This window comes from Oncorhynchus nerka, linkage group LG14 (genome assembly GCF_034236695.1).
Source record: "Oncorhynchus nerka isolate Pitt River linkage group LG14, Oner_Uvic_2.0, whole genome shotgun sequence".
In the NCBI taxonomy this organism is placed as follows: Eukaryota; Metazoa; Chordata; class Actinopteri; order Salmoniformes; family Salmonidae; genus Oncorhynchus; species Oncorhynchus nerka.
The window spans coordinates 42,523,289-42,646,750 of NC_088409.1; the positions used below are offsets into that span (position 1 = coordinate 42,523,289).

General features: G+C 42.9%; 2 protein-coding genes across 2 annotated transcripts; both read right to left on the reverse strand.

The window, feature by feature from the left end:
* Nucleotides 1-3,017: 3,017 nt before the first annotated feature.
* Nucleotides 3,018-9,636, reverse strand: LOC115142052 (neurexophilin-1-like). Its single transcript, XM_029681530.2, has 2 exons — nucleotides 9,312-9,636; nucleotides 3,018-4,351 (listed from the first exon to the last, which is right to left on the reverse strand). The coding sequence occupies exons 1-2, from the start codon at nucleotides 9,384-9,386 to the stop codon at nucleotides 3,590-3,592; spliced, it is 837 nt and encodes a 278-aa protein (XP_029537390.1). The 5' UTR covers nucleotides 9,387-9,636; the 3' UTR covers nucleotides 3,018-3,589.
* Nucleotides 9,637-10,088: 452 nt separating this feature from the next.
* LOC115142242 (thrombospondin type-1 domain-containing protein 7A-like) lies at nucleotides 10,089-114,110 on the reverse strand. The gene is made up of 29 exons (XM_065000087.1): nucleotides 113,590-114,110; nucleotides 72,832-73,663; nucleotides 67,596-67,850; nucleotides 66,325-66,506; nucleotides 60,811-60,879; nucleotides 57,737-57,892; nucleotides 56,477-56,680; nucleotides 51,338-51,532; nucleotides 45,393-45,651; nucleotides 38,637-38,752; nucleotides 35,841-35,976; nucleotides 34,723-34,826; nucleotides 33,109-33,303; nucleotides 32,443-32,709; nucleotides 27,397-27,575; nucleotides 26,733-26,738; nucleotides 26,319-26,452; nucleotides 25,933-26,086; nucleotides 23,472-23,613; nucleotides 20,570-20,685; nucleotides 19,813-19,930; nucleotides 17,508-17,653; nucleotides 17,157-17,331; nucleotides 16,584-16,757; nucleotides 15,450-15,545; nucleotides 15,226-15,311; nucleotides 14,664-14,877; nucleotides 13,719-13,806; nucleotides 10,089-12,179 (listed from the first exon to the last, which is right to left on the reverse strand). Exons 1-29 carry the CDS (start codon nucleotides 113,747-113,749, stop codon nucleotides 12,089-12,091), a joined length of 5,049 nt encoding a protein of 1,682 aa, XP_064856159.1. The 5' UTR covers nucleotides 113,750-114,110; the 3' UTR covers nucleotides 10,089-12,088.
* Nucleotides 114,111-123,462: the final 9,352 nt, after the last annotated feature.

The following is a 123,462-nucleotide window of genomic DNA, read 5'->3' on the forward strand; positions in this document are numbered from 1 at the left end:
ACGTTGAATAGAATTACGTCCTCCAAAATGGCAACCATTTGCCTGGAACTGAGTGACAAAAGTTTAGCATGTCAAATATTGCTGCACGAGCAGTTTGACAGGATTAATAGAACGTAAACGTAATTGGATGTTGCCACAATTCATTCCATTCATATGGGCTCAAAAGTATTGTTCATTTTGCAGCATATTTAGGGGCGAAGTGTTCATACCTAGTTCTGCCCAGGGGCATTAATCCAGACTAATGAAACGATCCTATCCTCTGTGGCTTTTTAATCTATTCACTGGGAAAGTAATTGACAAGCCACAGTATGTGCATTAGGATAGCTCCATCACCAAAGGACAGCTGTCACTGAAGCAATTAAAATGACAAAGTTTAATTAATTCTCTCTAGTTTTACCTGATATGAGACATTCACAATGAGTGAGCTTTCATTTCCAGGATAGTAATACCGTTTGGACGAGAGCGGCTAATTTGTCATTCAAAAACCACAAGCCATTGTGCTTTAATATGTCAGCATTTCACACAGAAATTAACACCACAGATTCAAAGCAAAACATAACATGAATTCTGCAATAACATAACAAGATACAAAATGACATTAATGAATTACTCTGGAACTAGATGCCAATTGCACAAACTCAGATAAGTCATTTGACATCCCACTTGTTGATCTGTTTATGAGTGATGTGCTATTTGGTCACTAATGTAGATGTCATATCAGATGAAGAGCTAGGCTAACCAAGTGTACCTAGCCCTACATACAGTAAGTGAAGGACTGCAACAAGCATGATACTTAGCAAGGCTTTTAGCTGAGCTTCTTGAAAAAAGACCAAGACACAATTAATTACGGAGCCAACTACCTCTGACACCAGGAGAGCCGGATCCCAATAACTTTTTAATCCACCTAAATGTCAAGGCAACGTTTACAGGTCTCCTCCCAGTCTCAAATGGCTGCCAAAAGGCCAGTGGTTAGTCATCTGTTTACTCCTGCAGCTGTTGGGTGTCATTGGGAGTCTGAAGGAGAAATCCCCTTGGTGACAGTTCCCCAAACCACATTATTCAGGTAGTTATCTGAGAGCAGGAGGAGACCAGAGGCTTGGTGTGCAGCTATGGCCCAGGACAACTGCACCAACGGACTGGATCTGAGGTGGGGGATAATTCACTCATCAAAAGCCTTGCGGTAATCATGCAGTAGTATATTACAGATAGAGGGTTTCATTTGTAGAAATGGTACCAGATAGAGCTTAGACTCGGACATGGCAACTATTGGACATGGCCCATCTAAAAGAGTGCAATTGAATTCATCCATATATTTCAAATAAATAATAATTAGCCATAACTCAAGTACAGTATAGTGTATTCCACAAAATGAAGACAAGAGTGTCCAATTTGGCAATATATTTAACTGATCTTATACAGAAAATGACTCTTTATAAAAATGGAAGACCCACTCAAATAAAATAATCGGAGACATTTGTCATCCAGTAGCCATGATGACAGATAACTGCTCTCAATTTACGAGTCAAATGTTAATGCTTATTTCTGTCAGCTTTGTTCATCCACATCATAAATCCCTGTTCACACTCCCTTATCACATGGGCCCCTCTCTTCATAGGAAACAAACCCCTATTTCTTATGAAGTACTTTGTCAAATCTTCCATTCCATTTTTTTCAGTTGTGTCAACAACAAACGAGTCTGTGTGCACGTGTACAGTACTAAAGACCCTGTAGTAGTTGACTAGTTAGATGTGCAATGCAAACCACATAAAGAACTCCACCTCAAGGTGCCTATCAACCTCATGAAGGACTTCTACTCCCGTTGTGTATCAGTGTAATTCCCAGACATTATTCTCTCACACAGGGATGACAATCACAGTGATGGTTCTCAGAGATGTTTCACAATCAGCTACAAGCATCACATTTGCCTAATGAAAGCTTAATGGCCAAATCGAATATCCAGCATCATTATCGTATAGTGTTATTACATCATCATCATCCAGAATTTGCGTTATTGATGTCAGAAGTGGTTGTTATAATGTGTGGAGAGTTGCCCCTGTAGTTTAATACATGTCCTCTGGCAAGCAGCACATTTTATGCTGTAACTTCCTTTGATTTCCTTGATTTAATGTTTTATAGCGAACAGAGTGGGGACTCTTTACTGTGTTTTTTTCTCACGGGGCAAACATAAATGCTTCTTTTTTGAATCTTGAAATAAACTTAGATCCATAATGAATGAAAGTCCTTCATTGAGCTGATTTACTCCACATTAACTTGTGTCGGATAGGATATAACTGATGGCAAGAGATTGCTATCAACATGGCATCCATGTCAGAGCTGAAAACCATTGCTAGCATTTCTTTTCTTTATCTCCTGAAAACAATGTACACTGAGCATACAAACACATTAAGAACACCTGCTCTTTCCATGATATAGACTGACCAGGTGAACGCTACGACTCCTCATTGAATCAGTAGGGGAGGAGACAGGTTAAAGAAGTATTTTTAAGCCTTGAAACAATTGAGACATGGATCGTGTATGTGTGCCATTCAGAGGGTGAATGGGCAAGACAAACAATTTAAGTGCCTTTTAACGGGGTATGGTATGTGCCAGGTGCACCGGTTTGTGTCAAGAACTGCAGCGCTGCTGGGTTTCTCACACTCAACAGTTTCCCATTTGTATCAAGCATGGTCCACCCTCCAAAAGGACATCCAGCCAACTTGACACAATTGTGGGAAGCATTCGAGTCAACATGGGCCAGCATATCTGTGGAACGCGTTGACACCTTATAGACTCCATGCCCTGACTAATTGAGGCTGTTCTGAAGGCAAAAGGGGGTGCAACTCAATATTATGAAGGTGTTCCTAATGTTAGGTATACTCAGTGTATATCTGTAGGAAGTGTTTTATTTGATGTATTTTTTTTTATAGAGTTGCTCTTATTAAATGTGATGTTGATGTTTCAATAATTCACTGAGACTGAAAAAGAAACCATTTTGAAAGGATCTGTATTTCCGGCTGTCATACAGATACAAACACGTAATGAAATAGATGGCACGTCTTAATGCGTTCTGACACTTTCCTTCACAGTAAGTCCACATCTACCTATTTCATTTCCCGCTTTGTAATCACCAGCGACAAACAGAAACGGACAATGAGAGAAAATGAAAAATGCTATTCCATCAACACACAGAGTTACATTAGAAGATCTAAACACTTTCTAATAGAATGAAGTGGGCTTTATGAGTTATTATTTACATAATGACAAACCTTCAGCGAGGGCTCCGGCTGAGTACTTTCGTATAGCTACTATAGAGGGTCAAAATACATGAGGAAAAAGTATGCCAAGCCAGGAAATGTTGTGTCCTAAATGCTCGTACAATGGCCATAGGGAAGGTCTGCTCAGTGTAGCGATCTCACAAGCAGCAGGGACGCATTAGCTTTAATAATACCTTTTAACAGTTCTGTTCCGACAGTAAAGCATCCCCCTCTGTTCTATTGAGGGCCGTGCCAGCCTAGCTCAAATCAACTGACACCTCTCAGGAGCGAATGCCCTGTCTGTCTCTGTTCCATTCCCTTAGCCGCTCAGCCAATCACCCGGTGGGGAGGTAGGGAGTATCGCTGTGGTAATTGTAATCCGGACACACTTTCTGCACCAGCTTGTAGTCGGTGCTGTAGAAGGAGATGTAGATGCAGATGACTTTGAAGGGCTTGGAGCACAGCCAGGACACATGGCTCTGGGTCTGCTCCTGGGGGCAGCTCTGCGAAGGGTCGTGGGAACACAACGACTTCCTGGTGCCCTTCTCCACCTTCTCGTACTCCACCCTGCAGTTGAACAGCTTGGTGTCTTTGGGCTCGAGGACCGTCGACTGCTGCAGCTGGAACTCCACGGCCTTGGTGGGCGGCACCAGACCCACCGACACGTTGCCCTGGCCCGTCGCGTTGTGGCGGAAGTAGACGCTGAACGTGCCGTTGCCGTGGTCTACGATCTTCCCGGTGATCAGCAGGTTAAGCTTCACTGTCTTGATGTTGGAGTGGAAGTCGCCCCAGCCGAACATCTTCTTGAACTTTCCTGTCTTGACGATGGGTCTCCTCTTGGATCGGGAGCGGGGGTCACGAAGGCTAGAGGTGTTGTGGAGCCAGTCCCAGAGCTCCTGTTTAGAGTATGGTTCCAACTTGTCATAGTTCAGATCCAGGCCAGACAGGTTCTTGTCATAAAAGGTCTGGGAGAGCAGGCGACTGATGGATAAGTCCTTGCTGGTGTCTGTTGTCCAGAGGTCCTTAGCTCTCGACTTTGGGCTCTCTGACTTCAGAACATCTGAACTTCCAGAAGCAGACGAATGGGCACTTGTAACCTGTGGAAAACAAAGAGATAATACAATCCTATTTCAATGATGGGACACAACAGGCATGCCGTGAATGGCTTAAACCATAAAAAAATAAGCCTGCTGTGTAGGATCAAAAGTTATATGTCCTTGATATGTCCTTGAATCTTTTGTTCTGCCCCTGAACAGGCAGTTAACTCACTGTTCCTAGGCTGTCATTGAAAATAAGACTTTGTTCTTAACTGACTTGCCTAGTTAAATAAAGGTCAAATAAAAAAAATGCCATTTTTGTGTTTTGTACCAATAGATCATACATGAACTGTAGATCTGAAATGGCAATAAAATCAATACCCATTTGAAATTCAGTGACGCTGAAGGTCATGACTAATGGATATAGAAATAATATGAGACAAATTCAGTGCATGACATAATTGCCTCATATTGAACAGTGTCTTTTATCAAGCGTAAGGACATTCCAATCCTGCCATACATATAGATGAATGAAGCGTTTATTCAGTAGCCTACAGACGTGACGCAACACCAGACTATTACCCGCTGAATGTACCCTGAACGGTTGATTGATGATTCCTTTACTCCGGCCCTCATAATAATACAGATGACAGGGCTAAGATTCCCACTGCACTTCACGAAGAATGGTGACAGTGATGGCCTAACCCCATCTGTGGAACGTGACAGCAGATCTATCTGGGCAAAGTCTTACATGTTGTACCTTTACCTCAGATCAATACTAGGAGAATAAGGTCTTCTCTCTTTCACAATGTTCACAGGATGACATTGCGGTAGGGTAGTCTGTGTATTGCAACAGTTATAGTGCGAATGCATGTTGGATTTGGACATAGAATACTTCATTTGAAAAATATCAAATCTTCTTATTTTTGGTGCTCAAGCCGAATTTAAATCTCATCTTTGTTTTGGGCCAAATTTGACTTCATATCCATGAACAGTGCAAAAGAATTGTGCAAAAACCTAATTATAAATCTGCCAACTTGATTTAATTTGACAGTTTTCTTCAACAATGTGTTATAAAGGGGGCACTATTTATGTATTGTTCACTTTAGTAAACTCTGGTTAAATAATCGCCTCCTTATAACGCACATTGTTGAAGAAAAGTTTAAAATTAAATCACACTGCGAGAATATAACGACGTTTATGGTATTTTTTGCACTTTGCAGAATTATTTTGCACTAAGAAAATGTCGCTGCAATGTTCTTTAACTTATACATTTGCCTTCTCCATCTAAAAAGAAATAGGGAAGGTTGAGTGGTTCAGTTTCATTGAATAGGAAGTATGAACCATCGTTCAAATAAGCCCCATTTATTTCCCAAGGCTTTCTCTTTCCTGATTCATTAGCAGTGGGCTCTCCAATGACCAAATGAAATATAGCTTTCATAGAGCTATAATTACCTGTGCTGCTAAATGACTGAAGCTCAATCTCAATGGATTCCCCCTACTCGGAAGGACTGCCAACCATTCCCCCCCCCCCTCGTTTAACCTTTATTTAACCAGGAGAAAGACTCAAGGTTAAAAGCATTTTTTTTTTTGCGAGGGCGACCTGGAAAATAAAATATTTAGTTTTCCCTTTAAGGATCTCACAACATATATCCCATTTAGTTGATTCAGACACGTTTCTCCTAAGCAATCATATGCACAATTCAATTTCAAAATGTTTCTTGAGAGCTAGCTTGGTCCTTGCGGTCTTGTCATGACGGTTATTATACTGGGTTCAACACTGACATGCAATTAGCTTTCATCTAAAGCACCTGACAGCCTGTGCAAACTGTCATGGTCGGGATTAGAGGGCCCCGTGTCACATTCGCAGAGACCCCAATTCCCGGATTATAACCAACCTGTAATCCACACTACAGAGATTAGGCAGATCAAGGCACTCCTGACTAAACCAACATTTACATCAAGGCAGCCTTGTCTGAGGAAACAGAGGAAAGGCCAAGATTACCTCGCTCTGTTTGAGAGCACGTGAGACATTATTTTCACATTTAGTTTCTTTTTTCCGCTGGTGTTAAATGGAGGTGGAGAAACAGGTTGTCACCAACAGCTATAACGGGGTGAATTTGAAAAGTTTGAGGCATTGCTCATCAGACAGTTCTAAATCTCACCTGTGGCCTCAAACAAACCAGAATTCCTGCACATGATTACAAAAATACTGGGATGATTTTATAATGGAGGACATACCCTGTTAAATACCCTACTGAGTCCTATTGAAAATACCCATAGACATAATGTGGTATACACAGTCGATGGATGTACCTGAATGTTATCTCTTCCTGTTAAGGAATCCTTTCCCTAGAGGGAGGAAGATACAGTCTGGTACTGTACAGTAGCTCCCCTTGTGATAAGGAGGATATGCTGTAGGTTAAAACCCCAATATAGCAAAAATGTCTTGTTCTGATAAGACAACCCTGGTAGCTAAAAAACACCTAGGAGAGACTATTAAAAATGTGTGAGCTTTCATTCACTGAAATGGTACTGCAGCTGGAACTCGTAGGGGGGGGGGGGGTTATAGGGCAGACTTGTCTCTTCCGACAGACTGTTACCATTTTAGCAACTAAATTGAGTGAATTCTGGGTGCTGCGATTAGCCGACACTTCCGGTTAAAGAGTCATTAGAGTTGGAATGGTTGGAACCGGCTGTCTCTATTCCGATTCAAAGCAACAATGTCGTCCATCTTGTTTGGGTAGTTTGGAGTTGTTTGTTTGCCATAGCTTGTCTCAGTATTTTGTGTTATAGTGGAACAAAATTGCACCATGTTGATGAATCTACATGAATCCAAGAATCATGGCCATTCCACCCATTCTATTTAGTATCTAAAGGATCTTCACTGACATGACATACTTCCCTTTCAACTCTCAGCTACCATATGTGCCTAAATGAATATCAGACAGCACCTTACAGCACTGGTCAATCAGAACCATTCAGAATCTGTGCGTCCGCAGGGACATGATTCCATCGTTCAGTGAGCAGAAGGGAATTGAGTCTAAGCGCAGTAAGACTGTACACATCTCCAGGGATATGTTTTAGGCCAGATGTGGCCTACTCTTCTCCTGGAGAGCTACTCTCCACAGGGTTTCGTTCTAGCCCTAATCTAACACTTGATTATACTAATCAGTAGCTCTCCTGGGGGAGCTGGCCATCACTCCTTTAGGGGATAGTTTGCTTGTGCTGATATCCAAATGAATCTTGGAAAATGTAGGATTTTCTTTCTCTGATGTTTTCATGGATCAGCTATAGCATTCTCAGAGATGAACAGAGATCAGCGTGAAATCACCAGAGTTACCTGAGGGGGTCAAAGATCACAGGCTTTAGAGTGAGGCATCTCAAGACATCTCAAATAGGTGTGAACTAGAATGGTAGACTATGAAACGTAGCAAACATAGGGCAGTATTGTCGTCGTGAGTTCTGTAGAGGATGAAAACGGTCAGCAGTTGGACTGAGGGTATTACCGTGGCAACAAAAAAATAGCCACTATTTTCTCCAACTCACCCAGAGGATAAATACATAATCACATTATTTCACACACGAGTTGGTTCAAAGGCGTCCAAAATAAGTTTGCGAGGTTCCCATGGGTCTGTCAATCTGTCGAAGGAGCTCGAGGCTTGAGCTTAGGATGCGCCGAGCACGAAACAATTATGAGCACCCCATTAAAGCATGGCGAAGCAATTTGGAGGCGAAGCCTGGAAAAACATTCACATCAAGTGGTACAATTGAGAGTAAACACTTTCTGTACATCCAACACTTCATGTTTACAGTACTGTAGTGACATTTTACATTTAACATAGTATTAGTTTAATATAAGTGCATCACTGAATAAAAGTGTTCCTTAAAAAAAAGGAAAGGCTTCATTAGTTCAAGGGATAAAATGATTAGCGAGCCTAGTGAAGTGTGAAATTGAGTTTATAATTTTAAAGACTGCGAATTCAATTCGATAATGGGAATTGTATAAATAATTATTCATAATTCACTTATTTCAATCACTATGCAAACGAAGTGCTGATAACCCAAGGTAACTATTGAAGATTAGTCAACTTTGTGGGATTAAGTTCAAATAATGTGTAAGAGACAAATTGGGCCTATTTCTCTTGCTTGTCTGTTGACAGATTTACCTCATGCAGGGTTACTACGTACCAGACGATTAACACAATTGGGATGTCTGTTATGGCAAACTGTTATGGCAAACTGTTATGGCATAACAATGAAGATATTATGTCAAGCTTATCAAAAGGTGAAATGTCAAACTTTTCAACTGAATTGAGTGACTCTAATGGGAGATTCATCGGAGTCGATTGATTAAAATTAGATCTACAACCAATCGGAATGTGAATGACAAAATGTTTCCCTCTGCACACAACACAATAGTACATCTACTAAAAACGATAGATGAGTAAGTACAGATGTAAAGGGAAATTTCACAAATGGTTCATCTTCATCATCTCCAGCACCACCCCATCAACATATGGGAAAATGGCGCTTTTCTATGTTTTGTAGTAAAAAGAAGATAGAGGAAGTGTTTTCAATGACATTATTGGTGTGCACCGTGTGATTTTAACCAATTATTAGCATGCATTGCCCACTAATTGTCTACTAATTGGTTGATGTCATCATTGGAAAGACTTATCTTCCTATGTCTTTTTTACTACAAAACATAGAAACGCTGCATTTTCGCACGTTGATGATGGGGTGGTTCTGGAGATAATGAATATGAAGTTGAAATATGGTGACATTTCCCTTTAAGAGTAAAAGCAAAGACTGGTGCTCTCCAATGTGCTGAAAAGCATACTCAAAATATATATGCAACATATACATTTACCAAACACTTGTGAGTAAAAAAAGTATTTGGAAAAATGCTATGGCACAGGCAACATCTGTACATTTAGCTGGTAGCTTAGAACACAAGATTTCAAAAGAGAGAAAATTAGATTTTTACTAGATAATTGACAACAAAAACTCAACTTACCATAGAAATGAGTGACAGGAGAACAACGCACCAACATGTGGACTTCATTCCTCTTGGTAGACCTTCACTTTTCATGCCTACCTGTACGCAAATCCCTTTCTTGAAAAATAAAATAAAATGGACTATGTAAAAATGCCACAACTAGAGATAAATGACAAAGGGAAACCCGAAAAAGACCCTGGAGAAAATAGCAGGGATCAATCTTCAGATTGACTGAGGGCTGAAAATCAAATGCTCTGTCTCTGTTTTGTCTATTGGAAGATGTGAATGATACGTTCTTTGTTGCAGGATTAGTGGCGGTGTTGCGTGAATGGTAGTGCTTGTAGGTCTGATTGTGAGTGTTATGTGATGTTTTATAGAGCGGGAGAAAGAGAAGGGAGAAAGATGTAGAGAGAGAGAGAGAGAGGGATAGAGAGAGGCAGGAAGAGGGGAGAGAGAGAGAGAGAGATAGAGAGAGGGGCGAGAAAGAGTGAGAGAGGCAGGAAAAGGGACAGAGAGAGAGAGAGAGGGGTGAGAAAGAGAGAGAGAGAGAGAGAGAGAGAGAGAGAGGCAGGAAAAGGGACAGAGAGAGAGAGAGAGAGAGAGAGAGAGAGGGGCGAGAAAGAGAGAGAGAGAGAGAGAGAGAGAGAGGGGCAGGAAGAGATATAGAGGGAAAGAGACTTCAAGAGAGCCTTGCAATATAACTTTTCATTTGTGTCTTGAGAGACATCTAGTGGTACATCTAACATAATGGACAGTACACTAGAAAGGCATTCATCAACATTTTCATTGTAACTTAGTATGTTTATAACACTTTCTTCATTTATTTTTAGTAATACTTCCGATACAATCTCTACAAAATGACGGAGTCTTATCTTTTTGTACAACACACAGCTTGCTTCAAGAGAACCACCATCAGTAATAGCATACACCCACTTTGCAATATTCAAACTAAACATTTGTGTGCAATACAAAATAAATGTACACATATGTTGATCTTTTTTTTTTTTTTCGCTCCAAAAATTAAAAAAATATTTAAAAGGAAAACTGACAAAAAAAAAGTAAACATTCTCCTCATCAGCTGCTCTTCTAGCAATCAGGCAGACTGGTCGAATTCTGCCACTGTAGAACAACGGCGTCATATTTCCTCTGTATTCATATACTGTAATGACGGCTGCTTAGATGGACCTCGATATATATATACAGAATATATGATGTGATATTGTACGCCGGGAGAACGACTGCATCATTATAATATGTCTAAGGGCACCTATGATATGGGTCATTGTGAAAAAAGGACATTTAAATCGTCTTGTTCCTAGAGCCTTTTGTCCTAGAAAATGGTGCCGTTTAACTTCTATCCAAATTCATCAATCACCAAATTCATCAGTCATTCATCCCATGAATCAATGACATACAGTTTAAACCTGTGCTGCACCCATTATTAAATATGTTGGTTTCATGAATGTATATGGTACTGTAGATAGCTGATCATTGACACAATAAGGCAGAAGTCAGAGTTGCGTGACATTAGAAATTAGATAAAAATACAATAGTAGTCACACACATCGTTTTAGCTTTAGAGGGGTTTTGTTTTTTGCGAAACAAGTTATCTAAAAAATAAGAAAATCCATTTACCCATTTATCTTCCATGTACATATGGGCTATGTTTCATATTTAGAACATTTAAACCATTGGACATATCTCATTGTAAGCAAGAACAGAATCAATGGTCCTCATTTAAGTCGTCTGTTCAATTTCATTCGGGCATAGAGAGGGACAATACCAAACAAACTACAGTATATAGACCACAAAAGATACTGGACCAAAAACAAAACGAGTTCTGACAAAATAAAATCTATACATATTTACTATTGATTCACACCCCCTGTGTTATAGAATGTGGACATCATCTCCAGTTATCATGTATCCATGGCCTTGAAAATGCCCATTATTTTCACATTTAGTTTCCAACTGCATTTGGTTGTGTCTTAAGAGAGGCAATGTTCTATGGCAATACAACGTATAACTCATCATGTGCATATCATGCTGCACTAATATAGTGCAATAATAGTGCCTGAAACAAAGCAAAAGGGAGACAGGCAATAGATCCAGTAACCAGGGATTGTTTCTCATCTTGTGTTCTCGGTCTGTATATGTTTATCCTTCAAGATAGGCCTCTGTCTAGGAATCAACCGGAAACCAAAAGTATCTCTTTGTTTGCGACCGAAGGAGATTTCAGTCAAAATCCAGAAAGGAAATGAATCCAAGCCTTTTCATGGAGATTTTCCTCCCCTTCCCTGCGGTAACTTTTGGCAACGTGCGAACCGCCAGTGCATCCTAAGCCTCCAGCTACTCAACGTTTCAGTGACGAGCAGAAAAACACGGCAAGGAAATGAGCTTGTGCTGTTTTTGTTCAAAGACAGAAAAGTTTGTCTCTTCGCAGCAGCCCTTCCGTTTGAAAGCAAAAAATGGGCAAACAAAAAAAAAGGCATTTTCCTCGTAGTGAGTGGAGGCTGTGAAGGCTTTTGTTTAAGGACATATCACAAAAGAAAATGGAAAAGGAGAACTGCTGCTTGAAATGGACTAAACCCAAATATGTCTAAGTGGAGAAATGTTTCCTCAATTCCAATCTCAAATTAACACATGAGGACCCAAAATGGATTCAAGATGGCCGTTGGTCTTCTTCTTCTGATCTGCAAGATGAAAACATCCCTGTCCTTCCTATGATGGGATATGTCTCTTTGTTTTTACGGCAGGTGGGGCAGGTCTCTGGAGGACTAGGCTACCCCAGAGTCCTACATGTCAGCGTCCCCATCATAGGCTAGGGTGAGAGGTTTCAATCGGTTGTTCATTTGCCTCTGTCTCTTTGGTTTCTTTGGCTTTTTGCTAAGGGGAAGAGAAGACAACAGGTTACTACCCTGCCTTACAATCTATACACTACAGTGCAAGTAAAACACCAGCAGCACTAGAAAGTGGCTATTACTATTATGTCAGTTCTAACATATCGCTGCGATTGTTCCAAATGAATGATATCTCTATAAAACGGACATTTCGGGAAAAGACATGGGCATATCAAAAAGATAAAAAGCAAGTTAAAAGGTATTAGTATGTTAATTTGCATTAATATCTGTGGCCATGCTTCACTTGACTTATATGGCTCTGAGCTATAAGGTACCTTTTGTATTGGCTCTGACAGTGCAAGAATATTACAGAGCTATTTAGCAAACATCACCATCCTAGGAAAAGAGAAGCACTATTGTTGTCCTGCAATTGTTAATGCCTCAAAAGATGCAGGTGTAAACGCTTACTTCTACTGCATTTGTCCATATTTCTTGATGGTAACGTGAACTTGATCATCCTTAATAATTGGTGTTCCGTGTATAACAAATGTGAGCACCGAAATAAATGTGTGTGACAATGTATGGTAAATAGAGGATAAACAGGGATGAGATGGTAGAGGGGATTTGATAAAAGCAGGGGAATGTTGCTCCTGCTCTAAAATATAGTAGCTATCTGTCATGGCCACCAGAGGGCAGTATAACATCATCATTGTGCGATTTTACATTCAAGAAAACAAATAAGTCTTCAGGAAAAGGTCAGAATGAGTCTTAATAGGGGTTGAATAAGTCAATGATGGTTACATTAGTTGTCACTAAGCCTGGTCACAGATTTTGTTCCAGGCCAAAACTAACACTTCTAAATGAGCTAATCTTCATCTTGAGATGTTGATTAGTAATTGGGTGTGTTAGGGTCTGGAGACCACTGCCCTAATGGTTTAGGTTAATTATTTGGTGAAGGTAAGCTCATCCTAAAGTCGGAAGCCTACTTACGACCAGGTTCTATCCGGAGCCTACCACCTACAGTATGAGGGACCCATAGAAGGTGATTTCCTGGGACTTCACCTGCACTAGCAACTTCACACAGCTGGTCAAGCGGGACACGTCATGTGACACTGGTGGAGGGGTCACAGGTCAGGGGTCAATGATTGGCACTGCAGCTACTTGTAGAGCTGCCTCTTTTTCCTCTTTAGCCGCTGCTTTGGCCGCTGCTTTGGCCGCTGCTTTGGCTACTGCTTTGGCCCAACTCTTGGCAATCGGGGCAGGTATAAGTCAACTCATGTGCATTTTGACCCATCCAGACCACCGTCCCATTGGCGTTGGACTCAGTGGCCTGAAGACGGCGGCGGAGGACACTGTAACTGCTGCTGGCGACAGATGGCATGAAGAAAACAAAACAAACAACAACAAAACAATAAATAAACCAAAAAGATGGGGGGGGGGATGAACCGACTAACAACTAAATGAAAAGGTTCAAAATCTCAAATCTAATCGGACCCCCCCCCCCCAAAAAAAATCACTACGGGGATTTTGAATGAATGATGAAGGGATGGATGAGTAAAAAAGGACAAGATCAGAGCGGACTCACCAAGCTAGGTATATCATAGACACTATGAACATGAGCAGTACCAGGGCTCCCGCTGTTACACCATATACCCACATCTTCAGCTTGCCATCTGTGGAGGAGGGAGAGCTGTCAGTTCAGCTGGCTACGTGGCTGACGGTGTCCGTAACACAATCAGAATTGGGAAGAACAATTCATTTGTCAAGCACTTTGCCCACGCATCAAGCAGAACTGGATTCTGGAAGGAACACAAAGGTTGGTGATGGCATCCTTTTGAAAGAAGTCTTCAGAGCTTCCACTTAGTTCCGCAATTTACAAAATGGACATGTTTGGACATGCAATGCAAGGCAACATATGCCCGTTTCCATTCATTTCTGGCTTTGTAGATGTTGATCTGAATTGTGGTTTGAAGGACATGTCTAGACAGTCTCAACCTGTCAAAAATGGTAAGAGCCCAAGTTCCACTTACTGCCTCAGTGACATGCAGCACTCTAACCAGAAAGCACTATGGGGTTAACCAAGCATTTTGCTCTTTAGAAATGTTAAATCAGTTCATATTAGCTAAGAGCACACAAGAAAATAGCATAATACATAGTATCTCCTGTATTGGCTACAATCCTGCTGAAGCATCTAGCCAATCATCAGCCAAGTGCTTCCTTTTCAATTCATGCACTTCTTTAGCAATGATGAAAGAGTAGCAGAGACACATTTTCCTCTGATCCATACTGGTCCTCCCATCACTTCACATTCTTGCTATATCTACTATTGTCAGAAGTGTGTGCAGAAATGCAACTCTCATAAACCAAAAGCCGTAAAGGCTATTTACTGTGGTCGGTGTAGCTTCACCTGTAAGAAATAATGCCCCTGCAGCATCTCTCTCATTTTCATGGGTTTACTTTTTGTACCCTGCACCTGCAAGTTACTGAACGTGTGTTCACTACATCTAGGCTAGTCACGTAGCTGGTTCACCTGGTCCAAAGGGCTGCAGGTACCAGGTGCGTCCGGTGCGTCCAGGCTGTATGGTGGCAGGCAAGGTGGGGTTGATGGCACGGCTGGTCTTCACGTCAGTCTTCTTGTCCCCGGCTGTGGGGATCTCCAGAATGGGTATGGGGGTGCAGTGGTCCAGCTGGCCACTGGAGGACATCACCTCTGTGTAGCCCTCCTTGCACATACACACGCCAGCCTAAAGAGGGCAGTGTTACACAAATACAGTTCACTGCTGTTTTCGAATATGCTAATATCTGTCACATCCTTGCTTCCTCTGTCCTTGTTTCCTCAATTCCTTTCAAAGCTAATTGGAGGAGGAGGTCAGAGGGAGGGACCTTGGATCCTCTCCTTTGATGCACTTTGAAAGGAATTGAGGAGACAAGGATGGAGGAAGCAAGGATTTGACAGGTATTAATGCTTTTAGACACAACCACGGTTGTCAGCTTGTGGCTGACATGCTAGAATGGACTGAAGTGCAACGCGTTCAGAGCACAAACCTAATCTGAACCACTCTCACTCAACAGACTACCCGTGAACAGCTCACCTCAGTGCAGAAGGACATTGGCAATTGGCACGGCGGGTCACAGGAGTTGTTGTCGTCCCCTGGAGGATTGATATGGGGGCATCCTCCTGTAGGTCAAAGGTCACCAAAGAAGGATCAGATGGCATGTGATTGGTAAGATCTTTAGGCTTTGATGTCAACTCTAATAAGGCCTATGGAAAGAAGTGCATTAAGGCAAGCACCATTGAAGATTTAGCAGTGCCTACCTGTGACGTTGAGTCCATCAGAGCGCTGACACCAGGTGACGCGAGAGGAGCCTGACCACGTGCTGCTCATCCACTTGTACTCAAAACACTCCCCATCTGTAAGAGCACAAGACATAATGATCTCGATGAGCCATTAAGCCAGGTACAGAACAGAGCCAAATTGAATTCAGATCAGTTCTACTGAATTAAACGGAACTTCATTGAACAGAGGGTTGTGGTTCCAGTTTTACATTCTGGATGAAAGGCTCAGGCTTTTGCTAGATGGCTATGCATGAACGCTGTTAATGTTTTATCAATATCTTCATCAGTGCTCCAAGTGACCCATAGTCTTTAGGGAGCCCTCTGATAACTAATCACCTGCACAACCAGTTCAACTCTATCATAAATAAGCAATCTAACTAAACATTTGGATTTTTCTCTCAGTGCGCGCTGGCTGCAGTATCATCGCTACAATCAATACAATAGATTTTTATAGTGTCATCTGTCAGGGTATAATGATCTGGGCTGTTAATCTCCCCCCCTCTCTATTCCCTATATTGCTTCCTCTACCTCTCCCCTCTCTCTCTTTCACTCCTCTCTCTCCTGTTCTTCCTCTCCATCCCATGTCTCGCTCCATCTCCCCCTGTCTCCCCTTCCTCTCCTTGTTAAAGAGCGCTGGGCCACCCCATCCCCTCTCCCTCATGGGCCCATAGTGATGCTTATAAACCAGGTCATCCCAGCGACGGCTGCCGTGGGGCGGCCGCAACAGTGTGTGAGAAAATGAGGGACTCCCCAGCCAGAGCCCAGGGGAACGTAGTGGGGGGTTGGGGATTCACATAACACTGTATTCTCTAGTCCAACCCATGAATAAAATGCCTGAGGGACCATGCTAGTACTGTATAAAAACATGAGGAATTTGTTTTGCCATATTTTGACCTGGTAAAATAAATTCCTCATGTAGAATGTTATTTGACTTCGGTGAAAACATAAAACCTGGGTTGTATTCATTAGGCACCAAATGGAAGAAAACGGACTGAAGCGGGAAGGGACTACCTTAATTGTCCAATAAAAACAACAACATACATTTTCGTCTTCCGTTGCAAAACACTTTGCTCGTCTGCCCTAATGAATACAACCCTGTTCTCCCAATCTCACCAGTGCAAGGTCGGGACTCCCAATCCTGGTCAGGACACAGCTGGACATTCTCGGGCTCCTGGGCCATGACGGCTCGCGAGCGCACCTGGACAGAGCCAAAGTCCACGCCGGCCCCTTTGGCACACACACTCAGACACGGGCTCCAGTCAGACCACTCCATCAGGTAGCATTCACCTACAGAGAGGAGAGAGAGGAGAGAGAGGAGAGAGAGAGAGAACCACACAGCTGTTAGCTTCTTTGTTCCATTTGGAGTCATATGCCTAGAGAATCAGAGCAAGAAACACAACTAAAGCGAACCAAGTCAAGCTTATTAAACTCTTGGGGTTGAAGAACGTCTATTACAGCTCAAAGCAGATTGTTGTTGAAGTAATGCAGGTGTATATCTGCATATAAAGGAGATGTTATGAATTCACAGCGTGTTGTGCTGTTTTTTCTCTATGCTTTTCTTGTACAGGAACAGGTTCAATCTAGATCTATGCTGCCAGCCACACTGTACCACGATGCACAATATAAAAAAACAACAACACACCTACATAAGACAGGAGCGCTGTAAACAGTTAGCTGGTTGTTTACCTGGACAGGGCAGAACACAGGTCTCCTTCAGTATGATCAGCTTGTCTCTGTTGACAGCCAGCTCCAGACCCCCACACAGCTCCTCCTCCACCATGCTGGCCTCTCCTTCTCCGGAGCCGTCCGACACGAAGCACGTCAGGTTCCGGTAGCGAAGTCCCGCTCCACATACCACCTCCTGGGGGAGACAGACACACACACAGAAGCATACACACACACACACACACACACACACACACACACACACACACACACACACACACACACACACACACACACACACACACACGGAAAAGTCAGATCATATCCTCTGTGTAGGTTAACTGAGTACAAGGGTCAAAGAGAGAAGCCTACCTCCACCCTGCACTCAGACCAGGGACTGTACTGCCACCTGTAACAGGGTCTGACAGGACAAGGTTTCCACTGCTCCAGCTGAGAGGGACAGGGACGCCCGTCTCCCTGGGACCCCTGCACCACCCCCCTGCTACGCCACATCCTCCCTGGAACACAAACATGCAGTGACATCATTAATGTGAGACACTCACTGGACAATTAGTCTTGTACAGATGTAGGATCTTAATTTGATCACCCTGTTGCAGGACAACTTTCTGGCAATACAGTGTAGTGTATTTGAGGTTTAAAAGGCTCCTGAAGTTTGTAATTTTTACTTTGAAATTTCAGACTTCATTTTTCCCCTTATGACAAAAATCTATCAACACCTTCAAAAATGTCCATGAATTATAATCCAGATAATAATTCACATTTCCTGTTGGTGAGTGTTATTTTCCTGCTGTAGCTACAGCAAACGCAAGTCAATGGTGTGTTGTTCCCTCCTTTATTCTTTTCCTTCCTTAAGAATGGAGCAGTCTGCTAAAGTTCATCCTTTGTTTGAATGTCAGGTCATTCACCATTCAATTGGCAAAGAAATGTAATTACCGTATAGGCCTACAAACAGTTATTGTGTGTATTTATGTACATGTGTATTCGTGTGGACTCCTGTGCGTCTTTTGCGTGTGTGTTACTATATTATTTATAGGTTACTGTATCAGTCGTCCCTAACTACTTGACAAAGGCAGCTCTTGAAAAAGCCTGCTACACTGTTCTGTGCTCCAGCCATATTGATTACCTCTCCACTTCCAGTCCTCCACTTGAGCAAAATGACTTTTCCTTTCTGTTCTGACAACTACTGCCTTCCTATTATATGACTGGACCATATGAGGTGGTGAAGTCTCTTGTGTGTAATGGATCGGGTGGGCTGCAGTTTGAGTATTTCGTAAGCCTTCTTGATTCTAAAGGGCTTTGCAATGTGATGTATACAGTAGATATACGAAGAGTGTATCATCTCAGATGAAGTATAGGCATTAAGATATATCTCTCTCTCTCTCACACACACACACACACACACACACACACACACACACACACACACACACACACACACACACACACACACACACACACACACACACACACACACACACACACACACACACACAGATTGTGATTTGCTGTAACACACTGGTACTTCAAGTACTGCAGACTCAATTTCCACCTCTCCCTCGCATTCATTCCTCTCTTTCCACCGCTCTCGTAGAAATCCATCTCATTGCTTCCACGCCACATGCTCTTTCAAACCCCTTACCCTTTCTCCGTCTCTGTTTTGCAATTGGCCACACATAACAGCTCATTTTCCAACACAGAGCCAGCAATCCTCTCCCTCAACCAAACAACAAAGAACACCTGCTATCCTTATCAGACAGTAAAATACAGCACTCTCTCTCAGACATAATTCTACCTCACACCCTGTTCTAGCCAACAGAACATCCTCTATAGACCAGGTGAGGAGCCCCATTGCACCTTTAACCACTATTAAAACACTTATCTCTTGCCTGTGATTTAGCTGCAGGTGCTAGAGGCTACAGGCTGGCTGTTACTTCAAAGGGCTTCCCACAGGGCCGCTAGCAGACAGACATAATAGGACAGGATCAATTGTCTGATGCCGTACAACAAACAAACAACAAAGGACAGAGCAGTCACTTTACAGGGCGACGTATGAGGCAATCTCTCTCAGTTCAATGAGCAGTCTTGCTATTTTTTTTTGGGGGGGTTCTCCCAACCCATTAAGAGTGTGATGTGGTGTGTCTCAAACGGGCCGATGTTGTTTTTGTTGGTGCAGACGGAGATCCCTGTGATCGCTGGTCATCTGACAGCATAAAGGAGCTGTTCATTTAACATGGGGTTGATAGCACAGCGAACGTAGGGAGATGTGCATTCTATTATGTAAGGCCATTGATTGAACGGAATAGAGTGAGATTGAAGACACTGTATGACGGTGTTAAATGCCGTTTGTCTTGTTTGTAATCTTTGTTTTTTCCCCAAACCATGGCTGCCTGAGATATTCTGGGATTTCAGCTTGAATAGGATATTTGTGGCAAACAAAGCATTCAATTGCAGAACATTCATACGTTCCTTCTCTAACTCATGCACTGCATCTCATATTGAAGCAATATTCATATAACCACCAAGATGAGTCTGGTTTGATGACCCTCTGGAGAAGTTAACCCATTAAGTGTCCTTCACTTCTTCTTCTTGATCATCTCAGACGTTCAGCTAGGAGCCGTTGACAGAATAAGGATATAGGAGGAGAATCAGGTCTTACCATCCAGTCCACACGTGTGCGAGCATTCTGACCAGGCCGACCAATCAGACAGCTGGCAGTTGACGGGACACTCCACCACACAGGAAATGTTCATTTGCCACTTCCTCTCCAGGCTCAGCTATGAAAGAGCGGGATCATTATCACTCAGTAACAGTATCATAGTTGGGTTTTGCAACAGACTGTTACAGCCAGCCCAGACCCACTACTTCTTACTTCTGTCTGACCCCTAGGTAAACAGCCTATAATTCCCAGGAGCTGCTGGTTCTGTTCTGGCACAAGATGGGCACCCGGCTTGTTTAAACCCTATTATCCCTGATTGAGCCGGACTGATACTGGGCCATGGGTTCAATAGCAGTGAGGTTAGTTTTTCCACTACAGCCTGCAAGGAACAATTTGAGAGCGTCTGAATGGATTAGGAACAAACTGAGTTGAATCTGATGGGGCTACAGCAATCCTCGTGTGTAAACACTTGTAAATGTTTTATGGAGATGCTGTATATGCCTGTCATTTTATTTGCCTAGAATCACTTGTGGCTGACACTGATCCAAAGAGATAATACATTATGTTACTGCTGCTCTGCTGAGCTAAATTAGTAATACTCCAAGGACACACAACTTCCAAATATTGACAGTACAGATGGTTCAGTTACTCTGGAAACGGTCCAATTTCTATATCACTAGTATTGACTCAGTATTGGCTTTCATCATAGTGGACCTGAATTTGTAATCAGGAGTTAGAGCGTTTAAGAGGGTCTCACCTCCTTACAGAACTTGAGGTCGACAGACTTGCCGTCGCTGCGTACACAGTCCAGCATCCGCGTCTTGATGCCATTCCCACACACAGCGTTGGCACTTAGCTGACATGTGCTCCAGTCTGAGGAGAAAAGGCAGACCAGTATGAAAATCACACACAAATTCAAGACAAACTCACAAACATACACTGAGTATAATAAAAATTAGGAACACCTTCCGAATATTGAGTTGCACTCCTTTTTGCCCTCAGGACGGCCTCAATTCGTCGGGGCACAGACTCTACAAGGTGTAGAAAACGTTCCACAGGGATGCTGGCCCATGTTGACTCCAATGCTTCCCACAGTTGTGTCAAGTTGGCTGGATGTCCTTTGGGTGGTGGACCATTCTTGATACAAATCGGTGTGCCTGGCATCTACTACCATACCCCGTTCAAAGGCACACATTTTTTTGTCTTTCCCATTCACCCTCTGAATGGCACACGTACACAATCCATGTCTCAATTGTCTCAAGGCTTGATTATCCTTCTTTAACTTGTCTCCCCCCCCTTCATCTACATTGATTGAAGTGGATTTAACAAGTGGCATCAATAAAGAGTCATAGCTTTCACCTGAATTCCCCTGGTCAGTCTATGTCATGGAAAGAACAGGTGTTCTAAAATGTTTTCTATACTCAGTGTACTGTAGGGCCCGAACCAATGATTTATATATACACTAGATGGCTAATTGGTTGCGCTGATTTGAAGCCACCACACCACCATTTTACTACCCTACCCACCGTTGTAAAAATAAGCTATAGAAATGCATTTGAATTAATTTCTACATTCGTTTTTACCAAATTGATTCTATTACAGACATACTTTGAAATTATTATTATGTGAGCTAAACATACAAATAATAATAAAATAAATATGTAAAAACATTTTCCTTAAAGTATCATTTTTTGATAGTAAAGTGTTTCTGTGCCAACTACAATATTTAAATACTTAGATCCATGTTATTTCATCCTTGAAACATTTAATAGAAATACTGTAAAGAGTTCCCTTATATTCAAACGGAGGACTCGTTCTTCTGGGGAGTACCAATATGTCTGACCGGTACCTTCAAAGCCTTTCATTTGGCCAATAAACAACATCCGTAATCTAGTGTTTATATACATCATTGCCCCAAACCAGACTTGAGATACACGTGCAAAGCTTCAATCAGTGGGTAAAGGGTACATTGGATGTCAAAGCCTGTTTAAGGCAGTGCCAACCTCAAGCCTGCCTGCCATTCTGTACCTCTGGAACTCTGAACTGGTTTTGACTTTTTGCCTGTCCACGACCATTCTCTTGCCTACCCCTTTTTGGATTGTTAATAAACATCTTGGACTCTAACCATCTGCCTCCTGTGTCTGCATCTGGGTCTCGCCTTGTGCCCTTATACCGCCAGACCAGAGGCAGTGAAGATGACCAGGGACGTTCTCTTGATAGGTGTGTGAATTAGACCATTTTCCTGTCCTGCTAAGCATTCAAAATGTAAGGAGTAACTAGGGAAAATACATGGAGTAAAAAGTACATCATTTTCTTTTGGAATGTAGTGAAGTAAAAGTAATCAAAAACATAAATAGTAAAGTACAGATACTCAAACTTTACACCAAAACTTAAGTACTTTGCACCACTGTTCAAGAGAGACATCAAGTTGTGTTGTGCCCCTTTCACATCTCACATAACTAATTTTACAGACACCATCTTGACTTTGCAGTTCAACCTGTTTAATACAGACCCAAAATAAACGAGCCTCTGAAGTGAAGCACATCATTTGAATCCAGAGAAGTTGGAGTCCCAGAGCCCCCAGTCAAATAACCATGTGGTTCTAGTTAAAGCCAGGAATCCTGTCTACCGCTGAGGGGCCCGGGGATCACTCAAACGCCTGCAACACTCTGACAAAGATGAGTGGCTGTTTTTAAGCGGCTGTTTTGAGAGCTCAACTCCTGCTGCAAAGCTTTGTGGCACTCGGGGGAGTCGAAGAGGGAGATTGTGGAGAGAGAGAGACAGAACGATTCAGACAAGCAGAGGCAAGATGGTTCCTGGCAACATGAAATAGAGCATTTCCAGTAATGATCTCTACTGGTATTTTATTTACATAGTTACTGTGTGGCCCTGAAAGGCCTGGGTGCCGCTGGGAGAGGAGCACTACAGATTAGCAGTGAAGTGAGCAACAGACAGAGAGAGGAGAGGGAGAGGGCTACAATATTGAAGATAACACTACAAATCTCTGGAATCACAGAGGAGCCACCAAAAAAAGACTGTGCAGTTTAATTGGGGCAAGTAGTTTTGGAGTAGCACTAGATAGAGTGTGCAATTGGAGTAGCTGCACCAAGAGTGTGCAATATTAATACACTACCTTATAGTGTGTATATATATATATTTTTTAAACTGCAATGGTTGGGTAAAGTTATTTCAGTATGAGTAAAACTAGAACACTTATAGGCCCAGTGCAGTCAAAAACATGATTTCCCTGTGTTTTATATATATTTCCACCATATGAGGTTGGAATAATACTAGGAAATTGTGAAAATGATGATAATGCCCCTTTAGTGTAAGAGCTGTTTGAAAAGACCACCTGACATTTCTGCTTGTTTTGGTGGGATGGAGTCACCAGGTGGTTAATAAGTTAATATACCAAGAAATTGTTCATGCTAAGAAGCTAGTTTTGTTTCTTTTTGAGCATTTTGATTGAAAACAGTCACATTAAGGTACTTAATTGTTACCCAGAAATGATTTGATATTGAGGTAAAAACGGCTGCATTGGGGCCGTTAAGTAACAGTGTAAGTAGATAGCCACTGATGAGGGAAAGCAGCTACTTATAGACAAATTAGATGGAAGATGTCAAAGTGAGATGTTCTGCGAATCTTTCATTTTTTTTTACCTGTGATGTTGTAGAAATAGTGAAAGCAGTTCAGGTTCAGACTACATGGCTCCTTCTCTGTGGTGTCCGGACATTGTCTCCCTTCTCCAGGTGACCGGATGGCGTAGGCTGTCCGTTTCCTGCTGTTGTTGTAGCTGCATGGCTGAAAGGTAGGCACACTTTCACGTCAACATGGAGGGATTGAGCTAAAAGGAGGGAGGGTTGTGCATTTTTCTTATAGCTTAAATGATATACAAGCCCATATTGCAGCAAGTGATAAGAATTCTACGTAGACTGATCACTGAGCTGGAACTTAAGCCCCCTTTTCAATGGAGAGCCCTTGCCACCGTGATGTCCATATTTATTGAACATAAAAGTCGATTCAACTGTGTGAATTTGCGGGCTTCTGGATTATTTCCCAGTTATTTCTCCATATTTAATTGTCCTAAATAAAAGTGGATTAAAATGCCATGTTCTGATGTCATGCCATTCCCAATTCCCAGGGCTGCCAACTTTTCCATATCCTCTCTACTGGCATTCCTGGAATGTGTAATTCTTAGGAATTGTGTGGAAAAACGTTGAGGATGCTTCTCAAATATATTTTCCATCCTAACATTCCTTCCATTCCATGTACACAGTGTGAGAGTGGGAAAAACACTGCCTCTGGAATACCTCCATCGCTCTAATGTTTTATTCCTCATGAATAAAACATGGAACAAGTCCCACTGGTACCAACGCGACTCCATGTTGAGATTGGAATTGTGGGAAGTCAGCATGTCAAGCACTTAAAGAGAATGGGGTGTGATTAACAATGGCTGGTGCCCTTTCAGGAAAACAGCAGGTGACGTCAAAATAGTTCCATCGCTCTTTTACAACCAATGAAATGTGTCAGAGGGGGAGGAGTGGACAACGGCAGTATCCCCTGTTACTGCGGTTAACTAGTGGACTATTGCATGCCTCACAAGTCCTCACAAATGCTTCATTAAATAGTACCAGCAAAACACCAGTCTCAACGTCAACAGTGAAGAGGCAATTACGGGATGCTGGCCTTCTTAGGCCCTAAAGCAAGGATATGCATATTCTTGGTGCCATTTCAAAGGAAACACTTTGAAGTTTGTGGGAATGTGAAAGGAATGTAGGAGAATATAACACAATAGATCTGGTAAAAGATAATACAAATAAAAAAACTTTATTACCATCATCTTAGAAATGCAAGAGAAAAGCCATAATGTATTATTCCAGCCCAGGTGCAATTTAGATGTAGCCACTAGATGGCAGCAGTGTTGGCATCAGTGATCCAATGAACCATTGCATTACTGTTCCAAATTTTATATCAAGACTGCCTAAATGTGCCTAATTTGTTTATTAATAACTTTTCATGTTCAAAATTGTGCACTCTCCTCAAACAATAGTTTGGTATTATTTCACTGTAATAGCTACTGTAAATTGGACAGGGCAGTTAGATTAACAAGAATTTAAGCTTTCTGCCAATATCAGATATGTCTATGTCCTGGGAAATTTTCTTGTTACTTACATTTACATTTACATTTAAGTCATTTAGCAGACGCTCTTATCCAGAGCGACTTACAAATTGGTGCATTCACCTTATGACATCCAGTGGAACAGTAGTGCATCTAAATCTTTTAAGGGGGGTGAGAGGGATTACTTTATCCTATCCTAGGTATTCCTTAAAGAGGTGGGGTTTCACCTCATGCTAATCGCATTAGCCTATGTTAGCTCAACCGTCCAGTGGAAGGGACGCCGATCCCGAAGTTTTAATCAGAACAACAGTTTTCAGCTGTGCTAACATAATTGTAAAATTGTTTTCTAATGATCAATTAGCCTTTTAAAATGATAAACTTGGATTAGCTAACACAACGTGCCATTGGAACACAGAAGTGATGGTTGCTGATAATGGGCCTCTGTTCACCTATGTAGATATTCCATAAATAATCTGTTGTTTCCAGCTACAATAGTAATTTACAACATTAACAATGTCGACACTGTATTTCTGATCAATTTGATGTTATTTTAATGGACAAAAAATGTGGTTTAATTTCAAAAAACAAGGACGTTTCTAAGTGACCCCAAACTTTTGAACAGTAGTGTATTTCTTTTTGATTCTTTTTCTGCTTCCGGGGTGGACGAAGTATTGTACTGTGAAAGATTCACAATCCATTTATACTAAGACAAACAAACTCCTTATGTTAGGTTCCAGTCTCTTTCAAAAAGTGAGAAATGGGTACCACAGTTTAAATCCCAGGACTTCATATCACAGAATCAGTGGGTGAATTTTAAAAAATCCTACAGATCCAAGGTCAGTTCTTACCACAGAAGTGTACTAGTGGTTCTTAGCAGGCTGCAGCGACTCCAGAGAGGCCAACAATTTTGTACATATCCAGGATACCTCTTACCACAGCCATCACATACACATCATACATACATGAATAAAGATGACTGGTCTCAGACCAGTTATTCTTACCAGGCTGCAGCGGTTCCAGCTGCTCCAGTCAGAGAGGACACAGTCCTCGGGGCAGGGCAGCCGGCTTCCCCGCGTCCCCAAGGGCATGTCCTCCGGGTCACACAGGTAGTCCTCCACAGACTCAGATGGACCGTCAATAGTGTTCAGCATACACCTATGGGATTGGCCCAGAGATGTGTTCATATGACCTTACATAGTCAAAACATTTTCCATTCAAATCAGCTGTCAATCAAATGCAATATATACAGCATATTTAAATGCATATGTTGAGGACCATGGATTTGTACTGTGTGTGACACAACGGTCTTCCTATGAGGGAGTAGAACATTGCTTGGGATGGTTTTATTTAGTGTAAAGTAGTGTGATGTAGTGAAATGGTATAGTACCTGACTTTGCGGGTCTGGACTCCCTCTCCACAGTTCTCCTTCAGGTCCAAGTTGCTGACCTTCCATACACTCCAGGGCTCAGCCACCCACACATACTGACTACAGTCACTAATACATGGCACAACCTCATACACCTGGGGGAAGGCACCAGGCAAGGGATTTGACATGAATGTGTCTATGGTTATTACCTCCGTTATCATTGAGTTTGGGTGACAAGAATAGCGTCAATGATATTACTGTGTTTAGGTGATTAAGACATTACCCGAGGTGTTTTGTTAGTGCTTAGGTCTATCCTTTTTGATCCTACCTCGCTACATCTATGAATGTTCTGTACAGTATTATGCAGAAAAATAGATATTCTGTATGTGGTACATTGTTGACAATATGAATTCATAATACTGAAAAGGGTCTTACCTGGGCCTATTGTGTTCATCCGTATCCAGTGTGCATTGTGGAATGAAAGTGGCATAGATTTAGTATAATTGGTATAAATGCAAATATTTGGTAGAATTTGGTATAAATGCAAATATTGAACTGCTACGATCAAACATTTGATTAATGTGACATTGGAAATAAAAGCTTCCTTCTGTGAAGTCCCCTTAATAGAATTCAAACACTGAGAAACAGATCAACATGGCTTGAATTGAATCGACTTCTCTGAATCTATTTCTATTCACATTGAAGGTAAAATATTTCACTTCTCAAATCAGGAATCAGCCAGCTCACAGAGGCATTAGTGTGGATAGATCCATTTATGGCATCCATTCCTCTGGCTCTCTATTCTACCCAGCAAAAGCAATTTGGCAATCTAGAGAGAAAGTAACGGAGAGTAATGCAAACGGAATATTTTCATGAATATTTAATTTGTTTCTCTCTCTCCTATGTGTTTGTAATAATGTGTTTCTAACACAAAAACGTTTTTATTTATCACAAACAGTGCTTGAAAAAAACAATATTTATATTAGGAAAAAATGACATCCATATTAGGAAGTCCCTCAGCTGTCAGACAAAATTCTTACAAGTAAACATGAACTCATTTCTACATTAGACAGTCTTGTGAGTGTTTCCCGTGCTGTACCTGGTTGATGTGGTCCAGTTTGGGGCAGGGTCGCCCTCCGTTGTAGGGTTTCTCCCGGAGCCACTTGGAACGCACTTTGACCCCGCTACCACATGACTTGCTGCAGCGGGACCAGTTGGACCACTCGCTGAGCTTACAGTCTGACGGACAGGGGATGATGCATGCCTCCTCAATGTAGCCTGCATGGAGGAGAGAGAGAGTGGTGTGAGAAGGGCCAGGAAAAGACAGGGGCCCATAGAGGCCATCAGGAGCCCTTCCTTTCCAAGGTATAGCATCTATTTTGGTCGGATTGCGACAAGGTTATGACATGGCATAAAACTTCATGGCATGTTCATGACATTTTCACGGAGGAATTAAAAGTACTGAGCAAAAAATAAAGTGTTACCCATTATGTTTTTGTTTTCTATAATAAACAATAATATAATTATAAACTTGTGTGTCTTGGAAATATTGTATGTGCAACTTGGAGAAAATCCAAGGTGTTCCGTTATCACGTGACCAGAAAACCGATACTAGCACCAACAACACGAGCAAATAATGACTCAACTGTTGATTCACAGAGACTGTCGCTTCTGTGCTAAAACAATAGAGCTTAAACTCCAGGGTCTCATATGAAGCTGTTATATAAAGTCGGAAAATACACTTGAGCAGTGGTTTGGGTCGACTGTAAGCTTTTTCATGTAATCTATGTTTCCTCAAGTGGCTGACAGGGTCATGACATGGTAACTGGGTCTGGCTGGCTTAAGCATCTTACTCTGCTTATTACTCCTGTTTATCTGGATCCCTACGTCCCCAAGCCCTGATATCCTGTGTCTGTCTCGACAAAACACACAGAGGTCGCAGGCTAATTCACTGGAAGAGGTTATCCATGTGAACCACTGGCTACATTTCAGTGGAGAACAACACGTTTCTTCTCGATGCTTTCACGAGAGGGTTGTTAATGAACTGGAATGTACAGTTTTTCCGTATACGTGTGAGGGCTGGGTCTGAACTGAAGCTTCAGGGTTGAAGGCCTGAGGCTGTACTATTGTGTAACATCTTTCCCTGTGGCCCCATCCAGATTTAATTGGAAAACATCTAAATCAACGAAGTGAACACGCAAGGAGACACAATGAAGTGTTTGTGCATGAAATTCACTTTTTTGAAAACATTCTGTCTTCCTGAAGACTCTCTAGGTGCTGGATGTGTGATTGATTGGAAGCCCTGGCTACTAAACTGCTACCATTGTCAGCAGTATTTAACCCTGGAATCCTGTTCAAACATAGGAGTGATGGGACAGACCACGTGACAGGAAGACAGGAAGACCACATGGCAGGGAAAGAAGCCTCTCCGATCCCAACAAGGGTGACCCTAGTGGCACAGTGACACGTCTTACTGTCATGTGACATCCCATACACCAGTGGAGACTGGTGGGAGGAGCTATAGGAGGACAGGCTCATTGTAATGGCTGGAATGGATGAATGGAACGCTATCAAACACATCAAATCCTTACGGAAACCACATGTTTGAGTCCAGTCCATTTATTCCATTTCACAATGTAATTGGGACAATCTTTTAATGTTGCAACCTTTCAGTTGTCTCATTAAACGCTTTCAATAGTTCTATGTGAATTTCTCTCATTTATAGTTGGTTAGAGCTATTGACATTTTAAAATAGTGTAACATACTAGTGTTGTTGATCTAGTGATGGTCCCTAACTAGCCCCTTACGGATAACGAATGTCAAACCAAATTGACCATGGGCATTACGATGGGTCACGAGCAGCTACGCGTTCCTGAGTTGATGATTACTTGGGTGCTGCTGGCAGGATTGAAATAAACCCAACCCAAGGAAAACGTATACGCTACCCTTCATTCCGTGACGTACCATTGTTTTCCTAATTATCTCTCAAATCTCAGTTTGGACGTGACTGACTTTATGAGCAAAATGATCCTACTTACACAAATTTTGACACTAGAACAAATGTTTCTGACTAATATCGATGCCACATAGGCTATTTTCTACCAGAGAAGTTGTTTATGGCCTTCAAAGTCTCTTTAAGCCAGCCCAATTAACTGAAATCATCCCTTATGCCATGTAGTTCATGGACCCTCGCAAATGTGTTCATCCCCTATAGATCTACATTTAACCCCCTGCTACAGTTCTGTTCCTACAGTGCCAATTCCAATCAGTGGAATTAGAACCAGAGTTAAACATACAGAGAATGTCTCTATATGTCTGATTGCTACTACAGCTACAGTGTAAAGACAGTTTCAAACCAAAACACATTTTCATATATAGTTATCCGCTGTGTGTATGCAGGGGTGTGGTAGAATGGGAGGATATGAAGTGGGAGAAACACTGCATATTGTATCACATTTCTTGAGGGATCCATAGAATGGATGTGTTGCTGTTTAATCAGAACTGTTCTGTTCCACAGCACAGCTTAGATTTAGCACAACCCATTGCGCTCACCAGATTTTCTTCGCTGCATCATTTCAGCAGTTTGGAAGTGCCCCAATCATCTTTTAATACCATGACAGCCCCTCCTCCTCCCACTACATTAGCTAGCCCTAATCCTCAACAGCACTCTCCTGCTCATGTAGAGAAGTTCACTAGCCCTTACAAATATGTCGGCCCCCAATCGCCTCCAACTAAACCACATCACCACCACAACAACAATGCTAGAGGTTACTGGTCCTTACCAAACATGTCAGCCTTACTACAAGCCTTCACCTGTAGCGCATATTCCCACAGTGACCTCACTTCCTCTTAACTACCCAATTGCTGTCAAGCCAAGGCCAAGCCTCTCAGAGCCATCCCCCATAGTATATCATCATAGAAAAGGGCATGGCCGAGTTACAAAGTACAGAATCCATCCTTGGAACGTTGTCGAGGTGAGGCGTGAGGTCTAAGGAGGAGGAAGGTTCCTAATATGGATTCTGTACACATGGTCACTAGTCAGTATCCCAACCAACACCTCTTAACCCACCGTGGAGACTTGAACAATTCACATGTGAAACGTTAACCCAAAAAGAATGAAGGAAAACTCCATAGACTCCAACAAATCAGCAGTAGATGATCTTGTTTCGTTAAAGCATCACCGCTTGAGTCCAAGACTTTTTAAACAGGTGAACCGTAAAAGGACTTTGTATGTCGTCGCGGTGAAGCAACACAGCCTTTTAGCGGTAGTCCTCGCCTCTATTGATATCTGGTGAGAATAGAGATAACTACATTCGATGATCTCTATCACAGCCTGGGGAAATATGTCACTCTACACACAGTGATGGAGAGGACAGTGTTTCCTCTTCTATTAATAGTAACCCTGATGATGGGAGGAAGACAGAGGGAGAGAGAGAGGGAGAGAGAGAGAGAGAGCAAGAGATATAGAGAGAGAGAAAAAGAGAAAGGGAGATGACCACTGTGACTGACCCAAACTTAAGGAAAGATTTGACTATGTACAGACTCAGTGAGCATAGCCTTGCTATTGAGGGGCCGCCGTGGGCAGACCTGGCTCTCCAGAGAAGACAGGCTATGTGCACACTGCCCACAAAATTAGGTGGAAACTGAGCTGCACTTCCTGACCTTCTGCCAAATGTATGACCATATTAGAGACACATATTTCCCTCAGATTACACAGATCTACGAAGAATTCGAAAACAAACCCGATTTTGATCAACTCCCATATCTACTTGATGGAATACCACAGTGTGCCATCACAGCAGCAAGATTTGTGACCTGTTGCCACGAGAAAAGGTCAACCAGTGAAGAACAAACACCACTGTAAATACAACCCATATTTATGCTTATTTATTTTCCCTTTTGTACTTTAACCATTTGTACATCACTACAACACTGTATATATGCATAATATGACATTTGCAATGTCTTTATTCTTTTGGAACTTCTGTGAGTGTAATGTTTAATGTTCATTTGTATTGTTTATTTCACTTTTGTATATTATCTACTTCACTAGCTTTGGCAATGTTAACATATGTTTCCCATGCCAATAAAGCCCCTTGAATTGAATTGAATTGGGAGAGGGGGCGAGAGAGTGAGAAAGAGAGAGCAAGAGAGAGAGAAAGAGAGAGAGAGGGAGAGAATTAGAGATAGAAACAGAGAGAGAGAGAGAGAGAGAGAGAGAGAGAGAGAGAGGGAAGTGATATTGGATGTGTTACGATACATACTGTAATGAGACGCTACGTGTAATCTCAGTTACAAAAACACATTATTCTAGAACACTATCAATAATTCCTTCCATAATAATATACAGTGTACCTTGTCCCACAAACACACACACACATTTTCTTTCCTAATACGCCCCAAAGTTGTGCTCTAGTCATACCCACTCCCAGGCTCTTACTAACCTGCAACTGAATCTCTGAGTCATAGCTTGGGCTCTGTTCAGAAACGCATGACACTGATGTGTTCACTTCTCCATCTCGCTCTGTGCTACTGCTTATATCAGTGCATGTCTTCAAAATTCAACTATTCTAAAAGCAATTTGTCTGCATGTGTCAAATTAGAGATGGTATCGAGTGTTCCTTTGCGCTTCATGTTTTCAGAACATGGAGATAAGAGCGATTCAGATAAGAAAAGTTCAGACAGGAATGATAGAGAAACGAAATCATGTCAAATTCAGTTTTAAAAATAGTCATATTCATGAGAGTTCGAACTTCGAAAGTGGTGAAACAACTTAAATTCCAATACAGATATCGCAATGTTTTGTACACGCAGTGCTTACTGGATAACTGAAATCATCACTGGAGAGAAACCTAACAACCCAGTCCACCCACATCCCCGCCCTTGGCATCAAACCAAGCACTGTAGCTGTGATTTGGGGCAGATTTGGTGCTGGCAGTCATTATCAGAGATCAGGGGTCATGGTTAACGGAGCAACGCATGATGCCATTAGGTTGCACTCTCTCTGTGTGTGTATTAGTGTGTGAGTATTAGTGTGTGTGTATTAGTGTGTGAGGGACTCAGGGGGGATTACAGCTAGTCAACTTCCCTCTGGGGGGTACACACACACAAACACACACACACACACACAACAACTCCACCCCACCGTGGCTGTTGCATCGTGAGGTCTCCACCAGTCTGTTGTCCTGGTCGTAACACACCATGGCCTGGTAGCGGTAGCCCTGGCCACACTCCTTGATGTTCCCCTGGACCTTCATGCCCAGGAGGCTCTCCACTCGGTCTCCCACGGCCAGGATGCAGTCGGACCAGTTGCCCACGGGCTGGGCGTTGTACTTGTCACACGGGCAGTACTGGGTCTCGCTCAGAGGGTACATCTGGGTGTTCTTACACTTGTCCTTCTTCTTGCTTCTCCCTGGGGTGGAGAGAGGATAGGGGTTAGTAGGTAGGACGTTTGTGTTTGTGTGTGTCTGCCTGCCTGCCTTCCTGTCTGTCATGTGCAATTTTAAAGCTGAACTCCATCCTGTCACCAGGCAGTAATATGCATCATTATGTTCTCATTGAGTAACATGTAAATATTCCACATCCAGATTAATTGGACCAGACCTCGTTAAAATTCTCAGGCTGCTCCCCAGAACAAGAGACTTGATCTAATAGTTTCTAATAGCATCTATGCTGCACTCGAGCAGGCTACATGCTACTTACCCTTCTCGCAAGGTCATAGCGTAAACTGAATTAGTCATGCTGCTTATAAGCTATAGAACTTCCTTAATGGACTGCCACTGTGCAGTCCATTCCTCAGTATATTCCTCACCTACAAGTAACCTCTTCCTGGTTCGGACCCCCACACAGTCAGCTGTGCAGGTCGAGAACTTGGACCAGTTGGTGAGCTGGCAATCGTCCTGGCATGGAAGCTGGCACCGCTGAGTGATGGGGGGCATGGTGTTGGCAAACTTTAGACACTCTCCAATGTCTGCCTGCACTCCGTCCAGCTGGCGACAGGACACGGCTGTGGGGGGAAATCAAAGGCACAGTGTCCCTTACAGGGTTGGTGGCCATTTTGTCTGGGTCACAGAGATTTAGCAGGAATGGAGACATTGATTGGTTCGGTAGGGTTGCAGAAAAGGGGTGCTATGTAATACAGGGTGGTTATCAGTTGAACACAGCCTCAGGCAGACAGTTTTTTTTATACTGACAGTAACAAACTCCGAAGGAAGAATTATGGTCAAATATAAATGACGATCAATACAGGTTCAATGTTAATATGTCAAATATGTTGTGTTTTGATTAAAAGGACATTACTGGAGATATTGCAATATGTGCTTTTCGTTATGCTGTAGACACTCAAGATAAGACTTTTTTTTCTACCCCAAAGTAACCTACAAGCAGAGTTCTGCTCAAACTCCCTTGGGCCTCTGTAGACTCTATACGTTTGGATTGCTGTAGCCTGTTGATATGTGTGGGATTGTTTGTGGTGGCATGTGTGTTGACAGTGAGTGTGACTGGCGGTCAGGAGTGTTCCAGGTCCCTCCAGGTACACAGCAGTGAGGTGCTGTGATAAGCTGTGAGACGCCCCAGGGGTAAAGAGACACTGTGTCTCAGCATGTCTCAGAGAATGACAAACAGTGACCTGGATTCTTTAGAGCCCAGGGATGTTAACGTCTACTATCACAGGCTACGAGAGTCAGCCCAACGCAACAGGAGGATTGTGGATGTCAGATCGTTTGTGTGAAGAAAAGGAAGTTGTAATGTGTCTCTTTCCATTTATGCATATTAGCACTTCACAAGTGGCCATTTACAACATTGCCACTGATAATAGTTCTCCATTGAAGCTATACAACAATGGAATTATTACGTGACCTGAAAAACAACCCCTTTTACGATACTTTGTAGTACAGCTTCTTTTATCTACGGAAGGCGAGCCATTCCTGTACGCAAGTACAAAGTATGCTTCAATATGCTGTCATATGGTGTTTGTTTACAATTGAAACATATTTACAGGTTGCAGTTAGCCAGGGGAGGAATGTAGCAGCTCTCCCAAATGGAGCTGTGATTAAAGCTGCATGAAAAGACCCTAAGGTACCTGGGTACTAAGAAACACCAACTGTCTCAAGCAAGGTGGATGCCTAGTCATGAACACATTGACATCCTAAATTCACTGAGGGATGACAAAATGGTGTCCTCAGTGCTGTGGGGAGTGTCAACCCCAGTTCACGTCTTCGTCTAAAGGGGGGATTTGACAAGTGGTTCAAGAAGCACAATTTGCCTCTCCTAACCTTGCTAAATCCATCTGTTTTCTCCTGGCTGAGATTCAGAGGCCACAACGAATGTCAATTTCATTGTGGATGTTTAAATTGGATAGAAGAGAAAGTAATAGAAGGGGATTTGTGAAGAGGAAAAAAGACACGGTTAAAGGATGTCATTTCACCTCTTGTTTGAAGACCTGGTCCACATGTCTCCTGAGCCCCTGGGCTGTCCTCCCTGATGTACCATGGGACCAATTGACACCTTCTCCATTTGTGTGACTTCCACCTGCAACAGAGGAAGTATTGATGATGATGATGATGATTGTGATAATGATAGTGATGTTGAACGTGATTATGATCATCAAGTCAATGTCAACATAATCATTCAAATCATCATATTCAACATTAACATTATCAGCAAGACAGTAGAGGTAATTAGTGTATAATACCAATACACTTTACGAGTAAGAGTTGCTAACGCTAGTAGCAATAGTATCACCATTGGTGTAATCATATCCATGTACAGTGATTTCCGAAGGTATTCATACCCCTTAACTTATTCCACATGTGTTACATCTGCACACAATACCCCATAATGACAAAGTGAAAACATATTTGTAGATAGTTTTGTAAATTTTTTGAAAATGAAATGACAGAAATATCTCATTGATATAAGTATTCACACCCCAATACATGTCCGGAAGCGATTACAGCTGTGAGTTTTCCTGGGTAAGTCTCTAAGAGCTTTGGACAACGGGATTGTACAATATTTGCACATGATTCTTTTTTTTTTAAATATCCAAGCTCTGTCAAGTTGGTTGTTGATCATTGCTAGACAACAATTTTCAAGTCTTGCCACAGATTTTCTAGCCGATTTAAGTCAAAACTGTAACTTGGCCACTAAGGAGCATTCCATGTTGTCTTGGTAAGCAACCAGTGTATATTTGACCTTAAGTTTTAGGTTAATGTCTTCTTGCTGGGTCCATGCAACTTATTATGTGACTTGTTAAGCACGTTTTTACTCATGAACTTATTTAGGCTTGCCATAACAAAGGGGTTGAATACTTATTGACTCTAGACATTTTAGCTTTTCATTTTTTATTCATTTGTAAAAATGTCTAAAAACATAATTCCACGTTGACATTATAGGGTATCGTGTGTAGATCAGTGATGCACAGTCTAAATGCAATCCATTTTAAAATTCAGGCTGTAAAATGACAAAATATGGGAAAAGTCAAGGGGTATGAATACGTCCTGAAGGCACTGTATAACTGTCAGTACTCTTGTTACTGTGCTGTACCTGTAACCAGGGCAGACTTTAGGAGCCTCGCAGTCCTTCTCCTCCTCCAGCACCTCAGGACAGTCTTGGCCCCCGTTGGCTGGCAGCTGGAGGATGACGCGGTTTCTTGACTGCTTCGTCTTCTGAATGTTACCAGCTGACAAAGCAAACGGAGCACATGGAGCATTACTTTAATTCTATATGATAATTAGATTTTCAAACACTGGAAATGTGTCACAGTCCCCAAACCTGTCTGGCTCAGTGTTGGACTGTCTGCCACAGTGTACGCCTCTCTCACTCAGGGAGAGTGAAGTAGAGCTAGAGCTAGAGCTAGAGCTAGGTCACAAGGTTATGCGACCCTCCCCCTCACTGGGGCGCTAAGATAGAACTTTGTGGACTAACGCAGATCTATGAAGAAACAAAAAAACTCTGTTCTTTCACAGAGAACACGCTTTATTTGGGAAGCCCATTTGATTGTGAGATAAATTTCACAATTCTTACCTTTTCTAAGATCTCTGCCAAAAATCTACCCAGGACCTACTGCACATGCAACGACACATGCACGAGGGGGAACTCCTCATAAACACTACCCTGTCACCGGCAGTTTTCTAAATACATTAGGACATCATCCTTTTACTATATTGTCAGAAACATCATCAGACCTTGGTAGTAGCCTATTTCATATCTCTCTTTCGATGCATTTCTCTGGAAACCAAGCAGACGCCTGAGAAACATGGATACATGTCTAATTCTGATGTGAGACTGTGAGAACTGGTAGCTTTTATGAGCTCGAGAAATGTAGCAAACTTTCCCCCACCTTTTAGATAAGAAAATATCCGTCTACCATTCTGTCACGTCAACCATCCATCCAAATCAAAGAATTCCATGTGTCTGTCTTTGTCTTTCTGAACGTTCACTCACGCAGCCTATTCCATGATATGGGATAATCCAAAAGAGCAACACAGCAGCTGTTGATTGCCAGTCATCATCATTCATCACGTAGCCTTTGCTATATATAATCAACACACCATTTTCAAAGACTATGGTATTTGATGCAAACATACAAAAATACAATCACGTCACATTGTCTTGTTCGCTCAAGGAAGGCAATTTGGCCCTGGCTTGCAAACAAAATATTCAATTTCGCTGTCATTACAGAACGTAGATCTGCGTTAGTCCACAAAGTTCTATCTAGCGCCCCAGTGAGGGGGAGGGTCGCATAACCTTGTGACCTAGCTCTAGCTCTGCTTCACTCTCCCTGACTGAGAGAGGCGTACACTGTGGCAGACAGTCCAACAGTGAGCCAGACAGGTTTAGGTACTTTGACAAATTTCAGAAATTTGCCGTTGTTCCCCTTTAAATTACTTTGAGACATTCCATGTCAAACTGACATATCCAGGGCAGAGTGGGAGAATGTTGACTGCTTTATGGTTGCAGTAAAATCAACATAGTCGTCAAGTTCAAATCTAATGATGAAGCAACGTGAGGAAGACGGATGCTTTCCCCACGATCAGCGGTATTCCCAATAGACACACCCGTTGAATAAATACAATTAACAACTATGACGTTCTGCCAGAGCTCTGACTATGGCCCGGTGGTCCTCAATCCTGGTCCTGGGGACCCAAATGGGTGCACATTGTTGTTTTTGCCCTAGCACTACACACCTGATTCAAATAATCAACTCATAATCAGGCTTGGATTATTTGAATCAGGTGTGTATTGCTAGGGCAAAAACAAAAATGTGCACCCCAGGACCAGGATTTGAGAGCCACTGATCTAGACTGATTAAGATGTAGTTTTATGGTCCAGGACTGGCAAATCATATTATATGAGGTCATTACAGGCTCTGTGTATCCCTGACCTTTAGTTTCAACCAGTGTGGGTAGGAGGCAGGTCATCCTATACAGCAGGAGAACATCAGCACTACGATCAAAATATACGAGTGCGACTGTGTGTGGCGAGGGCCAAAGATTTACGCTCTCATGCCAAATAAAGAGCTCATCGAAATCTGAACGATGATGATTTCATCCCATAAATCAACGTAATGTATTCAACAATGTCCTCCAGCTGTGGCCATGGCTGTCTGACAAAGGTGACCTGGTCTGAAGGCGTTTTTATTACAGCATGACAACAACAACAACAACAACAACAACCACAACATGGCACCCTGTCACTTGTAGCCACAGGCTAGTATGTTTTCTGGGTTGCACTAAATTAGGTCATCTTAAGGTCCTCCTACATGTCAATCTGTCAAATGAAATATCCGTAATGAAACGAGAGGAATACAATTTAAGGAAACTGTAATGAGTTGTTTACATCGCATGCATCACCTAATTGGTGGCAGTTTCCTTAGTCGTCCCAGTTTGACATTGGTTCATAATATAAATGATCTCCAAATGATGCTTCATGATAACAGCTGACATGTATAATATTCACCCGAGCAGTTGGATAAGCAAGACATTCCTTTTAGGAGAGCATTTCTGGTCCATAGTTCTTAGTTCCCAAGAGACTTACAATGAACAGGTACAGATGTATGATATTAATTTGAGCCAGTTTGCTACAGCAGGAAAATAATCCTGCAGCAACAGAAAATGTGGATTATTATTTTTTGTAGGGGTTGATATGTTTTTCGGAATGGAAAATGAAGTCTGAAATTTCAGTGGAAATTATAAACTTTCGAAGCCTTTTTAAGCCTCAAATACACTGCATAGCAGGTAAGTTCTCCTGCAACAGGGCGATCAAATTAAGATCCTACATCTGTAGGGTAGTTATTTGTGTGCATGTCTTTGCACAGTAGCTTGAATTCTTATTTCATACCTGCATCACAGGTGGGAGAGCACTGGGACCAGTCGCTGAAGGGGGTGACGATGCAGTCCCTCTTACAGGGCATTCGACAGGGTCGCACTGTACCTGGACGAGGACTCTCAGGACATCTACATGGTAAACATACACACACTACTGGTAACACATGCAAACATATAGCTGGTAACACACAGACGCAGGCTTCTCACTTTGGCTGCAGGAATTCAAATTCCTAATCCGATTGGCCAAGAGCCATGGAGCTATCGAAGGACAGTGGTAGATTCTTTGCTTAGAAGATAGTCCTCAGAAAGTACGGTAGCCTGCTTGGCTTCCTACTATGTCATTTTTGTTGTTGTTGTAAAACCACTTGGCTTTTACAGAGATAAATCCAGTGTTTCTGAAGCACAAACTAGGACAACAGGAAGCAACTGTCTGTTAGGAAGTCCTATGTCTTATGTCCATGTCAATCGATACCACTGACAGATGAGGAAAGAGAAGATCATGTTATGTCTTATGTGGGGGCAATGTGAACATTACCTACAGTATACGGCTTTGGCAGCCTTTCTTTATATTCATTCCTCTTCAATGGAGAATCTGCATTTAATTCCTCCAGGCTAGATTCAGTTCACTATAGATAAGACCCTCCATGATATTCCTTCCCGTTTGAAATTGATTCTATTACTGGATGATAATCCGTTAGATCGCTGGGATTGTGGTTGGAGCCGGTCTTCATATTTAACGGACAAAGGGTTATATGTAATCTCCAGCCTATAAGTTATAAGTACCTCTGATCCCCAGCGAATGGCCACTGGATGAAGATAAACGGGGGGAAATTGTCCGTCTACATCAAGTAATCTGATTTTTCGGAACATGGGCTCTCCTGGGGCTTTTTAAGTGATGTTCCGGCTCTATTTCCTCATCCTATTGCTGAGATAGCATAGATAGCCTAGCTAGCGCTGATCATCTGGCTCAGGGTTCACACACTGGGAGTAGGAGCAGTCTTCTCCTGGGGTTGCTCCACTCGTTAGCGCCGTGTCGTCAGGGGAGAAATAGGGTGCCTCAGGGTGCCTCACACGCACAATGTGATAGTGCAGCAGGCAGCCATGCAAAGAGAGGAGAGATTTATGTTTAATACCAATCGAGAGGGAGCTAAATCCCTCTTTAGTGAGACAAATCCTCTGGCACGTTCGTACACTGTTTCTACACTCCAAAGCAGTGCTCGGGGATGGAGAATAGAGAGCTGCTGCTGCTGCTGCTGCTGATGATGATGATGATAAATATGGGTCAGGCTTGGATCAAATCAGTTTCCTATTTCCTCTTTAGGTTTAAAGAGTTTACACGAATGAACTGCAATCAGCAACAGGCGCAAAGGTCATGGGAACCTGTTTAAGGACAAGCTACTTCAGAAGACTTTCAAAAGAGAAGCCTACAGGTAGCAATCATCTAGGGAAAACAATGGAAGATGAGACACGACAACATGACCCAGATTGAGCTTTTGAGCTGAGCATTAAGCACCTCACTACACCTCACAGGACTAATGCTGGATGCCCTCCGGCAGACAGAGGCATCCCTACCGTTCCTTTTCAGTTTTAACGACGTTCCAGACTAAACAAAATACGAGACACAGCAACATGACCCAGATTGAGTGGTTGACCCGAGCACTGAACTACCTCACATGACTAATGCTTAACTAATGCTTAACTAATGCTTAACCAATGCTTAACCAATGCTGAACTAATGCTCCAGCAGACAGAAACATTCCTACTGTTCCCTGTTACTTTAATTGTATTTTAGGCCAGGTGTAATGATAGGTATTACGCGAATTTGGAGGCTAAAAATGTAATTACATTACATTGGCAGAACACAATACCGACGCCACAGAAAACTTCACCGCTATTGAAGTATGCAGACTTTTCGACTAATTAAAGCATCGACTTGTTTTCCCTGCTAGTGTTATCACGTCTTAATGATCTTTCAATGTACTGATTTGTAGTGAGGCAGGAAACGCAACGTTTACTCTTGAGTCTGTCCCACAGCACATCATTAAGAAGAGTCTGCTAGGGTAATGTTTTTTTTGTTCTGCTATTTGCTATTATCGCTTCAATAATCTGTTCGGCAAGAGATTCTTCCAGATGAGCATACTGTGTGGTTGAACAGACAGTGAAGAAACGTCGCAACCCACAACATTTTAAGAGACTGCAAAAGCACACACAGCCTGGCACAAAACGATAAGCACTAATTAAATTCATTATTAACAAGTACAACAGCAAATTAAACACATTTTGTTTAATATTCGGGGAGGAAACAGCTCCGGCTTTGCGTACTTTTCTTTGGCCTCTGTCCCGACAGCTTTCAACCATCCGTCACTGTCATCCACAGTGACTAAACACAGTTGTCGTTAGGACACATCCATGTACTTGACTATGACTGTCAAACACTATCACAATTATTCATCCCAACTCCTTTTCCGACAGTCCACGTAAGCACCAGTGCAATCACACAAACGCATCGGGCCTCAATCCCCATGCAAATTGTCACAATCAATAAACCAAGATGATTTAGTTCCAAATCCCACTGCAGTACTCTGTATATAGACGGATAGAAGGGCTCTATTGGGCTTTGACAGTGTGTGTGGTGACACTGTGTGAGGTTCACTGCCTCGGGGTGTGTGAAGATAGCTCTGAGCCCTCTGTGAGTGAGCTGGAGCACATCTGCATACACACCAGCGAGGCAGACGTGTGTACTTGGCAGGTAGGTTTGATTAGCGCTCCCCCAGGGCCTCTGCCAGGTTCCTGGGGGAGGGCTAATCAAACCTACCTGCCAAGTAGAATGGTGGGAAGAGAAGACACAGGTGGAAAAATAACAACTAGAGACCATGTCAAGTCACAATGCAGCGCACTGAGTGCAGGCAGGGTGAAACCACCTCGACACTTAAGCTAGATAGCTGGTGGGCTTAGCGGTTCAGTTTCGAGATTTGTCCACACCATCTCTCCCAAGCAAATGGAAAAGATTGGCACCAATTGGACATCGACGCACCCGGACATAAGACCACTTTTGAAGTCTTACAATGACGGACAAAAATTGATTTTAGAATGAAATATCCCTTCACAACAAAGGACTTATAGACAAGGCACTGAGAGAAGGCACTTTTGGAGCTTTGTCAGCTTCAGCAGTCTTAACCTAATCCACCATGACAGGGGGAAGACTTTTTAAGAGCAACAGTGGCTTGAAAGAATGCAAAACATGCAGGAAAGTTATTTCATAACAAAGGTAAAATACAGTGGACTTAAAAGGATATGGACTCCATAGTAAAGCCTATAATGGCCCAGCACCTTGGACTGGGAGGTTTTATCCTGCCAGGTGAAAATGACTTCAGGACCTTGGATAGCACATCCGTAAACTGTAGACTTACAGTTAAGGTTTCTGGATCTTAAATACAGCAGGTTAATTAGTTAAATAAACATAACATCCCACCTAGATGAGCCTAGCAGAGCAAATCAGCACCCCATGCAAGAGCACAACTTTAGGCTAACTGTAAAGTCAACTTATCGATGCATTTTGAGGCTGTGATGTTATGTTCTGCATTGCAAACCATAGACATCCTGCATCTCTCATCTTGTGGTGATTTAATTGCCCTAAAGAATCAAAGCCACTTAATTACTGTCATTATCATCAGTGGGAAATTACACAGGCCTAAATGAACAGGGTTAATTAGCCTGTTTGGGACGGCATATATATTTATTTATCTGGGATTGGCTGTGGAGTAGAGATAGGGCTTGAGAGCTGCTCTTCCTACTGTATGACTTCTTGTCATACCTTTCTAACTCTCGTTCTAACTCTCTCTCTCTCTTTCTAACTCACTTTCTAACTCTCTCTCTCTCTTTCTAACTCTCTTTCTCTTTCTAACTCTCTCTCTCTCTCTCTCTCTTTCTAACTCACTTTCTAACTCTCTCTCTCTCTTTCTAACTCACTTTCTAACTCTCTCTCTCTTTCTAACTCTCTCTCTCTTTGTAACTCACTTTCTAACTCTCTCTCTCTCTCTCTCTTTCTAACTCTGTCTGTAACTCTCTTTCTCTCTCTCTCTCTCTCTCTCTCTTTGTAACTCACTTTCTAACTCTCTCCCTCTCTCTTTCTCTCTTTCTAACTCTCTCTCTCTCTCTCTTTCTAACACTCTCTCTCTCTCTCTTTCTAACTCTCTCTCTCTTTTTAACTCACTTTCTAACTCTCTCTCTCTTTCTAACTCTCTTTCTCTTTCTAACTCTCTCTCTCTCTCTTTCTAACTCACTTTCTAACTCTCTCTCTCTCTTTCTAACTCTCTCTCTCTCTTTGTAACTCACTTTCTAACTCTCTCTCTCTCTCTTTCTAACTCTGTCTCTGTAACTCACTTTCTAACTCTCTCTCTCTCTCTTTCTATCTCTCTCTCTCTCTTTGTAACTCACTTTCTAACTCTCTCTCTTTCTAACTCCCTCTCTCTTTCTAACTCTCTCTCTGTAACTCACTTTCTAACTCTCTCTTTCTATCTCTCTCTCTCTTTCGAACTCACTTTCTAACTCTCTCTCTCTCTCTCTCTCTCTTTCTAACTCTCTCTCTCTGTAACTCACTTTCTAACTCTCTCTCTCTCTTTCTATCTCTCTCTCTTTTGAACTCACTTTCTAACTCTCTCTCTCTTTCTAACTCACTTTCTAACTCTCTCTCTCTTTCTAACTCTCTCTCTCTCTCTCTCTTTGTAACTCACTTTCTAACTCTCTCCCTCTCTTTTTAACTCTCTCTCTTTCTCTCTTTCTAACTCTCTCTCACTCTCTCTTTCTAACACTCTCTCTCTCTTTCTAACTCTCTCTCTTTTTAACTCACTTTCTAACTCTCTCTCTCTCTTTCTAACTCTCTTTCTCTTTCTAACTCTCTCTCTTTCTAACTCACTTTCTAACTCTCTCTCTCTTTTTAACTCTCTTTCTAACTCTCTCTCTCTCTCTTTCTAACTCTCTCTTTCTAACTCTCTCTCTCTCTCTTTCTAACTCACTTTCTCTTTCTAACTCTCTCTCTCTCTCTTTCTAACTCACTTTCTAACTCTCTCTCTCTCTTTCTAACTCACTTTCTAACTCTCTCTCTCTCTCTCTTTTTAACTCTCTTTCTAACTCTCTCTCTCTCTCTTTCTAACTCACTTTCTAACTCTCTCTCTCTTTTTAACTCTATTTCTAACTCTCTCTCTCTCTTTCTAACTCTTTCTCTTTCTAACTCTCTCTCTCTTTCTAACTCTCTCTCTCTCTTCTTTCTAACTCTCTTTCTCTTTCTAACTCTCTCTCTCTCTCTTTCTAACTCTCTCTCTCTCTCTCTCTCTTTCTAACTCTCTCTTCTCTTTCTAACTCTCTCTCTAACTCTCTCTCTCTCTCTTTTAACTCTCTTTCTAACTCTCTCTCTCTCTTTCTAACTCTCTCTCTCTCTTTTTAACTATCTTTCTAACTCTCTCTCTCTCTCTTTCTAACTCTCTCTCTCTCTTTTAACTCACTTTCTAACTCTCTCTCTCTTTCTAACTCTCTCTCTCTTCTCTTTCTAACTCTCTTTCTAACTCCCTCTCTCTCTCTTTCTAACTCTCTCTCTCTCTTTGTAACTCACTTTCTAACTCTCTCTCTCTCTCTTTCTAACTATCTGTCTCTGTACCTCACTTTCTAACTCTCTCTCTCTCTTTCTATCTCTCTCTCTCTCTTTGTAACTCACTTTCTAACTCTCTCTCTTTCTAACTCTCTCTCTCTGTAACTCACTTTCCAACTCTCTCTTTCTATCTCTCTCTCTCTTTCGAACTCACTTTCTAACTCTCTCTCTTTCTAACTCTCTCTCTCTCTCTCTCTCTTTAACTCACTTTCTAACTCTCTCTCTCTCTTTCTATCTCTCTCTCTCTTTTGAACTCACTTTCTAACTCTCTCTCTCTTTCTAACTCCCTCTCTCTTTCTAACTCACTTTCTAACTCTCTCTCTCTTTCTAACTCTCTCTCTCTCTTTCTAACTCACTTTCTAACTCTATCTCTCTCTTTCTAACTCTCTCTCTCTTTCTAACTCTCTCTCTCTCTGTAACTCACTTTCCAACTCTCTCTCTCTTTCTATCGCTCTCTCTCTCTTTCGAACTCACTTTCTAACTCTCCCTCTCTCTTTCTCTTTGTAACTCACTTTGTAACTCTCTCTCTCTCTCTTTCTAACTCTCTCTCTTTCTAACTCTCTCTCTCTCTCTTTCTAACTCTCTCTCTCTCTCTTTCTAACTCACTTTCTAACTCTCTCTCTCTCTTTCTAACTCTCTCTCTCTTTCTTTCTAATCTCTCTCTCTCTTTCTAACTCTCTCTCTCTCTCTTTCTAACTCTCTCTCTCTCTCTTTCTAACTCACTTTCTAACTCTCTCTCTCTCTTTCTAACTCTCTCTCTCTCTTTCTAACTCTCTCTCTCTCTGTAACTCACTTTCTAACTCTCTCTCTCTTTGTATCTCTCTCTCTCTTTCGAACTCACTTTCTAACTCTCCCTCTCTCTTTCTAACTCTCTCTCTCTCTCTTTCTAACTCACTTTCTAACTCTCTCTCTCTCTTTCTAACTCTCTCTCTCTTTCTTTCTAATCTCTCTCTCTCTTTCTAACTCTCTCTCTCTCTCTTTCTAACTCTCTCTCTCTCTCTTTCTAACTCACTTTCTAACTCTCTCTCTCTCTTTCTAACTCTCTCTCTCTCTCTCTCTCTCTCTCTCTCTCTCTCTCTCACAGACTCATGCACGCGTACACACCTAGGGCCTAAATGTTCTTACTTCTTGGGTGGCACCTGTCCCACGTTGACCCGGACACAGATGACCTTGCGTGTCTGCATGCCCCGGGAGCAGGGGCCCTGTCCACTGCTGTTGGGGCCGGCAGCAGACCTGGGGCCAGTTGTGGTGTTGAGGGCTGAGGCTGAGGGGTCTTCAGTACAGGGGCCCCAGGGGCCAGTCTGCCAGTGGTACACCGTACATGCATGCTCGTTGCAGTTACGCACCTCCTGCAGGGAACTGCTGTTGGGGCACATGCCACCACCTAGGAACATGCACCCACACACGCACACGTACACGCACAAACAAACAAACGCACACACATAGAAAGGGCGAGCTGATGAGTTACTTTATAGAGGTTTGGCATCGTGCACAATGACAGTGCAACATATAAAAAGCAATAAGTTCAAATTCTCTACCACACCACATACATATACAGGATAGTCCCAATGTCATCAGTCAGGGAGGCTCTGGCTTATACATGAAGGCCTTACAAAATGACAGATTCTGCCATAACAAAGTCTGAAAGATTCAGCCAATTATTGATAGTGACAGTCCATGATGGTGTTGAAAGGCTTGACCTACCCCGGTGATTGACAATGCATTTTAATCCTCCAGCCCACTTTGAGGCTCAGACGATTCATCTCCTCCTACTGCTAGTTGCAAGTCTGATTACCAGCCCACTTCTCCATCTCTGTTGGATTTACATCCAACACATCCAACATCACCCTGTCCCTTCCTCACCTCTCTCTCTGTCTCTCTCTCTCTCTTCTGTCTGTCAGTCTCAACATCACCCTGTCCCTTCCTCACCTCTCTCTCTGTCTCTCTCTCTCTCTTCTGTCTGTCAGTCTCAACATCACCCTGTCCCTTCCTCACCTCTCTCTCTGTCTCTCTCTCTCTCTTCTATCTGTCAGTCTCAACATCACCTTGTCCCTTCCTCACCTCTCTCTCTCTCTCTCTCTCTCTCTCTTCTGTCTGTCAGTCTCAACATCACCCTGTCCCTTCCTCACCTCTCTCTCTGTCTCTCTCTCTCTCTTCTGTCTGTCAGTCTCAACATCACCCTGTCCCTTCCTCACCTCTCTCTCTGTCTCTCTCTCTCTTCTGTCTGTCAGTCTCAACATCACCCTGTCCCTTCCTCACCTCTCGCTCTGTCTCTCTCTCTCTCTTCTGTCTGTCAGTCTCAACATCATCCTGTCCCTTCCTCAGTCTCCTCTCTCTCTGTCCCTTCCTCACCTCTCTCTCTCTCTCTCTCTCTTCTGTCTGTCAGTCTCAACATCACCCTGTCTCAACATCACCCTGTCCCTTCCTCACCTCTCTCTCTGTCTCTCTCTCTCTCTTCTGTCTGTCAGTCTTAACATCACCCTGTCTCAACATCACCCTGTCCCTTCCTCACCTCTCTCTCTGTCTCTCTCTCTCTCTCTCTCTCTTCTGTCTGTCAGTCTCAACATCACCCTGTCCCTTCCTCACCTCTCTCTCTGTCTCTCTCTCTCTCTTCTGTCTGTCAGTCTCAACATCACCCTGTCTCAACATCACCCTGTCCTTTCCTCACCTCTCTCTCTGTCTCTCTCTCTCTCTTCTGTCTGTCAGTCTTAACATCACCCTGTCCCTTCCTCACCCCTCTCTGTCTCTCGCTCTCTCTCTCTTTCTCTCTCTTCTGTCTGTCAGTCAGTCACTCTCTCTCTCTCTCTCTCTCTCTCTCTCTCTCTCTTCTGTCTGTCAGTCAGTCACTCTCTCTCGGTCTCTCTCATCTCTGCTCAGTGGAGGCAGGTGGGTCGATTCAGAGCCCTTAGTGCTTCAGAGTAATTGCAGACACTTACAGGTTTGGGCAGTGATGAAGGGGCATTGTGGGACTGTAAGTCCTCCACACCTGCAACATCCTGAGATGAAAGCCAACCTGTTCCATAATGAGCAGCAGTGGTGTTGTTCACAGGCCGGTCAATGTGGAATGCCAACTCAGACTAATCTAAACCTGATGGCAAACGAACAGACCTCCTCCTCCTTCCTTTCTGCTGACTGCTAGCTGCTTACATCGCTGACGAACCATGTCGGTTTGCTGGATCTGCCAATAGTGTAAACTAACCAGACAAATAAGCCACATATGGTGCCCAGACTGACCTAGAAAAGTGGTTTGGTTGGGCAGCGGTCAAGGTCTATGTCGATTCTACAGGGAGTTATAGTGGATGATTTATGAATGGTGAAGCAACTTGGGTCCAGTCTCAATGTGACAAGTGGGATCGCTTTAATGCTACTCAAAGGATGCGGCTCATGGAATATGGGTTCATTCATGTTTGCGGTATGAATTTCATCACTTTTCTGACTTATTCATACAATGTACTCGGAAAGACATCCATAATGTATCGGGTGTCTGAGCTAGCACGGTTACATTTAGTATGCAGCTTATGACATACTAGAGCTTGGGATCACCTAACAGACGGCACACTTCCCTGCTAAAACATTGAGCTTTTGGGAGGTATTCTTCGACAGTAAAAGACACAGAAATATTGAAGTAGCATAATGATGTGAAGACTTTCCACATCGGTAGGGAAGAACACCAATCAGAAAAACTTTAAAGGGCCAATACGTAGTTTCTGTATCCATTTTTGGACTTATAAATGAATGATATGTGCCTACTAGAAGAATATAACTTGAAAAAATGCCTACTTATTTTAACTGTCGTACCCCGTCAGAACCTAAATTATATAATCTTGTTTTACTCCAATGTTTGTGAACAAAGTAAATGTAAACAAAACACTCTACACCGTCAAAACAGGTTTAAACCCACCATTTTGATATAATGGATAATCAATCCTTGCATCCATAGCTCTGTCTATACATTTTTAGAGTGGTTGCATTTCTCCAGCCTCATCCTGCAGCGTTTTACTGAAACAGTGACGGGGAGGACACTTTTTTTATTGTTTCAACAATGAGTTGCCCCTTTAAATCATCTACCCAACTCTCTACGCTAATAATATCTACTACTCATCACCTGCTACTACTACTACTACTACTGTTACTACTACTACTACTACTACTACTACTGCTACACCTACTACCACTACTACTACTACTACTACTGTTACTACTACTACTACTACTACTACTACTACTACTACTACTACTACTGCTACACCTACTACCACTACTACTACTACTACTGTTACTACTACTACTACTATTACTACTACTACTACTACTACTACTACTACTATTACTAATTTTAAAGATAAAAAATAGAATGTACCAAAAATCTTTGGAAACGTTGGCACCCTTGAAAGACCTTTGGAAAACATTGATATTGAATGTTAAAATTCTCACATCAAGATATGAGAATGTGTAAATACATTTGAAGAATTAGTTGTACTTACTTACTGTACAACAACAACAAAACTTAACACAACTACTTATTTCACTAGATCTAGTGCTACAAGGACGTTAAATCAAATCTATGGTGCCCAAAGGCTGTCGAGGTATACAATTGAAGTCAGAAGTTTACATACACCTGAGCCAAATATATTTAATCTCAGTTTTTCACAATTCCTGACATTTAATCCTAGTAAAAATTCCCTGTCTTAGGTCAGTTAGGATCACCACTTGATTGTAAGAATGTGAAATGTCAGAATAATAGTAGAGAGATTTATTTATTTCAGCTTTTATTTCTTTCATCACATTCCCATTGGGTCAGAAGTTTTACATACACTCAATTAGTATTTGGTAGCATTGCCTTTAAATTGTTTAACTTGGGTCAAACATATTGGGTAGCCTTCCACAAGCTTCCCACAATAAGTTGGGTGAATTTTGACCCATTCCTCCTGACAGAGCTGGTGTAAATGAGTCAGGTTTGTAGGCCTCCTTGCTCGCACACGCTTTTTCAGTTCTGCCCACACATTTTCTATAGGGTTGAGGTCAGGACTTTGTGATGGCCACTCCAATACCTTGACTTTGTTGTCCTTAAGGAATTTTGCCACAACTTTGGAAGTATGCTTGGGGTCATTGTCCATTTGGAAGACCCATTTGTGACCAATCTTTAACTTCCTGACTGATGTCTTGAGATGTTGCTTCAATATATCCACATCATTTTTCCTCCTTATGATGCCATCTATTTTGTGAAGTGCACCAGTCCCTCCTGCAGCAAAGCACCCCCACAACATGATGTTGCCACCCCCGTGCTTCACGGTTGGGATGGTGTCCTTCGGCTTGCAAGCCTCCCCCTTTTCCTCCAAACATAATGATGGTCATTATGGCCAAACAGTTCTTGCTTCATCAGACCAGAGGACATTTCTCCAAAAAGTACGATCTTTGTCCCCATGTGTAGTTGCAAACTGTAGTCTGGCTTTTTATGGTGGTTTTGGAGCAGTGGCTTCTTCCTTGCTGAGCGGCCATTCAGGTTATGTCGATATAGGACTCCTTTTACTGTGGATATAGATACTTTTGTACATGTTTCCTCCAGCATCTTCACACGTTCCTTTGCTGTTGTTCTGTGATTGATTTGCACTTTTCGCACCAAAGTACGTTCATCTCTAGGAGACAGAACGTATCTCCTTCCTGAGCGGTATGATGGCTGCAGGGTCCCATGGTGTTTATACTTGCGTACTATTGTTTGTACAGATGAATGTGATACCTCCAGGCGTTTGGAAATTGCTCCTAAGGATGAACCAGACTTGTGGAGGTCTACAATTATTTTTTGAGGTCTTGGCTGATTTATTTTGATTTGCCCATGATATCAAGCAAATAGGCACTGTGTTTGAAGCAAGGCCTTTAAATACATCCACAGGTACATCCACACTCAAATTATGTCAATTAGCCTAACAGAACCTTTTAAAACCATGACATAATTTTCTGGAATTTTCCAAGCTGTTTAAAGGCTCAGTCAACTTAGTGTATGTAAATGTCTGACCCACTGGAATTGTGATACAGTGAATTATAAGTGAAATAATCTGTCTGTAAACAATTGTTGGAAAAAGTACTTGAGTCATGCACAAAGTAGATGTCCTAACCGACTTGACAAAACTATAGTTTGTTGAAAAACAAGTTTTAAGACATTTTTGGTTCATCCAGTTGTTGAAAAAGTCAAAAGCTCTTTTGGAACAAATGACACTCAATCAACCTAACTTTATGGAATACCTAGGATAGGATAAAGTAATCCTTCACCCCCCCCTTAAAAGACCTTCAACTGTAACTACAGTAAAGTCTATAAACATTGACAGAAATCCTATTATTTTGTCATTTGTCAACATATCGCTAAGGTTAAATGTAGCTAACAGCTAGTTTCAATCACAAGTGTTACCCTCCATCACTGTGATCCATGCCACTACCATTGCAGTTACTGTAGGGAGGTAACCAACATGCAGATCAGCTTTTAGCCAAATGTTTCAATGAAAACAAAAAATCATAGTGACAGACAGACAGACAGACAGACAGACAGACAGACAGACAGACAGACAGACAGACAGACAGACAGACAGACAGACAGTAACAGACAGAGACAGACAGTAACATACAGAGAGACAGGCAGCAACAGACAGCAAAAGGCAGAAAGACAGACAGTACCAGACAGTAACATACAGCAACAGACAGAGAGACAGACAGACAGGCAGTAACAGTCAGAGGGACAGACAGTAACATACAGTAACAGACAGAGAGACATACAGACAGACAGTAACAGAAAGAGTGCTAGACAGACAGACAGCAACAGACAGTAACAGACAGAGAGGCAGACAGGCAGCAACAGACAGCAACAGACAGAGCGACAGACAGTAACAGACAGTAACAGAAAGAGTGATAGACAGACAGACAGTAACAGACAGAGGGACAGCCACTTTGGAGGTCAGTGTGACTTGAAAGCTATACAAAGAGAAAGACCCCCTTAACATGGTATATTAACACTGCAGTAGATATACAACACAGACCGTACAGAACGGCACACCATCTACAGTACATAGTCTCATAGTCACCTTCGCCAGCGTTGTAGGCCAGTATGGAGCGAGTCCTCAGCTGCTTGCCCTCGATGGTTTTGCTGGAACAGGTTTGGGAGCAGGAGGACCAGGAGGTCCAGTCGCTGAGGACACAGTTCTTAGGGCAAGGCACATCACAGGCGATGGGCTCAGGGGTAGAGGCTCCCCCACACAGCTCCTTGTCCACCATGTCACCTGGGTGGCACAAAAAAACAGTACGGTCAAGGAATGCTCACCATTATAACAATGGAGAAATAATCATTGATTGACCTTTTATGTACCTTTTCAATACAGAAAAACTCTCTAAGCAACAACAGAATCTGTAATTGTACTACACTTTATAGGATTTATAAGAGCAGACTCTTATCCAGAGCTATTTACAGGAGCAATTAGGGTTGAGTGCCTTGCTCAAGGCACATCGACAGATTTTTTCACCTAGCCAGCTCGGGGAGTCAAACCACTAGGTTACCCACCCCCCATTATAATGTCTACAATATGATCAACCACACCACAATTTCCTGGTCTATATTGGTGGGCTTGTTTATATATATTGTTTCCTTAGAGTCATTGAATGCTAATCAATTTCAACCCGCACAATTCATTAACATAGACATTCTGTTGTCTTCCCTTTGACATCACAGTTGGATCAAATGTTTGGTAACTGTTTAATAGCGTGCGAGGATAATCTCTACAATATATTAATAATGGTGCCGCTATTCTCCAAACGCAACTCGATCTGAATAGTGAATTAGCTTTGGACAAAGTAAGTACAAACTCACATGGGACTTAAACATTTTACACTTACATATTTGTGATTCATGACCGCTTCGGTGGGTTATACTATTAAGTCACATATTCTGTATGTGCTTTTAACAGGTAAACCTTTTACTGTTTGTGGGCTAAATCAGGGTCACACAAACACATCTACTTTGAAACAAAAGTATATTCGACACCCCCATGGTTATGGGCTTACAGCCAGCCACCTGCACCATGTCAGATATAGAGTTGAAATGTACAACATTTTGCGTTTGCATCCCAATATTACACTTCACATACATCACAGAAGACTGAGACATAACAAAACCGTTTGACATAGATACACCGGATTTTTGATTAATTATGAAATTCTGAAAAATAGTAGGGAATATTGTTGCAAATGAACTTGAATTCAAAACATTTCTCAACACCCCAAATCAGCAACACAATGGCTCTGCATTGTATATATGTATATTCCGACGGTTGGCTTTTGCAATTTCAGGCTGAGGATGTTGAGCTTCAAACCCTCCTAGCGGCCCGGCCTTTACATTAACATGTCACTTTGAGGAGTATTCAGTGAACCAATCGTGACTGAACCGAGACCGTGTGGAAATGCGAAGGGACAGGGAAACCCAGTGGCTCTCACGGTGGCGAATACAGGAACGGAACAGAACACCCTTCACTAGAAAAAAAACCCCAGGCTTAGTGAGCTGAGAAAAACGGTCCCTTTTAAATGAGTCAGAACAGTTCATATCGGTATAGATCAGATACGCTCAGTATCGACAGTGGAGTTTCAATGACATTTGTATAGACTTTTGTCTGCGGTGTGGCTGTTTGTTGTTGGTGTGGCAGTATCGTGGAGATATTGAGCCCAAAGTCTCTAGGGCGAAAAGTAGCACGAAATCATAACACAACAAATCAATTTCCATCAGCGGAGACAGGGGGAATCGGTCAACTCCAGTCGAGATGGGCGGAAAAACACAAAGAGGTTGTGCTTCTCACTAAGCTACTAGGATGGTATCACATGACCTGGCAATAACCCCGAATGACACTGGTGGATGTACATGTACAATATGTGTCCTGTATGAGGTGAGATGACAATGTAACGTAGGATGAGGAACTTTGTAAATTGTTCAGTTTTTCAGAATTAGGAGGATGACAAGAGGTCACTGTCAAAGGAGTATCGTAGGAGTATGATTTGGACTCAATCCATTACGGTGCCTGTGTATCTCTTTGATATCGCTCTATATCTCTTAGTCAACACTCAAACTAGGAATGATGAGTATACTTGGGATTGGGAACATATCATCTTTGTCAATTACACCCACATTCTGAAACCTGCTCGAAAACCCAGACAGCATCTCTCTGCAACGACCGCCATTGTCTTCAGTCAAACATTCTTCAGTAATAAATTGGAACAGTAAAACCACGTAGCTGCAAAGTTGAGGGAGTCCCCGAGACTCAGGGCTGGAGAGAATTGATTTGATTTAGTGCGAGCAGGGTTTAATTGCTCTGGCTGAGAGAGCGAAAAGGAGGGAGTACAATATGTGGCTATGCTGAGCTAGGGAAGTGTTGAAGGAGACGGGGAGGGGGATGTGAGGTGGGGGAGGGCGTCTGGAGAGAACTCTATGATAAATGGCAGCCATGATAAATGGCAGGGCGGCTAAACACCATTCTCTCTAGTCGTCTCCAGCTCTTCACTCACTTACAGTGTAGCCATAAGTTAGAGGGTTGGTGGAGAGGTCACCTTGAGCAACATGATTTTTCATCCAGAGGGTGAGACCCTGACTTAAGGCGTCAGCATGCTTCAGTTCGGCTGGTGCCTGTGCTTGTGTACTCCCTTAAAAGACATTCGCTTGAAAAACAAGAAGAAAGCGGCAATAGTACTGTTTGTCCATTTTGAGATGCCGTAGCCAGTATATACATGTCCTCAAAATAATCCGAATGAATCTAAGATGACTCAAGAAATCTGCCTTTCATTTTGACATTTTTGCCAAGGAGATCTTAGCCGCTAACTAAGATGTTTGGTGCAGTATTTATCAATCAAACAAATGTGCTTGAAAATGAGTCGCCTTTATTGAAAACTCTCTACCCTTGACCAATCACCAACGAAGGGGCGTAGACTTCGGGTCCAAACTTGCCTCCAGAAAAAAATTGTATGGGCCCAAAACAGCCGAAAAAACCCTCGCCGAAGTCCAAAATAAACAAAAACATCATAAAATGTCGTCATAATATATAATGCATTCAGAAAGTATTCAGACCCTTCGAATTTTTCCACATTTTCTTACGTTACAGCCTTATTCTAAAATGTATTAAATAAAAAAAATTGCACTCATCAACCTACATACAATAACCCATAACACCAAAGCAAAAACAGTACTTTTTTTATTTTTGCAAATGTACATAAAAAAATCATGAAATATCACATTTATATAAGTAGTTACTTTGTTGAAGCGCCTTTGGCAACGATTACAGCCTCGAGTCTTCTTGGGTCTGACGCTACAAGTATGGTACACCTGTATTTGGGGAGTTTCTCCCATTCTTCTCTGCAGATCCTCTCAAGCTCCGCCAGGTCGCTTAAGGAGCGTTGATGCACAGCTATTTTCAGGTCTCTCCAGATATGTTCGATCGGGTTCAAGTCTGGGCTCTGGATGGGCCACTTGAGGATATTCAGAGACTTGTCCTGATGCCACTCCTGCATTGTCTTGGCTGTGTGCTTAGGATCGTTGTCCTGTTGGAAGGTGAACCTTCGCCCCAGTCTGAGGTCCTGAGCGCTCTGGAGCAGGTTTTCATCAAGGATCTCTCTCTACCTTACTCCGTTCGTCTTTCCCTCGATTCTGACTAGTCTCCCAGTCCCTGCCACTGAAAAACATCCCCACAGCATGATAATTCCACCACCATGCTTCACCGTAGGGATGGTGTCAGGTTTCCTCCAGACATGGCATTCAGGCCACAAAGTGGAATCTTGGCTTCATCAGACAGAGAATCTTGATTCTCATGGTCTGAGTGTCTTCAGGAGCATTTTGGCAAACTCCAAGCAAGATGTCATGTGCCTTTTACTGAGGAGTAGCTTCCACCTGGCCACTCTACCATAAAGGCCTGATTGGTGGGGTGCTGCAGAGATGGTTGTCCTTCTGGAAGGTCCTCCCATCTCCACAGAGGAACTCTAGAGCTCTGTCAGACCAACCATCAGGTTCTTGGTCACCTCCCTCACAAAGGCCCTTCTCCCCCAATTGCTCAGTTTGGCCGGGCGGACAGCTCTTGGAAGAGTCTTGGTGGTTCCAAACTTCTTCCATTTAAGAATGATGGAGGCCACTGTGTTCTTGGGGACCTTCAATGCTGCAGACATTTTTTGGTACCCTTCCCCAGATCCAGATCTGTGCTGCGACACAATCCTGTCTCGGAGCTCTACGGACAATTCCTTCAACCTCATGACTTGGTTTTTGCTCTGACATGCACTGTCAACTGCGGAACCTTATACAGACAGGTGTGTGCCTTTCCAAATCATGTCCATTCAATTGAATTTTCCACAGGTGGACTCCAAGTTGTAGAAACATCACAAGGTTGATCAATGGAAACAGGATACAACTGAGCTCAATTTCGAGTCTCATAGCAAAGGGTCTGAATACTTATGTAAATAAGGTATTTCTGTTTTTTATTTTTAAGAAATGTGCAACTTCGCTTTGTCATTATGGGGTATTGTTGTAGATTGATGAGGACACATCTTTATTTAATCAATTTGAGAATAAGGTTGTAACGTAACAAAAGGTGGAAAGTCAAAGGGTCTGAATACTTTCTGAATGCACTGTATATTATGACAACATTTGATGACGTTTTTCTTTATTTTGGACTTCGGTGAGTTTTTTTTGCTGAATGCACTGTCTTTTCCGAACTGTTTCGACTGGGAAGCATGCGGACACCTTTATTCATCATAGATGTAAATAGTTCATCTGGAAGTGGTGGGCTACTCTTAGTGGGATCAGGGATCTGAGCTAACAATGTGGTGAATTCTGAGCATAATAGTAAGTCAGAATACTATGGTACAGGTTTATTGTACTATGCTAGCTTAGCAGGCAATACTGGTTGAAATAACTTCTAAATGACAACATTTCAACCAGTTGCTGGTTGTAAGGACGCCATTTCAATCAGTTTTGCCTGTTGGCAGTGTTCTACATGAATTAGTCAAGCAAACGTCCACTGAAAATAAAGGAGTCTATAATGTGCATTAACCGAATCAATAAACCTATAGACTGCAATCACAGAGCTTTATCTACAATCACACGGCAACGATTATGGAGACGAAGTTTAATGGAATTAACGAGGGAAAAATCCAATTGAAATAATATTTTTCCGATAATTGGTTATTACTATGATTTTCCTCACCAGTGCTGTTGACACACTGGACCTGAGGTATCTGTGTCCCGGGGCCACATGGCAGCTCCCCGTCCGGGATACACTCATCCAGTCTGACCAGGCGCCAGTCCCAGCAGCTGGGTTCGTCACATGGGACAGCCTCCACCAGGTGAGGACAGTTCCCTGGTCCACCTGTTGGCTCATTGCTGATCTCCCGTTTCCTCAGTTTAAAACCTGCCGAAGGAAAAAATACACATCATTCCATTTAAGATGAAAAATACATAAAACCATAAGAAAAAATATATAAAAACTCTGAAAAAAATACAAAATATGCCTAATTGTCCTCCATTGGAATTGATCTCTTCAACAGCTCTCTCGAAATGGAATAATAGAATATGCTACTATGATAAGACTGGGATTAGTGTACAAGTGCAAGCAAATAATTGCCCAGTTAATTGTTGGCACTTTACCAGATACTGTGATCATACTGACCATAAATTGATACAAAAGAGAGGATTTCATTGTGAAGAGCCAGCGTGTAATTATCATGTGGGTGTTGGACCACCCACAGATGTTAGATACTACCTTTATGCCAGAATATGTTTGTTCAAGAGGACCTCACAATGGCTACAATAACACCAACTACTATACATGCACAGATAATTACTGTATAATCTTCTGAAACAATGCCATGTTCTGTAAATTCCATAACACCATGCATACCTGATGGCAAATATTAATCATAAAACAATCATATGACATACTGTATGGCAAGTTAACACTTAACCATTTTTCAACTGTTTATGCTATATAACAGTGGTATGGCAGTTGACATTAGTTTGATAAGAGGAACATACAATGTATATTAAAAAACATAATACCACGTGTGTTCTGAAAGCATTATGTTAGCATTACGACATCAAATGTATCCACAGTCGCCTGAAACATTCCAACCCGTACCCATTAAGGCCTTGTAGCTGACACACAGATAACACTTCATTTGGATAGTCCCAAGTAAGATGGTTTATAGGTGTTCAATAACTGTCAACAACTATTTCAACTAACTATCAGTGGATAGTAACCCCGGCCCTAACTTGAACCCTTATCCTAACCCTGAACTGAACTTTTACGGAACCCTTATTCTAAACCTAACCGTAACCGTAGCAAGCATTTGTTGATCAACAGAGAGTTTGTTACTAAATACGACCATCCGTAGATGATCTACATGGGACTATCCAAATAAAGTGTGATCGACATACGATAGTCCCACTCCAAGGCTTATCCACACACCTTTCTTCCCTTCTTGGACATCACAGTTCTCATAGGTGCAGGGTCCCCAGGCCCCCCATGGGGACACTTCACACTCGATGGGACAGAGGATGTGACACAGCTGGGAAGTGTTGGGGACGGGACCCCCGCACAACTTGCTGTCCACAGGACGGGATGCTTGGGACATGGAAATAAGGAACATTCAAATATACTTACATTATAGTCAGAAATATACGGATATATACAGAAATATATGTACACACCCCTATGTATTTATTTGTAAAGTGAAGCTGAAACATTCAATTTGGCTCTATACTCCATCATTTTGGATTTGAGATGTTTTTGTAAATGTTTCATATGAGGCGACAGTACATAATGTCACCTTTAATTTGAGGGTATTTTCATTTTCATACAAATGAAAATACCCTCAAATTAAAGGTGCCATTCTGTACAGTTGCCTCATATGAAATGTATGTAGTCCCCCCATTCGAGTGCCAAAGTTACAGAAGGCACTAATATCATACCCCGAAGACATGCTAACCTTTCACCATTAGCATTTTTTTGGGGGGGAGGGGGTGATATTTACGCCTCTGTAACTTTCTCACTCATCATTGTTCATGATTATCCGTAATCAGGGTACACATTAAATCAAATCAAATTGTATTTGTCAAGTGCTTCATAAACAACAGGTGTAGACTAACAGTAGAATAACGAGGCATTTTCCAACAATGCAGAGAGAAAGATAAAGATACGATTTATCATCCATTTTCGTTTGTGCACAACATAATCTGCAACACAACCAAAACAAACTGCAAAAGCTTGATGTAATTACTACATGCTAGAAATATGGCTTTTTTTTCCACTACACATAAGTGAATTTGTCCAAATACTTGGCACCTTCCAATGGGGAGACTAGATACATAAAGTATTTGTAAATTCTTAACGGTAAAACAGATATGCATGGAAATACCCTCAAACAAACATTCTGTATGAAACATTTGATCTCAAATCCAAAATGCTGGAGTATAGAGCCAAATGAAACGTTTTAGTTTCACTGTCCAAACAAATACTTTGGGGAGTGTACATACCAACATAGTCATAAATATACTGATATATTCTGAAATATACCGATATACCCAGACAAATACTGAGAAATAGATGAACAAATATATTGAGAAACAGATGAACTGCTAGATTAGATACAGCAGTGGTACTGTAAGTCTTTTCTTGGAATCGGCTGAGTATATTTTCCATTTGTCTGTTTGATCTCATCCCGTACTTGTCTTCATGCAGAATGTTTACTAGTGTGATTGGCTATGACAATGCAGAGGAAAATGCCAACTTTTCCTTTTAAGCACGCCTGCACGGTACATAAGGTCCCAGAAGAGAGCACATGAAACCCACAGTAGAGGTCTACAGTCTGTGAAGTGCTGCCATGTTCCTTCTAATTTCCCTTTGTTATAATCGCCCCACTGTTAGCATACCGTTAGCATGTCAAGGGTGATAAATGAACTCTAATGAACCTTTCAGCAGCTATCTAACACTTGAAACAACAGGAAGCACGGCCCTACGCTCCCACTGAAGACACATGAAGGCTGTGCCGAAGGTGTGAGAGAGCTGCAGTGTCTCCTCTCATACATATTCTATGAAGAATAATCCAGTGCTATGATTCCCCTGTTGTAAACGCTTCAGATTTAGAAGCTGTACACACAATGCGTATATTCCCACAGAGGAACTTCACTTCACGCAAAGGAACAAAAGAGAGGTTGTTTTTCTCGGCAGGAGAATAAGTGAAGCCGACTGTGAGACGCCATTTTCTGGGTGTTTCTTAAATGCACTTGAATAAAGGGGTTTGTTTGGAGTTGGAGTTGAAAGTTTGGTGGGTGGTTTTGTGTGTCTGTCACATCAAAGCTGTTTTGGGACGCAGCAAAGCGCTGGTTGTTCTGGTTGATGCAACAAAGACTCTTGATCACCTGACAGATTGTCCAAAGCAAAATGTACTACCATTGGCTACACTGTCTAATTGACACCCCTCTGCCACAGCATATGAACACACACACACACGCACAGAGGCAATGTGCCGAGGCACGTGGGAACACATGTGGACACCAACAGATGCACAAATGCACGTACACACACATGTAGACACATACACCTGTAAATATGCACATACATGTACAGACACTCAATCTATGATCCAAACATTGCATCACCGGTTGCAACACTTTCAATCAATTACACTTGTACACAAACACACTTTCTCCCTAAGCCGGTTGTGAAGATCAAGATGTCCTCAAACGTCTCTCTCCCTAACTGACAGCTCCAACAATACATTCAGCGCTTCAAGTCTTATCAAGTCAAGAGAGCTGAAAAAGAATTATACCGAACCCACAGCGAAAAGCAAGCGCAGCTTTGAAATTGATATGCAAAAGGCATCATTCCCTTACAAATAGTCAAATACTGCATTTGGTAAACCTGATAATCCTTGTATTATTAGTGTGTAGAACAGACTTAAATCTAAGTACATCAATCCATTCTGAATAGAAATTGTCGACCAACAGATTAGTGGTGTTTGTGATAAAGAAGAACCCAGCATCTTCATTACACGACTTATACAATGTGCTTGTATTTCCTGCAATGCAATGAAACTACAATGGCAAATGTCCCCTCGCGCAACTAATGTGAGTGTTGCTTGTTGTGTGCCAGAGTAGAAAATCAGGAGGGAAAACATCTCACAGATGCTTTGCATATTCCATCTGGAAAAACAACACTGAGTTATTTCGCCATTCCCACAAAGGCTTAAAGACTCGCCCCGACGTGCCAGGCAAATACTTCTTCTTGAAAGCGTTTATGCTACAACTTAGTTGAAAACGCATGTTGGTGTTTCAGAAAGCTACACCACTTGAGACGCAAAATCTGCGGAGAGGCCAACCTATCAAAACACCAAAACAGAAATGCATGCATACAGTACATACGGCAACTGAGACATTATTAGGAATGAAAAGGGAAAAGGTAGAAGACAGAAGTGGCAAGGAGGAGAAGAATGCGGCCTACAAGGCAGAGAGAGGAGGTTCGGATTGGTCTAAAGCACCTACCTGTAACTTCAAAGCTGATGGATAGAAGAGGGGGAACACTAGGCTTCTGCTGGTTTGAGGTCTGACCCTCTGCGGGCACAGGGAGATACAACTATTAGCAACACAGTCACTGGAAAGGGAGAGGGTTTTGGAAGTTGAGGCATGCGTTGAGTGCTATTACAGGAGTCTAGCCGTTTTCCAATATGAGAATGAGGCTTGTAGAAAAAATAAGGACGGGAAGCGCTGCAGGGATACACTTGTCGATCTTTAAAAATGTAGATTGAAGGTGCTCTAATAAGATCAGTTTAGTTACCCATAGAAACTGATCAGCAGTCAGTTTTGGATTGACCCCTCTAGAATGCTTAAGGTTTGGATTTAGGGAGGGTAAGGTGATCCTGGACCTGTGTTCTTCTAAGAGCGTGGTGATTTAGTTTATGCATGCAGTGGTGGTTGCTGCAGACTTCATTGAGGCACTGTCTGCCTGTGTCTGTCTCTATCTATGTGGCAGCTGGGGAGATTACCCCCCTGATGGGGGAAGAGGAATCCTGCGCCAGGAAGATAAGAACACTCTCCCTTCTAACTCCCACACACGCACACACACGCACACACACTCAGACGAACACACACGGGAATGCATGCACATGCACGCCCACAACGCACACACACACGTGGGAACACAAACATACACATACATTTCAACAAAATCGTTAGTACATTCTCCTTTAATGTCAGTCCATCTTTCACTGCATTCTAAAGCAACGTGTTTGTCAACATGCACGAGGAAAGGATGTGGTTTCAGTATAGAAAGAGAAAGAGACTGTTGTCAATGCAAAGAAGCCCACATTGACATAAGGACATATAACAGTAGCGACAGAGTATAGACAAACATTTATTCAGAAATGTATTCACACCCCTTGGCTTTTTCCAAATGTTGTTGTGTGACAGCCTGAATTGATGATTGATTCAATTGAGATTTTGCGTCACTGATCTACACACAGTACCCCATAATGTCAAAGTGGAACTATGTTTTTAGAAATGCTCATATATTAATTCAAAATGTAAAGCTGAAATGTCTTGAGTCAATCCATCTCCAACCCCTTTGTCACGGCAAGGCTAAATCAGTTCAGGTGTAAAAGTTTGCCTCACAAGTCACATAATAAGCTGTATGGACTGCAATAATAGTGTTTAACCAGATTTTTAGAATGATCTATCTCATCTCTGTTCTCCACACATACAATTATCTGTAAGGTCCCTCAGTTGAGCAGTGAATTTCAAGCACAGATTCAACCACAAAGACAAAGGAGGTTTTCCAAATTTCACAAAGAAGCATGGTGCAGTTATTAATTACACTTTGGATGGTGTATCAATACACCCAGTCAATACAGGGATGCAGGCACCTTTCCAAACTCAGTTGCAGGCGAGGAAGGAAACCGCTTAGGGATTTCACCATGAGGCCAACGGTGAGTTTTAAAACAGTTAAAGAGTTTAATAGCTGTGATAGGAGAAAACTGAGGAGGGATCAACAACATTGCAGTTACTCCGCAATACTAACATAAATGACAGAGTGAAAAGAAGGAAGCCTGTACAGAATACAAATATTCCAAAACATGCATCCTGTTTCCAATAACTTTTTGTCCTGAATACAAAGCACTATCTTTGAGGCAAATCCAACACAAGGCATCACCTAGAACCACTCTTCATATTTTTAAGCATGGTGGTGGCTGCATCATGTTATGGGTATGCTTGGCATTGGCAAAGACTAGGGAGTTTTTGTTGGGGAAAATAAATAAACAAAATAGAGCTAAACACAGGCAAAAACCTGCAGGAAAGGTTAGTTCAGTCTGCTGTCCAACAGACACTGGGAGACAAAGTCACCTATCAGCTGGACAACTACCTAAAACACAAGGCCAAATATACACTGAAGTTGCTTACCAAGACAACATTGAATGTTCTTGAGTGGCCTAGTTACAGTTTTGATTTAAATCGTCCTGAAAATCTATGGCAACACTTAAAAATGGCTGTCTAGCAATGATCAACAACCAACTTAACAGAGAGTGAATCATTTTTAAAAGAATAATGGGCAAATATTGTACAATACAGGTGTGCAAAGCTCTTAGCTACTTCCTCAGAAAGACTCACAGCTGTAATGGCTGCCAAAGGTGATTATATCAGGGGGTTGAATACTTATGTAATCAAGACATATGAGTGCTTTATTTTCCATTACATTTAAAAAATATATATATATAATTTTTCTGCCACTTTGACATTAGAGTATTTTGTGGAGAAAACTGACAAAACAATACAATTACATCAATTTTAATCACACTTTGTAACCCAACAAAATCTGAAAAAGTCAAGGGGTGTAAATATATTTCTGAAGGCACTTTAGATGTCACTGCTGTGTGTACTGTGTATGATATGACAGAGTTTGTGTGTGTGTTTGTGTCTTGTGGTGTATCGGTCACTACAGGAGAGATCTTCAGCATACTTAAACGGGCCATATGTGATTTCTACATAGGTTTTTGGACTTTTAAATGAATAATATATACACATGGATCCTTGAAGAATATAACTTAGAAATGCCTCATGAACTGTTTACCCCATGAGAACCCGAAACTATAAGCTTGTTTTACTTCATTGTTTGTAAACACTGTAATTGTAAAAAAAAAACACTGTATATCCTCAAAACACGGTTGTAACTCAAGCTCCTTGCACCGATTTTGAAAGTGATTCAATTTCTCCAGCCCCATCCCTCAGCTGTTTACCAAATCAGTGGCGGGGTGAACACTTCATTGTTGTTTGAACTGCAGATTGCCCCCTTCAAGCTCAAGTTAGCACTTTCTCCTGCGCACTAAAAATATTGTCTGAATAAAACGATCACTCCACCAAACAATTACCGCTCCAGCGACAGGAACATCTCCTGATATAATAATTGTGCTTCTCGCGTAATGGAAATGCTTTTTGTTTTTCTCACACCATCTCCACTGTTGGTGCTTAGCCTTAGAATCCTTGTTAATACAATTACCAGTGTGCAGCATTGACTTAAACTGGGCTTGACGGGTCTGAGTGTCGAAGCCGGAGTGTTCTCACTTGTCTAAGGCTTAAGAGTCACACCAGGACAAGTCAGGTTATGTTATGAAAGCAGCTCCACTTCCCTGGTTGCCTCTCCCTGTAGTATGCAGTGTTCCGGAGTTGCTATGATAATTCTGTCATGGATACACTAATTGTAGGGCACAAAAGTGTGTTTTTAATGGTGTTATTCAGATACTGCTGTTGTTAGGAAATGTCGGAATGGACACAAGGTTTGGAACTGTGAATGCTGTACATGACAATACGTGTCACTGCATTTGTTTGACACAAGACAATGACGTGTCTCTGATGCTGAAATAGTTTGGTGTGCCAACATGTAACAATTTTGTCTTTGTTGTTGGGAAATATTTGGGACTGTTTTGTACAACCTTTGCAGATTTGAGGCATGCAACAATATCAGATGTGGGACTACATTAGTCCCACAAATGATTATTACACATGATGGCTGGATGGTTTATGAACGTAACATCATCAGATAAGCATTATTGGGACAGTTTTACTTAGGAAAGACTTTGTTATAGGAAAGTGTTAGGGACAGATCAACATTTACTTGGGGGAGGGGCGGTCCAAAACAGGGGAAGGGTGTGCAGTTTTTTATTGGGCACAGGGAAGGTCAGTGTGTTTTGTCCCTGATTTACATTTACTCTTCTGCTTGTATTTTCCCTATAAACAATGACTTGACTTACTTTTGATATTACCCTAATAAAACGTTGAAACATTTGTGAAGGTTTGTTATGGTGTGGCTATTATTTATCTTTAGCTACTGAAGGCCTATGATGTGAAGGCCTATGATGTGAAGGCAATGCGCCCCGGCGCTCCAATCGGACCCTGACAGCTGAACTTGAGGTGAGGAAGACTTGCTTCAGGCCTACCAGAGTTACTTCTATAATCTAACAATATAATGCTTCTCTTTATACAAAATATTCGGATTGAAAATGAACAAATTACCCTCCTGCATTCTATATCTGTTTAGCAGACGCAGTAGCCATCTCACATAAAGAAATACATGTCGGTGTTGTAGCTTGTCACTGGCATATCTCTCTATCGCTCTAGGGTTAGGTCTAAGCTTCTCTTCCTTTATATAGGCTATATGTATTTATTCAAATGTTAATATCGTACAGTGGACACCTAAGCCCATAGGCCTATGCATGCAATGCCCTGATACATGTTGTGCTCAAATTTCTGACAGCTGAACCGTGAGGTGGACAATTATTGTTTGAGGAAAGTAGCCTAAAAAAAACCATTTAAAAAAATAGGCTATAACGTTTTGCATATGATACACATCAAAACACAAGGAATAGTGTTTTTGTAATTGTTCCAGGCTGTTTAAGGACATGTCAATGTGGCTCATTGGGCCAATATCTCTTGTTTATTGATGGAACTGGATGCATATGGATGCCTTGTACATTTCTTAAATGTCCAGTAAATTAAGATCTCCCCTGTCATGTTGTTTCCTAAAGAAAACTCTGCAATGGCATGTTGTTTTTAGAATATTGGCACAAAAAATCTGTCGCCAATTGGATGGAAACCTAGGTTGTGCGCTAGTCCCGTAGGGCTTTGATTATGCCTCCACCTCACGGTTCATCAGCAGCCCTAAACATCTAAAGAATACGCTACTGGCCAAACAAGCTGGTAAGAATTGGAATTGGACACATTTGGAGGTTGAGGATTTTTTCGTCTCTATCTCTGTAATGTGTCTGTATCTATGTAATTGTATAGGTAGAAAATAGGGACCAGAATGGAAATAAGTCCCAGACTTATTTAAAAAATCTTTGTGTATATATGTTTTTTTTATTTTTTTTTACTGACAAATAAAATGAATCTATCAATTCAAACTGTGCAGCGACCAATTGATGAATGGAAAGAGTCGTCTGTTACAAAACGGCAAAAAAGTTGAATGTCATTCAGAGATCGTCTTCTTTACTGGGTAGGCCTACAAGGTAGGGAGGGAAGTATTTTCTGTTTGTCCAGATTGACATAGTCTATTTATTGTGGTGTTGAAAACACAAACAATGATATCGAAGTGCCAGAAGTCGGTATGCTCTGTTTATTGGTCGTGGTGATGCACTGGCACATAAAGCTGTTAGTGGAAAACTCTTTGCATATAAAACATATCATTATAAATATGACTCGTCTGGGGTGGTCGGCAAACCCCCAACCTTTTGGCCCATCGACTGTGAAACAAAAGTATGCTGAAGTCGATATCCATGTTTATAAACGCAGGGCTGTAAACATGATTTTTAGTTCATTCTATGAGAGGGGAGGGTGTTCCATTTACTTTAATGTGAGTCATGTGAAAATATTTTTTACGCTGGGGAGGGGGGTGCATATTATTTCTACTACACCTTGAGTTGGACCAGCCCCCCCAGTACATTTTGGTCGGTCCCGTCTATACAGGAAAGACTATGTTATGAAAAAGTGCTATATATAGAAATGCCTCATTACCATCTTTGTCTTTGAGGTTGTTGAGGTAGGTCAGTAGTTCGGCGTTGGCCTGGACACAGTACACCTCTCGATTCTGGAGCCCTCCCCCACACAGGCCGGTCTGGTTGCTACGCCGACGGTCCTGTTGGCTTAACAACGAGTCCACTCTACAGTCGCTCCACTCTGTAGTCCTCCAGGTGTAACTGTGACAGTGACAGAGATGGGTGTGTGGGTGTTATGCTGTCAAAACACATTTAAAATTGGACTGAGGTTTCTTTAGCTAATCAAATCCCTGACCTGTCTGTGCTATAAAAACAAATTTGTCAATTGTGTGTTGATCTGTTCTACCTGCATCTGGGGCTGCAGATGCCAAACTTGAATTACACTAATCCTTATCGTTCCACTACAACTTCAATAGCTATCAGCTCCATGTTTGGCTAATTGCTTCCAATCCATGTAACACAGGAGTAATATGAAAAGATACATTTTAGTCATAGAAATAATCCATTTGAAAGGCTATGTCACGATAGTTTTATAGATGGTGTGGTTTTGAAGTATTTTGCAGAATCGGAACAGGAAAGCTCAAGTGTTATTGTAATGATTGTGTAAAGACGGGATACGATGTCAATAAGGCCAATCTGTGTGTGTGTGTGTGTGTGTGTGTGTGTGTGTGTGTGTGTGTGTGTGTGTGTGTGTGTGTGTGTGTGTGTGTGTGTGTGTGTGTGTGTGTGTGTGTGTGTGTGTGTGTGTGTGATTGCATGGCAGGTTACAGGAGAGACAATATTGTCATAGACTCCATTTGAGTCTGTGTCTGGCAAAAGCTCAAACACACCAATCTTTCTCCATATGCTCTCTGCTCCACCACACACACACACACAGGCCCACACAAACCAACTCCTATGGGCCACCCTGGAGAGTAAATTAGCTAGATGAAGTAGCTAATGGGAAATCAACAGGAGGAATGTATCACCTCTGCCAGTGAGAATCCAGTAGACTTTGGAAAGTTAGTGCACTAAGTGGTTCCAATTTGTTGAAAACTTCCTGGAGGCCTGTCAGGTTCCTGAACTATGTACGGTAGTATTTTTCGACACACTGATACTACTGTTTAATACATTACATTTGGACACGACATTTTATCATTTGAAATTCCACAAATACAACATTGACTTAACCCACTTTCAAGCTCTAGGCCTTCCATAAATGTTCAGTATATTTCTTACCACATATTTAGTGTTAAACTATAACTTCCACACATACAGCCACACATCCTCATGACACTAAGTGACACTCACGTGGCGCAAGGCAGTACTCCATCCCCCTGGGGGTCACATGGCTCCGTCTCCTCCAGCGGTGGGCAGTCCTCCCCCTCCCCCACGGAGAACTGGTGCACTCGTCTGGTCCTGGAGCGTTGGCCCTTGGGGGACTCAGGGTCTGGGTCTAGACAGGCCTTGGAGCAGGGGCCCCAGTCTGCCCACTCGCTCAGCTTACAGTCCTTAGCGAGGATGCATGACTGGACCGTCAGAGGGAGGTCCCAGGGTAGACACAGACTGGAACACAAAGGTAAGGCGAGAGCAGAAGTGGCAAGGTCAGTAATCTGAGATATGTCTGCGATCTGCTTGCAATTTGCGACAGTGGATGTGAAAGCTGGTCCTGAGGGAGCCCTGTGTGTGTTGGTGGTCCTAGAACAAGTGGTCAGTGGGTTTCGAAGTCAGCTGAGGTAGATTTTGAGGTAGAATTTGGCGTATGTTGGTTGAATTTGTGGAATGTTGGTTTTCGTCCTGTCTATTGCAGTGTATTACTCATCAAGGAACATTGTCTTACGTCAGATAGATGGTTGTGTAGGATTGACACCACTACCTATCGGAAGACAATGGGAAGCCAGGGGTCATTCATCAATGAGCTGGATGTAAGTACATGATACTAATACTATCATGTACTATAATGTATTAATACTTGTACTATAGTAGAATGTACACTACCATTCAAAAGTAGAGATCACTTAGAGATGTCCTTGTTTTTGAAAGAAAAGCACATTTTTGTCTATTAAAATAACATGAAATTGATCAGAAATACAGTGTAGACATTGTTAATGTTGTAAATGACTATTGTAGCTGGAAACGGCTGATTTTGAATGGAATATCTACATAGGTATACAGAGGCCCATTATCAGCAACCATCACTCCTGTGTTCCAAAGGAACGTTGTGTTAGCTAATCCAAGTGTACACACAAAACACCAGTCTCAACGTCAACAGTGTACAGGCGACTCCGGGATGCTGGCCTTCTAGGCAGAGTTGCAAAGAAAAAGACATATCTCAGACTGGCCAATCAAAATAAAAGATTAAAATGGGCAAAAGAACACAGACACTGGACAGAGGAACTTTGCCTAGAAGGCCAGCATCCCGGAGTCACCTCTTCAGTGTTGACGTTGAGACTGGTGTTTTGTGGGTACTTTTTAATGAATCTGCCAGTTGAGGACTTGTGAGGCATCTGTTTCTCAAACTAGACACTCTAATGTACTTGTCCTCTTGCTCAGTTGTGCACCGGGGCCTCCCACTCCTCTTTTATTCTGGTAAGGGCCAGTTTGCGCTGTTCTGTGAAGGGAGTAGTACACAATGTTGTACGAGATCTTCACTTTCTTGGAAATTTCTCACATGGAATATCCTTCAATTCTCATAACAAGAATAGACTGACGAGTTTCAGAAGAAAGTTATTTGTTTCTGGCCATTTTGAACCTGTAATCGAACCCACAAATGCTGATGCTCTAAAGAAGGCCCGTTTTGTTGCTTCTTTAATCAGAACAACACATTTCAGCTGTAATAACATAATTGCAAAAGGGTTTTCTAATGATCAATTAGCCTTTAAAATGATAACCTTGGATTAGCCAACACAACGTGCCATTGGAACACAGGAGTGATGGTTGTGATAATGGGCCTCCGTTTGCCTATGTTGATATTCCATTCAAAATCATCCGTTTCCAGCTACAATAGTCATTTACAACATTAACAATGTCTACACTGTATCTGATCAATTTGATGTTATTTTAATGGACAAAAAATGTGCTTTTCTTTCAAAACGAGGACATTTCTATGTGACCCCAAACCTTTGAACGCTAATGTACATTATACTAAGCATGTTGTAATAAGCTGTATTCCAGAGTCCTTATGGAACTGACTGGCATTGAACCCTAATACTCAACCCTTCATTCAGAATCATCACACCTTAATTAACAATGCAGAAAAAAAAGCTGGGAAGCCCCCACATTTAGGTAGTGAATTGGTTGCTTGTTCAAATCCGGCTCAAAGGGCCATGAGACCAGGGGTTTTGTACATGTAATACAATACAATACATAAAGTCTGAAGGGTTGTGCCTCAAAAGCCTCCGAATAGTAACCACAACTGATCAATCACCAAAAGCAATCACTCTGTAATCATTCAACTTGCAATTAGAGCTAATGAATAAACGCTGCCTCTTTAAGCTCCTTCAAATGATTAGGAATTAAAGCCGACTATTTTCTGTTCCTTGCACCGCAGTGTGCATCGCCTTTCCCCCGAGGCGCCGCAGCTGACAATCTTTTACTGCTAATTACAGCTCTGCTTCATTTAGAACCCTCTAATTTAGACTACGCCGATGCCACACTTCACCTCTAGCTTCTCACACTTCTGCTGGAAACGAGTGCAACTGGTTTGGAAAAAAAACGCTTGAAAAAGAGGGAGTTGTGTTTTTAACCCCTCTGTCTCCACAGATTAAGATACCTTTGAATTGTTTGATGTGGCGGGCCTGCAGGTGTGACGTCACGCCGAGGATTCGTTGTGCTGCCAACAAGGCACGCAGGTAGAGTTCTTTCTCAGTGAAAAACATTCCGAAATTAAAACAAAGGTTTTGCGACTCGGTGAGGATAATGGCTCGCTTCCTGACTCAGATGAAACTTCACACATGCTTAAAAAGCCTTAAAGCATCCATTGACCCTTTTCACGGCAACTCAATCTCTTTCAGTATTTGATGTTTTGGTCGTGTCAACTTTTTCTTATTTTCTGCATTGTTGTGGGGGTTTTGAAGTCTTGAAAGTAGACTTTCTTTTTTATCTCTGTCAGTCAGACAGAATGGGGACAGACAAACAATTTCACTTGAAATAAGAGAGTAATAATATTTCAAAAACACTCAAACTCTCATTTTAAAACCAATAAAGGTTATACAACAAACAACAAGAAATTCCATGAAATTCCACAAAAAAAAAAAAAAAGAGTTTGGTTTCTGTAGAATATCCACATTGAACACAAACATGCTCATTTACACGAGGCTTTGGCTAAGAAACATGTGGTACAATTAAAGCCTACAACACAGGCTGTACTATGTGGGTCAGGGAATGTGAAACCCTGGGAGAAATCTTTTAACCATCTTTTTCAGTGCCTTGATGAAAACACAGTTTAGAAAAACAGAGTGGAATGTTTGGAAGGCCAGTGTGGCCAGTAAAGAGAAACATAAGCGTGGTAGGATATGGGAGACTCGAATTTGAACTAAAAGATGTAAAGTGGTACTTTCTAGAAGTGCTTCTGGTGGTAAACGGAAACCTCAGAGGCCACCATGCAAGCTGGAATCTACAGTAAATAGCCTACACTTGCATGCGGATTTCATATTATTACATGTAAAGCCTGCCACTATTCTACAACCAGACTAAAACAAAGTCTAATGAGTCAAGAGAAAGCTGTGGCCCAACGATGACAGATGTACATCAAACAAAATGGGAAATGAAGTCAGCAAGATGTTCAGAGGACGACTGCCTAGATTCATTGGATATCGCTTCAGAGAGAACCCAGCAAACCGGGAACATTCCCAGAACATTAGCTAAGATTCTCATTAAGTTCTAGTTGGGTTTTTTATCTAACATTAGGATGATGACATCCCAAAAACATACGAAGAATGTTTTTGATAACAAAATGTTTATTTTGTTCAGAAAATGTTTTAAAGGAAATATTCTTGGAATGTTTTCTTAACATTCACGAAAATGTTGTGCACAACATCTGTAACAACCACCACAGAACATTCCCCCAAATGTTCTCATTAGGTTTCCAGGTAATGTAATGACACAATGTACCAGTAATGTTTCTAAAACATACCGCCACAACGTTCTGGGAACGTTCTTGCAACACCAGGCAAATGTTTTATACAAACATTGTATAATCATCATCGCAACTGGACAGTTTTTGTGTTATGAGAACATTGCCGCAACCAAAATAATGTTCTGGGACTTTTTTGGTTTGCTGGGAAGTTTGTTCCACTTTTCTGAAGTGGCAAAAACAACGATAAATATTTCAGAACCAGAAATACACAAGTCAAAGATTAGTATTTACCTTCCTAAGGGCATAAGATTTGTTTTCACGGTTCTTTAGAAATATTTGATCCCAGCCACTGCTGAGAAGTTGGCACTAACAGCGCATTAATGAATAGATTTAGTACATAATTGATCACATCTGTGGCATGTAACTCATACATAATGTGGATATAAGGCTATATAATGGAGACTGTAGCTCTCCTTGCTAGAGATGAAAGACTTTAATGGATTCTAAGATGAGAGATACCGTGCTGACATTTGAAGTTATTGTCACTCAGCATAAAACAAAGACACCATTCAATGCTAAAGAAAGAGCTTCAAGGCAAGACAGGGTTAGGGACTTGCCTCAAGCCAAGACAGGGTTAGGGACTTGCCTCAAGCCAAGACAGGGCCCAAGGAAATGTCAGTTTACTTGAAGGGTATGCATGCAGTCTTGTCTACTGTATATTGTACTGTATATAAGATATAGTATGCGAATAACCTGAATCATTGATAACCTGAACCATACTCCTAATGTGAAAGATTATCATAAAATGTATTTGGTCAACAGCATTTGAAAATAAATGACTGTACTTTTTTTTAGTTGAACTGAAATTACTGTTAGTAATCAAGCTTTTTGATGTTATCTTTCCTCACCTGCACACGTAACAATACCAACATAATGATGTACATTGTGCAACTCATCCTGCTATTTCACAGTCAAAGATGACAGAAGTGCTGGCTAAGAGTCAATCCCTGTCACGGAATGAGCACCAGTGAATATAGAGTTGTCATCTCCACCATTGAAAGTAGACACCAGAAAGTGGGAGTGCTCCATTGCTTTGACAGCAAAGCAGAGACACATAACCATTCCCTTACCTGTCATCCACTGTACATCAGTACAGTACATCACATCACAACATAATACTGTGCTTACAGTTCTGAAGAAGATAAAAACAACCCCTTACAAATGCCTGTTTAGACATGTGGCAGGTTTGTGCCTATTTTAAGATTGAGTGTTATTTACGGACAACAGATAATTCACTATGATGAATTACAGTTCTGAATGGACAAAAACACATGGTTTCCTTTGACCAATGACATATCATGGTTTGCCCATTTAGACTAAAAGTACAATTTTAAAGGACAACCAGCACACAGACACACTAAGGAACCAGTATTACCCCAGACCCTGAAATACTGATGCTGAGCCACTTACCTGAGTCCCACCGTGCTCCCGTTCCTGTGTGCACAGGACACCGTGCGACTCTGGTATCCCACCTGGATGTCCCAGAAGGGGCTCTCCTGCCTGTTGAGCCGGTTCCTGGTCCGTTTCTTCTGGATCAGCTCCCTAGTATCAGGGTCTTTGACCCCAGGCCTCTCCCTGGCCCCCCCTTTACCCTTCCTACGCTTGGCCTGCCGCACCGGCCGGGAAATGGGCAGAGAACAGGGCATCCAGGGCCCCACCCTGAGGCTGTACACCCCCTCAGGCCCCTTACAAGGCCCTGGCTTACAGGTGTGGAACTCGGTTAGGTTTGGGCAGGCTGAACCCCCGAAGAGTGGAGGCACCAGGACACTGCGCACCCGGTTCTTTAGGCCGGTTCCACAGGTTTTTGAGCAGGACGTCCAGGGGGTGAATTCAGACACTACACAGTCCTGAGGGCAGGGGATGAGGCAGGCCTGCTCTAGTCGAGGCTTGGGCTCAAAGTACTCACAGATGGTGTCGTCTCCGAGAGATTCGTCTGACTTTAGTACGCAGCCCACCTCCCGGGTCTGAATGCCCTCCTCACCCCCATTGCATACGTATGGCCGCAAGCCCCCAAAGGTTCTTGTTGACACGGACACACACTGGTTCCAGGCACCGAGTTTCCAGTCGTAAAGGTCCTTGTGCCAGTCGCACACACGGAAGCAGTTCTGCTGGTTGGAAGGCCGCTGGGACTGGTCACAGTTGGTGTGGAGGGTGGTCCAGCCGTCCACGTGGGCACACCACACAGCCCGACTCTGGCTGCCACCTGGGCCACAGTCACTGCCCATACATCTGCCCCATGGCCCTTGGGAACACAACACAGACAGCGTTAAAATAACTATGAAATAGGCCAGAATTAGGCTTTTTAAAATATGTTTTACATCAAATGGTAAAGTGGACACAGTGTACACTATACAGTACATCAATTGATGGCAAATGGATTATTTTAGGGGCGGTAGTTTATTGAACTGGAAAAAGCAAACCATACAAATATCAACCAGAACGTAGAATTAACCCACATCAGCAGGCACAGTGGACGGATCGATGGCGACCAATAATGTCATAGAGACCGCGTCTTCATACCTGGAGACTCACAGCATATTTACAATTCGTGCACCGAAAGATTAGTACATCAGCAATTCTACCATAGCTCCCCTTTCAGCTCCACGTTGTACTCTGAATGAAGTCTCCATTGCAGCCTTAACACAAGAGCTTTCCCTGACTTTTATCCCCACACCAAACCTCATCACAGTAAAAGATCTGCAGCTTAGCGGCAGTGTTGTTCATTGAGTCATTCAGCACAACCTAATCCGTGGCCATGTTGTGCTCTGCCGCTGTTATCCACATTCTAGTGACAGCACAGGACAACCGAGAAAGAAGAGGAGACTAATGTGCAGCTTCACCTCAGACCTACCCCTTCCATCTACGGCCAATTGATTGTGTTACATGATGGCCTCTGGCTGAGTGGTCTCCGGGTGAGGGGGTCTTGTGTTTACCCATGTTGCACCCCTGAACCGATTGCCACCCTGTGGAGGATGAAGAACTCTAGTCTTGCTGAAACCGGGTGAAACATTTCCTGCAATTATCAGACCCAAATGCCTCAGATGACAGCCTATTAGTGGACTCATCTCCTCGCTCAGCTGCTGATCTCGCTGGCAGGAACTGGCTTCAATCAGTGTGTCAGCATGTCGACAGAAGCCTCAAGGAACATCACACATGGCTGTTCTATTTCCCCCCCTATATCAACACAAGATCAATGCCCTGCTGTCAGACTTCTCATGCATCATATATACAGTGGCAAGAAAAAGTATGTGAACCCTTTGGAATTACCTGGATTTCTGCATAAATTGGTCATAAAATTCGATCTTATCTTCATCTAAGTCACAACAATAGATGAAGATAGTGTGCTTAAACTAATAACACACCAATTATTGTGTTTTTCTTGTCTATATTGAATACATAATTTAAACATTCACAGTAGGTAGGAAAAAGTATGTGAACCCCTAGGCTAACGACTTCTCCAAAAGCTAATTGGAGTCCAATCAATGAGATACGAGATTGGCGATGTTGGTTAGAGCTGCCGTGCCCTATAAAAAACACTCACAAAATGTTTGTTTGCTATTCACAAGAAGCATTGCCTGATGTGAACCATGCCTTGAACAAAAGAGAGCTCAGAACCCCGAATTGTTAACTTGCATAAAGCTGGAAAGGGTTACAAAAGTATCTCTAAAAGCCTTGATGTTCATCAGTCCACGGTAAGATACATTTTGCAGGAGAATGTTAGGCTATCTGTCCGCCAATTGAAGCTCATCAGAAGTTGAGTGATGCAACAGGACAATGACCCAAAACACAGAAGTAAATCAACAACAAAATGGCTTCAACCGAAAAAATACACCTTCTGGAGTGGCCCAGTCAGAGTCCTGACCTCAACCCAATTGAGATACTCTTACATGACCTCAAGAGAGCAGCTCACACCAGACATCCCAAGAATATTGCTGTAATGAAACAATTTTGTAAAGAGGAATGGTCCAAAATTCCTCCTCACCATTGTGCAGGTCTGATCAGCAACTACAGAAAACATTTGGTTGAGGTTATTGCTGTCAAAGGAGGGTCAACCAGTTATTAAATCCAAAGGTTCACACACTTTTCCCACCCTGCACTGTGAATGTTTACACGGTGTGTCAATATAGACAAACACAGTCTGCTGATAATTCTTTGTGTGTTATCAGCAGACTGTGGTTGTCTATTGTTGTGACCTAGATGAAGATCAGATCCAATTTTATGACCATCCATGTATTCCCAAAGGGTTCATATACTCTTTCTTGGCACTGTAGTTGTGATTCAGGGGATGTCTGGGCATCCGTTAGCTACCGAATAGATTGGGGTTCATTTAATAGCCTTTTGAAATGGGGTGTCTGGGGTATTCGGCACAAAAGAGGCAGGGGGTAAACTATCTGGAGCATTCCCAAGGCTGATCCCTTATATGTTGTTTGCTTGAGTAAATGAAACCCTAGCAAAATGATTTCACCAATAGCAAAAGGAGCTTACTTTGAAGTTTTGTTAGACACATGGTGTGAGCGGTGGGATCTTAGCAGTGATTAGGTTGTTGGCACTCCATGATGAAGACAGTATGGCATGAAACACAATCATTTTGGAGCTGTAGCTACATGTCATGGAAGCCAAACTGACATCCTCTCATTGAATGCTGTTAAAAAATGTGAAACAGCTCTTTAATCCCCAATCATTGTAGGATAAGATCATCCATGTTGGTCTGAGTCATGGCGTTGTGCTTGATGAAGGAATGAAGTACAGAACTAACGTTTAGTATATCAACAGTTATCAACATCAACAGTCTGAATAGTATACTATAAACTATAAAATGGGTGGTTCGAGCCCTGAATGCTGATTGGCTGAAAGCTGTGGTATATCAGACCGTATACCGTGGGTATGACAAAACATGTATTTTTACTACTCTAATTACGTTGGTAACCAGTTTATAATAGCAATAAGACACCTCCGGTTTGTGGTATATTGCCATTGTACCACGGCTAAGGGCTGTATCCAGGCACTCTGTGTGGCGTTGTGCTTAAGAACAGCCCTTAGCCTTGGTACACTGGTCATATACAACAACCCCTCGGGCCTTAATGCTTGAATATATAACTCAGGGGGAGATTTTAACATTTTCACACAATGTCCAAGAGCCTTAACAGATCTCCCATAGGCTCAAGTGCACATACTCCCCTCTGTAAACAGCAGATTAGGCTGGAGTAAGAAGTGTAATATCCCAACTGTTGGAAAGTAAGTTGGATCTCTCTGTCCCAATGTGTTCATTAATGGACAGACATGTTTTGGCTCCCACAGGGTCATCCTCACTAAGGATGGTGTCACACAGAGCTGTTCACTTGTTTGTGTTTGCTTGTTATTGATCCATCTAAGACAGGAACTACTTACTGCCAAGGTCAGGGATCATTTTGAGCTGTCCTTGCTGTCTGACAGATGCTAGAGTGGTGGTCCTATTGCCAAGAAATCCCTGTTGTTACTTCTGGTTTAGGTGTCTCACAGAGCACTCAAAATGTCTGTCATTCTACAGACTGTCAGGACCAGGTTGGACAGGTATTATTATGAGCAGATTGTGTTTGCTTTATGAAAACCACATCTCAGATGGCCAAAGCTACAAAAAGAACTGTAAAATGAAAGCGAGAAAAAGACCTTGTGTCCCCTAATTACCATACCCAACTCCTAAAAATGTTCAGTTGCGGCACAGAGTGAAACGGAATACAAAAGGCCCTCTTAAATACAATTGCACATAACCCTTGGCAGAGATGAACGTCAACACATTGAACATGCCATGCTGAGTTCCTGTTAAGGCCAGTAGAGCAATTCATTAGCTAAAAGGCCAAAAAGCTTGCAAACAATCTGATGAGCATGACACAAGGTGAAACTGTGTATCCCTTCAGAGAGACCACATAGTCCTAAGGGGTAGTACAGAAGTCTGCATTTGAAGAGAATGCATCATACATTCTTAAATGACTAAGTATGGTCAGACACTTCATTTCACTTCCAAACATTGTCTTTTTTTATTTTACTAGGCAAGTCAGTTAAGAACAAATTCTTATTTTCAATGACAGCCTAGGAACTGTGGGTTAACTGCCTTGTTCAGGGGCAGAACAACAGATTGTTGACCTTGTCAGCTCAGGGATTGGTTCTTGCTAACCTTGCAGTTACAAGTCCAACACACTAACCACTAGGCTACCTGCCACCCCATAAGAATGAACAAATGAACATTGCCCTTTTTAAAAAAAATTATAAACAACACCAAATTGTAAATCATGGGTTATAAATATAAAAGAGAAAAATATGTCTGAGGAGAAGGAAGAGGCCAGAGGCTACCACTTAATGTCTGCTGAAAAACTTTGAGCTGCTTAACATTCATGGATAATTACCGACCCTATGTTCAGTGTGATCTGGGCCCTTGGCCATGTTTCTAGCTCTCACAATTGACCTGAATGTCATTAGCTGGAATACCACAATGACACTTCCATCTTTTAAAGGGCTTTTTTTATGATTCTGATTCATCAAGCACAACATACATCACTGCACATAACTCTAAGGCAGACTTTCGATTTATCCCATACAATGTGAAACAGTTTCCTCCATTTAATTATATTTTTCACAAATAGGAAACATTGTGCAGGCTCTGTGTCATTATTGATGCCATGCCACCTTTATGAACTAGTGTCATGGTTACCATCTGCTAGTCATTGAATTGGATTCGGCTAATTAAATCACAAACTTCAGTGATCAATAACAAATCGAAGGTGGAATACTGCACTGCAGTAGGAGACAGACTCATTTGTCACTCCTGCAGTGACAAGATATTTTTGGCATTCTGCACAAACCACCCATTCATATGTGTGTGTGTCAAAATCCAACTGTCAACGCATTCAAAAGCAGACAAATTTCAAAAGGTCAAACGCAATGGTCCATGTGCTCCACTTGGAAATCTGTTCAAGCCGTCAGTAACAGTAAGAACGCAATCAATAAAACCTCATAATTTCCTTGACGCTCAAAATCCACGACTAATTCAACAACCTGCCAGAGGCATAAAGATTGCCCTCTGCATGCTAACCAACGTCCTATGATTTCACTAGCTGCCACTAAAGCAGCAAACACCATATATATGGTGTAATGTTTTACAGAAACACCTCACACTCCACAGTTGTGTCCAAAGGTTTTGAGAATGACACAAATATTAATTTTCACAGAGTCTGCTGCCTCAGTTTGTATGATGACAATTTGCATATAAGTCCCTCTTTGCCATGCAAATGAACTGAATCCCCCAAAAACATTTCCACTGCATTTCAGCCCTGCCACAAAAGGACCAGCTGACATCATGTCAGTGACTCTCTCTTTAAAACAGGTGTGAGTGTTGACAAGGCTGGAGATCACTCTGTCATGCTGATTGAGTTCAAATAACAGACTGGAAGCTTCAAAAGGAGGGTGGTGCTTGGAATCATTGTTCTTCCTCTGTCAATCATAGTTACCTGCAAGGAAACATGTGCCGTCATCATTGCTTAGCACAAAAGGGCTTCACAGGCAAGGATATTGCTGCCAGTAAGATTGCACCTAAATCAACCATTTATCGGATCATCAAGAACTTCAAGGAGAGCGGTTAAATTGTTGTGAAGAAGGCTTCAGGGCGCCAAAGAAAGTCCAGCAAGCTCCAGGACCGTCTCTTAAAGTTGATTCAGCTGCGGGATTGGGGCACCACCAGTACAGAGCTTGCTGAGGAATGGCAGCAGGCAGGTGTGAGTGCATCTTCACGCACAGTGAGGCGAAGACTTTTGGAGGATGGCCTGGTGTCAAGAAGGGCAGCAAAGAAGCCAGGAAAAACATCAGGGACAGACTGATATTCTGCAAAAGGTACAGGGATTGGACTGCTGAGGACCGGGGTAAAGTCATTTTCTCTGATGAATCCCCTTTCCGATTGTTTGTGGCATCCGGAAAAAAGCTTGTCCGGAGAAGACAAGGTGAGCGCTACCATCAGTCCTGTGTCATGCCAACAGTAAAGCATCCTGAGACCATTCATGTGTGGGGTTGCTTCTCAGCCAAGGGAGTTGGCTCACTCACAATTTTGCCTAAGAACACAGCCATGAATAAAGAATGGTACCAACACATTCTCAGAGAGCAATTTCTCCCAACCATCCAGGAACAGTTTGGTGATGAACAATGCCTTTTCCAGCATGATGGATGGAGCACCTTGCCCTAAGACAAAAGTGATAACTAAACAAAACATAGATATTCTGGGTCCGTGGCCAGGAAAATCCCCAAACTTTAATCCCATTGAGAATTTGTGGTTAATCCTCAAGAGGCGGGTGGACAAACAAAAACCCACAGATTCTGACAAACTCCAAGCATTGATTATGCAAGAAGGGGCTGCCATCATGTGGCCCAGAAGTTAATTGACAGCATGCCAGGGCGGATTGCAGAGGTCTTGAAAAATAAGTCAACACTGCAAATATTGACTCTTTGATTCAACTTCATGTAATTGTCAATAAAAGCCTTTGACAAATGAAATGCTTGTAATTATACTTCAGTATTCCATAGTAACATCTGACAAAAATATCTAAAGACACTGAAGCAGCAAACTTTGTGAAAATTAATATTTGTGTCATTCTCAAAACTTTTGGCCACAACTGTACACTCTAACTAACACATGGATCTCTTATGTGTGTTGTGGGAGTTGATCTTGTTGCCCAAATGTTCTTTTGTCCCAGTTTGAGGCAGGATGTTGTGGGAGGGGCAGTCAGTGACCTTTAAATAATGGGATAGGGATGGGAGTGTCCCTCCTGCTTTGCAGTGATATTCAACATGCCCATCATGCAGCTCTGACAGGCATGCTTTTTGAGAACACAGGAAAGGTACACCAGATAGCCAACAGTAAATCCTACCATAATTAGTCACAATCCACTGAATCATATTTCAATGAAAGGGAGAGAGCTGTTTTCAGATAACACGCGTATGTTATCTATTGTAATTATGGTCCGACACAGTAACGGGACCAAATCAGAAATCTACCATTCATAAAATTGATATGTTGACATTTGAAGTTCAGAGGTTGGACATTTTGATTGATTACTTCCACAAATTCTAACTGATTCTGTCTCTTCATCTGGGAACAGACTGCAGTGTTCTCCTTAAACAATAGTTATAGAAAGGATAAATGGCTGGAGGACACAATGAACACATTTCATAGCGGAATAGACTTCCATTATGCAAAGTAATAGAATGGAATGGATTTTGATTGATTCCATCAACACAAGCGCTTATTGAACTGGGATACAAATAATCACGTGAGCTGTAATGTAGCCTATATGCTGATCACTTTACGAGATTGAAAAAGTTGTAAAACAAAAGAAAGAATGAAATAGAGTGCATCGCCTCAGGTTTCAGTTAGATATCCTATTCCATGTAAAGCATTTGGAAGCCACTGCAATACAAAAACAAAGCCCCTGAAATTATGCCAGCAAAACTGCATTTCAAGCAAAAAAAGTCCACCATAATAAAAAATGACAAAGAATAAGACAAACCACAGAGAGAGAATGTGCCCCTTGGTGCTTGGTACTGCAGTTAAATATTCATATGATGCCAGTTAGGAGCACATTGTTGACTCCAATCTAAAGAGGCACTTCCACCGAAGACTTCCTTGGTGTGGTAGAGGATGTGAGAGGTGGGGTTTCATTGCCTATAATCTGCCCTTTAAAAAAATCCTGCCATTAGTCTGCGAGGAAGAGCTGCACTGGCTGACTTTACATGAAGTGAGCTGGGTTGTGAAAACAGTTGCATGTGTTGCTAGGAAGCCTGCACGGATACCATGAAAAGAGGCATCGTTTGCATTTCTCCTTTAGTAGGGAAAATCATAGTGCCGCTGTTATTGCTATAGAACCTGCGGGCATATACAGTCTACACAGGCATATACAGAATATCATATGTCATATGTTATGCTAATGCTCTCTCTTTGCTACTGTGTCTGCTATTGTAGTGTTAGCTAATTTTGTATCAATCTTGGGGTTCAAAGTGCTCTTGGCATAAATGTGTGTGCCAGTACATCTTTGTTCATGTGAGTGCGTTTCTGTTGTACGTGTGCACGTGTGTGCATGTGTGCGGACATGTGGGGGCATGCGCAAGCGGGCGTGTCTGCATGTGCCGTGTTCCCGTGTGATTGGCCTGCACGTGTGTGTGTGTGTGTGAGACTGTTGCTCCAGGGCCAGAGATTTGATAATGTACCTGCCACTTTATTGAGATAAATGCTCCAATCACATGGTGAGATCTCCCGCCCTCTGGAGCGTCTCCGCCAAAGATTAGATTACTGCTTCCTACGATGCATCATTCTCTACATCTCAATTCAATAGTAAAGTAACACAACACTGGGAAATTTCATAGAATAAAGGATTTGCAACGGGCACTGAGGAGGTGTCCTCCAAAACGGACACACATGCTCTAAAAAGGCAGCCAATTGCAGCACAATGAAGAGCGACATGGAGGTTTAACCTTTTCATTTTATCGCTTGACAGTCCACAGCAGGTCATGGATGAAAGTAGAAATAGAAAGTGAAATGCTAATTATTGTTTGGTGGGACCGGAAACTCAAATCAAATCAAATCAAATTGTATTAGTCACGTGCGCTGAATACAACAGGTGTAGACCTTACAGTGAAATGCTTACTTACGAGCCCCTAACGACAGTGCCTGTTTAAAAAAATACAGATAAGAATAAGAGATAAAAGTAACAAGTAATTAAAGAGGAGCAGTAAAAAATAACAATATATACAGAGGGGTGCCGGTACAGAGTCAATGTGCAGGGGTACCGGTTAGTTGAGGTAGTATGTACATGTAGGTAGAGTTATTAAAGTGATTATGCATAGATGACAACAGAGAGTGGCGGTGGGGTGGAGAGGGGAGTAGGGGGGGGGGGGGGCAATGTGAATAGTCTGGGTAGCCATTTGACTAGATGTTCAGGAGTCTTATGGCTTGGGGGTAGAAGCTGTTTAGAAGCCTCTTGGACCTAGACTTGGCGCTCCAGCAGAGAGAACAGTCTATGACTAGGGTGGCTGGAGTCGTTGACAATTTTCAGGGCCTTCCTCTACAACCGCCTGGTATAGAAGTCCTGGATGGCAGGAAGCTTGACCCCAGTGATGTACTAGGCTGCTCGCACTACCCTCTGTAGTGCCTTGCGGTTGGAAGCCGAAAATTTGCCATTCCAGGCAGTGATGCAACCAGGATGCTCTCGATGGTGCAGCTGTAGAACCTTTTGAGGATCTGAGGACCCATGACAAATCTTTTCAGTCTCCTGAAGGGGAATAGGTTTTGTCATGCCCGCTTCACGACTGTCATGGTGTGCTTGGACCATGTTAGTTTGTTGGTGATGTGGACACCAAGGAACTTGAAGCTCTCAACCTGCTCCACTGCAGTCCCGTTGATGAGAATGGGGGGCGTACTTGGTCCTCTTTTTCCTGTAGTCCACAATCATCTCCTTTGTCTTGATCACGTTGAGGGAGAAGTTGTTGTCCTGGCAACACACGGCCAGGTCCTTGACCTCCTCCCTATAGGCTGTCTCGGTGTTGTTGGTGATCTGCCTACCACTGTTGGGTCATCTGCAAATTTAATGATGGTGTTGGAGTTGTGCCTGGCCATGCAGTCATGAGTGAACAGGGAGTACAGGAAGGGGCTGAGAACGCAACCCTGAGTGGCCCCTGTGTTGAGGATCTGCGTGGCAGATGTGTTGTTACCTACCCTTACCACCTGGGGATGACCTGTCAGGAAGTCCAGGATCCAGTTGCAGAGGGAGATGTTTAGTCCCAGGGTCCTTAGCTTATTGATGAGCTTTGAGGGCACTATGGTGTTGAACGCTGAGCTGTAGTCAATGAATAGCATTCTCACATAGGGGTTCCTTCTGTCCAGGTGGGAAAGGGCCGTGTGGAGTACAATAGAGACTGCATCATCTGTGGATCTGTTGGGGGGGGTATGAAAATCGGAGAGGGGCTAGGATGACTGAACTATGACTTTGTCTGCTACAACAAAGCATACGTTTAGAGAACAATACAATTAAGTCACCGTTTAGAAATTACATTAATCCTATAATCTTATAATGCTCCCTTTACAGAGCTCCGAAGACAAAATACTAGTCATTCTCAATAACACTTAGAGGTTATTCTCTTGATAGTTCATATCAACTAAGTTACATTTGTTGATCAAATGACAGGTAACTTCAAAGGTGACAAAACCTCTGTAAAGGCGGTGGGAACGTCTACAGTACTATACTTCAGACTCAACACCGCTCTTCAAAGGTGACAAAACATCTGTGAAGGCGGTGGAAAACGTCTACAGTACAATACTTCAGACTCAACACCGCTCTTCAAAGGTGACAAAACATCTGTGAAGGCGGTGGGAACGTCTACAGTACTATACTTCAGACTCAACACCGCTCTTCAAAGGTGACAAAACATCTGTGAAGGCGGTGGGAACGTCTACAGTACAATACTTCAGACTCAACACCGCTCTTCAAAGGTGACAAAACATCTGTGAAGGCGGTGGGAACGTCTACAGTACAATACTTCAGACTCAACACCGCTCTTCAAAGGTGACAAAACATCTGTGAAGGCGGTGGGAACGTCTACAGTACTATACTTCAGACTCAACACCGCTCTTCAAAGGTGACAAAACATCTGTGAAGGCGGTGGGAAAACGTCTACAGTACAATACTTCAGACTCAACACCGCTCTTCAAAGGTGACAAAACATCTGTGAAGGCGGTGGGAACAGTACTATACTTCAGACTACAGTACTATACTTCAGACTCAACACCGCTCTTCAAAGGTGACAAAACATCTGTGAAGGTGGTGGGAACGTCTACAGTACTATACCTCAGACTCAACACCGCTCTTCAAAGGTGACAAAACATCTGTGAAGGCGGTGGGAACGTCTACAGTACTATACTTCAGACTCAACACCGCTCTTCAAAGGTGACAAAACATCTGTGAAGGCGGTGGGAAAACGTCTACAGTACAATACTTCAGACTCAACACCGCTCTTCAAAGGTGACAAAACATCTGTGAAGGCGGTGGGAACGTCTACAGTACTATACTTCAGACTCAACACCGCTCTTCAAAGGTGACAAAACATCTGTGAAGGCGGTGGGAACGTCTACAGTACAATACTTCAGACTCAACACCGCTCTTCAAAGGTGACAAAACATCTGTGAAGGTGGTGGGAACGTCTACAGTACTATACTTCAGACTCAACACCGCTCTTCAAAGGTGACAAAACATCTGTGAAGGCGGTGGGAAAACGTCTACAGTACAATACTTCAGACTCAACACCGCGCTTCAAAGGTGACAAAACATCTGTGAAGGCGGTGGGAACGTCTACAGTACTATACTTCAGACTCAACACCGCTCTTCAAAGGTGACAAAACATCTGTGAAGGCGGTGGGAACGTCTACAGTACTATACTTCAGACTCAACACCGCTCTTCAAAGGTGACAAAACATCTGTGAATGCGGTGGGAACGTCTACAGTACTATACTTCAGACTCAACACCGCTCTTCAAAGGTCGTTTTGGCAGTCAAAGGCTAATCATAGATTAGACAAAGCTTAGAGTTGCGAAACATCGATCTTGATCCGACAGAGACGTTGACATGTTAGTGTAAACAAGACCTTTGTTTCGATCAGGACACGAGAAAAGACAAGGACAGGAATAGGCTGAGCGGTCCTCAATTCACGACAATGTCGCGTGACCTGTTACGATTGAGACGGATCTAAGATTGATGTTAGTAGACGGAACATGTTTCTTATCAATTACCAGCTAAAATATACAACAGAAAGGGTGAGAAACTGTTGTGTTGGGCTGATAATTAGTGCAACATGGGAAAATAACACTTCTAGGACACTAGTGGCTAAACTCTCTTTCCTGGGCCTATGGGTATCCCTCTTGGATTGTGATCCAGCAGCGCTACTCTTTTGGACTGAGTAGGAGTGTGGGAGGTGTTGGTAGAGAGTGGATACCCCAGCCAAGCCTAGCACAGTACACACACACAAACACACACATACACATTCACACACACACACAGTGGGCCAAAACAGACAGACAGCCTTCTGTCGACTCTTTTCATGTTTGCTTTCATTTCATATCAGTTGTGAGATGTACGATGTAAACAGCAATAAAAACACACCTTCGGGGTGAAAATGATTTCGGATCATGTCTCCAAATCAAAAATGAATGACTATTGATTGCACGTACATGCAATACTACTCTTAAAAGCCCTCAAACCATTAGAATGTGTTCGTGTGAATACCAAATCTGAATGTTTTGGTGAATGATGGTGAATTATAGTGTGCTACGTTTCTATTCTTCATCTCGGGGCTTGCATTCCATGTAAATACAGTATGTACAGTACGACATAAGTAATGTACATACTGTATTTACATGGAATGCAAGCCCAGAGATGAAGAATAGAAACGTGGCACACTATAATTCACCATCATTCAATTGAACCATCTAAGGACAACATGCTAGATGACCTAGATCTTATCACTCACAATACAGAGACAACATGCTAGATGACCTCGATCTTATCACTCACAATACAGAGACAACATGTCAGATGGCCTAGATCTTATCACTCACAATACAGAGACAACATGCCAGATGACAGATGCAAAGGCCTATGAGGGCAGGAGATGTGTGCCAAAGAAGAAGAATAGAAACGTGCCACACTATAATTCACCATCATTCAATTGAACCATCTAAGGACAACATGCTAGATGACCTCGATCTTATCACTCACAATACAGACACAACATGTCAGATGGCCTAGATCTTATCACTCACAATACAGAGACAACATGCTAGATGACCTCAATCTTATCACTCACAATACAGAGACAACATGCCAGATGACCTAGATCTTATCACTCACAATACAGACACAACATGTCAGATGGCCTAGATCTTATCACTCACAATACAGAGACAACATGCTAGATGACCTCAATCTTATCACTCACAATACAGAGACAACATGCCAGATGACCTAGATCTTATCACTCACAATACAGAGACAACATGCCAGATGACAGATGCAAAGGCCTATGAGGGCAGGAGATGTGTGCCAAAGAGAGTGGTTTACCCTCACACCTGTTATTTCTCTGGGCAAACTAATTCTACCTTTTAATTTCTTGATTCTAAAACCAACAGCAAGGGTCGGGTAGAGGTAGCTACAGTGATGGTCATTTGGGTGATCCAGTTCTAATGATTTTTTGGGGAACGGTTTCAGAGCGCATGACGGTGGGGTTGGGGGAACGGTTTCAGAGAGCATGATGGTGAGGTTGGGGGAACGGTTTCAGAGAGCATGACGGTGAGGTTGGGGGAACTGTTTCAGAGAGCATGACGGTGAGGTTGGGGGAACTGTTTCAGAGAGCATGACGGTGAGGTTGGGAGAACTGTTTCAGAGAGCATGACGGTGAGGTTGGGAGAACGGTTTCAGAGAGCATGAGGCGGTGAGGTTGAGGGGAACTGTTTCAGAGAGCATGACGGTGAGGTTGGGGGAACTGTTTCAGAGAGCATGACGGTGAGGTTGGGGGAATTGTTTCAGAGAGCATGACGGTGAGGCTAGGGAAACTGTTTCAGAGAGCATGACGGTGAGGTTGGGGGAACGGTTTCAGAGTGCATGACGGTGAGGTTAGGGAAACAGTTTCATAGCGCATGACGGTGAGGTTGGGGGAACGGTTTCAGAGAGCATGACGGTGAGGTTGGGGGAACTGTTTCAGAGAGCATGACGGTGAGGTTGGGGGAACGGTTTCAGAGAGCATGACGATGAGGTTGGGGGAACTGTTTCAGAGTGCATGAAGGTGAGGTTGGGGGAACTGTTTCAGAGAGCATGACGGTGAGGTTGGGGGGGAACTGTTTCAGAGAGCATGACGGTGAGGTTGGGGGAACGGTTTCAGAGAGCATGACGGTGAGGTTGGGGGAACGGTTTCAGAGAGCATGACGGTGAGGTTGGGGGAACGGTTTCAGAGAGCATGACGATGAGGTTGGGGGAACTGTTTCAGAGAGCATGACGGTGAGGCTAGGGAAACTGTTTCAGAGAGCATGACGGTGAGGTTGGGGGAACGGTTTCAGAGTGCATGACGGTGAGGTTAGGGAAACAGTTTCATAGCGCATGACGGTGAGGTTGGGGGGGAACTGTTTCAGAGAGCATGACGGTGAGGTTGGGGGAACTGTTTCAGAGAGCATGACGGTGAGGTTGGGGTGGGAACTGTTTCAGAGAGCATGACGGTGAGGTTGGGGGAACGGTTTCAGAGAGCATGACGGTGAGGCTGGGGGAACGGTTTCAGAGAGCATGACGGTGAGGTTGGGGGAACTGTTTCAGAGAGCATGACGGTGAGGTTGGGGGAACTGTTTCAGAGAGCATGACGGTGAGGTTGGGGGAACGGTTTCAGAGTGCATGACGGTGAGGTTAGGGAAACAGTTTCATAGCGCATGACGGTGAGGTTGGGGGAACGGTTTCAGAGAGCATGACGGTGAGGTTGGGGGAACTGTTTCAGAGAGCATGACGGTGAGGTTGGGGGAACGGTTTCAGAGAGCATGACGATGAGGTTGGGGGAACTGTTTCAGAGTGCATGAAGGTGAGGTTGGGGGAACTGTTTCAGAGAGCATGACGGTGAGGTTGGGGAAACGGTTTCAGAGAGCATGACGGTGGGGTTGGGGGAACGGCTTCAGAGCGCATGACGGTGGGGTTGGGGGAACGGTTTCAGAGAGCATGACGGTGGGGTTGGGGGAACGGTTTCAGAGCTCATGACGGTGGGGTTGGGGGAACGGTTTCAGAGAGCATGGCGGTGGGGTTGGGGGAACGGTTTCAGAGCGCATGACGGTGGGGTTGGGGGAACGGTTTCAGAGCGCATGACGGTGGGGTTGGGGGAACGGTTTCAGAGAGCATGATGGTGAGGTTGAAGGAACGGTTTCAGAGAGCATGATGGTGAGGTTGAAGGAACGGTTCCAGAGTGCATGACGGTGAGGTTGGGGGAACGGTTTCAGAGTGCATGATGGTGAGGTTCAGGGAACGGTTTCAGAGAGCATGACGTTGAGGTGGAGGGAGGTTTTGCTGCTGTCTCTCAGCAAAGTGTTGAGACGTTTCCTGAGATCTCAGCGACACTGACTGCAAGTGTACTGTGAGGTCTTGGTAGGATGTTGGGAAATAATTGTATATTATGTTTACAAGAGAAGCATATCGTGAAAGGGCAAAGCAGTGATGATAGGTTTATCGTCCTTTGACTTCTTCGTCAATATCCTCAGATCCCGAAAAAAACATGGTAATTAAAATGGTTAGTGAGCTTTCACTAAGCATCTGTACCACTGATTCATTACAGTAGATAGAGCTTGTTAGCCATTCTCACCCATCCAGACATTGCTCTAATGCTAAGAATAACATGAATGATTGACAGCTCCCGTTCCCGGAGGACCCGAGGTTCTCGCTCCCTCTAATTTGAGCTGTTTCATTGACACGTAGCGAAAGAGAGCATGTCAACATCAGAGAGGCTCATAAATTCTCACAAGCATTCATCCGGCTTCAAATATCACACCCTGGATCACGAGAAGGAACTTGTGTGCTTGTGAAAGAGCTCAACCACTTCAAAAGGCTTAAACCAAAGACTGAGAACTCTACAACAGTATTATATTTATTTAAAAACGGCATCATTTGATTTGAATGAATACTCCGAAAAGTTACGATAAAACCAGAATATCTTCTTCACATGCGTTGCATGAGCATACTGTGTGTGTACGTGTTGCTTTAGATAATATTTTTTGCATGAAGTGATATTTCCTGCAGAGATGCGGAGGAAAGGACAAATACAGCAAGACTAGGATGCGGTAATCATCTCAATGTCAACTCTGTAACCAAGAACAAACGCTTTGAATTATGAATCAGGGACTCTGCTGCAAGCTATGTCAGTGAACATGAATGCTGTTCAGGCTATGGCATCTTTGATGATAAAATAGAGAGAAAAGAAGTATCGGGTGTACTGCATTGACATTATATCATACTCTCCAAAGAACTGCTGGAAAACTGTCAAATTGTTTAAAAGAGATAAAGGTATTTTTCAAGAGAGTGAACTTGATCCAGCAGCATATTGCCTAATGATCTTGCCATGGGTGGAAGACGAAAGAGAACATCATTCTCTACAAGAAACATCAACTTCCTCAGAAAGAACTGTCCTCTGTTCTCACGAAACCAATGTATTCAACACGTAAAGTCTCTGCTTCATCTCTTGGTTTAATTCGGCACCAGAGGTAAGCTCATTAAATACAATTTCATAGCCTTTTCCATCCTCGTGCCGCTATTACAGGAACACGAGCCCAGTTGGTATCCGCGCTACACCGGAGTGACGAGTGGCGTTGCGCCTAATGAAATCACGAGGCAGGGGGGAAAAAAAGTGTTAACCTGGAGCCACAGAAATAGCCCCCGTGTCAAGTGGAGGGGAGCGAACTGTGATCCCAATCTCAAGCATTTCCACCCACAGTGCTAATGCTCCAATCCTCCTCATTTCTCCCCTCCATGTTCCCCTGACAGCTCCTCCCTCTGTTAATTGGCCAGATGGGGAGATTATGGTACCTCTGGGACACGGTTGCTAGGATATTCATGGTGGTCACGGAACAGACACGGATCTCGTCATTTCTCGCTTCTCTTTGGTGTGAAGGTCTCAAATGAGATGCTCTCGAAGGCGTTGGTTTCCAAACATTGCACACCAATTGCTGATTTTGTCCATATGGTTATTTATCAGTATAGCTATACTGTATGTCCCATATCAAATCAAATCAAATGTTATTGGTTGCGTACACATATTTTGCAGATGTTATCGCAGGTGCAGCGAAATGCCTATGTTCCTAGCTCCAACAGTGCAGTAATACCTAACAACGCAACGCAAAACAATACACGCTACTACAAAATCTAAAAAGAGAGGAATTAAGAAATATAGAGATATTAGAACGAGACCTGTCAGAGTCCGGAATAGAAATATACACTGAGCTCCAAAAGCATTGGGACAGTGACAGTTGTTTTTTTGTTTTGGCTTTGTACTCCAGCACTTTGGATTTGAAATGATACAATAATTATGAGGTTAAAGTGCAGACTTTTCAGCTTTAATTTGAGGGTATTTTCATCCATATCGGTTCAACCCATTTAGAAATTACAGCACTTTTTGTAGATACTGTAGTCCCCTCATCTTAGGGGACCAAAAGTATTGGGACAAATTCACTTATACTGTATGTGTATTAAAGTAGTACAAAAGTGAAGTATTTGGACCCATTATTCCAAACACACAATGATTACATCAAGCTTGTGACTCTACAAACTTGTTGGATGCTTTTGCTGTTTGTTTTGATTGTGTTTCAGATGATTTAATGCCCAATAGAAATGAATGGTAAATGGTAAATAATGTATTGTGTCATTTTGGAGTCACTTTTATTGTAAATAAGAATAAAATGTTTCTAAATACATCAATGTGGATGCTACCATGATTACGGACAATCCTGAATGAATTGGGAATGATGATGAGTGAGAAAGTTACAGACGCACAAATATCATATCCGCCAAGACATGGTAGCCTCTCACCGTTATAATAACAGGGAGGTTAGCATTTTTGGGGGGGGAATGATATTTGTGTGTCTGTAACTTTCTCACTGATCATTATTCACGATTCATTTTATTAATCCGTAATCATGGTAGCATCCACATTGATTTAGAAACATTCTATTCGTATTTCCAATAAAAGTGACTCCAAAATGACACAATACATTATTTACCATTCATTTCTAGTGGGCACAAAATAATCTGAACTCATGCTCAATCCATGTCTCGATTGTCTCAAGGCTTAAACATCCTTCTTTAACCTGTCTCCTCCCCTTCATCTACACTGATTGAAGTGGATTTAACAAATGACATCATTAAGGGATCATAGCTTTCAGCTGGATCCACCTGGTCAATCTATGTCATGGAAAGAGCAGGTGTTCTTAATGTTTTGTACACTCAGTGTACATACGAAGTGTTTAAAACAGTATTTAAATATTATTAAAGTGACCAGTGTTCAATGACTATGTACATAAGGCAGCAGCCTCTGAGGCACAGGGTTGAGTATTGAGTGGTAGCTGGTTAGTAACAGTGACTAAAGTTCAGAGCAGGGTACTGGTCAAAGGCCGGCTAATGATGACTATTTAAAAGTCTGACGGCCAGGAGATAGAAGCTGTTTTTCAGTCTCTCGGCACCAGCTTAGATGCACATGTACCGTCTTCGCTTTCTAGATGGCAGCAGCGTGAACCGATTGAATGATAATTGTTATCAATAGCTTTCAATGTGTCCGTTTCGAAAGACACAAGCCTGACAAAAGCCACACATATTTTACGTACACTGCATTGGTGGATGTAGAGTAACATACACTCCGTTTGCCCCTGCCAGCTGTGCAGCTCTCTACCCTGTATTTTCAAAGAGCCAATGTCAGGAATCAATATCAATAATTGATGCTAAACTGTACAAATCAAGGGGCCCCTGAAAGATTACGTCTTGCTGCACAATCATATAGCTTTGAGAGAGAAGGAGGTCCTAAAAGAGAACCCCCAAAGAATTCATTAGTCCCAGGAAAACGTACCAAATTGGGGGGGGGGGGGGGGGGTCTGTTTGTACACCGGAACAGTAGCATAGATCAGCATACACCAACACATGAGCCAATCTACTAGAAGGATGTTTAGTGAACCATAGGAGTGATGAAGCTGTGTGAGGACTGTGCCGGCTTGCCAGTAAAACCACATGGCTGAACCTGTAGTGTCCAGCACCTGGACCACAAACGTACACAATGAGAAATACATCTGAATTCATGTTGCTTTGAAAACGATTTGAGAACGTCTTTACAACGAATCTTTTGCTTTTGATTGAGATCCAGGCTAGATCTCAAAGAAACATATGTTGGGTTGTATTTATAGACCATGAGCATCTTCCATATTCCATGCATTCCTGAATGTTATCCGAGCACTGAATCCTCTATGAAGCAACGGAAAGCTACATGAGAGAGAAACTCATTAGCCACAAATAAACCACCCACAGTTCCTCACATCTGTTCCAGCTCCACACATTACAACACACCACCTTCAACGAGTCACAGTGTAACAAGATGCTCCATTCTCGGCTCTCTCTTTGGTGATGTCTTTGCAGGATTGCAGGTAGAGACTGCAGCTTTTGCTGGTGTTTCGTTGTGGAGCGGCAGGCCTGAAGTGAGGCACGCACACACACCTCGCAGGTGGCACACACTCTTCGCTGTGATCACACCAGGGGTCGGGTGCAATAAAGGCTGCCACCCTCAATCTGCAGGCGAGGAGAGCAAACCTCTCTGTTTCTGCTCTTTGATTCCGCCGCTGTGCTGAGCGAGGTAAACATGAGAGGAGAGGGGAGAGAGGGGGGGGGGTGGCTTCTGTCTTAGAACACGCATGCACTCCGAACATACACACATATACCCACAACTTCCTTTCCCCTGACACACACACTCATTTACTGTAAACACACTAATCATTAATACCACAAAACATACTAACACTGTAGTACTCTCATACACACGCATGCGCACACACACACGCACGCACGCACACACACACACACACACACATACATACGCACACACGCACACGCACGCACGCACGCGCACGCACGCACACACACACACGCACGCACGCACACACACACACACACACACACACACAGAAACACACCCATTTAGACATGTGCGCAGATGATGGGTGTATGTATGTGTGCCCTCCATAGTTGCTTCTTTTATTCATTGATCAACGGAGTCTTCTTTGCATCTGCAGCTTGATACGCCATCATCATCCTACTTAGATACAAATCCCTCTTCCTCCATCCACTCACAGTGTTTCTCAGCTCAGTGACAACCCACAAACTGCGTATTTAGATTCCATACGAGTTAAGACAACACAATCATACTAAACACACATCAACTAATAGCTTTCCTGTATCTGGGATAGAACACGAACCCCAAGGGCAATGCAAACGCAGGCAGAAACGCCGGGACTCATCTCGTCAAACATAGGCACCTTTCCCTGTCACAACATCTGGAACTTTCCACAGTTGAAGGTTTAATCATGTTGCGGTGGCAGGGCATCAGGATGGGTGGAGAGAGAGTGGCAAATCCATTAAACATGGATTACAGTGGTAATCAACAGAGAATGGGACAGGAGGGCAGAGGGGGTGGAGAGCTGCCAGGTAGGCAGGCTGCTGGCACACACAGTGGAGAGCAGCAACAGCATGGACATGGGGGTACTGTACCCAGACAGACTGACACAGATCCCCCTCTACATGCTGCCTCATGGTTCCATCTGTTAGTGTTAGGGGGCATGGGTGTAGAAGAGGGGGAGAGTAAATATGATAACGGAAGCATTTCTGTTTCCAGTAAGTGTGTGTCTGTTTGGGGGGATTGTGTGTGTGTGTTTGTCTGTGTATGTGTTTCTGAGTGACACTGAAGACATTCAGTGTGACAACTCTGAGTGTGATTTGGGAATATTGTAAGGTAATGTTGTTGCAAGCCAGATGTTGAAGGCCACATGGGATTTATTTCCTCCCAAAACATGTCGTATTTTATTACGTTTTCTGAGCAGAAAAAATAAACAAAACTTTATTTTTTGGTTTTATTGTTGGACATAAAATACTGTAAAAACACCAGCAAAACAGCTTCAAGTGATTTACATTTTCTAAATCTGTTCCCAAAATATTTAACGCATAATAATGAGACATATGTGATCGTATACAACTGAAAGCAAGGTTTGAAATGAATGTTTTAGTCAAATATTATATCTGTCTGGGCTTGCAGTCTACAAATTATTTGGAATTATGTTCCGGGCCCCTGACCATCCACTCAATATTTTTTTTATCTACAGTATTTGATGATCCCTGCCCTACTTCGTGGTTTATTTATTTGGATGGTATTCCTGCATTTGACTGTATTACTAAACGAGTATACGAATGAAGGATATACGATCGTTTTGGGGCTCAGAAATGTAACCACTACAAGACAATCCAATAGATCAGATTGAAATGTGAGCGACTGAGGGGATAAAACTAAAGTGAAAGGCATTTTCTGAAGGGCCGAAGTCGCGCTCTGTAAGAAAGGGTCTGAGGGAGTCATCTGGTAAAGACGGTCTCTTACTTTGTAGCTGTGATCCTTAGCTTCGCCTTTCCAGGGTCAGATGACTTCAATCCAAAGAGAAGTGTTCAAAGACACCCCAGTAGGTGGACAGATCAAAGAACCCCAATACCAGCCAAGGTCCGTGTTCTTTAATACTGCATTTCCTGTGAATCAAACACTACTCTGCCATACCCCCCACGTCTCAAAGAAAGATGGGAGAAGTTTGGGGAAATGGAAGGATGAGAGAAAAATGATTCTCCCGTGGCAAGCCTTTGATATAGGATTTGAGGAACATAAAATAATGCAATTTTCAAGAAACGACAAGAGAGATAGGGAGCTGGATGTTGAAGTTGCTAGAAGTGTATTTTGCTATAATGTGGAAAAGTCGTTTGAGTTTAGAGACTTGTATTATATACACTTTCAAATACAATCCTCTCTTAGGAAGTAGGAACATAAGATGGACTGGTAAAGTAAGTCACCTGGTTTTCACAACAAGGCCGAAACACATTGGGATATAAGCTACATTTGAGAATACATTTATTTTGATGGATGAAATAAATGCCATCTGAAATTGAACAGCGCACATCACTTTTGAAGCCAAAGTCGTGTAGCAATACCCAGCTACTGAGGTAATAAAGAGGGATTCTCTGACTTAATCAATCTTAGGGTTTGGCAGCAGCCTGGACTTAGGAAGTCATATTATTCCCCTCGCCACATTATTCCATCCTGAGATTCTGCATCCGTTTTCACAAGGGTCATCTGTAGCTACTTCTCCGCTCTTCTTTCTCCCTCGTTCTCTTACTATCTTCTCTCTCCTCTCTCTCTCTTTCTGAATGTCTGTCACTCGCGTTTCTCTTTCTCTCTGCACTCTCTCCATCTTTCTCCCCGACTCTCTCTTTCTCTCTCCTTCTATCCTTCTCTCTCCCGCTGTCTGCTACTTTCGCTCTCTTTCTCTTTCTCACTCTAAAAACAAAGGTACCCCAGACGAGATAGATCGTACGTGAGGGGCATGTGAAATCCACTCAGACAACTGAGTATTATAATGTCATGCACCCTTAAAGGTTAATACAGGCTGTTCCCATGCAATAGACTTAAGCCTTTGATGATAACCAATTCATTTCATAGAGATAGTGGCGCAGTTGAAGGGAATTGATGCCACTGGGGATAGCCTCTCTCTCTTCCCTCTCCACTACTGATTCTCTTTCTCCTCCTCTCTCTTTCAAATCAAATCAAATCAAATTGTATTTGTCACATGCACCAAATACAACAGGTGTAGACCTTACAGTGAAATGCTTACTTACAAGCCCTTAACCAGCAATGCCATTTTAAGAAAATGTCTTTTTTTCTTTTAAATCACTGTTTTTTAACGTTTTTTTTATTTTTTATACTAAAATAAATTATACAAAAAAAATCCTATCTCTCTCCTGGTTCCCTCTAGCAACAGCTTTGTCCATCTTTCTACACTGAAAAAAATGGGACGACGCTGCTGTTCATCTGAAGTGCTTTGACTGATTGGAATGATTTGAAAATTACACTTTAGTTCGTTCAACCTATTCTATTAAATTTGTCTGAAATCAGATAACTAATTAGACGGATGAATGTGATTTTTTAAATTGAATAAAGGTTCTAACAGCGGTGGGACAATGTAGCGGCGGCAGCCTATCAGAAGAGTTTGAGGCGTGGCATATTGGGGGTGTGACTTTCAGATTGTTCTTTTTGCCCAACGTGAGAGTACATGTAATTCCAGCTCATCTAGTATATTGTATTCCTCACTCAAACATTTAATCTACCTTGTCAGCATCTGTAATGATAATTGCGTAAGTGCGAAGGGTCCCCACAACACTCAAGGCCATGGCCTGACAGCGCTGCGGCGCCTAGGGGAGGGATCTCTCTTCTGGGCCCCAAAGGACAGGACAGTAATTCACTCAGAGGAGCAGGTGGAGGCGAATTTGATAAGGACTCACCCCGTTCCTGTACAAAGGACCAAAGACAGCCTTTTAACAATGTGACTTTATTTAACATGTTTTACCTTTGTTAAATCATTTGTACACATTTGACATGGTTTTTACAGGATTTGATGTGTGTGGGGGGTGTGGGGTTTACAAGATAAAGTACTTTTATTCATGGTTGTTCCTATTGTTTTTAACAACATGTTCTTTTTAACTAATTTAAATGTAATATTCAAATGCTGTTTTGATGCTTTTGTGACGTTTTTACGTGTATAAAATGATGTACAAACATATGAGCTGTTTTTAAAGGAAATGCAACAATGAAACCTTTCCAAAGGAAAAACAAAAGTGCATGTGATACTAAAGATAAGAGAGGAAATGTTTGGTTGTGATCTTGTTGTAGCTAAATGTGACAGTTTTGTGTAGAGAATATGGAAATATTATTTATATTTCTTGAACAAACGTAATTTCTTGTTTGATGGGGAATTTATTTAATTGCTTGTAACCCAATTGAGGACATTTGGATAGCTTATTCTAAACTAAAAAGTGAACTTGGAACAAGATGAAAAAATGGGTTATATTTAATTTAGTTATATTTAATTGAGTTATTTGTTAGGTTTAAACAAAGGGGAAAAGTAAGTGTTGAAAGAAATAGGTTGCAACTTGAGATATACTTTGGTAATAATAAAATAAAACAGTTGGCATTGAATCACATATATTCGGTCAAGTATTCGGTTTCAACAAATGTAGTATTTTCAATTGAGAAAACTTATTTACTTGTAACCAGGAAGTATTTTTTTTTTAGGTTGATCCATTTTTTTTACAGTGTTTCTCTGCATACTGTATCTCTCCTTTTTCCTCCACCTCTCTCTTGTTTCCTTCCCTCCATCTCTCTCCACTCCCACCCTGTCTCTCCACCCCTCTCTTCTCTCTCCCCCACATGGTATCTCCTCTCCAGTCTGTGATCATGTAAATACCAGATGCAGTGGGGTCCTTCGGCCAAAGTGCTTCACACTAGGGTTCGGGCAGTCAACCAGAGAAGCCCTGACCATGGAAGAGAGGGCTTCAATGATATTAATCCTCTGAAAATTGCCATTGGCCAGGGTGAGATTATATCCAAACCAGACTTTCTTTAATTGAGTGCAATGGCGGTATAGTGCTGATCCAGTGCCTTCTTACACTGTTTTAGATGTGTTATCAGTGGAAAACATCTATTTTTAATGGCGGCGGCGGTGGGGGACAGATGAAAGGATGTGTCCACATGCAACAACCACACACATCCCCCCACCCACCCCCCACCCCAGCCCCTTCAGATTTGCAATAGTCTCACCCGAGGGTTCACCAGTGGGGTACAACAGCAGCAGGACTGACCTAGATTTTGCACACATATATAATGCAATGTGGTCGCACGTACACACACACACACACATGCATGCATACACTCACGCAGGCACACACGCACACACGCACACGCTCGAGCACACACACAAACCTGTCTGTGTTCTGTTAAACTGAGGAAGGGCAGAGAAGAAACAGCCCTTCTCTTTTAAGTATTTTTTGTTTGTGGCTGTGTTGATTGTTTTGCACTGTTATTGTCACTACCGCTTATTTTAAATAATATTGCTCATGATACTTCGTTTTCTACTGCGGTAAAGCTATTACTTTCTGCTAAATAACAGATTTGAAAAAAGTTCAACTACAAGAGTTTGGGACTATCAGCATTTAATAAATCAAAATTGATTTATTGATATAGCCTTGTTCTGTTCAACGTTCTCTACCTATATAGTATTATAAGTACTCTAATTCATGTTGTTAAGTAGAAAAGAATACAATATAAAAATTGCTGACACTATTCAAGTCAATGAGGCTTCGGGAACGTTAAAGCCAATTATCTCAGAATCATCTTTTTACAGATGGACCTTATATAGTCAAGCTCTCGACTCTCTGTCTTGCCATGAAGCAGTCTAAACTTAGGGTCTGCACTACCACTCTACAACAGGAAGCCAGAATTTAACAGGTACAGGTGCGAGGGGTTTACGTCATCACATAAAGCAGTCGCCATATCACTGTTGCCATGGCTACAGCTTTCCAGCAGCTCCAGAAGGGGTGGAGGAATGACTGACAGCTGTGACAGCTGTGTAATCCCACCGGAACCTCTCTGGAAAAACACAATCTTCATTAAAGCCCAGCCGCTCAGCCTCGCCGCCCGCCACAGATCCACCAACCAGAGAGATGAATACAGGGAGAGATGGGAATGGAGTGGGAGGACTGAGTGTGGATTCGTAGAGCCAGCACTTGATTAGGATTATTATGACATATAGAAATGGAGGGAGGTTTCGGGTACAGAGGGCTCGGGCTGTCTTATTTCTGAGCACAGACGGAGGCATGGTGAAAGACGCAAGATTTGTAGTTCAAATAAATTACTAAAGGTCCAGTATTGTTTAATATCTCTAATTAACCAACCAGCTGAGAGTTCAGAGGTGATGAATGGAATGGAATTGCAATGGTGATGCTCACTGGAGACATATGACAGGTACAGATGGTTTAATAGCCGGACATTAGTGGATTTAAAAAAAAAAAAGGCCTCAACCTTGTAATCAGTCGTGTTTGGTCCATGTCTCCGTGACAAATGTCATCACAGAGGTCAGCACCAACTCATGTCATCCTTCATTATCTTGGTCTCTATGACATGCACGTACATCCTCGTACTGTGTTCATCTTGGGTATTAGTCGTAGTCGCTGTTATTTCGAAATTGGTCATTGTCCAAGTTATTATTGACAATAATATTTTTTATTTATTTATTTTTATTTCACCTTTATTTAACCAGGTAGGCTAGTTGAGAACAGGTTCTCATTTGCAACTGCGACCTGGCCAAGATAAAGCATAGCAGTGTGAACAGACAAACACAGAGTTACACATGGAGTAAACAATTAACAAGTCAATAACACAGTAGAGAAAAAAGGGGAGTCGATATACAATGTGTGCAAAAGGCATGAGGAGGTAGGCGAATAATTACAATATTGCAGATTAACACTGGAGTGATAAATGATCAGATGATCATGTACAGGTAGAGATATTGGTGTGCAAAAGAGCAGAAAAGTAAATAAATAAAAACTGTGGGGATGAGGTAGGTGAAAATGGGTGGGCTATTTACAGATGGATTATGTACAGCTGCAGCGATCGGTTAGCTGCTCAGATAGCTGATGTTTGAAGTTGGTGAGGGAGATAAAAGTCTCCAACTTCAGCGATTTTTGCAATCTGCTCCAGTCACAGGCAGCAGAGTACTGGAACGAAGGCGGCCGAATGAGGTGTTGGCTTTAGGGATGATCAATGAGATACACCTGCTGGAGCGCGTGCTACGGATGGGTGTTGCCATCGTGACCAGTGAGCTGAGATAAGGCGGAGCTTTGCCTAGCATGGCCTTGTAGATGACCTGGAGCCAGTGGATCTGGCGACGAATATGTAGCGAGGGCCAGCCGACTAGAGCATACAAGTCGCAGTGGTGGGTAGTATAATGTGCTTTAGTGACAAAACGGATGGCACTGTGATAAACTGCATCCAGTTTGCTGAGAAGAGTGTTGGAAGCAATTTTGTAGATGACATCGCCGAAGTCGAGGATCGGTAGGATATTCAGTTTTACTAGGGTAAGCTTGGCAGCGTGAGTGAAGGAGGCTTTGTTGCGGAATAGAAAGCCGACTCTTGATTTGATTTTCGATTGGAGATGTTTGATATGGGTCTGGAAGGAGAGTTTGCAGTCTAGCCAGACACCTAGGTACTTATAGGTGTCCACATATTCAAGGTCGGAACCATCCAGTGTGGTGATGCTAGTCGGGCAAGCGGGTGCAGGCAGCGATCGGTTGAAAAGCATGCATTTGGTTTTACTAGCGTTTAAGAGCAGTTGGAGGCCACAGAAGGAGTGTTGTATGGCATTGAAGCTCGATTGGAGGTTAGATAGCACAGTGTCCAATGACGGGCCGAAAGTGTATAGAATGGTGTCGTCTGCGTAGAGGTGGATCAGGGAATCGCCCGCAGCAAGAGCAACATCATTGATATACACAGAGAAAAGAGTCGGCCCGAGAATTGAACCCTGTGGCACCCCATAGAGACTGCCAGAGGACCGGACAACATGCCCTCTGATTTGACACACTGAACTCTGTCTGCAAAGTAATTGGTGAACCAGGCAAGGCAGTCATCCGAAAAACCGAGGCTACTGAGTCTGCCGATAAGAATATGGTGATTGACAGAGTCGAAAGCCTTGGCAAGGTCGATGAAGACGGCTGCACAGTACTGTCTTTTATCGATGGCGGTTATGATGTCGTTTAGTACCTTGAGTGTGGCTGAGGTGCACCCGTGACCGGCTCGGAAACCAGATTGCATAGCGGAGAAGGTACGGTGGGATTCGAGATGGTCAGTGACCTGTTTGTTGACTTGGCTTTCGAAGACCTTAGATAGGCAGGGCAGAATGGATATAGGTCTGTAACAGTTTCGGTCCAGGGTGTCTCCCCCTTTGAAGAGGGGGATGACTGCGGCAGCTTTCCAATCCTTGGGGATCTCAGACGATATGAAAGAGAGGTTGAACAGGCTGGTAATAGGGGTTGCGACAATGGCGGCGGATAGTTTCAGAAATAGAGGGTCCAGATTGTCAAGCCCAGCTGATTTATACGGGTCCAGGTTTTGCAGCTCTTTCAGAACATCTGCTATCTGGATTTGGGTAAAGGAGAACCTGGAGAGGCTTGGGCGAGGAGCTGCGGGGAGGCCGGAGCTGTTGGCCGAGGTAGGAGTAGCCAAGCGGAAGGCACTTGTAGCCACTTGTATCGTTGTAGAACGGACAAAACAATCAAATCAGATATCCAAAATAACAAGCTATCATTTACCATAGACAAGTGAGACAAACTGCTTATATGACAGAAGAGGGTATAGTGAGAAAACCCTGTGGCACATTCAAGAGGATTTCCTTAAAGATTCTAGAGAGGTCAAGTGCCATGATGAATTACTGTGCCCTGTGATGCCTGGCTGCAGTTTTGCTTCATGACCTCTCATAGAGGCCTGTGTTGCGACAACACAAAGGATACCTTCTAATAAAGGTTTTTCATTGTGCCAATAGCAAATTGTTGTGGTTTCACTGGTTTGTGTGCATAATGTGTGTAAAATACAGTTGAAGTCGGAAGTTTACATACACCTTAGCCAAATATATTAAACTCAGTTTTTCCACAATTTCAGACATTTAATCCTAGTAAAAATTCCCTGTCTTAGGTCAATTAGGATCACCACCTTATTTTAAGAATGTGAAATGTCAGAATAATAATAGAGAGAATGATTTATTTCAGCTTTTATTCTTTCATCACATTCCCAGTGGGTCAGAAGTTCACATACACTCAATTAGTATTTGGTAGCATTGCCTTTAAATTATTTAACGCGGGTCAAACACTTCAGGTAGTCTTCCACAAGCTTCCGACAATACATTGGGTGAATTTTGTCCCATTCCTCCTGACAGAATTGGTGTAACTGTGTCAGGTTTGTAGACCTCCTTCCTCGGCACACGCTTTTTCAGTTCTGCCCACACATTTTCTATAGGATTGATGTTAGGGCTTTGTGATGGCCACTCCAATACCTTGACTTTGTTGTCCTTAAGCCATTTTGCCACAACTTTGGTAGTATGCTTGGGGTCATTGTCCATTTGGAAGATCCATTTGCGACCAAGCTTTAACTTCCTGACTGATGTCTGGAGATGTTGCTTCAATATATCTGCATAATTTTCCTCCCTCATGATGCCATCTATTTTGTGAAGTGCACCAGTCCCTCCTGCAGCAAAGCACCCCCACAACATGATGCTGCCACCCCCGTGCTTCACGGTTGGGATGGTGTTCTTCGGCTTGCAAGCCTCCCCCTTTTTCCTCCAAACATAACGATGGACATTACGGCCAAACAGTTATTTTTTGTTTCTTCAGACCAGAGGACATTTCTCCAAAAATTACAATCTTTGTCCCCATGTGCAGTTGCAAACTGTAGTCTGGCTTTTTTTATGGCAGTTTTGGAGCAGTGGCTTCTTCCTTGCTGAGCGGCCTATCAGGTTATGTCCATATAAGACTCGTTTTACTGTGGATATAGATACTTTGGTACCTGTTTCCTCCATCATCTTCACAAGGTCCTTTGCTGTTGTTCTGGGATTGATTTGCACTTTTTCGCATCAAAGTACGTTCATCTCTAGGAGACAGAATGCGTCTCCTTCCTGAGAGGTATGACAACTGCATGGTCCTATGGTGTTTATACTTGCGTACTATTGTTTGTACAGACAAACTTGGTACCTTCAGGCATTTGGTTATTGATTTTCACATGATGTCAAGCAAAGAGGCATTGAGTTTGAAGGTAGAGATTGAAGGTGAAACTGAGTTTGAAGGTAGAGTTTGAAGGTGAAACTGAGTTTGAAGGTGTAATACATCCACGGGTACACCTCTAATTTACTCAAATTATGTCAATTAGCCTATCAGAAGTTTCTAAAGCCATGACATAATTTTCTGGAATTTTCCAAGCTGTTTAAAGGCTCAGTCAACTTAGTGTATGTAAATGTCTGACCCACTGGAATTGTGATACAGTGAATTATAAGTGAAATAATCTGTCTGTAAACAATTGTTGAAAAAATGATTTGTGTCCTGCACAAAGGAGATGTCCTAACCGACTTAACAAACTATAGTTTGTTAACAATACATTTGTGAAGTGGTTGAAAATGTAAAAAGAAAATAGTTTTAATGACTCCAACCCTAAGTGTATGTAAACTTCAACTGTATGCGATTCCTGAGTCTAACAGGTTCCGATTCTCCAAACCGCCAAAAGATGACAAAGTTTAATTTGCAGATGGTCTGATAGCACAGTGAATGTTTTGATAGGAGAGAGAAGCAAACAATTACTTTGCTGCTTAGGCTGTGTAATCACAATGTTATGTTATATTTCTCTAATATGAAAAATAAGAGCAAAGAAATACACCAAGATAATTGAAAATGATTATCTGATACATAATTTCAGTTCATATTAATCCCACAGATAGTTCCCCTTCAACACTGGGATAATTGTTTTAAATGTTGGTTGAGCCTCTTTTCATAACACTCTCTTATCATTCATACAACTTTAAGTGTAGAACTTTTGAAGAAATCCATAAAAATCTAGTTACACCAAGTTACTGTAACAATGTTCTGGAAATATCCGTGAAAAACAGAGGGAGAAAATAAAGGGAGAGAACAGAAAATAGCAGATCCCTCACCCTCAATCCATCACGTGTTTGTAGTGAGCTATACGTGGAGGTGTGATCTACAGGAATACTCTTCCTGCATTCCTGAAACCCAAGCATGAGCTATTAGCAAGGGGTTCGAGGCACAAAAGCCAGTGAACGCATCTCTCTATAGGTGTGAATGTAGAGTTGCTAGTGCACTTGTGTGCATGCGCGCGTACATGCACGTATGGTAGAGCATGTGTGTGAGCAAATGCCAGAGACCTGGTGTGAAGTGCCATGCGTGAGTCCTGGCCACATGCCCAACACCCACATTAGCCAGGAAAGAGGGAGTGTGGAAACAGAGAGAATGGATGGATTAATAGAGGAAAAGGAGAGGAGGAGGAGGAGGAGGAGGTGGTGGAAAGGCAAGGCTGCCAGCTCCCGAACACATTGACAGTTGAATGGATGGACGGATGGATGGATAGATGGATGGAGGGATTACGGAGGAGAAAAACCTCAAGAAAGAACAACAAATCAGCCATGCAGAATAGACACTGTAGATTTATAAATGAATGGATACCAGAGAATTAGAGTGAACGAGTGGAGAAGCCAGAGGAGGGATCTAGCTAGCAAGGGAGTCTGAACAGCCCTGTGTGTTGACCAGGCCCGGTGTGCCCTGCCCTGCCCTGCCCTGCCCCGCCATGGCTCTGCTCTGCTCTGCCTGGGGCCATCTGCTGTCTTCGCTCTAATCCAAGGGATTGTCACAAGTGATTAGCCTGTGCATGTGTGAAATTGACATTAAAGATGGTAGTACTGTGGGGAAGGACCCTACAAGCCTCAAATCTCAGACACCAACAGCTCTTCCTGTACAAACACCATCTTAAAAGAGCTAGATGGCCAGGGATTCATGTCCCAGTATCACCAAGACATGGTTAAAGAGTGGCTAAACAGAGGCCCAACTGGGTTATACTGTATATTGCAGAGTGTTTTTTAAGCATAAGAGATCTGCTAGCTATGGTCCGGTTAGAGCTACAGTAGCACTTGAGAACTGACAATTGTTGTCAGTTAACCACTTGACGGACCGTTCAGCATCCTACCTCAACACTTAAAACCAATATGCAAAGCAACACTTCAGTACTAGATACTGTGCAATTATTGTGTAATACATGTGAAATGCATGCATGTGGTTCTCACTGGTAACCATATTATCATCATATTCCAGGCAGCAGCTGAGATAGTCCTTCATTCTCATGCAATGTCTGACCCAGGAGGCTTGTGGTGTATGATTCCCCTACCATAGATTAAATCAATCTGTATTTACACATGATTACACGGAGAAGTATATTAATTCACCCTGGGATCATTGCGATAATGAAAGCAAATAGTATCTTCTGCAATATAGTAGACCTTCATTACTTTGTATATTCATTGCATGCTACAGCCTAGCAAAGAATAGATTTTCAATTACATTTCCATCACGTCATTGGTAACATGATACAAATAAGGCAAGTAAAACCGAAACCAACAGAAACGTATAAAAACGTAATCAAATACGGTACATCGTTGGGCCTATGATGAGGTATGATGCAGCCAATGCGGTAAATGAACCACAGAACTAAAACTACATTTCCCACAACATTCCAATACAATGAACACACAAGTCGTGCTCATCCTGAGGTAATACAACTGAGCAGAGCTGAGGGATGGGTGGATTGAGTGATGAATGGATGAATGGATGGATGGATGAGTGGATGGATGAGTGGATGGATGGATGAGTGGATGGATGGATGGATGAATGGATGAGTGGATGGATGGATGGATGAATGGATGAGTGGATGGATGGATGGATGGATGGATGGATGAGTGGATGGATGGACATTTCTCCACTTCTCCACAGTATGCCTTTATTACCATCAGCAGAGCAGAGCTGTGTGGACTAGAAACTCGTCTCACTAAAGTAAATGTCACTGCTCGCTCTCAGAGAGCCCATTCTCCTCTCAACCCACTGAAGCTGCCTTATTGCTTCCCACAGGAGATGACAGTCTGTGTTGAATGCCACTCCCAGAGTGTAAATAGCATGTTTCCCCCAACGTATCCACTGACTGAATGAGAAGAGTTCACCATGTTTCTGCTTTGACCCAGTATGGCTGAAGTAGTTGTCAGTCAAGGCACTGGGAGGACACGACCCTATGTCCCCGCACAATGTGTCCCCCTCGTCGCCTGTCTCCCCTCCTCGTCTTTGAAGGGGCACTTGAGAAGATTAATAGGAAAGTGTAGGTTGGTCTATTCAATCATACACTCATCCCTTTAAATCGATAGAGCTTAAACAGCAGTGAAGGGATAGACTTTCATCAGAATTCTATAATATCCCACAATTTATCCTCTAATATTACCATTAATCTGCTTACTCTCACCATACAAACACTACTATATACAAAGTAATAAATACCAGTAAATACACATTAAATACATTTATGACCTAGCAACCATCTAAATATCATATGTTGTGAGCCGTTGGAATATTGCAGAATATGGTGTAAATGTGCAAATCCTCTTAAATCACTATAAATACAGTTTTGGGGATAAAGTGTAATCTGTAATCCCGGCCTGCATCGTTATATCAGTAATGATCAGGTTTTAGTGTAAACTCTAGATTAAAGGTAGACTCAGCGATATGACGTATATGCAGAAAGTACATAACATAGCGGGTCTATTTCCGCAACAACTAAGAGCGTTGAAGCGTGAGGCTCAACTTCTCCGTTGTTTTGGGTCTGTGGCCACTACGCTGTGAAGCGAACCCGCGATGCGAACGCGTGCACATGCGCAGATACTGTGTGTGACCGTGTGAGAGCGAAGTCTTGCACCTCGCTCATCACAATCTCCGTAGAGCTGCTCGTGGCAACGTCATTTCGCTGAGTCTACCTTTAAACAAACTCTTGTGCTCCCTGGCCTGCACACTGCTGCATCTACGTGGAACCGGACAACTTTAGGATACGGCTTCATTTGCTCATGCAACATATAGGTGAAGATTTACCTCCCAGTGTGGGTCAAAAGAAGAGATTTTGATCACAGTGCAAAGTATACTCCCGGGTCTCTATGAATCTCTTATCATTAAACAAGTTTCTATGTGATGAAATAACTGTAGAGTTCAAAGGTGCTGTTACGAATGTTACAACTGGGGCAAAACAGCTTGGATCTTGAAATCAACCCCAAACCACTCGTCTTGAAAGCAAACTTTGAAATGTTTCACCCTCCCTTTCAAAGGCAGAAATCTGTTGACGCTGTGTGTAAGTTGCATTGCTGTTGTTGCGCTCTCCAGAAATATAAATACACCGTGGGCTGCAGTGCTGCTGAGTGCTCAGTTTCCAATCTGGATGTGAGACCGGTCACACCCTATTGCTTCAGTTATCGCCCATTAGATGCAAACTGAAAAATTGAATATACAAGAAAAACACTTGCATGCCACAATCTCCAACTCCCAAGGAAATCACCTTAATTTATTCATGGCCTAAATATGCAGCCTGTTGCTATGGGTCTTAAAGAGTGGCCAGCCAATTCTTTCGCAGAAGCTGGTATGCCCCCAGGTACCATCGTAATGAGAGTCAACATGGGTCATATTAAAATGCAGTCACTAAAATGAAGCTGGGCTCCATAGTGATACATTCAATTGGGATGTTGCCAGAGATATCCCCCATGGCCACATCTCCAGACAGCATCTCTTACTGAGGCAGCTAGACGTGGGCTTGTTTCCTGCCAGAAGGCACATGTCGATCTCTAACACTGTACATTCAGATGATAGCACAAGGCTATTTAAAACCAGGCCTTAATGTTTTTTCAGTACTGCAGTTTTTTTTCCTGGCAGTTCATTGATTGACTGATTGATTTCTTAATTGATTGGCCAGATAGTCCACTCTCCTGGATTCCGAGGTCTGAGTCAGATCCTGAATAGAGAGGAAGGAAGAACACCAGTCGCTCTATGGATCTTGGCCCGGGTTTGAATTATCCTGGTCTAGTGGAAGTCTGGGAGAGTGGGACATGCTGCGCTTGTTTGACCATGATAATGACCTTAGGTTATGGTATTGAGCTTCTGACCTTTTCCCGCATATGCTTTCCAGGCAGGCTGTTCACTCTAATACGTACTACACTACATGACCAAAAGTATGTGGACACCTGCTCGTCGAACACCTCATTCCAAAATCATGGGCATTAATATGCAGTTGGTCCCCCCATTGCTGCTATAACAGCCTCCACTTTTCAGGGGAGGCTTCCCACTACATATTGGAACATTGTTGCGGGGAAAAACTTCCAGTCAACCACAAGAGTGTTAGTGAGGTCGGGCATGGATGTTGGGCGATTAGGCCTGGCTCGCAGTCATTGTTCCAATTTGTCCCAAATTTGTTCAATGGGGTTGTGGTCAGAACTTTGTACAGGCCAGTCAAGTTCTTCCACACCAATCTGGACAAAACATTTCTGTATGGACCTCGCTTTGTGCATGGGGGCCTTCGCCAAACAAGCCGTCCCCAAACTGTTGCCACAAAGTTGGAAGCACAGAATCGTCTAGAGTGTCATTGTATGCTTTAGCGTTAAGATTTCCCTTCACTGGAACTAAGGGGCCGAACCATGAAGAACAGCCCCAGACCATTATTCATCCTCCACCAAACTTCACAGTTGGCACTATGCATTCAAGCAGGTAAAGTTCTCCTTGCACCAGAAGGTGAAGTGTGATTCATCACTCCTCAGAACACGTTACCACTGCTCTGGAGTCCAATGGCGGCTTTACACCACTCCAGCCAACGCTTGGAATTGTGCATGATGATCTTAGGTATGTATGCGGGCTATTCGTCAATGGAAACCGATTTCATGAAGTGTTGCAACCGAGGACAGACAATTTCTACACGCTATGCGCTTCAGCACTCGGCGGTTCAGCTCTGTGAGCTTGTGTGGCCTACCACTTTGCTGAGCCGTTGTTGCTCCTAGACGTTATCACTTCACAATAACAGCACTTACAGTTGACCGGGGAAGAAATTTGACGAACTGTCTCGTTGGAAAGGTGGCATCCTATGACGGTGCCACGTTGAAAGTCACTGAGCTCTTCAGTAAGGCCATTCTATTGCCAATGTTTGTCTATGGAGATTGCATGGCGGTGTGCTCTATTGTATATATCTGTCAGCAACAGGTCTGGCTGAAATAGCCAAATCCACTGATTTGAAAGGGTGTCCACATACTTTTGTATATATAGTGCATGTTGTCATAGCAGGTGGTTGGGACTGGGAGAGCCGCTAACAGCTAGGTCGGGTGACATCCCTCACTGCTGGAGCCATCGTTAGGTGGAAATGTATTCAGTAACAATGGCCTGTCAGTGCTCTTCACACTGGCCCATCTCATTGAACGATGACATCAGTCCAGCATCATGGTTACACATACAGTAGCTACAGTATGTCCACAAAACTAGAAATTGAGTAGTGGGCTACTTGGTTAATTTGTCTTTTGAGTTGCAAGGTCAACAAACATTCACAGATAGACATGCACATCTACATTTCCTTCCTAGGAACCCCCATAGTGACACAAGTGGTTGCGAGGCGGGCCAACGGTGTCGTCTGTAGGCCTATAGGCAGGACTCCATTTTGCAACCTTTGACTTGGCTGTGTGAGTTAAAAAATTGGTCGCACTGGTGTGAGATGCAGATTCTAGCATCTAGTTGGTCACCGCAATCAAAACATCCTATTTGTCAGGTGGCTAAAACCAGGAATTTGTTCAACAGTAAAGTGCATTATCCTCGAGATTCCTGTCATAAACGTGTCTGCCCTGCAGCTGTGCCTGTTTCGCTGGCGCCGGTTTCTGTAATGAGCGAGCCTCTCACACTCTCTCTCCCCCATCGTGTGCCCCTCGCGATTGCATGACATTTCAAAATGCAATTGCGGTGAAAAAAACAACAACTTTGCAAGCAATTTGTTTTCCATATTAAAGAGAGGGTCTCAGCTTTTTATTTCTCAACGATCATTACTGAGCTCAAAGCACACTGTTTTACAGTCAAGATATCTGATATGGGTTTGACCTGGTCAGTCTATGTCATGGAAAGAGCAGGCGTTCTTTCTACGAAGGTTTTGTACACTCAGTGTAGCTAATGTGTTTTGAGTTTCCACTTCTTCAGGTGGTGAATTAGCACCAATTTCATTTGGCCTATATATAATATTAGTGCACATACAGACAAAGGCAAATTAATCTCTATTGAACAAACCCAATTTTGACAGTAAAATATAACACAAATAGCCTAATTGTCAACCCAAAATTTGCTTGGACATGTTAGCTGTTATCAACAGCTAATACCGTCTCGGTAGTCTATTATACTTGTTAATAAAGCATTCTGAATGACTTTATAATCACTATATAAGATGATGACTCAAATGTTTCCTACTGTTTGATGCTGCGGGGGGGGGGGGGGGGGCTGTACTGGTCTGTACTGGTCTGTACTGGAGCCCTGACAGGTGTTGGCTGAAAGCAGTTCAAATCAATTAGCAGAATTAGCGATAACCATGACGTGGCTAATAGGTCTAAGGGAGGAAAACGTGGTGTAAACCATGAGTTGGCCAGAGAGAGGGAGCCAGTCTGGTAAAAAGGGATTGGGATGATCAGAAGTCAGGGACGATGCCTACGTAATCTGAATAATCTGTTTCCCAATGGCAGATTAGGACCTGGAGAAGGGGAATGTTGGAGATGCATCAGGCTCTCGTGCTGGGTTGTGCTGTAACACAGAGAATGGTTCTGAACCACACTGATGAACATCTCTACTGTCATTGTCCATGTTTTTTTTAACCTTTATTTAACTAGGCAAGTTAGTTAAGAACAAATTCTTATTTTACAGTGATGGCCTACCCCAGCCAAACCCTCCCCTAACCCGGACGACACTGGGCTAATTCTGAGCTGCTTTATGGGACTCCCAATCTCAGCCAGCTGTGATACAGCCCGGGATTGAACCAGGGTCTGTAGCAATGCCTCTAGCACTGAGATGCAGTGCCTTAGACCGCTGAGCCACTCAGGAGAACTTTGTAATGTATTCATGCTTCCCTACAACACAGCAGGATATTTGCCAACTGCATTACTACATCATTACAAATTGATTGGTGTTATTCAAATAATATTGGTGAATATTTGATATGATGTCACACATGAAGATATCTCTTCACATTGGAAGAGTCACACCAAACACTGTTGGTTTGATGGTGTCATACCAGTACAAGCCAGGACAGTTGGAGTAGTTCAAGCAGTGGGGTAGCATAGTACAAAAGCCTCATTTGCTGTGGAGGTGTGTACTCCAGGTTGATCTCTGGCCTTGAATGTGACCCACAGTCACACTGTACACACACTGATAATTGCCTTGGCCTCTGATGGGCATACACGCTGGTGCAATCCTGACAGCTCCGCCCTACAGACTACAGAAGTACTGCCACTCCACTAACGGAAACTAATGAAGCGCACACAGCACCAAACTGAGAAAGGAATTCCACCCACTGTGTGTGTGTGTGTGTGTGTTTCTGTGACCGTGTGTGTGTGTGTGTGTGTGTGTGTGTGTGTCTGTGTGTGTGTAAGTGAGCGACAGAGAGGATAGCAGTAACTGTGTGATAGAGAGCCATAAACCCTCCAAGGATCTCTTCAAGGCTTGTAACACTACTATACTTTACCATCTCATCCCTCTACTCTTTCACAATCTCCTCATCATCATCCACATCAATATAATCATCGTCATCATCATCGCCTGCATCAACCTTATTCTCAACAGGTTGCTCCTCCTCCTTCACCTCATCATCATTGCCTTCATCAACCTTATTCTCAACAGGTTGCTCCTCCTCCTTCACCTCATCATCACTGTCATCATCAATCTTATTCTCAACAGGTTGCTCCTCCTCTTTCACCTCATCATCGCTGTCATCATCAACCTTATCTTCTTCAATAACATCATTATCAAGCCTGTTGGCAGCCAGTGCCTGTTTTCACTTTTGTCATTTAAATAGAACCTTCCAGAGGGAAATATCCAGAGGGAGTTCTCTGCACCTCTAAACATAGATCATATTTTCATAGAAGCCAATAAAAGCAACGTGAGCCAATTCCCTATAGTTTGAAGACAGGGCTGTCTTTCAGCAACTCATCATTATGCAAACATCACAGCAGCATTTGCCACCAGAATATTCCCTCCACTGACTGCACTCACTGAAATGTGCACAAACATAATCATATTTTATGAAAAGAGCTGAAATGCAAAGATATCACATTTGAGTCATTTAGCAGACACTCTTATTCAGAACGACTAACAGTAGTGAGTGCGTACATTTTTTATACTGGTCCCCAAGTGGGAATTGAACCCACAACCCTGGCCTTGCAAGCACCGTTCTCCAACAACTGAGCCACAAGGGTGATAAAAAGTGCTTGAAATCCCAGAAATAAATTGCTCTACTGTAGGTTATCTCCAAGCTCTGTGGCATTGCCAAACCAAAGAAGAAAAATAGAAAAAATTAAATTAAATACAAACTTCTATCCTAAAATCAATAGTCTTCCTTTAGTTAGGAAGATCAGAAAACCTCCTAACAGAGGGTTACATATCACAGCACAGACCTAAAGCCATGTGGCTATAGGCAGTATGAGGAATGTGTGTGTTTGTGTGTGTGTGTGTGTTTGCTTTCTTGTGCTTGTGCAGGTGTGTGTGTGTGTAGCGTGGGAGAGAGCGGTGCAGTAGCGTGGGAGAGTGGTGTAATCGTAATGATCTACACTGGGAAAGATCTAGCCCCTGACGCTCCATTTCTTAGGGCAGGGCTGCTCCCTGGAACGTCTTTCTTGAGTAAATCCCTACTCCTTTAATCTCCTTACTCAGCTACATCCTCTTTAAAGATGCAGGAGCGCGAGAGACAACGACATCCCATCGATTCAGGACTGGCACTGGGCTGAGCTGTCCAGTGGGTTGGGAAGGAGGGGGGGGGGGGGGGTATTTTCCCCTCATCTAGTCCCTTGAGGGGGAGGGAGGTGGTGGGGGAGGTGAGAAAGCGAAGGGTTAACTAACACCTCGAAGGCCAAGGAGATTTGCCCATATATATTTAAAGGCACACGTAAGTGCGCCAAGTCTCCCTGGGCATGATTATTCCTGGCTCAGATCTTCTAATTATGTTAGAGGAGCCGTACATTACTAATGCATTGCACTTGTTCATACCAGAGTTGATCAGAAAACACTCTGCAACCTCCCATCCCATTTCATCTCCATGTTTGCGATCAACTCCCCATTTTTTTTTGTCTACTATTGTGCTCCAACACATATACAATCATCAAGCTATCGTGCAACCACACACCTCAACCACCAATTCAGCTAAGAGACAGAAATGTAAGTTATTCAGTCAAGATGGATCATGCCAGCTTTTGGTGCCAAATTCAATGCATTTACTAATAGACTTCTCGTGGATTTCTCTTATCGTTCTCTGCCTCGTTCTCCCATGATAGCGTGCTATTCAAGACTTCCAGACTTCAGTTACAATGTGCAAACTATCAGCTTGTGAGACCAGTGCAAGGGACAGGGAAAATTAGGTAATGAGATGACGGGGGTTTTAAGGACCTTGAGACCTGCTCTAATTTTCAAAAGGTTCACAGAGAGGAAATGAGAGCAGAGAATATTGTGCCCAAGCTGAGTGTCTTGTCCACAAGCTTTTTCAATACTGAATACATAGTCGCTATTGAATATTGAAAACATGCTCCTTGAAACACAATATTCTGCTTCGACTTCAATCGCCATTAAAGTCAAACAGTACAAAACAACAACCAATCTCTCCCTAAGTCTCTCATAGTACAATAGGAGTCCAGTACCTGTTTCCCAGAAGTACACAGACTTGGTGTCCTCTACCATCTGTGTGTTAGCCCTCCAGGTACCACAGAGCAGAAGTACTGTCACCCAGAGGAAGGTGCTTCCCCCTGTCCTTATGCTGGGGGTCCCTCCTGCACCCCTCCACCTCCACCCTAGCCCCATGGTCCTCTCCAGGGTCAACGTAAGTCCACACAGTCGAGAGGGTGACCGCAGATTAAAGATAGCCCAAGACTTACACAGGTCCGACAGGCAACAAAAAAAAGAAGTGTGTGATTTGTCCCACTAGAGTAAGGGACTGGTGCTTCCTCTCCTGAAGGGCAGACCGAGAGAGTCCTCTTCTTGTCCTCTATCTCCCTCCTCTTCTCTTCTCTACTCCACTCGTCACGGGGTATTCCCAGAGGAAGGTTGTCAGTGAGAAGGGTAGAGGTCCAGGTGAACGATAGAGTCTTGCTCCTCCATGCTCTCTGGTGCTGCTGCTGTTCACTGCCGTTCCTGCCTCTGTCCTCTGGCTGTGGAGCTGTGACAGTGGCTGTGCGTCTGCAGTGGTACCTCCTCTCCTCTCCCCCCTCCTTTCCTCTCTCTCTCGCTCACTCTCTTTCGCTCACTCACTCACTCACTCACACTCTCTCTCTCTCTCTCTCTCTCTCTCTCTCTCTCTCTCTCTCTCTGTCCCTCCATGCTCCAGCTCCGTCTCTTTTTTACACACACAGTCCCTCTCTTGCCGAGGGCACAGGGACGGACGCGTCCTCTGTTCCACTCCTCGCGAGCAGCGCTGAGAGGACAGCTGGAGACCAATGTTCACATTGAGCAGAGGAGCTATTGCAAGCACAGCTTCCAGGATCAGAGGGTGCAGCGCAGAGCAGAGAGGGAAGAGATATAGGTGGTGGGGGGGGGGGTATGTGTGTGTGTGTGTGTGTGTGTGTGTGTGTGTGTGTGTGTGTGTGTGTGTGTGTGTGTGTGTGTGTGTGTGTGTGTGTGTGTGTGTGTGTTTGTGTAGACTGTGTGAGAGAGAGAGGGGGAGTTGTAAAAGCGATCAGCGAAATCAAGCAGATATAGATTGTTGAGTGACTGGGTTTTGTCTCTGTTGTAGAGTATTAGGCTTATAGATAGCACTGCAGTGCTTCAAAACAGAGCAGAACAGAACAATACCATGGTGTGCATAATATCATTTCCAGGCTCTTTGCACATAATCTATTGGGTTAGTGTGTTGGCGTTTCATTCTATTTTGAGACTGAAAAGCGTGACACAGACTTGACAAACTTCACAATCGTCTGATGCCTAAATATTCCAGTGACGCTCCAATGACGTAGTGTTTGTCAGACAGACTGAATGTCAGAGAGAGAGAGAGAGAGACAGAGAGAGAGAGAGAGACAGAGAGAGAGACAGAGAGAGAGACAGAGAGAGAGAGAGAGAGAGAGAGAGAGAGAGAGAGAGAGAGAGAGAGAGAGAGAAGCAGTGGGGAGAGTCTGACAGGTGGATATCCTATAGTCATACGGCATGTTCCCTGGCTAGGAGACCAGCCTAAGACCCTGCCCAGGCTTCTGACCTGACCTGAGTCGGTTTGCTTTAGCTAGCTTTAGTGTTAGCTTTGTGAGGACAAGAGAGGCTCCTACATAGCTTCTACCCTCAAGCCATAAGACTCCTGAACAGCTAATCAAATGGCTACCCAGAATATTTGCATTGTCGTCACCCTCCCCCCTTCTATGCTGCTGCTACTCTCTGTTATTATCTATGCATAGTCACTTTAATAACTCTACCTACATGTACATATTACCTCAATTACCTCGACTAACTGGTGACCCCGGCACATTGACTCTGTACCCCTGTATATAGCCCACTATTGTTATTTACTGCCGCTCTTTAATCATTTGTTGTTCTTATCTCGTACTTTTTTAGGTATTTTCTTAAAACTGCATTGTTGGTTAAGGGCTTGTAAGTACGCATTTCACTGATCTACACCTGTTGTATTCTGCTATTGTTTTCACATTTTTCAGTAGATGTTTTTCTATGACTTTGGTTCCTGGACAAACGATAATGCATGATTAATGAGGGAACAGGGTAATCGCCTAGCAGAGCACGCGGGCATGGCAGTCACAATATGTCTCTCTCTGTGTGTGTGTGTGTGTGTGTGTGTGTGTGTGTGTGTGTGTGTGTGTGTGTGTGTGTGTGTGTGTGTGTGTGTGTGTGTGTGTGTGTGTGTGTGTGTGTGTGCGTGTGTGCGTGTGTGAAATACAAATCCAACCAATCCCATCATCTTTATGTCCAATGTACAGCGTGGTAAGTGTCCATAATGTTTTTTAATAAAGACAATAGAACACTCGAACAAAACAACAAACGGTGACGTGAATATACAAAACCGAAAACACTCACACGGAAAACAAACACCCACAACTCAAAAGTGAAACCAGGCTACCTAAGTATGATTCTCAATCAGGGACAACGATTGACAGCTGCCTCTGATTGAGAACCATACTAGGCCGAACACAGAAATCACACATTTTAGAAAAACTAACATAGACAACCCACCCAACTCACTCCCTGACCATACTGAAACAAAGACATAATAAAAGAACTATGGTCAGAATGTGACAGTACCCCCCCCCCACCCCTCCCCCCTCCAAAGGTGCGGACTCCGGTCGCAAAACCTAAAACTATAGGGGACTGTCTGGGTGGGTGTCTGTCCGCGGTGGCGGCTCTGGCGCGGGACGTGGACCCCACTTCACCATAGTCCTTGTCCACCTCTTAGCCCGCCTCCATGGCCTCTTTAGAGCGTCGACCCTCACCGCCGACCCCGGACTGGGGACCCTAGCCACGGGTCCCGAATGGACGGGAGATTCCGGCAGCACCGGAGTGAAGGACGACTCCGGCAGCGCCGGACAGACGGGAGACTCCGGCAGCGCCGGACAGACGGGAGACTCCGGCAGCGCCGGGCAGGCGGGAGACTCCAGCAGCGCTGGGAAGGCGGGAGCACCTGTAGGGAGAAGACGGAGAGACAGCCTGGTGCGGGGGGCTGCCACCGGAGGGCTGGTGCGTGGAGGTGGCACCGGATAGACCGAACCGTGAAGGCGCACAGGAGGTCTCGAGCACCGAGCCTGCCCAACCCTGCCTGGCTGAATGCTCCCCGTAGCCAGGCCAGTACGGCGAGGTGGAATAGCCCGCACTGGGCTGTGCTGGCGAACCGGGGACACCATGCGTAGGGCTGGTGCCATGTACATCGGCCCGAGGAGACGCACTGGAGACCAGATGCGCTGAGCCGGCTTCATGGCACCTGGCTCGATGCCCACTCTAGCCCGGCCAATACGAGGTGCTGCAATGTACCGCACCGGGCTATGCACACGCACCGGGGACACCGTGCGCCTAACGGCATAACACGGTGCTTGCCCTTTCCCTCTCGCTCTCCGGTAAGCACGGGAAGTTGGTGCAGGTCTCCTACCTGACTTCCCCACACTCCCTGTGTGCTTCCCCCCCAAGACATTTTTGGGGCTTTCTCTCGGGCTTCCAGCCACGCTGCCGTGCTGCCTCCTCATACCGCCGCCTCTCCGCTTTCGCTGCCTCCAGCTCAGCCTTGGGGCGGCGATATTTTCCCGGCTGTGCCCAGGGTCCCTTGCCGTCCAGAATCTCCACCCATGTCCAGGAGTCCTGATATCACTGATGCTGCTGCCCGTTACCACGCTGCTTGGTCCTTTTGTGGTGGGTGTTTCTGTAAGGGTTCTCGTCCTCCTCTTCTGAGGAGGAGTAGCGAGAAGGATCGGAGGACCAATGCGTAGCGTAGTAAGTGTCCATAAGGTTTTTTAATAAAGACATTAGAACACTCGAACAAAACAACAAACGGTGACGTGAATATACAAAACCGAAAACACTCACACGGGAAACAAACACCCACAACTCAAAAGTGAAACCAGGCTACCTAAGTATGATTCTCAATCAGGGACAACGATTGACAGCTGCCTCTGATTGAGAACCATATCAGGCCGAACACAGAAATCCCAAATGATAGAAAAACGAACATAGACAACCCACCCAACTCACGCCCTGACCATACTGAAACAAAGACATAATAAAAGAACTAAGGTCAGAATGTGACAATTCCGTTATCCAATACACAAGCTACAGTGCCTTGCGAAAGTATTCGGCCCCCTTGAACTTTGCGACCTTTTGCCACATTTCAGGCATCAAACATAAAGATATAAAACGGTATTTTTTTGTGAAGAATCAACAACAAGTGGGACACAATCATGAAGTGGAACGACATTTATTGGATATTTCAAACTTTTTTAACAAATCAAAAACTGAAAAATTGGGCGTGCAAAATTATTCAGCCCCCTTAAGTTAATACTTTGTAGCGCCACCTTTTGCTGCGATTACAGCTGTAAGTCGCTTGGGGTATGTCTCTATTAGTTTTGCACATCGAGAGACTGAAATTTTTTCCCATTCCTCCTTGCAAAACAGCTCGAGCTCAGTGAGGTTGGATGGAGAGCATTTGTGAACAGCAGTTTTCAGTTCTTTCCACAGATTCTCGATTGGATTCAGGTCTGGACTTTGACTTGGCCATTCTAACACCTGGATATGTTTATTTTTGAACCATTCCATTGTAGATTTTGCTTTATGTTTTGGATCATTGTCTTGTTGGAAGACAAATCTCCGTCCCAGTCTCAGGTCTTTTGCAGACTCCATCAGGTTTTCTTCCAGAATGGTCCTGTATTTGGCTCCATCCATCTTCCCATCAATTTTAACCATCTTCCCTGTCCCTGCTGAAGAAAAGCAGGCCCAAACCATGATGCTGCCACCACCATGTTTGACAGTGGGGATGGTGTGTTCAGGGTGATGAGCTGTGTTGCTTTTACGCCAAACATAACGTTTTGCATTGTTGCCAAAAAGTTCAATTTTGGTTTCATCTGACCAGAGCACCTTCTTCCACATGTTTGGTGTGTCTCCCAGGTGGCTTGTGGCAAACTTTAAACAACACTTTTTATGGATATCTTTAAGAAATGGCTTTCTTCTTGCCACTCTTCCATAAAGGCCAGATTTGTGCAATATACGACTGATTGTTGTCCTATGGACAGAGTCTCCCACCTCAGCTGTAGATCTCTGCAGTTCATCCAGAGTGATCATGGGCCTCTTGGCTGCATCTCTGATCAGTCTTCTCCTTGTATGAGCTGAAAGTTTAGAGGGACGGCCAGGTCTTGGTAGATTTGCAGTGGTCTGATACTCCTTCCATTTCAATATTATCGCTTGCACAGTGCTCCTTGGGATGTTTAAAGCTTGGGAAATCTTTTTGTATCCAAATCCGGCTTTAAACTTATTCACAACAGTATCTCGGACCTGCCTGGTGTGTTCCTTGTTCTTCATGATGCTCTCTGCGCTTTTAACGGACCTCTGAGACTATCACAGTGCAGGTGCATTTATACGGAGACTTGATTACACACAGGTGGATTGTATTTATCATCATTAGTCATTTAGGTCAACATTGGATCATTCAGAGATCCTCACTGAACTTCTGGAGAGAGTTTGCTGCACTGAAAGTAAAGGGGCTGAATAATTTTGCACGCCCAATTTTTCAGTTTTTGATTTGTTAAAAAAGTTTGAAATATCCAATAAATGTCGTTCCACTTCATGATTGTGTCCCACTTGTTGTTGATTCTTCACAAAAAAATACAGTTTTATATATTTATGTTTGAAGCCTGAAATGTGGCAAAAGGTCGCAAAGTTCAAGGGGGCCGAATACTTTCGCAAGGCACTGTATATGCATTACACACGACAGAAACACATAAAAGCCCATAGATATAAGCCTAGCTATGCTCTCTTGGGTAAATAAATTAAGCAATCTCCAGTAGGCTAATATTTTTGAGTGTGAACTGTATTACTGTACTGTATTGTATTATATTATGCACCTCGTTCAAAGCATGATGAAGCAGGGAAAGAACATGTGATTCTGTTGCAGCACATGCTGCCTACAAGGTTACAAGTATAGACTAGCTAAATAGATTTTAATTTGTCATAATATTTCTCCTAATAGTAGCATTTCGAAAAACCGTCAATCTACACACAATACCCCATAATGACCAGGCAAAATTAGGTTTTTAGAATTTTTGCAAATGGAGCATCGCTGCACAGCTATTTTCAGATCTATCTGGAAATCTTTGATTGGGTTCAAGTCCAGGCTCTGGCTGGACCAGTCAAGGACATTCAGAGAATTGCCCTGAAGCCACTCCTGTGTTGTCTTGGCTGTGTTCTTAGGGTCTTTGTCCTGTTGGAAGGTGAAACTTCACTACAATCTGAGTACTTGAGCACTCTGGAGCAGGTTTTCATCAAGGATCTCTCTGTAGTTTGCTCCGTTCAACTTTTCCTTGATCCTGACTAGTCTCCCAGTCCCTACTGCTGAAAAAACATCCCTACAGCATGATGCTGCCACCACCATGCTTCACCGTAGGGATGGTGCCATGTTTCCTTCTGACGTGACGCATGGCATTCAGGCCAAAGGGTTCAATCTTGGTTTCAAAAGACCAGATAATCTTGTTTCTCATGGCCTGAGAGTCCTTCTGGTGCCCCTTGGCAAACTCCAAGCAGCCTGTCATATGCCTTTTACTGAGGAGTGGCTTCCGTTCTGGCCACTCTACCATAAAGGCCTGATTGGTGGAGTGCTGCAGAGATGGTTGTCCTTCTGGAAGGTTCTCCCATCTCCACAGAGGAACTCTGGAGCTCTGTCAGACTGACTTCTGGGTTCTTGGTCATCTTTACAATTAAAAAATAAGGTGACCCAAGAAAGTCAGATAGAGATATGTAAATTAGACACACATTTGGTCTTTATATTACTGTAAAAAAAAGTTACCATGATGAGATGATAGGTCTACATACTGAGATGGGCTTGTCGGTGCCCATCCTGAACATTGATGATTAATGCAGCAGTGACCAGAGAGAAGGCCGCAGAGAATCCAGATTTAGACACATATAAATGAACAGTTCCATTTCACATCATGCTGGTCATATAAATAATTAATTATAATTTATCCGTTTTTCACAGTTATTTATCCTGGGAATTGGGAGCGGGTTTGGGCTGTAAATCTCTGTAAATCTCGGTAACCGGGATTCAACCCTACTGGTGATACATGACGCAACCTCCACTCAATTGAGTTCAATGCAACAAAGTCCATGCAACTTTGTTGCATTGAATTCAACTTTATGTCACATGCAGCAGCCAATCAAGGTGATTGTCCATTGATGATGATCAGCACAAATGTTCTGAACAACATTGGTTTGAAGCTCTAGTCAAGTTAAGAATAACAGCCACAATCAGCTGTGACTGACAGACCAAACATGTCATATCGTAAGAGTATCATAATCACAGTAATCATCTGGTACTACCTTGGAAATTACACATAGGCAAGGCCCAGGAAAGAGAACAGAAGAATCCCGTATACATACTGTATACATTTCTATTTCTGCAGAAACTTTGTTTACCTATTACATTGGGGATTGTTTTAAAGACCACTTTATTGATTGCAGTAATGTTATGACAAACCAGAGGATCATTATATCACCAGGGAAACCAACCACCAGTGGAAATTCATTAGGATTATTAACATGGATTAAGCAAACACTTAGCATCCATGGAATCAAAGCAAACCATTGGTGCATGCCTCCTAATGAATAATAAATTACCACTTCCGGCTACAAATTAAACAGGAGACGAAGAACAACAACCCTCCTACTGTACCAGCAGAAATCCCAAACTATAAGAGTATAATGTGCATGTAAAGGGTTTTTCACATTTATTGTCAGGAATAGATCAAAGCAAAACCACACATTTTCCTAAAACATCTTTCAAATAATTTGAACAGGCTTTCTTGTTGCATAAACCCACAACACATTATCTTTGATAGAACAGGGCCAATACATGTTTGAATCCTTGTTTGGTTTGCAGTCCGGAGAAATACATTTTCAAGAGAATATAAGGTATACCTGAAGAACCAAGATGGCTAACTCTTCAACTAACCCGACCATAAACGTTTTGCCAAATGGTTCATACCTCTCACATCCCATCAGGGTGAAAACAGCTTCATTGAGAGAGACAGGCTGCCAGCTCCAATCCTCGTCCCTGTCCCAGTGCTCCAGTCCTGTTGTATTCTGCTTCATTGATTAGAGCTCCATCACGGGATTGAGAGCAAGGTCATCACAGTAATCTCGTAGACTCCAGCACCATTTTAAGCTGGACTGACTGGAATAACTGGAATAGTGTCAGCACTGACACTATGCGCATCAGCAAGACTAGTGTCTCCCGAACAGCACTTAGAGAGGCAGGGTTCCTGCATTAAATATCAGGACAGAGGTTCTGTATCAATAACACATTCATGATTTAAATACAGCATGTCGTATAGCAAATGGCCCCCCACATTCAAATAAACTCCCCGTTCACAACCCCATAGCCTACCCATACACTCACATTCATAAATACATATACGAGCGAACGCACCTGCTAAGAAAAGCAGAGCACACACACACCTGCTATAAAAAGCAGAAATCCTCTCTACATTTTTGACAGGTCATTACAGCGCTATACGTCACCCTAACATACTACATCGCAACCCCCAGTATCAGAAATGGCAACCCCAGTCTTCCTGTAGGGGCGTATTCACTGTGGGATGACTCATAAAGCACGGGACAATGACAGCAGTGCCAAAGTCAAACAGGGCTGCCAGCCTACGAGGCCCCACAACCAGGGCTCAAGTGTCTGACTCAAAGCAGGGAGATGGGAGATTATGAAAAAGACTACGCCGTGAATTGTCAAGAGTCAAAATACACAAACCCACATGCAAACAAACTCAAATCATGCAAATTACAAAATATGCATGTTCAAGTACTCCTCTGGGACATTTTTAATTTCCCTCTGATCAGAGATAGTACTATTTTTGCCTTAATAATACAGTATGTTCCCATTTGGGCCTAAGTACATGTACTGTACAGTTCTTGGGAGACAATTGTTTCTTTCCATAAGCATTGTCAAGCAGCCTTTGTACAGCACATACTGTAAAAATCTCCCCAATCAATCTCTAGAAGTACTTGGCCTATATTTCAGATATGTCCTTTGTGGCCACATGTTTGTAATGTACAGTTTGTACTCTATATGAGTACATATTGAACTACTACAACAATTGAAGTGGGTGAAATGGTTAAGTCTAGCTCTAGGAGTCTATTTAACATTTTCAGTAACCAAAATAAATTCATTTTGATTCTAACTGATCCACGCTACACAACAATTGCTCCTCAAATGGGTGAAATACCATATTGCTCAGCTGCAATTTTTTTAGTTCATTTTTTTTTGTATGCAATGTTGTGGGAATTGATTAAATGCTGTGAAATATTCCCTATACATCTTCACTGGATCAAGCTGTCAGAGACTGTGTGGTGAAATAAACCACTACACCACAATATTCGCCAGGGACCATTTCACACTCAAGTCTACACATCAAGGTTAATATAAACCACAGATCCCTCCAATGGATCCAGATGATTCATATCAACACCATGCCGGGAGAGAGAGATGAAAATACACCTCTCCTCCTCCATGCTTGCTGACCAACATTAAACCTGGGATGAAATACTTTCTGAAATCTTTTATCTTTTGCTTTAGCCTGCCAGGAGTGCTTTTTAAATGACTTAAAACACTATTTGAACCCAGGTCTGACATTAGCTTACCAATTGGTACAACGAGCGGAAATCTGATTAGGGTTGGAGACAATTACAATGCCGCTACGTCACTTTCCCTTGGATGTAAGGAACCATGTTGTTTCCTTCTGGCTGTGATCCTATTCTGGTAAATGTATGGCGTAATCCACCCTAGACAGTCCTCATTGGCTTTAAAGAATGTGCCATGAGGC

Coding starts and splice junctions, on each gene's coding strand:
- LOC115142242 (XM_065000087.1), bottom strand. CDS start 113,749: ATGGGGCTAGGGTGGAGGTGGAGGGGTGCAGGAGGGACCCCCAGCATA. Junction 73,664..113,589: donor TGTGTACTTCTGGGAAACAG/GTACTGGACTCC, acceptor TGTGTTCCCAAG/GGCCATGGGGCAGATGTATG. Junction 35,977..38,636: donor CTCTCCCACCTGTGATGCAG/GTATGAAATAAG, acceptor TTGCTTTGTCAG/CTGGTAACATTCAGAAGACG.
- LOC115142052 (XM_029681530.2), bottom strand. CDS start 9,386: ATGAAAAGTGAAGGTCTACCAAGAGGAATGAAGTCCACATGTTGGTGC. Junction 4,352..9,311: donor TCCTGTCACTCATTTCTATG/GTAAGTTGAGTT, acceptor TGTTTTCCACAG/GTTACAAGTGCCCATTCGTC.